Source organism: Solanum stenotomum, chromosome 3, assembly GCF_019186545.1.
Source record: "Solanum stenotomum isolate F172 chromosome 3, ASM1918654v1, whole genome shotgun sequence".
Taxonomy (NCBI): domain Eukaryota; kingdom Viridiplantae; phylum Streptophyta; class Magnoliopsida; order Solanales; family Solanaceae; genus Solanum; species Solanum stenotomum.
Window position 1 is genome coordinate 7,827,543 of NC_064284.1, and position 117,430 is coordinate 7,944,972.

At 33.5% G+C, this 117,430-nt stretch overlaps 11 protein-coding genes and 1 pseudogene across 15 annotated transcripts; 4 read left to right on the forward strand and 8 right to left on the reverse strand.

The window, feature by feature from the left end:
• The first annotated feature begins 10,598 nt into the window (after window positions 1-10,598).
• On the forward strand, window positions 10,599-12,084 carry LOC125860480 (UDP-glycosyltransferase 89B2-like). Its single transcript, XM_049540448.1, has one exon. It carries the CDS (start codon window positions 10,627-10,629, stop codon window positions 12,070-12,072), a length of 1,446 nt encoding a protein of 481 aa, XP_049396405.1. The 5' UTR covers window positions 10,599-10,626; the 3' UTR covers window positions 12,073-12,084.
• Window positions 12,085-26,747: 14,663 nt separating this feature from the next.
• On the forward strand, window positions 26,748-28,473 carry LOC125860481 (UDP-glycosyltransferase 89B2-like). Its single transcript, XM_049540449.1, has one exon. The coding sequence runs from the start codon at window positions 26,849-26,851 to the stop codon at window positions 28,286-28,288; it is 1,440 nt and encodes a 479-aa protein (XP_049396406.1). The 5' UTR covers window positions 26,748-26,848; the 3' UTR covers window positions 28,289-28,473.
• Window positions 28,474-36,086: 7,613 nt separating this feature from the next.
• On the reverse strand, window positions 36,087-37,456 carry LOC125860483 (uncharacterized). The gene is made up of 5 exons (XM_049540452.1): window positions 37,338-37,456; window positions 37,177-37,244; window positions 36,855-36,957; window positions 36,389-36,441; window positions 36,087-36,280 (listed from the first exon to the last, which is right to left on the reverse strand). The coding sequence occupies exons 1-5, from the start codon at window positions 37,429-37,431 to the stop codon at window positions 36,089-36,091; spliced, it is 510 nt and encodes a 169-aa protein (XP_049396409.1). The 5' UTR covers window positions 37,432-37,456; the 3' UTR covers window positions 36,087-36,088.
• A 2,892-nt stretch (window positions 37,457-40,348) lies between these two features.
• LOC125860487 (uncharacterized) lies at window positions 40,349-42,144 on the reverse strand. The gene is made up of 5 exons (XM_049540455.1): window positions 41,869-42,144; window positions 41,706-41,776; window positions 41,423-41,540; window positions 40,821-40,882; window positions 40,349-40,723 (listed from the first exon to the last, which is right to left on the reverse strand). Exons 1-5 carry the CDS (start codon window positions 41,960-41,962, stop codon window positions 40,460-40,462), a joined length of 609 nt encoding a protein of 202 aa, XP_049396412.1. The 5' UTR covers window positions 41,963-42,144; the 3' UTR covers window positions 40,349-40,459.
• Window positions 42,145-48,671: 6,527 nt separating this feature from the next.
• LOC125860476 (protein ENHANCER OF LHP1 1) lies at window positions 48,672-55,507 on the forward strand. The gene is made up of 12 exons (XM_049540441.1): window positions 48,672-49,082; window positions 51,022-52,130; window positions 52,448-52,624; window positions 52,750-52,863; window positions 53,261-53,365; window positions 53,577-53,711; window positions 53,800-53,855; window positions 53,933-54,035; window positions 54,110-54,226; window positions 54,314-54,440; window positions 54,553-54,683; window positions 54,769-55,507. Exons 1-12 carry the CDS (start codon window positions 48,806-48,808, stop codon window positions 55,285-55,287), a joined length of 2,970 nt encoding a protein of 989 aa, XP_049396398.1. The 5' UTR covers window positions 48,672-48,805; the 3' UTR covers window positions 55,288-55,507.
• A 675-nt stretch (window positions 55,508-56,182) lies between these two features.
• Window positions 56,183-60,677, forward strand: LOC125860482 (uncharacterized). The gene is made up of 2 exons (XM_049540451.1): window positions 56,183-57,568; window positions 60,204-60,677. Exon 1 carries the CDS (start codon window positions 56,268-56,270, stop codon window positions 57,564-57,566), a length of 1,299 nt encoding a protein of 432 aa, XP_049396408.1. The 5' UTR covers window positions 56,183-56,267; the 3' UTR covers window positions 57,567-57,568; window positions 60,204-60,677.
• Window positions 60,678-61,282: 605 nt separating this feature from the next.
• On the reverse strand, window positions 61,283-65,626 carry LOC125860484 (uncharacterized). Its single transcript, XM_049540453.1, has 5 exons — window positions 65,291-65,626; window positions 65,152-65,216; window positions 62,847-62,947; window positions 61,713-61,767; window positions 61,283-61,612 (listed from the first exon to the last, which is right to left on the reverse strand). Exons 1-5 carry the CDS (start codon window positions 65,381-65,383, stop codon window positions 61,486-61,488), a joined length of 441 nt encoding a protein of 146 aa, XP_049396410.1. The 5' UTR covers window positions 65,384-65,626; the 3' UTR covers window positions 61,283-61,485.
• Window positions 65,627-66,491: 865 nt separating this feature from the next.
• LOC125860477 (pentatricopeptide repeat-containing protein At1g18485-like) lies at window positions 66,492-69,701 on the reverse strand (annotated as a pseudogene).
• An 884-nt stretch (window positions 69,702-70,585) lies between these two features.
• On the reverse strand, window positions 70,586-82,146 carry LOC125857860 (uncharacterized). Its single transcript, XM_049537511.1, has 2 exons — window positions 81,711-82,146; window positions 70,586-70,795 (listed from the first exon to the last, which is right to left on the reverse strand). The coding sequence occupies exons 1-2, from the start codon at window positions 82,144-82,146 to the stop codon at window positions 70,668-70,670; spliced, it is 564 nt and encodes a 187-aa protein (XP_049393468.1). The 3' UTR covers window positions 70,586-70,667.
• On the reverse strand, window positions 76,568-97,203 carry LOC125860478 (serine protease SPPA, chloroplastic). Of its 5 annotated transcripts, XM_049540443.1 has the most exons (15): window positions 96,681-97,203; window positions 95,405-95,588; window positions 94,044-94,181; window positions 93,503-93,673; window positions 93,323-93,426; window positions 91,935-92,002; window positions 91,291-91,457; window positions 90,432-90,501; window positions 89,859-90,013; window positions 86,921-87,026; window positions 86,456-86,543; window positions 86,224-86,367; window positions 85,321-85,552; window positions 76,953-77,088; window positions 76,568-76,746 (listed from the first exon to the last, which is right to left on the reverse strand). In XM_049540443.1, exons 1-13 carry the CDS (start codon window positions 97,152-97,154, stop codon window positions 85,322-85,324), a joined length of 2,100 nt encoding a protein of 699 aa, XP_049396400.1. In that variant the 5' UTR covers window positions 97,155-97,203; the 3' UTR covers window positions 76,568-76,746; window positions 76,953-77,088; window position 85,321. The 5 variants fall into 5 exon arrangements, with proteins under 5 accessions (XP_049396400.1, XP_049396402.1, XP_049396401.1 ...); XM_049540445.1 differs by lacking the exon at window positions 76,953-77,088 and having other exon boundaries at window positions 85,160-85,552; XM_049540444.1 differs by lacking the exons at window positions 76,568-76,746; window positions 76,953-77,088 and adding an exon at window positions 84,682-84,936 and having other exon boundaries at window positions 85,160-85,552.
• Window positions 77,328-80,371, reverse strand: LOC125860486 (pentatricopeptide repeat-containing protein At1g18485-like). The gene is made up of 2 exons (XM_049540454.1): window positions 79,189-80,371; window positions 77,328-79,047 (listed from the first exon to the last, which is right to left on the reverse strand). Exons 1-2 carry the CDS (start codon window positions 80,263-80,265, stop codon window positions 77,449-77,451), a joined length of 2,676 nt encoding a protein of 891 aa, XP_049396411.1. The 5' UTR covers window positions 80,266-80,371; the 3' UTR covers window positions 77,328-77,448.
• An 11,802-nt stretch (window positions 97,204-109,005) lies between the features above and the next one.
• LOC125859974 (protein SOB FIVE-LIKE 3-like) lies at window positions 109,006-110,130 on the reverse strand. The gene has a single exon (XM_049539833.1). It carries the CDS (start codon window positions 109,614-109,616, stop codon window positions 109,182-109,184), a length of 435 nt encoding a protein of 144 aa, XP_049395790.1. The 5' UTR covers window positions 109,617-110,130; the 3' UTR covers window positions 109,006-109,181.
• Window positions 110,131-117,430: the final 7,300 nt, after the last annotated feature.

The window sequence follows — 117,430 nt, forward strand, 5'->3', positions numbered from 1 at the left end:
TATATATATTTTATTTTATTTTTATTTGTAATTTTATTACAGTATTTATTAAATTATTTTTATTCACTTTATCTAATAATTTTTTACTACTGATTGAAGTATTTTATTTTATATTTTCGTTGAAACATATACTGTGTGAAACTTTTACAGTGTTAATTTAATTTAATACTGTAAAAAAAATAACACACAAAACTACAGTGTTGATTTGATTCAACACTGAAAGTTTCACGTGAAAATATAATGAAAGTAACAAGGCGCAAGGGGTATGTATACTTGTGACTTTTTTTATTTTTTGTTTTACTTTTTTTTCTTCAAATTTTTAGTTTATGCTTTTTATATATATACTTTTTAATTTTTTTATTTGTTTCGACTATTTAAAATATCGGTGGAATCATAATCATAAAGCATTGAAGTTTTTTTTTTTTGAATTAGGATTCAAATTTACTAATTTGTATAAGTTCATATGCTAAAATGGAATTCGATTCGCAAATTTTTACTCAATTCAGAAAACGATTTTTTTATAAAAAAAAACATCCCTGCAAAACGCAGGTGGGTCTGCGCCTTGTAAGGCCAAAAGCTGTCATAGCCTTGTAAGGCGCATGGGTTCCTGCGCCTTGCGGCGGAAACCTAATTTAAATGCCGTTAAAATTAGTTGCCCTTTTGGTTTGATAAATAATTTAGTTGCCCTTTAGGAATATTCAAAAAGTTTTGTTGTCCTTTTGGTTCCGAACCCTTATAGTTTGGGTTACTTTTGGAATGGCATATAAAAAGCAACCCAAAAATTCAGATAGGTGTTTGGACATGAATTGGTTGAGATTTCAAAAGAAATTGTATTTGAAGTTAAAAGAAAACGGATATATGGAAGTTTAATATGTGACATGAAAATATGACTTAAAGTAAAAAAGTTGAATTTTCTTGAAAATTTTCTATAACCCATTTTTAAAATTTACATTTTAAATTTGAAGCTTGAAATTGAAATAAAGAATTTATTTAATAAATAATTAATCTCCAAATATAAGACGGAATAAATCAAAAGAAAAATAAGGAAATGTGCGTAAATACATGGCGAGATAATCATCTTTACATCCTTCACTAAACTTTTTAGGTTCGAATCTTTTACATTGAAAAATTTGGAGATCAATTGCATATACTATTGTAAACCACAAAACTATTGTGATTGTATATATGACAACTTTTGTTCTTCTCAATCACAAGATATTGTGTGAATTAATATGATATTCCCTATATTATTTTCTTTAACTCGAATATAAAAGTGGTTATATTTAAACAATTTCCCAAATCTTTTTATAAGAAGTTTTTTTGTAATTAAAAAACATTGTCGAACTAATTTTTTTTCTATGGAGTGTATTTTTCTTTTAGTAGGTGTATCTGATGTATATCCAAACTAACTAAGCATTCGACTTAATAATTTGACTATTAAAATGAAATAGAAACTAAGAGAATGTAAACCGTACTAGGCAAGCCCTATACGACAGACTCGACTCCAAAGAGATTGAGGGGGGATCGATCTCGGGTCATCCGTGTGGATAACCACCCTCCAAACCAACTGAGTAATTCCGAAGAACAACTAGACAATATTATTATTACTTTTTATTATGTTAAGAAATAAGTAAAAGCCATTTCATATTAGATCCAATTTTAAATAATTATACATCAAATGAATAACCATATATTATGGGCATAATTTGGGAGATACAGGAAAAACAACATAACCCCATCAACAAACCCAAATTAAGGTGCATGATAGCACGTGCTTCTACTCTTCTTTGGCGGTGCGTCGTTCTCATTCTACTCTTCTTTGGCGGTACTTCATTAGCTTATGCCTAGTTACGTGTCTTCTCATGACTTTTCAAAATTATTATTCCTATCAGATTTGGGCCCTCAAACACATATATATGACACATTCAAATAAATGTAATTCAGACATTTGAAAGATAAAGTTATGTATAATTTCTACCTCGTCTCTCTCCCTATGTATCTATATTTCAAAAAGTATATGATAGATAAAATACATGTATTCAGGTATATTCGATTTGAAATTTGGTGTGAAATTATTAATTATTATTTCAAACTAAGAAGAGAATTGATAAATATGGTAGAAATATTTGTGTAATTAGGTAGTTTTTCCTATGGTCAAAACTGATACATCTGGCTGAAGTATTACGCAAATATCACCTTTTGAGTCTTCGTTCATATTTTGTTCATGTTCTTGAAAATCTATGTAAATATAAATATCTGGAAGTGGCAAAATATTAAATTACCATCTAATATCTATAAAATTTTAGATTGTGAATTAATGTTTTCTTATAAGTTTGTTAGCTTGGTCAAAAGCGATCTTTAGGCCGTAGTTTAAATTGGGGAAAATTTTCAAAACAACAATATTTTAGCATTTAATAGGACCCTTTGTCAACATTTTCAATATTTATTTAAAATGTCAATATTTTGATTTGCTATAAGGCTGACTTTTGTATTTATTTAATTTGAAAGAATACAAATCTTTAACAACAGAATGGAGAAAATCATGGGAGAAATTTAAAAAAAAAATAAAAAATCACTTAAATCTCTAATCAGTTACAATTGGAAAAATACGAAGTGCCATCTCTCTCTTGCTCTTTCAAATGCATTTCACCATTGTTCTGCATATTTCCAATATCCATTTTCGAATACTCCATTGAAATTGAATAAGTTTTCGTTGATTTGCCCCACTTTTCGTTGGATAACAAAATTTTGAATTAATCGATTGTTATTCAAACCCCGTTATCAATTTTTTGATTCTCCATTGATAATCCTCATTCTTCGTAGAAGTCATGTCGATTGATCATCGTTTATGGACAAATCACCTGTAAGAATTTTTATTTTTATTTGTCAAGAGTCTTGGATCTGTTGTAAAAAAAAGTTCATCATCCTTCTTTCCTAAAAAAATACAAAATTGCATAGCGATCAAAATTATGTTCATCATTGTTAAAATTCAAGATTGCATCTGTTCATCATCGTTTTTCCTGGAAAATTCAAAATTGTTAATAGATCTGGGAAGCAATTTTGAAATACAAAATTGAAGCAATTCACAAAATCGAGGATCGATCAAAGAAGCTAATTGAAATATACAATCGAAAAATCACATTTGTTCTTCAAGATATAATCAATCTGGTATTATCTCAAAGAATTCATCAAAATTAGTGGTGATGCAACATGAGAGTAGATTTTCGAAATTTTATTCAAATACAAATTTATTGTTGTGATATTGTATATTGAATAATCGGAATACAAATTTGATGATATTATGTATTGGATTATTAGAATACAAATTTATTTTGAATACAATTTTGATGATGTGATCCTTATTCTCTATTGAATTATTGTGATTTTATAGATTGAATGATTGGAGTATAAATTTGATTGGAATACAAATTTGTTCAACAATTATAGACAACTTTTAGAATACAATTTTTGAAATACAAATCAGGTTAGAATGCAACTTTTTCTTAAATCAAAAGTTACAAATAAAAGTGAATAGTGAATTTGATCAACAGTTAGGAAACAACTTTTAGAATACAATTTTTGAAATACAACTTTTAAAATACAAAATCAGTTTAGAATACATTTTTTTTTGTTTAATCAAAAGCTAAAAATAAAATTACGTGAGTACAAATTATTGATATACAACATACAAAATACATTTATTTTGAATACAAATATAGTTGATAACTGAATTTGAACATAACATACAAAATGATTGATTTGAATGCACATGGATACAATATGCTTAAATAAATATAATATTGCCGAAAAATAAAATTAAAAATATAAAAAATACAACATATATACTAATATGAATACAATTTAAGTAAGAATATATATCATTTTAGTCGTCCATAATTTTATTTAACTAAATATAATATTCTGAAAATACAATTGACATATGAAAAATACAACTGACAATACTAATATGAACACAAATTAAGTATGAAATTAAATAAATTAAATATTAATTGAAATTGGAGAAATGTAAACATCAAAATACAAAACCTACCCTAAATAGTAACGAGGTTTACTAAAAAATCAGACTCAAAAGGAAATTTACTAAATTAATGATTTTGAAGTTGAATAAATTGGAACACAAAAATACATAAACGGCCAAAAAAAATACAAATCAAAACTAAAAAATTCTGATATTAACCAAATAAATACAAATCCAAAGGAAGTTATCCGATTAAATGAGAATATGATGCAAATATTTTGTTTGATTTTTTCCATTTTGAAAAAAAGAAAAAAAGAGAAAGAATCTGAAAGCAGAGAGAAGGGGAATAAAAATAATGAATAGAGAGAGAAAGTGGAGTTGATGAGGAGTGATAATTTGATGTATTTTAGGAAGATAATTATAAATATATAATTTGCTATAAAACAATATATGAGAAAGAACGTGTGATTAATGTGAGATAAATTAGGATACACTATATTTTTTAAAATATTGACATATTGACAGTTTTAATAATTATTTTAAAGTATAGATGTTTTTAATAATTATGTTAGGTATTTTTACTAGTAAGCTAATTTTCCCTAAATTGTCCATAAATTACATTGGGTTTGGTGAGCTATGTGATGGTCTAAATTTAGCAGGCCCAATTCCAAATGTTTTCAAGAAGAATATTTTTCAAAGTTTTACTTAATCAAAACCAAATCCTAATCCTTCATAATATCAATTAGTTAAAAATAAGTTTAGTGAAATGTAGTCGAGGTTTAGTAGAGCAAGGGGGATTATTGATAATTAGTTGGTGATAATTATTTCTACTTATTTCTCGGAATTATAGATGTTTCGCACACATAATTTGTTAGAATGAGCTGAACTATGTAAATGATTGTGATTCAACTGGTTAATTATTGTTGGCTCTTTGAATTCTTGTTAGCACATGTAAAGTAGTTTTGAAAAATAAAATTTTATTCAGAAAAACATAAAATTCAATGTTCCAATCTAAATTTAACAGTTTGACTCTCAAAATTCAGATTGTATCACAATAGCTTTTGTAGGCCAAAGCAATTGCTTAGATGAGAAGAAGTCAGAGCAAAGGTCAAAACAAGTCTCTTCCACTCCTCTAGAAGTTGAGGATGAGGAAGTGATGGGGCTAACGATGCTCGTTCAAGATAAGATGACGACTGGCTGACTTACCGAACGGATGGACACTTTAATCTTGATCGTGCAATCTATGTCTGCAATGAAAAACTATCGTTGCTGGGATGGAGTAGTAGTGTTTTTGCTTGTTCCCCTAAGTTTTTTCTTGTTTACACTATTAAGAAGAAACTTCACTATTGTGTCCTTGAGTGAGCAATTAACGTAGCCGTGATTGATGGTTAAGGATAATTTATTGTTTGAGTATACATAATTAGGTATTGAAATTCACCACAATAAAAACAAATATGATGAAAAAATTGAATTGAGCATACAAAATAAAATTTGACAGTGACAAGATATGATGATAAATGTGCTACTTACTACCACTAATATGATTTGTTATCTTCTTTGCCTTTTAATAAGTGTGTAAAAGTTACCTTTTTCCTAAATGATAATTAAGCTTTTTCCTACATGACAATTAAGGGATTTCACCTAACAAAGATGCTTGTGGAATTTCGTTTCTCATACTCCAATTTTTCGTACATGTCCATTGTGGAAACAATTTCCACCCAAATTATGATCGATATGTTTATTTGGACCACTAAAAGTAACTAAACAGAATAATTAATTTGATGTAGATGAATTTGGAACTTTAATATGCATATATCATTTTTAAAAAATTAATCTTAAAAAATGTATTGCATAGATTAGGACTTAATAGATTTTTAAGGTGACTAAAGAACCTTACTACAACAAACATCTATATCAAAATTGTTAAAATGAAAGTTATATGTAATGAGTTGGATTAGTTAGTTAGTTAAGTGAGTTTGATATATTGCTAATTAAACATAGTCGGTTAACACATGTATATAAATAGGACCTCTTGTTAATATGACGCCAAGTCGGTTAATTCCAATTTTACTGTCCCATTCAATCTCTTCTTCTCTCAACTGCTCTCTATCGATCTCACATGGCTAGGAGGCTTAGCTTTGAACATGGTATCAGAGCTTGGGGTTTCAATGGAGCTCTAGCTGATACAGAGATTTCTTCCCGCACATATCGAGAGTTGGAAGGAGCAATCAAGTACTGACTTATAATTCATTCACTACAAAATCCCTTATTCAATCTTCAACTCGTTAATGGCGATTGAAACTGGAGTTGATGTTTCGGAATCTTCGAATCAGGAGAGGAACAATTCAATTCCAAATCAGATTGACAAATTCACGGATATTCAACCGCAAAATCCTTTGTATCTGCACCCATCAGATACCCCAGGTAGCATCCTAATCCCTCAACAACTTACTGGCATTGAAAACTATACTGGATGGAGTAATTCCATGAAAGTTGCACTGTTAGCTAAGCATAAAATTGGATTCATTGATGGAACGTGTCGTAGGGACTGTTACAGAGGTGATTTGTTACATGAATGGGATAGATGTAATGCCTTTGTGTTGTCATGGATCACCAATTCAGTCTCTAAGAAATTAGCAAATGGTTTGATGTTCTCGTATAATGCTCATAGTGTTTGGCAAGACCTACAAGAGAGATTTGATAAACACAACCTAATTAGGATTTACCAAATCCATAGAGAAATTAGCACAATTAGTCGGGGTACATTCACTATTTCAGAATACTATTCCAAATTGAGGAATTTGTGGGATGAGTATGTGTCTTTAATACCATTGTCGGCTTGTGAGTGTGATAAATACAGAGTATATGCAGAACACATAGAAAGGCAAAAGCTCATGCAATTTTTAATGGGGTTGAATCACAGTTTTGCTCAGTTCAGAAGTCAAATTCTCTTGACAATTCCTAGTCCAAGTCTCAATCAAGCTTATAGCATGATCATGCAGGATGAAAGCTAAAGAATTAGTCCAGCTTAATATCGAACTGTGTGTTGCCACTTCAAAAGCTAAATGTTAATGACCCTATCGCTCTAGCCTCAATACATAATAACTAGTTTAATAAGAAATCTAGGCTATATTGTGATCACTGTCACTTGAGAAATTACACAAGACTCAACTGCTATAGGTTAATTGGGTATCCACAAAACTTTAAGTTCACAAAAAAGAAAAATGCAGATGACAGAAAATTCAAAGGACAACCTTCTGGAAAGCAGGACAATGACAAGGCACACAATTTTAGAGGCAACAGGAGAACTCAAGCCAGCAATGTGAATTTTACAGAATATCTGGAAAACACTTCATCTCCTCACACTGTCCCAACATTCACCTCTGATCAGTATAACCACCTGCTAAAATTGATTGATAAAGATTCTTTAATTTAGAAGTCTGTTGCTAACCTGGCAGGTAATCATTTTACTTCTCCTCATACATTCAGTACATCCTATAGTTGGTTTACTACAGATAACAATGAAGCAACTCTTTGGATTGTGGACACCGGTGCTACTGATCACATAGTTCATAGCTTGGATACATTACTTAATCCCACACCTGTCTCACTCACCTCTAACACTGTCCACCTTCCAAATAACCAAACTGCTGAAGTTACTCACACTTTCTCTTGTAAGTTATTTGACAACAATGTCGTTCATAATGTTTTGTACATTCCACAATTCTCATATAATCTTTTGTCTATTTCAAAACTCACTAAGGAACTCAACTGTTGTGTTTCTTTCTATCCACAATTTTGCCTTTTTCATGACCTTTGCAATGGCAAGGTGAGGGGGATTGGTAAGGAAAAAGGAGGCATTTACGTGCTCCCATATACCAAGAAGCCATCACCACCTGCCACTGTTGTTCATTCCAGTAATCAGTCATTTTCTTCCATTTCAACAGACATTTGGTACCTGAGGCTTGGCCATGCACCAACTGCCGTAATACATAAAATAGAGTCACTTAAGCCTCATTTGAAGAATAAAAATTCTCATTTCTGTCCTGTATGTCCTCTTACTAGATAAACAAACTTTCCTTTTCCTTCCAGTACTAAGAAAACTGTAATTCTTTTTTATCTTCTTCATATGGATATTTGGGGCCCTTATAAACAATGCACTTATAATGGGCATAGATTTTTTCTCACAATTGTGGATGATTACTCTAGGATGACATGGATCTTTTTGTTGAGATATAAAAGTGAAGTTGTGACTTTCATTGCAGCTTTTATTAATCTCATAAAAAAATAATTTTCAGCATCAATTAAGACTATCAGATCAGACAACGGTCTTAAATTGTTCAATCATGAGTGTCACAATATTTTTACCTCTTTTCGCATAATTCACCAAAGCACATGTGCCCATACACTCCAACAAAATGGCATAGCTGAACGTAAACATAGACATCTCCTTGAAATGGCAAGAGCCCTCAGATTTCAAGCACATGCACCATTAAAATTTTGAGGGAAGTGTATTCTTAAAACCACTTTTATCATTAACAGACTCCCATCTTCTATTTTATCAGGGAAATCTCCAAATGAAGTTTTTCAAAACCAACTTCCTCAGTTAACACACCTAAGCGTATTTGGTTGTTTATGTTATCCCACTAAACCTTTGAACACTGATACGTTGTCTCCCAAAGCCATTCAATCAATCTTTATGGGTTATTCTAATACACAAAAGGGCTACAAATTATATAACATTGCAACTAGATCATTTTTTGTTAGCAGGGATGCATCATTTCAAGAAGATATTTTCCCATTCAAACATCCAAAGCATACTTTTTTGGATTCTCAACCTCCCGCTCACACTTTCTCATTTCCAGCTCCTATACTATCCTTTCCCAATCCCACTGATGATAATTTTCCTTCCCATCCATCCGTTCCTCAACCTTCTTCTGATGCATTCGACCCTCCGTTGCCATGCATTCTTGAATTCTCTACCGATTCCATGTTACCACCAGTTCCCACCAGTTCCCACTCATTCTTTATCTCATCCATCTCCTGATACAACCAACACAACTGTCACCATTCCCAGAAGATCTTGTAGGTCCACAAAGCCACCTATTTGACATACTGATTATGTCACTAATTCTAAAACTCCTCATCCCATTTCCTTTTCTGTGACTTACTCCATTGGTACACTCTCCTACATATCTTACCTTACTACATTTTCTGCCTCTATATCAGAACCTTCCTCTTTTGAACAAGTTTCTACAAATACCAACTGGATCCTTGCCATGGATCAAGAGGTTCAGGCCCTAACTCCTAACCACACTTGGGAGATTGTTGATTTGCCTACAGGTAAGACTCATATAGGTTGGAAGTGGGTGTATAAGGTTAAGTACCAAGCTGATGGCAGTGTTGAAAGGTATAAGGCAAGGTTAGTTGCAAAGGGGTTCACACAATAGGAGGGCTTGGATTATCATAATACATTTTCTCCAGTAGTGAAGATGGTCACAGTTAGATGTGTTGTTGCTTTGGCTGCTCAGTCTGGCTGTCAGATGGATGTTTACACTGCCTTCCTTCAAGGTGATTTATTTGAGGAAGTATACCATCAGGATTTCCCAGCCAGGGGGAGACGAAGTTCTGTAGACTGCTTAAATCCTTGTATGGCTTGAAACAGGCCAGCATGCAATGGAACTTGAAACTCACAACAGCCCTCACACACTCAGGTTTCAAGCAAAGCAAGTCAGATTATTCACTGTTTACCAAAACTAACACTGCAGGTGATATTGTATCATACTATATGTTGATGATCTCTTGATTACTGGAAGTAATGTTACACTGATTCAAGAAGGTAAAGACACCTTACAATGCAATTTCAAGATGAAAGACTTGGGTGAGTTTTCAATCAATGAACATGAGTTGATTTGTTTTAATTAGTTAATTTAACCAATGAATGCAAATTTATTTACTTAATTTTTTCTATGTTGATCAAATATATATTTTCAGTTCTATGAACTTTCAACGGTAAATTAGAAAAAATAATATCATTTATGCATTGATTTTATGAAATGACAAATATTAAAGACGATAGGTAAATAAGAACATAAGAAATATTGTTTAAAGATTACTTTATCCGTTCATTTTTAATTATCATGATTTTCTTTGTTAGAGTCAAACTACAAGAACTTTGACTAACATTTTGTGATAATTTATTATCACATCGATATGCAAAAAAATTTAAATATTTAAATTTTTTATTCAAAATATCGAATGAATATAATATAATTTAATTTTAAAAATTAGTTAAATTCAAAAGTGGACTATATTATTTATAGCTTGAAATAAAAGAGTATCATGGAGTATGAATTACTTTTTCCTTTCTAGAGAAAAATATTCAAAAATAAAGTAGTCAATGGTCAAGATAATAATTAGTTAATTGTGGCTGGTCAACTAATGAGTTATTGACTCAAATAAAATGTGGTAGAAAATTATTTCCATTTGCTCTCTTAATTAAGTAGAAAAAAAGGAAACCACCAAGTCACACATTTGTTTCTTTGGCCTTGAAATTTCAATCACTTTCCCATTTTCCTTTTATTCTTCTCCCAATATTCACCGCCTGAACGCCGGTCCGGCGGCTCCCTCATCGGCAACTGAGAAAAATGTCTGAAAATCACCCTCATGTTCTCATCTTTCCTTATCCAGCACAAGGCCATATGCTTCCCCTTCTGGATTTCACTCATCAGCTAGTCAACAATGGAGTAGCCATCACTATTTTAGTCACCCCCAAAAATCTCCCAATCTTAGACCCTCTTCTCTCCAGGAATCCATCCATAAAAACTCTCGTTTTGCCTTTTCCATCTCACCCTTCAATTCCCGCCGGCGTAGAGAACGTCAAGGACCTTCCTGCTGATGGGTTCCGTTCCATGATGTACAATCTCGGAAAACTTCGAGATCCCATATTGGAATGGTTCCGCAACCACCCTTCGCCGCCGTCAGCCATAATTTCCGACATGTTATTGGGGTTTACTCACGAAATCGCCACCCAGCTCGGTATTCGCCGGTACGTATTCTCCCCCTCCGGCGCGTTGGTCCTATCTGTTGTTTTTTCACTTTGGCGTGAAATGCCCAAAAGGAAAAACCCCAACGATGAAAACGAATATTTTAACTTCCCCAATATCCCCAATAACCCGAAATTCCCTTTTTGGCAGCTCTCTCCTATTTACCGGAGTCATGTTGAAGGAGACCCAAGTTCGGAATTCATCAGAGAAAGCTATCTCGCTGATATAGCGAGTCACGGAATCGTTTTCAATACGTTTATGGAATTGGAAAATGTTTATTTGGATCATCTGATGAAAGATTTGGGTCACAACAGGATTTGGTCTGTTGGACCAGTACTTCCTCCGGGAGAGGATGATGTTTCCGGCAAATCAAACAGAGGCGGTTCGAGCTCTGTTTTAGCTAGTGAAATACTAGCATGGCTCGACAAATGTGAAGATCACTCGGTTGTATACGTCTGTTTCGGCAGTCAAGCTGTGTTAACAAACAAACAAATGGAGGAATTAGCCATAGCTTTGGACAAAAGTGGTGCCAAATTCATTTTGTCAGCAAAAAGAGCCACCAAAGGACACGCTTCAAATGATTACGGTGTGATTCCGTCTTGGTTCGAGGAAAAAGTGGCTGGACGGGGCCTGGTTGTTAGAGACTGGGCCCCGCAAGTGTTGATTTTAAAACATCAAGCTATAGGTGCGTTTTTGACTCACTGTGGTTGGAATTCGACTCTCGAAAGTTTAATAGCCGGTGTACCAATGTTAACATGGCCGATGGGTGCTGACCAATTTGCCAATGCGAACCTTTTAGTTGACGAGCATGAGGTTGCTATTAGAGCTTGTGAAGGTGCGCAAGCGGTACCAAATTCGGACGAGTTGGCCAAGTTACTGGCGGAAGCTGTGCAAGGAAACAACGTAGAAGAGCGAATACTTTGTGCATCGGAGCTAAGAAAAGTTGCAATTAATGGCATTAAAGAAGGTGGGAACTCATTCAAAGATATGGCAGCGTTCGTAAAAAAATTAAGGGATGAGGCTACAAAAATCGAAACAAACTTTTGAGGCAATAAAAAATTCTAGAAAGGCTACATCGTTGGATTTATCGTTTACAATCTCAATATGTAAGCATAGATTATTTTAGGGAAAAAAACTTAAATATACAATTTAAGAACATAAATAACACGTATATAGCAATAGTTTTACTTTAAACCAAAATAGCAATAGAATCATTACAAAATAAAACAAAATAAAAAAAATATTAAATGAAAAATAACCCACGCACAATTCTATAGTAAATAAAATTCTAATCCCTTAATTTACTCCATGTTGTTATTTACTTTCCACAAATATCTCAATTGTTATTTAATATTTCTCTTTCATAACCTCAATATAATTCCTTTTTCCATAGTTAATTCTGAAAAATATTTAAGAATTGATTGTTGTTTTTCATTATTTTGAATAAATATTTTTTTTCAGAATAGTATTTTATGCTATAAACGATTGCATAATTATTCTATGTTTAAGCATTTTTCAGAATGGTGTTATTTTTTCAATTGTTAATTTTATTTTTATTAATTCCAACGGTGTTGGTTTTGTTATGGTTTGAAATGAATAATTTCGAACAAAAAAGATGTAAATCAATTAACATAATGTTAATATATTAGAAAATATTTATTTCAATAAATATTAATATATTATATGATTTCACGTCGGGGTGAAATATGGTATAAGTTAGTATATTATATGATATCTAATTGGTAGTATTTATTTCAATAAAAATTGGTATATTAAACGAAATCTTGTTGATATGATGTATGGTATAAGTTAGTATATTATATAATGACTATATGGTAGCATAGATTTCAAGGAAAGTTGGAGTATATTATATGATACCATATTGGTGTGATATATGGTATAAGTTACTATTTTATATGACAATATGGTAGTATTTATTTCATGAAGGTTAGTATTTTATATGATATAATGTTGGTATGAAATATGGTATAAGTTAGTATATTATAGGCTTAAGTCATCGAGAGCCCCTTGAAGTTATCCGCATATTTCATTTGGACACCCCAATTCAACCTTATATCTATTGTACACTGCAAGAAATTTGTACGTTTATATTGAGGTATATTATTGGATTAAAATATGGTATAATATTCTTGCTAAATTGATAGCTTGAATACCAACTTTTATACCATAATTTATATCATATAATGCACGTTTGTTAATAATTTTATAAATATTTTTTCAGCTAGTCATTTTATACTACAATGAACACCAACATAATTTCTATCAAATATTACTTTTTAGGTCCAACACTAGAATGAACAATACCACATTTTGAGAAATATTATTTTTCAGAATTTCAAGAAAGACTAAATAGGCACAATAAAATACCAAAAAATCATCAAAAAACAATAAAATTTTATTTAATTGTATGACAAAGTAATTTCTCAAAATAAGATAAAGTGATGGAAGAAATTGTTCTAAGATGAACTTCTATATAAAATTACTATCATACGAGTACACCTTCGAATCAACAGTTGAAACCTCTTTCTCCTTACCTTTCTTTTTTGTCAAATAAGGAGTTATAGATAGAACTTTCACTACCGATAACAAGATTAGGGAGACAAAGTAAATGCATTCAACTCGAAATTTAATCTCGAACACACATCAAGATTGTTAATATTGCAATTCGGCTGTCAATACCCAGATTATTTCTACAAATCGAATTCATGAAATTTTCCTATTCATGATCGTATAAATCAAAGAAAACACACAATTTTATCTCAAAATATAGATAATTTTGAAGAAAAAAAACAAGTATGAAGAAGAACCAAAATTCTTCATGAGAAAAGATGGAGATTTTATCCAAAAACTAATATGTGAGAGAATAAAAAATTAAATGGTGTGATTTCATGATAAAAATTAAGACAGAGAGAGAGAAAAGAAAGAGAAATTAAAAGATGTTTTAAAAAAAAAGAAACGTATCACAATATAACTGTGCTTGGAAATTCAAAAGGTAAAATAGTAAATTATCAATTCCATAAAATGAGCACACTATCCCAAAAAGTAGTAAATAAAACCGTATCCCACGTAAAAAAAAATGCATTTTATTATATTATTATGTATATATTTGTAATTAAAATGTTAATGTTGTAAATAAAAAGATTAAAATAATATTATGTAAATAATGATCTTACATAGTATATTCTTGTAATTTTTCCTTTCAAAGCTATTTACAAAAAATGAAAAAAAGGACTTTTGTTTATAAGTATTTTATTTTTAAAATATAATTGTCCACTAGAAGTACTATATTGAGTCAAATCGTTATTAGTATAAATTAAACCAACTACCCTCATAGACTCATAGTGATCAACTTTACCGACTTTTCCAATGTTGTAGGTCAGGCTAGTGGAAATATTTGGTCTGCTTTTTTGTATTTTCCACAAACTTTCTTTTAACTTCAACAATATATTGGCAGAATAATTTGATGGATCCTTATATTTGTACGAGTTTATATTATGAACCCTTCTATTTGACTATTTTTCAACTGAATCATTAAATTCAAACAAATTCAATATTTTAGGCCCTTCGGATTATTGACCAAGTTTATGTGGCAACTTAATTATTGAGTTGGCACAAATACGTGATATCACGCGTTGAAGGGGCGTGAACATCAAAATTTAGACTAAAATTATTTTTAAAAAAAAACAAAACAAAAATTAGAAAATTAATTTTTTTTTTTTTTACTTCTTTCTTCTTTTTCTTCCCCACCAACCCTTATTTCTCTCTTTTTATCCCTTCCCAGCCCTCTCCAACTTCTCTATTCTCTTTTTTTTTTCTTCATATTTTCTTTCTTTATGAGAAACGATAATGTATTGGTGATGTAGATATATGTAATTTTTTCATTTTTTTGGTAATTTAAAACCCATGAGGTGACAAATATTCATTAGTTTTGAATAGAGCTGTCAAAATGGGCTTGACCCGCTAGGAATGAGGTTTTTAGCCCAGCCTCAGACGGCCCGCTAGCCTCATAGCCCAACCCGTAAACCTCAGAGGCCAGCCCGTGGGCTATGATTATTTTTTATATATATTTTTAGTAGTGTTTTATTTGTAAAGTTTTTATCAATAAATATTTTTTTAAAAAAAAATCAAGTCTTTTAAACTAGCTAGTTTTTTGTGGGAGGAATGGCGGAACGATCAACTTTTTTCCGCTAAATCTTAAGTTGACTATTATGTATTTTTGTAAGTATTCACCGAAGTGTGTGATTCATAAATGTATTTTTGTAAGTAATCATCAAAGTGTGTGATTCTTAAATCAAAATTTGTATGAATTGATGTCGTGTTTGTAGACGTCAACGTTCGATACTCTTACATACTTTTTCTAAGAGATTAATATTCATTTTTTGGTTGAAGGGCCAATCCGTCCCAACCCGTGGCCCCCTTAGGGCTGGGTTGGGCTGCTATTTTATAGGTCCTTTAATTAAAAGGGGTAGCCTATCCCAACCCATTTAATTCTCTAGCCCGTTAGGGTTGGGTTGGTTCAGCCCATTTTGACAACTCTAGTTTTGAAGGATGAAAAGTAATTGTTGGATATCTATGTGAAATTAGGTGAAATGTGTTATGTAAAATTGTGTACAAATATTATGATATATTGAATTATTTTAATGGTGATTTATTGTGGTTCAAATGATGGTAGATGGTTACGATTAAGATTTGCAATGATAAAAACTTTGAGAAAAACTGAACTATGATTTTTAAGAACTTGAAGGGCCTTGTCACGGTAATAGACCCTGAAGAAGAATTTTTTTTTAAGGAGAATAGAGATGGTGTTAAGGGTGGTTGTGGGTTGAGGAATGAGAAGGAAATGTGAAAGAAATAACTATTTTATTTTATTTTTTAAAATAGAAAACTTATTATTTTTGTCTTTTGTGGAGTAACATTTTTGATTAATAATTTTAAAATAGTCATGAATTAATTATGAAGTGACATAAATATATGTGACGTGGATATGACATGTCATTTATCTAAGAGAGAGTGAGCTACACACATGACTGAAGAGATTTAAAAGCCTCATTTTATTAAGCTCAAGGATTCAGTTGACAAAAGATCAAATAAAAGGGCTCAGAATACAAATGTATGTCAGTATAAGGGTCCATAACCATAAGGTCATTTCACCACAATATATGCGTCGTCTTACTTCATATTATATTGAGTAGTATTTTTCTTGTTCAAACTTCTTGGTCGTTGTTTCATCTTTTATTTTGAATGACGGTTATAGTGAGGAAAAAATATTTATTTAATTAAGTTGAAGAATCATTGTTAAGTTAGTATTTATCTTGTCTGTGGTTGGAAGAGTTGGTGCAGGGCTAGGGCGAAATGCTAACTTATATTGTGAACGAGGGCGAGAAGGCATGCTTCGCCAGCTGCATAACTAATATAATTAAGCTTGCGAAAATTCTACCCTTCAAATCCCCGCGAGAGATTATACTCCAAATATAAAGTTCTCTATTTTTCCAAACAACCAACTCCAACTCAATTCTCTATTTTACTCTTTAAAAAATACAATAATATTTTTCTCTCTTCTCAATATTATAATAGTATTTCTATTTCATTCTTATTTTCTTATTTCATGATACACTTAATTTATTTTATTTTTTTCAAATAATCACTATATAATTTTCATGTAATATAAAAATTTATTTTTTCAAATTCTTTACTTAATATAAAATTATATTTTTCCTAAATTTTATAAATAACATAAATTGCAAGTTAATATTATATAATATACAAATTAATAGACAATTCTAATAAAAGTGAAATTATTAGTGAAGATTATTACATTGCTCCCATAAATGCTCTATTAATGCATTACGGAGTTCAAAATGACCATTTTTATCGTTAATTATTTTATGTTTAGCTAAAGATTGTTCAAATCGGAGATTTTCATGCAACAAGAACAACTACGGATAATTGAAAAAAGAAAACAATAAGCACCACCGCAATCACAACTATACTAATTATGTGGATCATATACTAAATTTTTCGAATATTGTTAAATCTGAAAAATGACCTACCGAATTACTTAATTATCGTTGTGATAAAATTATCATATTATGTATTGTTATCTTGTATTTACATTATTATGTCATGTATTCTATTTTTAAATTAAAATTTTCATCTTATCATTTTAATTTTGTGCATTCTTCGTAGTGAAAATTAATAATGATATCAAACTATATTAAAGTGACGAAAATTAAAAAAATTGAAACATTATTAATTCGGATGAACGTAGTATATATTAAATAATATATATATTACATTTAAAATGAATTAGTAATATTAGAAATATAATTAATGGTCTTATATGAAAAATAATATGTTAACTACAAAATAATAATAAAATAATTAAAAAGTGAAATCGAGAGGTGAATAGTAATTCTCCAAAATGGAAAACTACTATTCACCTCTCTATAAATGGAGAATAGAGAGTTATTTAGAGAGTGATTGAAGAGCACATTCTCTATTTTACTCTCCAAAAATAGAAAATAGAGAGTAAAATAGAGCGGGGTTGGAGAGGGTCTTGGGCTCCATTTTGAACTTTATTTTGTGTTGTTGCCAAAAAAAGAAAAAACTTTAATTTGGGAGTATTAAAACCACAAACCAATTCTTTTTCACTAAGGGTTGATTATTTTAATTCCAATAATCACAACATGAAACTTTTCTAGCGGCTGCCCATAAGCCATGGCAAATATGCATATCCACATGTGGTGTAGCGAATATACTTGCTTTTCTCTTTATTAAAGTTTTCGAGTTTGAATTATATATAAATAAAAAAAAAACTTTTATAAAGAGTTATTTTAACGCGTATCAAACTACAAATAGAAAATAAAAATACATACATAGGCACGATCAGTACGAAAAAGAACATTGCTACAACAAACATCTATATCAATTAAGAAGAAACTTCACTATTGTGTCCTTGAGTGAACAATTAACGTAGCCGTGATTGATGGTTAAGGATAATTTATTGTTTGAGTATACATAATTAGGTATTGAGATTCACCACAATAAAAACAAATATGATGAAAAAATTGAATTGAGCATACAAAATAAAATTTGACAGTGACAAGATATGATGATAAATGTGCTACTTACTACCACTAATATGATTTGTTATCTTCTTTGCCTTTTAATAAGTGTGTAAAATTTACCTTTTTCCTAAATGATAATTAAGCTTTTTCCTAAATGATAATTAAGGGATTTCACCTAACAAAGATGCTTGTGGAATTTCGTTTCTCATACTCCAATTTTTCGTACATGTCCATTGTGGAAACAATTTCCACCCAAATTATGATCGATATGTTTATTTGGACCACTAAAAGTAACTAAACAGAATAATTAATTTGATGTAGATGAATTTGGAACTTTATTAACATTTATTATATTGTGATATAATTGACTTGAGACAAAGTTTTGGTAGTATCAAAAGACTTTGCCATGTTTTGAAATCATTCTAAAAAAATACCTAACTTTATTGATTTTTTTGTCAAATATGTGATATGAATAAAATATTAGTAGTGTCATTAAATATTCATCAAAATGCATATATCATTTAAAAAAAATTAATCTTAAAAAATGTATCGTATAAATTAAGACTTAATAGATTTTTAATGCTACTAAAGAACCTTGCTACAACAAACATCTATATCAAAACTGTTAAAATGAAGGTTATATAAAGTCAGTTGGATTAGTTAGTTAGTTAAGTGAGTTTGGTATATTGCTAATTAAGCATAGTCGGTTAACACATGTATATAAATAGGACCTCTTGTTAATATGACGTGAAGTTGGTTAATTCCAATTTTACTGTTCCATTCAATCTCTTCTTCTCTCAACTGCTCTCTATCGATCTCACATGGCTAGAAGCCTAGCTTTGAACATGGTATCAGAGCTTGGGGTTACAATGGAGCTCTAGTTGGTACAGAGATTTCTTATCGCACAAATCGAGAGTTGGAAGGAGCAATCAAGTACCGACTTATAATTCATTCACTGGAAAATCCCTAATTCAATCTTCAACTCGTTAATGTCGATTGAAACCGGAGTTGATGTTTCAGAATCTTTGAATCAGGAGAGGAACAATTCAATTCCCGATCAGATTGACAAATTCACAGATATTCATCCGCGAAATCCTTTGTAGCTGCACCCATCAGATACCCCTGGTAGTATCCTAATCCCTCAACAACTTACTGGCATTGAAAACTATACTGGATGAAGTAATTCCATGAAAGTTGCACTGTTAGCTAAGCATAAAATTGGATTCATTGATGGAACGTGTCATAGGGACTGTTACAGAGGTGATTTGTTACATGAATGGGATAGATGTAATGCCTTTGTGTTGTCATGGATCACCAATTCAGTCTTTAAGGAATTCGCAAATGGTTTGATGTTCTCGTATAATGCTCATAATGTTTGGAAAGTTCTACGGGAGAGATTTAATAAACGCAACCTAACTAGGATTTACCAGATCCATAGAGAAATTAGCACAATTAGTCAAGGGACATTCACTGTTTCAGAATACTATTCCAAATTGAGGAATTTGTGGGACGAGTATGTGTCTCTAGTACCATTGCCGACATGTGAGTGTGATAAATACAGAGTGTATGCAGAACACATGGAAAGGCAAAAGCTTATGCAGTTTTTAATGGGATTGAATGACAGTTTTGCTCAGTCCAGAAGTCAAATTCGCTTGACAATTCCTAGTCCAAGTCTCAATCAAGCTTAGAGCATGATCATGCAGGATGAAAGCCAAAGAATTTAGTCCAGCTTAATATCTAACTATGTGTTGCCACTTCAAAAGCTAGATGTTAATGACCCTACTGCTCTAGCCTCAATACACAATAATGAGATTAATCAGAACTCTAGGCTGAATTGTGATCACTGCCACTTGAGAAATCACACAAGACTCAACTGCTATAGGTTAATTGGGTATCCACAAAACTTTAAGTTCACGAAAAAGAAAAATGCAGATGACAGAAATTTCAAAGGACAACTTTCTGAAAAGCAGGACAATGACAAGACACACAATTTTAGAGGCAACAGGAGAACTCAAGCCAATAATGTGAATTTCACAGAAGATCTGGAAAGCAGTTCATCTCCTCACACTGTCCCAACATTCACCTCTGATCAGTATAACCATCTGCTAAAATTGATTGATAAGGATTCTTTAATTCAGAAGTCTGTTGCTAACATGGTAGGTAATCATTTTACTTCTCCTCATAGATTCAGTACATCCCATAGTTGTTATTCTGCATATAACAATGATGCAACTTCTTGGATTGTGGACACTGGTGCTACTGATCACATGATTCATACCTTGGATACATTACTTAATCCCACACCTGTCTCACTCATCTCTAACAATGTCCACCTTCCAAATAACCAAACTGCTGAAATTACTCACACTGGCTTTTGCAATTTATTTGACAACAATGTCGTTCATAATGTTTTGTACATTCCACAATTCTCATATAATCTTTTGTCTATTTCAAAACTCACTAAGGAACCCAACTGTTGTATTTCTTTCTATCCACAATTTTGCCTTTTTCAGGACCTTTGCAATAGCAAGGTGGGGGGGATAGGTAAAGAAGAGGCATTTACATGCTCCCTTATACCAAGAATCCATCACCACCTGCCACTGCTTTTCATTCCAGTAATCAGTCTTTCTCTTCCATTTCAACAGACATTTGGCACCTGAGGCTTGGCAATGCACCAAGTGCCGTATTACACAAAATAGAGTAACGTAAGCCTCATTTGAAGAATAAAAATTCTCATTTTTGTCATGTATGTCCTCTTGTTAGACAAACAAAGTTTCCTTTTCCTTCCAGTACTAAGAAAACTGTAATTCCTTTTGAACTTCTTCATATGGATGTTTGGGGCCCTTATAAGCAATGCACTTATAATGGACATAGATTTTTTTTCACAATTGTAGATGATTACTCTAGGATGACATGGATCTTTTTGTTGAGATATAAAAGTGACGTTGTAACTTTCATTGCAGCTTTTATTAATCTCATAAAAAAACAATTTTCAGCATTTATTAAGACTATCAGATCAGACAACGGTCTTGTATTGTTAAATCATCAGTGTCACAATCTTTTTACCTCTTTTGGCATAATTCACCAATGCACATGTGTCCATACACCCCAACAAAATGGCATAGCTGAACGTAAACATAGACATCTTCTTAAAATGGCAAGAGCCCTCAGATTTCAAGCACATGCACCATTAAAATTTTGGGGGGAGTGTATCCTTACAGCCAGTTTTCTCATTAATGGACTCTCATATTCTATTTTATCAGGGAAATCTCCATATGAAGTTTTTCACAACCAAGTTCCTTAGTTAACACACCTAAGAGTATTTGGTTGTTTATGTTATCCTACCAAACCTTTGAACACTGATAAGTTGTCTCCCAAATCTATTCCTTCAATCTTTATGGGTTATTCTAATACACAAAAGAGCTACAAATTATATAACATTGCAACTGGATCATTTTTTGTTAGCAGGGATGCATCATTTCAAGAAGATATCTTCCCATTCAAACATCCTAAGCATACTTTTTTGGATTCTCAACCTCCCAATCAAACTTCCTTATTTCCAGCTCCTATACCAGCCTTTTCCAATCTCAGTGATGATAATTTTCCTTCCCATCCATCCACTTCTCAACCTTCTTCTGATGCATTCGACACTCTATTGTCATGCAATCTTGATCTCCCTATATATTCCATGTTACCACCAGTTCCCACTCTTTCTTTATCTCATCCATATCCTAATACAACCAACACAACTGTCAACCTTCCCAGAAGATCTTCTAGGTCCACAAAAGCCACCTATTTGGCATACTAATTATGTCTCTAATTCTAAAACTCATCATCCCATTTCCTCCCCTGTGACTTACTCCACTGTTTCACCCTCCTACATATCTTACCTTACCACATTTTCTGCCTCTATATCAAAACCTTTCTCTTTTGACAAAGCTTCTACAAACACCAACTGGGTCATTGCTATGGATCAAGAGGTTCAGGCCCTAACTGCTAACCACACTTGGGAGATTGTTGATATGCCTGCAGGTAAGACTCTTATAGGTTGTAAGTGGGTGTATAAGGTTAAGTACCAAGCTGATGGCAGTGTTGAAAGGTATAAGGCAAGGTTAGTTGCAAAGGGGTTCACACAACAAGAGGGCTTGGATTATTATGATACATTTTCTCCAGTAGTGAAGATAGTCACAGTTAGATGTGTTGTTGCTTTGGCTGCTCAGTCAGGCTGGCCTCTTTTTTAGATGAATATTTACAATGCCTTCCTTCGAGGTGATTTATTTGAAGAAGTATACATGACTTGCCACCAGAATTTCCCAGCCAAGGGGAGACTAAGGTCTATAGACTGCTTAAATCCCTATATGTCTTGAAACAGGCCAGCAGACAATGGAACTTGAAACTCACAACAACCCTCACACACTCAGGTTTCAAGCAAAGCAAGTCATATTATTCACTATTTACCAAAACTAACATTGTAGGTGATATAGTTATCATACTATATGTTGTTGATCTCTTGATTATTGGAAGTAATGCAACACTGATTCAAGAAGCTAAAGACACCATGCAATGCAATTTCAAGATGAAAGACTTGGGTGAGCTAAGGTACTATTTGCAAGATCAAAAGTTGGGATCTTAATGAATCAGAGGATATATGCATTAGAACTAGTGTCAGAATGTGAGCCAGCTGGAGGAAAGACAACCACAACAGCTCTTGAACAGAATAAAAAAACTCACAAGCTTGGAGTATGATAATCAGTTCAACATTAGTTACAACATTTAACAACAAAGTTGGTGAGTCTTTGGTATCCTGAAAGTCAAAGAAGCATAATACAGTCTCAAGAAGTTCAGCAGAAGCTGAATATACAAGTATGGCATCAACTGTGGAAGAATTGGTATGGCTACAAGGATTATTGCAAGAAATTGGAGTTAAAGTTGAATTGCCTATGGAATTACATTGTGACAACATAGAGATAGGTTGTTACTTCATAAGGGAAAGGTTGCAAGAAGGTATAGCGAAAACAGAATACATAGCAAGCAAGGATCAAATGGCAGATGTCTTCAGTAAAGCTTTGGGAAAGCAGTTACACAATTATATGTTGTTCAAGTTGGGAATGTTGGATATATTCCACCACCCAACTTGATGGGAGTGTTAAAATGAAGGTTATATGTAATTAGTTGGATTAGTTAGTTAGTTAAGTGAGTTTGTTATATTGCTAATTAAGCATAGTCGGTTAACACATGTATATAAATAGGACCTTTTGTTAATATGACGCTAAGTCGGTTAATTCTAATTTAACTGTTCCATTCAATCTCTTCTTCTCTCAACTGCTCTCTATCGATCTCACATGGCTAAGAGCTTAGCTTTCAACAAAAACAGAAGCATACTTTGATTGATTGGTGATAGGATATATAAATTTTGTAAAATAAGATAGAGATAATTTTCAAACTTATGATTTTTAAGGTTATGTTTCCCTTGAATTTATATTTTTTTTAAAAAAACTTAATCATTTTTCAAACAATGGTGATATTTTAGATACAAAAGAGAAAAAATGATAGTTAAAATGTGTTTCCATAAGTATTTGATTACAATTCAGATAAGAGACTCACATACTCAATAATTTAATATGAAACTACTCGGACACTTAACAATTCAATATAAAACTATGAAAAAAACTTTAAATGTGTTTTAAATTCTTTTGATTTAAGGAAATACATTTTAAAGTTTGTAGAAGTCAATAACTTCTCAAATGGTTTAGAAAAAAAACAAATCGTAAAAAATAAAAATAGAACTCCTCAAATGTAAAAGGGAAAAAGGACAAATATACCCCCGATCTTTCGAAAATGGTATGCCAATATCCTCCGTCATACTTTTCGTCAATCAGTGCTCTTGCCGTCCAATAATCGGTGCATATATGCCCCTCCCACTAACGGACCACTCATTTTGTACACGTGGCACAATCCTAAGCCATAACCCGAGTTGATCAATTATTTAACCCAAATTTCAAAAATCCACCCATAACCAATTTAACCCACCCAATTTACCCACAAATAAACTATGGACCAAAGTTCAACCAATATATCAGCCATCACCGTCGGAGACACAAAAGAACCCATGGAGGAGAGCCACCATTTAAAGGTCCATTATTATGAGAGAGCTGCCAGATGTGCGTGGTGAAACATCCTGTTGTTGTACACCACATATATAAAAATCAATCGATGAAATAATAGATAGTACTAAAAATTATAGAAAAATAAGATCATTAAGGATTTGAAAATTACAGAACCCCAAAAACGAAGAGACAAATAATTAAATGTTTTTCTTATAATAGAGAAAATGAAGAGAATGATTGTTGGTGGATGTTAAATTATTAAAATAATCAAAGCAAAACCCGGACAGAGTAGAAAAGGTCTCTCTTAAAAGCAAAAATAAATTATATACACTTGTTAATGATTTCAAGAAATCATAAAGTAATAGTTGTGTCACCATTAATGTCCCCAAACTCAGCTTCTTTCAAGAAGTTGTTGGTTTTCCCATAAATTCAAAAAAAAAAGAAGTAAAACCACCAAAAAAACTCCAAAAATAAAAAAATGAGTTTCACTTGAAAACAAAAATAAACAGACGAAAAAAGTCAAACTAACAAATTTCTTTGTTTTTTTTACCATAAAAAACATAGCAGTGAAAAGGGGTATTTACAGACACAATGTGTTCCATAATAAGCTGAAAGTTTTAAAAGATGCAAAAGAAAAAGGGTTACCGGAAACAATGGTTGATTCATCTAACTCGGCGGTAATATCCTCCGGTAAAATACCATTACCGCTCCCAATATAAGAAGGGGCAGCAGGAAAAAGTGATTTAGGTAAAACTTGAGGCGGAGCTAAAGCTATAGAGACTTCAAGAACTGGATAGAAACTCCATGGATTCTTTTGGTGTCTACATTGGCTGAACTTGGTTCATAGTTTGTTGTGGGTAAATCGGGTGGGTTAAATGGATTATGGGTGGGTTTTTAAAATTTTGGTTAAATAATTGGTCAATTCGGATTATGGTTTCAGATTGTGCCACATGTATAAAATGAATGTTCCATTAGTAGGAGGGGCAAATGTGCACTGATTATTGGACGGCAAGGGCACTGACGGACGAAAAGTATGACAGAGGGTATTGACATACCATTTTCAAAAGTTCAAAAATATATTTGTTCTTTTTCTCAATATAAAATATACTTAACACACGTCAGATTGACAAATGAAAAGATTGCACATTGTTAACTAAATACTCCTCTAAAGATGGTCATGGAAAATATCTATAATCTCTTCAACTTTTAGGCATATATAGCTCTAATGGTAAGAATCTTTTATGGATTGCAATTAGTATTTTTTCTATTTTCAATCGAATACTTCCCCGTGTAAATATATATAACACAATTTGACTAAATAAAATTTAAGAAATGTGAAAAGATTTAGGAAAATTTTAAAATTATCCTTAAAAAAGTATATGTTTGTGGACTTTATACCAAACAATTGGGACCATACGTGAATGAAATATATCACTTTCGCTGTCCAATTTAGGCTTCATTTGTTACGCTTAATGCATCATTTATATTCATCCCATTAAATGTGCTTGATTTTAAGGTTGAAGCTTAATCATTTAAATTCACTCAATTAAGTCCATTTTTTTAAAAAAACAAACCTCTTCTTGGAACTGAAAATATCTGAACGAATTAAATCTGTAAGAGAGTTTTAATATCAATCAAATTTATATAATTTCATATGCATATTCAGATATTGAAAACAATTAGTTAATCATTTAGTCTTAAGATTTGGAGACCACGTCTTAATATTTATATGTGTATTCCGATCTAGGCACCTATACTCTTAATGCACATGCGTATTCAAAATCAGACGTCTTAATTTTAATGGAAACAAATTAGGCCCTAGTGGTCACCATTTTAGATTTCACGTCATTTAAGAAATTAGGTAAGTTTTCAATCAATGAACATGAGTTGATTTGTTTTAATTAGTTAATTTGACCAATGAATGCAAATTTATTTACTTAATTTTTTCTATGTTGATCAAATATATATTTTCAGTTCTAATAACTTTCAACGGTAAATTAGAAAAAATAATATCATTTATGCATTGATTTTATGAAATGACAAATATTAAAGACGATAGGTAAATAAGAGCATAAGAAATATTGTTTAAAGATTACTTCATCCGTTCATTTTTAATTATCATGATTTTCTTTGTTGGAGTCAAACTACAAGAACTTTGACTAACATTTTGTGATAATTTATTATCACATTGATATGCAGAAAAATTTAAATATTTAAATTTTTTATTCAAAATATCGAATTAATATAATCTAATTTAATTTTAAAAATTAGTTAAATTGAGAAGTGGACTATATTATTTATAGCTCGAAATAAAAGAGTATCATGGAGTATTAATTACTTTTTCCTTTCTAGAGAAAAATATTCAAAAATATAGTAGTGAACGGTCAAGATAATAATTAGTTGAATGTGGCTGGTCAACTAATGAGTTATTGACTCAAATAAAATGTGGTAGAAAATTATTTCTATTTGCTCTCTTAATTAAGTAGAAAAAAAGGAAACCACCAAGTCACACATTTGTTTCTTTGACCTTGAAAGTTCAATCACTTTCCCATTTTACTTTTCTTCTTCTCCCAATATTCACCGCCTGAACGCCGGTCCGGCGGCTCCCCTCATCGGCAACTGAGAAAAATGTCTGAAAATCACCCTCATGTTCTCATCTTTCCTTATCCAGCACAAGGCCATATGCTTCCCCTTCTGGATTTCACTCATCAGCTAGTCAACAATGGAGTAGCCATCACTATTTTAGTCACCCCCAAAAATCTCCCAATCTTAGACCCTCTTCTCTCCAGGAATCCATCAATAAAAACTCTCGTTTTGCCTTTTCCATCTCACCCTTCAATTCCCGCCGGCGTAGAGAACGTCAAGGACCTTCCTGCTAATGGGTTCCGTTCCATGATGTACAATCTCCGAAAACTTCGAGATCCCATATTGGAATGGTTCCGCAACCACCCTTCGCCGCCGTCAGCCATAATTTCCGATATGTTTTTGGGGTTTACTCACGAAATCGCCACCCAGCTCGGTATTCGCCGGTACGTATTCTCCCCCTCCGGCGCGTTGGTCCTATCTGTTGTTTTTTCACTTTGGCGTGAAATGCCCAAGAGGAAAAACCCCAACGATGAAAACGAATATTTTCACTTCCCCAATATCCCCAATTCCCCGAAATTCCCTTTTTGGCAGCTCTCTCATATATACCGGAGTCATGTTGAAGGAGACCCAAGTTCGGAATTCATCAGAGAATGCTATCTCGCTAATATAGCGAGTGACGGAATCGTTTTCAATACGTTTATGGAATTGGAAAATATTTATTTGGATCATCTGATGAAAGATTTGGGTCACAACAGGGTATGGTCTGTTGGACCAGTACTTCCTCCGGGAGAGGATGATGTTTCCGGCAAATCAAACAGAGGCGGTTCGAGCTCTGTTTTAGCTAGTGAAATACTAGCATGGCTCGACAAATGTGAAGATCACTCGGTTGTATACGTCTGTTTCGGCAGTCAAGCTGTGTTAACAAACAAACAAATGGAGGAATTAGCCATAGCTTTGGACAAAAGTGGTGTCAAATTCATTTTGTCAGCAAAAAGAGCCACCAAAGGACACGCTTCAAATGATTACGGTGTGATTCCGTCTTGGTTCGAGGAAAAAGTGGCTGGACGGGGCCTGGTTGTTAGAGACTGGGCCCCGCAAGTGTTGATTTTAAAACACCAAGCTATAGGCGCGTTCTTGACTCACTGTGGTTGGAATTCGACTCTTGAAAGTTTAATAGCAGGAGTACCAATGTTAACATGGCCGATGGGTGCTGACCAATTCGCCAATGCGAACCTTTTAGTTGACGAGCATGAGGTAGCTATTAGAGCTTGTGAAGGTGCGCAAACGGTACCAAATTCAGACGAGTTGGCTAACTTATTGGCGGAAGCTGTGCAAGGAAACAACGTAGAAGAGCGAAGACTTCGTGCATCGGAGCTACGAAAAGTTGCAATTAATGGCATTAAAGAAGGTGGGAACTCATTCAAAGATTTGGCAGCGTTCGTAAAACATTTAAGGGAGGAGGCAACAAAAATCGAATTGTAAAACAAACTTTTGAGGCAATTAAAAATTCTAGAAAGGCTACATCGTTGGATTTATCGTTTACAATACCAATATGTAAGCATAGATTATTTTATCTATTAGATATGGAAATAAACATTATGGGTAAGTGTTTGCAAATTTGAACGTTGAATCTAATAATAAGCAAATATGTTTGGTGAATCTAACAATATGCAATTAATATGTTTGGTGAAAAAATGCTTGTGTTAAATGACTAAAATGCTTTCAAAGCTATTTACAAAAATAAAAAAAGGACTTTTGTTTATAAGTATTTTATTTTTTAAATATAATTGTCTAATAGGAGTACTATATTAAGTCAAATCGTTATTATAAATTAAACCAACTACCCTAGAAATTTTTTTCTCTTAGTGATCAACGTTACCGACTTTTCCAATGTTGTAGGTCAGGCAAGTGGAAATATTCGGTCTGCTTTTTTGTATTTTCCACAAACTTTCTTTAACTTCAACAATATATTGACAGAATGGTCTGATGAACTTTTATACTTGTACGAGTTTATATTATAATCCTTCTATTTGATCATTTTTCAACTGAATCCTTAAACCTAATCAAACTCAATATTTTAAATCCTTCTGACCATTTACCAAACTTATATGATAACTTAATTATTGAATTGGCTCAAATACATGATATCACGCGTTGAAGAAGCGAGAACATCAAAATTTAGACTAAAATTTTTTTTAAAAAAGAAAATCAAAAATAAGAATATTAAAAATGATTTTTTTACTTCTTTCTTCTTTTCCTTCCCCACCAACCCTTATTTCTCTCTTTTTTCCCCTTCCCAGCCCTCTCCGTTCTCTTTTTTTTTTTTTTCATATTTTCTTTCTTTTTGAGAAATGATAATGTATTGGTGATGTAGATATATGTAATCTTTTCATTTTTTTGGTAATTTACAACCCATGAGGTGACAAAGATTCAATAGTTTCAAAGGATGAAAAGTGATTGTTGAATATCTTTGTGAAATTAGGTAAAATGTGTTATGTAAAATTGTGTACAAATATTATGATATATTTAAGTATTTTAATGGTGATTTATTGACATCAATGGTGAAAAATGATTTATGGTGGTTCAAATGATGGTAGATGATTACTATTAAGATTTGCAATGATAAAAACTTTCAGAAAAACTGAACTATGATTTTTAAGAACTTGAAGGGCCTTGTCATGGTAATAGATAATGACGGCCTGAAGAAGATTTTTTTTTTTAAGGAGAATAGAGATGGTGTTAATGGTAGTTGTGGGTTGAGGAAGGAGAAATAAATGTGAGAGAAATAACTATTTTTATTTTATTTTTTAAAATAGAAAACTTATTATTTTTGTCTTTTGTGGAGTAACATTTTTGGTTAATAATTTTAAAATAGTTATGAATTAATTATGACGTGACATTAATACATATGACGGGGGATATGGCATGTCATTTATCTAAGAGAGAGTGAGCTACACACATGGTTGAAAAAGATTTTAAATTCTCATTTTAATTAAGTTTAATGATTCAGTTGACAAAGGTTCAACTAGAAGAGTTCAGAATACAAACTCATACCAGTATAAGAGTCCATAAGTTCATTTCGCCACATTATATGCGTCGTCTTACTTCATATCATATGGGGTAGTATTTTTCTTGTTCAAACTTCTTGGTCGTTGCCTCATCTTTTATTTTGAATGACGGGGATAGTGAGGAAAAAATATTTATTTAATGAAGTTGAAGAATCATTGTTAAGTTAGTATCTATCTTGTCTGTGGTTGGAAGAGTTGATGCAGGGCTAGGGCGAAATGTTAACTGATATTGTGAACGAGGGCGAGAAGGCATGCTTCGCCAGCTGCATAACTAATATAATTAAGCTTGCGAAAATTCTACCCTTCAAATCCCAACGAGAGATTATACTGGGTATGTTATTGTCTGTTGCTTGCGGAATTTTTTTGGATCATGTGTATGCGAATGTAATTGAGGCATTAGTTATATCAAAATCAAGAATACATTCAGGCATTAGTTATATCAAAATCAAGAATTATTTAGGGGCCCTAGTTATATTGTTATGAGTCCTCCCCAGTCCAATAAAGATAGAACAACTTTCACATATAACAAACACAAAAATCATATTTGTATATTATAGTTATAGTTTGCATAATTGTGCTCCATAGCAAACTTTATGTTTGCTATGGCTATTTCGCTATACATATATACAAAAGAAACTGGTTATTTCGCTATACCTACATACAAAAGAAACAATTGTATAATCTGTTTTGGTATACATATACAAAAGAATCAATTGGATAATTTGTGTTTGTATAAAGCGGGAAAGAGAGAGACAAAAGAAAACTAGGCAGGGAAAGATCGTATTTGTTTAATCATAAAGGTATAGGACGAAAATATCTGCATTTGTATAAATAATTTTCTCTCGCTTTATACATACACAAACGCAATATACATTTGTGTTTGTATAAAGTGAGAGAGGCGAGCGAGATCTGGAAGAGGGGAGAGAGGGGAATGAAAATACATGTATATATACAATTTTCTCTCGCTTTATACAAACACAAACACATTTTATATATTTGTGTTTGTATAAAAGTGAGAGAGGCGAGCGAGACTGCCCAAGCGAGAACAAGAGTGGCGAGCGAGATTCACTAGGGAGAGAGACGAAATAACAACAGTTTGCTATGGGATACAATTGAATCAAACTATGGTTATAGCATTTAATTTGAATTAATAGTTTGTTATTATATATAATTTTATATTCATCATATAACTATCGGGCTGAGAAGAACATTGGGTCGAGATTGAGCAACAGGGCCAGGCTAATTAGGGCCCCGGGTTAATTAGTGTGATTTATGATTATACAATGTAATTGTAACAGTCTAACAGGAAAAAGGGGAAAGCAAAAAAAGAAGAAATAAAATTGCCTCTCCCACTATTTAGAATTGTTGTGATACTGATGCACTTCAATTAAGAACTGTAATTTCAGCCCAAAAAGATGTGGTCAAATTCGTAGGTGGCCACCTAAAGTTGACACTAAAATACTTAGACATCTTAATTGGACAATGTTCATTTTAGACACCTAAATTGAACGATACTTATTTTAGACACTTCTTATAGGGTCCCGTTATATCATTTTGACACTTATTGTATGTCAAAGTGAGTGTGATACACTCAACAATAGAGCGTGAAAGGCTCAATTTAGCTAATTTTTATTTTATTTTCTCTTCTTCTTCTCTATTTTTCAAACCACCGAAGTTTAAACTCCTTCGATGGAGATCGAATTTTTTATTCAAGTCATTTTTCTTCTTATTCATTGTATTACTTTACTAAATCTACAATCACCTCCCTCCACTTTTTTTGCCGGAAAAATGAATACCAACTCATACTCATATTTATTCTCTCTTTCTTTCTTTCTCTCCATCTTTTCTTCCCACAAAACAAAACTAAAAAGAAAGAAAAAATAAATAAATATGAAAAATAGCAAAAGAAAAGAATTAATTTTTAAAAAAAGTACAAATGAGATTTTGAGTGTAATGAAAAACGATGATTTTTGATGGAAAGGGAGGGTAAGGTACCATCACCGTTCTCCACCTTTTTCGTCGAAAAATTGGATACAAACACTCATATTTTATATTCTTTCTTTCTTTCTCTTCCTCCCTCTTCCTCTCTTTTTCTCCTAAAAAAAACACCAAAATAGAAAGAAAAAAAACATCTGAAACAATTAAAAAGGTAGATTAAAAAAAAATGTTGGGTGTAGTAGAGAAGACAACTACCATCGAAGCAGAGGGGGTGGAGGGCTTAAATTTATATTTTTAGAATAATATTTTAATTATATTTACAAAATAGATTTTTAAACAATTATTAACTTAAAATGATACATATAAGCATTTAATTGGTTGTTTGCCACGTCATCAACGAGTGTATTACACTTGTAACATCTCACTATTTGAAAGAACTAGAACGAGTTAGAATTGGAAAGAGTCATTTTAGAAAAGAATGAAAAATCTGGAAAATTGGTTAGGTTATGTTAAGTTTGAGTTTTGGGTCAAATTCAAACGACCATAACTCCTAGCTCACGATGAGTTAGGTGTCTTTCCAGATACCGTAGGAAAGATCTTTAAATTATTTTTCCAACGTCGCTGAGTTTTCTCAATTACGAGTTTGTTTGAGTCAGATATTCACATTTGAAGTTGGGTTGTTTAAATAAGGAAAGTCTAATCCGGATTTTAGAAGGGTATTTTGGTCTTTTAGATAAGGAAAGTCTGATATACCCCTCAATTTTGTCATTTAGAGCTAATATACCCTCATTATAAAAGTGGCTCATATATACCCCGACTGTTATACAAATAACTCACATATACCTTTTTCCTCTAACGGAAGTGAAAAAATTAATTTTAGTTTTTTTAAAAAATTATTTATAATTCCATATGGGTATATTTAATCCTCCGCAAACATATATTTTTATTTTTTAATTTTTTTTTGTTTCAATGACTAATTTAGGTTTATTATTTTGATGGTCAAATTTATTTAAGTTTTGCTAATATTCTTGTAAAATTTATTATAGATGACCCATTTTTTTCTTTAAATACAAAAAATAAATTACAATATATATGAAAAACAGTTTTAAATTATAATATAGCCCAAAAAAATAGTTTTAAATTTTTTTCTTTACACTAAGGAATGAAAGAAAAATCAAATAAGAATAAGAAACTCAAATAATGATAATCAAAAAGTCAAAAAATAATTTATGTCCGAAAAAAATTAAAATATACCTTGAAATTTTCTAGAAAAATCATATATACCCCTAAATAACTTTTTTAAGAAATCGAAAGTCAAAAATATAAATTTAAACCTAATTTTTTCACTTCCGTTAAATGAAGGGTATATGTGAGCTCAGTTTGTAACGGTAGGGGTATATGTGAATCGTTTGTATAACGGTAAACGTATATATAAGTCACTTTCATAACGAGGGGGATATCAGCTCCAAATGTCAAAGTTGAGGGGTATATCAAGCCCTTTTCCTTTTCGTTTTTGGTAATTACTTAGGGGTCTAAACTGACGTTGGTCAGTTTACGATTTTGTAATTTGAGTTAGGGTTTTGAGAGAAGAAAAGGTAAGAATCGTCAAATTCTCGAAGCTAAGATCGTGGATTTCGCCAAGGAGTGATCCCTACGAGGTATGTAAGACCATATAGCATTGGGTTAGTTTAGCCACGTGCCAATCATGATTCAATTCAGCGCAATTGTGTTCATTTGAAGGATAAGATTATGAGTTCATGATGAAATTCATTTGAAATTTGTGGATTCTTTCCATCTTTTCACACTTCTTTCCGTACTAGTTCATTAGTAACGTACCTATGTTTTCTAGTCAATTTCTACACTCTAAGGTAAGTTTAAACATCATGAAATCATCCATAAAATGAGATCATGAACCTTGAATCCATAATTCAATTCAAGGAAAGTTAAGAGTCAAGTTAAGAGAAGTTCATATAGTTTTCAAAAATCTTTTACAAACGTTTTAACTTTGTTTTAAGACTTGAGTTTTGAGTTGAGCAAATTGTAAAGAGTTAAGTTCATTTCTTCAAAAGTTATATGGGAACTAAGTATTCCCAAGAGTTAAATGTTTTCACATTTAAACAAGAGAGGAAACATCGATTTTCAAGAGAGCATTTAAGCTAAGTTTTGAGTAATTATATCACATCAAAGAAAAAGTTTTGTTTTTAAAACATATGAGCTAAGTATATTTTGGGAGTAGTATTGAGCACCGATATGGGTACGAGTTCATAATAACTCAAGTCTCCATAAACCATGTGGCCATCATGGATAGTGTTTTTTAGCATAGACTAGTGGATCCACTTAGTTGAGGCGTTCTATATCACGACAAGGTATAGGACAGTTTTGACAGCGTGGGTGAGACGTTGTATCATCACTTAGGCTCATAGTGGTAGTTGTCGGTTAGAGAAACTCCCACAGTATTATATTACTTTATATGTAACTGAGTTACTATTGTATTTCTTTAATACTTTGAGTTGTCACCTATAGTTTTAAATACTTTGTATGTACTGCACTATTATTGTTGTTTTTACCCTGCATTTGAGTTGAGTTATTCATGAGTTGAGTAAAGCCAAGGTAAGTGTTCTTTTTAGATTCCTTTCAATCTTATGTTATGTTTTGTTTTACCCTCGCATACTCGTACATTCAATGTACTGATGTCATTTGGCCTGCGTCGTTTTATGATGCAGACACAGGTAACCAGAATTAGCATCCAGCGCCTCGTTGATCCAGTTGAGTACTGAGAGTCAGTTGGTGAGCCTCCTTGCTATGGAGGACCCATTTTATCATTTGATTTAGTACTTTAGTTGTTAGGATGATCGGGGGTCTTGTCCCGACGTTCCTCTTTGTTTTAGAGGCTTCATAGACGAGTAGTCATAGTTCTTGAATCTTGTATTTCAAATGCTTTTGCTATAAGTCTTGAGTTGCCATTTATGGCTAGTTTGAATGTTTATCCTTAAACGTTCTAAGTTTATTTAAGACAGTTGTTTTTAAAGTGTTTTTGAATCCATGTATTAATTAATGTTTAAGTCTTCCGCTATAAGTTAAGCCAGACCAAGGGTTCGCTTGGGGCCAGCAATAGTTCTCGAGCGCCAGTCTCACCCAGGGTATAAGCTCGGGGCGTGACAACACTCCCCTTCAGTTTTTTGCTTATTGTAAAAAAAGGTGTCAAAATAACACAGCGAAACCCTAAATGAGGTATCTAAAATGAACATTGTCTAGTTAAGATGTCTAAGTAAAATTTGATGTCAACTTTAGAGGCCACCGATAAATTTTAGCAATGACTATTAGAAGTTGATATCTAGAAGGGTTATCAATGATCATGCAAGAAACTTTAGGGTCATAAAAAAAAATCATCTCAGATTTTTTACGTGTAAAAATAATATAAGTTTGTAAACCATGTGATGGTACAGTTTTTCATCGGCGCCAAATTGAACTTTAATCATAAAATACTGTCACTCAGAGATTCTTAGCAGCAGAATTATTTTTAAAAAAAATGGTCTTCCTGTTTTGTCAGTGTTACTGTATAGAATATTAAGGAATCAAAATACTGTAGTACACCACACCTAGAAAAATAAATAAATATTGTAGTACTATTAACCAGTACATGAAGGCACATGCCTGATGCCACTAATCAAAATTGGGTTATTGTTTAATTTCCGTCCCATGAGGGGGACAAAATTGTTGAACCAAAACCAAAAAATTAATATATTTGAAGGATTTGATGTGTGGAGAGGCTGGGAATTGTTGATCAGGGTTTGTGTGTTGGGTTTCAAAGTAATTAGGATATCATGCGAAAGTTTACAATTACAAATCAAGATGATAATAAACTAAATGCCAAATTTATACTAAAAACATAATATTATTATATGAAAGAAAAAAAAAAGATAAATATATTTTTAAACTATCGTAAATGGTATACAGATACCTCCGTCATACACTGGTACCTCTTACATGAAAACTAATATAAAAGAAGATATTAAAACGATAGAGAGAAAAAGTGTACCCATAAACAAATAATCAAATATAGAAGAGAAAAGAGTTTTCCCTTCGAAAGAAACTAATCATGTATGAGAAGATGAGTCTTCAAATTTTAGGGTTTCATAAGTTTTCCCTAAGAAAAAAATAATCAAATATAGAAAAGAATTATTTTATTTTATTTTCAGAAAAAAAGTTAAAGCAATTATGGTAATACTTTAAATTTACTTTGAAAGAAAAGTAAAAATCAAATATGATAAGAAAATCAGGGTAAAACCTTGTGACCAGGCTTGCGTCTTGGCCTTCCAACATAGTCTTTGTTCATGGTGAAAAACACAGTCGCATCATCCTGAAAATTCTCTGATTCAAGATTCTCAAATGATCCATTATCATCAGATTGATCATCGTTCTTCGAGTTGTCTGTACTTGCTGAATTCATCGAATCCCTCTCATTGCCCTGATCATGAAATTCAAATTAAGGGGAAAAATAGTAACAGAGAAATCACTCAAACTAGTGTCAAGCAAAAATAGTAAATAAATGTACATATATTTAAAAGAGGAGAACCTGATGATGTACGTTCTTTCGTGAGTCATGACCAAGATGCCTATCGTAGTTTCCTGCATTTTAAAGGAGAAAATGGCCAAATTGAGAAATAATTTCTTTTGTTTTCCGTTCCTTTGATCATTTCCAGTTCGCTAAATGCAAATTAAATAGGCTATAGCTAGCTGCAGATATAAGTTTAGTTGAGCAAAACGAAACAATTTAGACACTTGATGAAGCTAGCAGGGAGGAGTTGATCGAGAACATAGGAAAAACATATTTCCATTCACTTAATTTGCTTGAGAAAAAAAAAGAATAGATGGATCAACTACAAAGAATTGTGATACTCTTGCACGTCACGCGAATCTGAAAATTCGTGCAACTTTCTATTTATACATACAAATATATATAGTAATATCCCTTTTTCACAAGAACATCTAAAGCATCTAATTAGATCTACCAAAAAGTTTTTCTCTTGCACTTGCCGAACCTGATGATTCAGCTTTCTTCACTTCAATCATGTCTTTCTTTCTCTCTATCATCATTTTTCTATTACTGAATTCCGCAGCTGCCGGTACACCATCCAAAACTTCCTGAATTTCAATTGTAACTTTAAAAAATAAGAAATTTGATCACGTAATAATATTTTATTTAAGATGAAATCACAACAAGTGAGGCTTTATACAAGTGGTTGAACAACTCCATCATCAACCAGTGAAGTTCGAGTCACACGGGATGATAAGTGAAAACACAATTGATCCTCCTAAAGTGAGGTGGAAAAAAAGGGGAAATTATCAAATCAACTTTAGTACCATGTCCACACTCAGATGACTCAGTGTCCTGGCGTTATCATTTTCAGCTTCATGTACTATTTGTTTAACTGCATAAGGAAGATCAACTATTTAAATTTCCAATAGAAAACAAAATTATAAATGTATTGAAGAGTGGAAAAAAAGAGAAAGGCAGTACATACCTTGGTCATCAGTATGAACAATTGTATCCTTTATAGTAAGAAAAATGAAGAGAAGCATAACAAACATAAAGGAACTAAAACTTAGAGACACCATTTTTTGACCTCTTTTCTTTTTTGTTATACTCTGCAATAAAGGAGAGGGAGGATGCACATGGAAGCAGGGGAGATTTATAGAAAGCCCAAATTCCAAAACCAAGTCAAAGCTAGGGTAAAATGTTAACTGATATTGTGAACGAGGGTGAGGAGATATGCTTCGCCAGCTGCATGGTATGTAACTAATTAAGTTTGCGGAAATTCTACCCCTCAAACCCCAACTTGTGAGATCACACTGAACATGTTATTGTTTGTTGCCTGTGGAAATTCATCTAAAAATTTCGAATCATGTGTATGCGAATGTAATTTAGGCATTAGTTATATCAAAATCATGAATTATTTAGGGGCCCTAGTTATATTATTATGAAGGGAAAATTATGCGGTTAAGCAAACTTCTACTACTTAATTATTCATCATAGTTATAGTTTTCTATAATTACCATTCGCGACTAACACTATACATTAATTACGTGGGCTGAATTCGAGTTTGTATAATTAGTCACGTTTGTATATGTATAATTCGCCAGAATATACAAATACATATGTATAATATACAATTATCTAACCGATATACATATACAATTCACCTCTCTCCCACTCTCTCACTTGCCTCTCTNTAGTTTTCTATAGTTACCACTCGCGACTAACACTATACATTAATTACGTGGGCTGAATTCGAGTTTGTGTAATTAGTCACGTTTGTATATGTATAATTCGCCAGAATATACAAATACATATGTATAATATACAATTATCTAACCGATATACATATACAATTCACCTCTCTCCCACTCTCTCACTCGCCTCTCTCCTCCCTCTCCCAATCTCGCTTGTCATAAATACAAATGCATATGTATAATATACATTTTATCTAACCGATATACATATACAATTCACCTCTCTCACTCTTTGCCCTCTCTCGCTCGCCTCTCTCCTCCCTCTCCCAATCTCGCTCGCCGCTCTCCTCCCTCTCCCAATCTCGCTCGTCGCTCTCCTCCCTCTCCCAATCTCGCTCGCCTTTCTACTCCCTCTCCCAATCTCGCTTGCCATATATACAAATACATATGTATAATATACAATTATCTAACCGAGATACATATATAATTCACCTCTCTCCCACTCTTTGCCCTCTCTCGCTCGCCTCTCTCCTCCCTATAACATGTAGCTACGAATTGTAATTATCAAGCTACAGATACGAAGAGCAATTAGGTTATTTTTGAGTGACTATATGTGAAAGTTCATCTATTATGAATTTGCCCCAACCCAATAAGGATATCCCTCAAATAGCTATCGGGCTGAGAAGAGTTATTGAGCCGAGTCTGAGCAACCGGGCCAGGTTAATTAGGCTCCGGGTTAATCAGTGTGATTTTGGGATTACAAAATATTGTGATTATACAATGTAATTGTACCAGGTAAAAGAGGAAAGCAAAAAATAATAAGAAGAATAAAAATGTCCTCTCCTACTATTTAGAACTGTTGTGATACTGATGTAAAAGATATGCCATAATCACTTAATTTGCTTGAGAAAAGAAAAAGAATAGATGGATCAACTACAAAGAATTGCGATACTCTTGCACGTAACATGAATCTGAAAATTCGTGCAACTTTCTATTTATACATACAAGTATATATAGTACTATCCCTTTTTTCACAAGAACATCTAGCATCTACCAAAAAGTTTTTATCACTTCCACTCACTCTGTCACTCAGTTGTTCTTAGGTGGGTGTGGTCTTGTCGTGTGATAATTAGCATTAAGAGCGACAAAACTTCCTCTATTGGCCTTCATTGAATGGTTTTTACTACTCATTTCTCTTAATTTCCCCTGCCCTTTATGGTACTTTAAATTCCAAACCCAAGTCAAAGCAAGGGTTAGAATTATTAACTTTTTCTTGTTTAAAAAATTGGTTAAGAGTACAATTGAGCACCTGGGCAAACACAAAAGACTGAATAGTAAAAAAGAAAAGAGGAAGATGGTCTGTATGTATTGATGTTAGGGAAAAAGGGCTATGATGTTAGGGTTGTTAAGTTAGTATCTATCTTGTCTGTGGTTGGAAGAGTTAGTACAGGGCTAGGGTAAAATGTTAACTGATATTGTGATTTGTGAACGAGGGTGAGGAGATATACTTCGCCAGCTGCATGGTAAGTAACTAATTAAGTTTGCAGAAATTCTACCCCTCAAACCTCTACTCGTGAGATCACACTGAATATGTTATTGTTTGTTGCTTTGCGGAAATTCATCTGGAAATTTTGGATCATGTGTGTGCGAATGTAATTGAGGCATTAGTTATATCAAAATCTGGAATTATTTAGGGGCCCTATTTATATTATTATGAATTTGCCCCAACCCAATAAGGATATCCCTCAAATATATATTGGGCTGAGACTGAGCAACCGGGCCAGGTTAATTAGGGCTCCGGGTTAATCAGTGTGATTTTGGGATTACACAATATTGTGCTTATATAATGTAATGGTAACAGGTAAAAGAGGAAAGCAAATAATAAGAAATAAAATGTCCTCTCCTACTATTTAGAACTGTTGTGATACTGATGTAAAAGATATGCCAATGACAGTAAGAAGTTGACATCCACAAAGGTTACCATTGATCATTGCAAGAAACTTTAGGGTCACAAAAAATCATTTCAGATCTTTTACGAGTAAAAATAACAAAGATTCGTAAAAATGTCATAAAACTAAAAAGCTAAGTACAAACTAACCATGTGATGTTACACTGTTTCATCGGCGCCAAATTGAGCTTTAATCATAAATTACTCACTCTTAACAGTAGTATTATTTTTAAACAAAATGCAGTCTTCCTGTTTTGACCAGTGATACTGTATAGAATATTAAGGAATCAAAATACTGATTCTTACATATTATTAACAACACATTAGTACATCACACCTAGAAAAAATAAATTATATTATAGTATTAACTATTACATGCCACTAAGCAAAATTGGGTTAGTGTTTAGTTTCCCTCCTATGAGGAGGCCAAAATTGTTGAACCAAAACCAAAAAAATAACATAATTTTAAGGATTTGATGTGTGGAGAGGCTGGAAATTGTTGATTGGGGGTTTGTGATGGGGTTTGCTTCCAGATCCTGGACCTCCAACATAGTCTTTGTTCATCATGGTGAAAAACTCAGTCGAATCGTCCACAAGTTTCTCTGATTCAAGCTTCTGAAATGATCCATTATCATCAAATTGATCATCTGTTGAAACTAATTTAGTGGATGACTTCTTCGTGTTGAGTCTACTTGCTGAATTAATCATTGATTTTTCCCTCTCATCCCCCTGCATCATGAAATTCAAATTAAGGAAAAAAAATATAGTAACACGGAAATCACTGAAATTAGTGTAGTAAATTTGCGTATAATTAAAAGAGGGGAACCTGATGATGTACGTTCTTTCGTGAGTCACCAAGCGGCCTATTGGATGGACTATTGTAGTTTCCTGCATTTTAAAGGAGAAAATTCCCAAATTGAGAAATGATTTCATTTCTTTTCCTTTTCTTTCCATATTTCCAGTTCGCTAAATGCAAATTACATAGGCTAGCTGCAGATGTAAGGTTAATTGCGCAAAACTAAATAATTTAGACACTTGATGAAGATTGCAGGGAGGGAAAAAAGAACAGAGGAAAAACATATTTCCATTCACTTAATTTGCTTAAGAAAAAAGAATAGATGGATCAACTACAAAGAATTGCATTCTCTTGCACGTCATGTGAAACTGAAAATTCGTGCAACTTTCTATTTATACATACAAGTATATATAGTACTCTCTTTCTACTAATTTTCTTGAGTTTGTTCACTCAGTTGTTCTTAGGTGGGTGAGGTCTTGCCATGTGATAATCAGCATTAAGAGCGACAAAACTTCCTCTATTGGCCTTCATTGAATGGCTTTTACTACTTATACCGCTCATTTCTCTCAACTTCCCCTGCCCTTTATGGTACTTTATATTTCCAACAGAATCGATACTTGCACTTGCCGCACCTGATGAATCAGCTTTCTTCACTTCCTTCATATCTTTCTGCATCTCTGTCATCATTTTTCTTCCTCCCATTTTTCCATTGCTGAATTCAGCAGCTGCCGGTACACCATCTAAAACTTCCTGAAATTTCAATTTTAACTTTGAAAAATAAGAATTTTGATCACGTAATAAGTGGTTGAACAACTTCATCATCAACCAGTGAAGTTCGAGTCACGCTGGATGATAAAGTGAAAACACTATTGATCGGTGGGAAAAAAGGGGAAATTATCAAATCAACTTTATTACCTTCTTCACACTCAGATGACTCCATAGATCCCTGATGTTGTCAATGTCAGCCTCATGGACTATTTGTTTAGCTGCATAAGGAAGAACAGCTATTTAAATTTCCATTGAAAAATAAAATTATAAATGTATTGAAGAGTGGAAAAAAGAGAAAGGCAATAAGTACCTTGATCATCAGTATGAGCAATTGTATCCTTTATGGTAAGAAAAATGAAGAGTAGCATAACAAGCATAAAGGAACTAAAACTTAAAGACACCATTTTTTGACCTCTTTTCTTTTTTGGTATGTCTGCAATAAAGGAGAGGGAGGATGCACATGGAAGGAAGCAGGGGAGATTTATAGAAAGCCCAAATTCCAAACCCAAGTCAAAGCTAGGGTTAGAATTATTAACTTTTTCTTGTTTAAAAAATTGGTTAATAGGTACAATTGAGCACCTGGGGAAACACAAAAGACTGAATAGAAAAAAAGAAAAGAGGAAGATGGTCTATATGCGTTGATGTTAGGGAAAAAGGACTATGATAGCGTGGAGCTGAAGATACGGTTGTTTTTTTCCCCTGTCTGCCGCGCCATGCATGCAACGAGGAATTCTTTTGTTTTGTTTTCTTGGCCTACCTAAATTTACACCTATGACTAAGCCTTTCATTTTTTCGTGTGATTCATAGGTTATGAGTTTAAGCTACAGAAGCAACTATTAATATTTGCATTAGAAACGACAGTCTAAATCACACTTCTTAGGGTGCATTACCTATAGTGTCTAGTTTTGAAGGCGTTGTGATAAGTAGCAAATGAATGAGAACTTCGAAACTAAGTCAAACTTTAGAGGGATAGCTAGATTTTCCTTTATGAATCAGAATTAGTTGAGTGTCAAAGCGGATAATGAAAGATTTTTTTTTAAAAAGGGCAAGGAATGATTTAGGTTTACACAAAAGTGATTCAAAAGTATTAACAATTTTGACTTTATGAAGAAATGGGAGAAAATCATAATTCTCCTAGCTCCTATGAAAAAGATCAAACCGTTAATTAACAGTTTGTTTCATAAATAAAAGCAGTGTCTATCTTGCCTTTTTAAAATATCATGCTCTACTCTATGTATTTTTGTATCGTTATATGTAATTAATTTTTAAGTTAGACTCTATGTTCTTTTCATCTTAATTCATAAAGCTTTTCATATTTCTTCTTTGCTACTTGGACATTATATATCGTACTGGGAAATAGTATTATTTAGAGCTAGAACAGTCACATACTATAATTGCTTCTTGGTAAAACAGTGAACCTAATTAACTATAGCTAGGATTGATTAATTAATTAGGAAACCTTTACAAACCTATTGTTAACAGGCACCACCTGGCAGTCCTGGTCAAGAAAATTTCTCCTACCACTTATTGTTGTTAATATAGTATTAATTTTGTTTGGTGAACACACATGATTAATGAATTCTCTCAGATTTCCTTTTGCCAAAAGTAAATGAAAGGAACAGAGTAATATAATTCACGTAAACGTCATCTCAAATTATCTATCGTGATTTTTATAAATGATTGCCTAACATTATTTGTCATTTTAAGGTTACTAGTAATTGTTCTTGAAAACCACGTACAAACACCTCAATTATGGGGTGATAACGTATAAATAGAGTAACTATATAATGAATAGAGATAAAATAATCAAACTTTTTTCTAATTACTACTGTCATACTTTCTTTAAGAGTGCGTGAAAGAGAAACATGACGAATAATTTGAGATCACGGTATGTAATATTAGGTAAATGAGGATGGGTGATTATCGAGAGCAAGGAGTCGGTCAGGGGGAAACCCCAAAATGTTGAAGAAGAAGTAGAAGGAGAAGAACATGGGCAAGTGGTAAATTCTTGAATAACTAAACACCTAACGTATGATGCATAACATTATTATATTATACTTAACAACTCTTTTAACTTTATAGTTAGGTTTTAACAAACAAATTCAGAACACGAGAGCTCGACCTCCCATTTTTTTATTATCTTTATCAGTGGGTGCATACCCCTTGTTCTTTTGTGTCTTAAACTCTTATTTTACTAGTTTTAAATTGACACATTAAAAAAACAAGAAGTTATTTGAACTGATTTTGGCTTTGAGGTGTAAACATAGAAATTGCAGTCCATATCTAGTTTTCATTTTTCCATTTAAGTTAGATGCACAAGATTAGGACACGTGTCCGTTAGTGTGAAGGATACAAGTGCTCCACTTTTTTGATGGAAAAGACTCTGATATTTCAATAGTATAACAAAGAGAATATGTATATCATTTTCGATAGTTCAAATACATTTTTCATTTTTCCCTTATAAGTTTGGTGCCGTTCAGCTCTGTGTAAACACAGTGCAGTTCTCTGGAAAATGTAATTACCAAGTTACATTCCAGTCAAAAAGTGTTAACGCACATTCGTTTACCTTGAGGTGTAAACACACAGTATTTGCAAATATCAAACCATCTTTATTGGTCCACCCTTGGAGATTGTTCCGTGTTGAGGGCGAATAACTGACTAGAGTAACTGTATATAAGTCCATGAAAGAGACACAAATCAATAGTTAATTACTCCTTTCGTCTTCTATTGGTCAAATATTTCCTAATTTGACATTTTTTTCTTGTTATACCCTTAATTTATTAATATTAAGTTAATGTTTTTGAAAAATATAGTGAATAAATATGTTGGAACCTTAACAATTAATAGAGGTAGATGGTAAACTCACCACATTAATTACTGTTTTTAATAACTTTGCCAAGTCAAAATTTGACAAGTTAAAAGGAACGGTAGGAGTTTTATGTACTCATGTGCGTCCACTTTATATTATAAATAAATGTTTATTTTTAAATAAATATTTACTTTTGTTTGTCTAGCTGGTTTGAAAAATTAAAAGATGATTTATTACTTAAGTCCTAATTTATCTTTATTATTAAACATAGTCATTTTCCAATGCATTAGATTTATTATATTCAAAGGGTGATATACTGTCAAATCTTTCTATAACGTCTGATTTCTCCGAAATTGATCTTAATAAAATTACCCCTCTATAATCATTTATATATATATATATATATATAACAACACCTCGACAAACGTTTTCACTATAAAGAGATTTGACTGTGGTAAATTTATCATTCTATTGATGGTTTTTTAAATGATATGTAAAATCAATATTGGACAAGTAAAAATGGACGGAGGAAGTACTCCCTTTGCCCATCTTTACATATCCACTATACTATTTTGGAATGTCCAACAATGTTTGTCTAGTTTATAAAATCAATGAATAATTTACTATTTTGTGTCTATTACCCTTGCTACTAAATAATGTTCATTTATCAATCTTTAGATGACTTATATTTAATAAAGGATGATTTGGTAAATATTAATTCTATCATTTACTGCTTTTTAATCCCTATGCAAGTCAATAATTGACAACTATTATTAGACATAGGTTGATTTGGTGTACTAAAACAATGTTCTCTACTCTGTGATTACTACTCATATTTTGTTTGTTTAAGCTGACAGCAATCAACTATGTTTTAATTCATTATGATTGGTGATTAATTTTAATTAGTGGGATCGACAATGAAAATGTGCTAATATGGTCAGACATTACAGCTGAAATTAAAATGTAATTACTAAAATCGAGGATGATGGAGTGTTGAAACTAGCTAGTTGACCGTTGACTATATGCTTAGAGAAAAAGCTGTAAAGTAAATTTTAACAAAATACTATTTAAGAAGATTACAAAAGCATCGAGACAGAGTTTGAACTCATGTGAAGGTACCTTTTGCTCTCTGCTCCATCATTCCCTGTTGACACAGTGTAAAACTTATTAATTTCCGTTCATTTTTACTTATCACGTTTTATTTTATAAGAGTTAATTTGATTAATGTTAAGATCTAATACTCCGTATCATATCATATTATATAAAAGGTGAGGGATGAAGTATATTACACTACGAGCAATCTTAAATTATTTAATTTGATTGCACTATACTAGGATGAAGGATGTTGAACAATTAAGGGTCGTTTGGTGTGAAGGATGACATTAAATAGTTCTGAGATTAAATTATAGTGACGCTTAATTTGTTGTTTGGTTGGCAAGTCCGGAATAACTTATCTCGATATTAATAATTAGTACCTGGAGATAGGTTATTTCTATCCTTGGATGGTATAGTAAATGGCAAAAATATTTCCTAAAATCAATTTTATACATCACTTTTCACATTTATGAAGAGCATTTTTATAAACAAATAAATTATTTTAAAAATTTATTATTTTGAACACATCAAATCCAACACTCCGTAAAAAGTAATCTTAGCATAACTTATCCCGTTATAACTAATCTCATCAATTCATAACTTGAATTCATAGAGTCTTGATTAGGGTTCTAGGCTTGTTTTGGGTGGTGAAGTACTTTTTTGGTGTTTCAAACACTGGGATTTGGGAAAAGGGAAAAATATGTTTGGATTTTCAAGAGAGTAGCACATGAAAGGCACTACTAAAGGCAATTGGCATGACCGCCGTGGGTGTCGCTGATTCCTCGATCTTCGGACTTAAACTTCATGCCATGACAAACTTTTTGGCAATAACAATTAACCCTTTTGGAAACTTGCATTTTACTTGCTTTGTAGAAAACCTTGGACATGCTTTGTCACAAGTTAGACTTAGACAAATCTTAAATATATATAAAATTCTTTAAAGCTTAGGTCTTTTTGTCTTAAGTTGATGCAAGATTGATTTTCTTAGGTAAGGACCGTCTTAATAAGTTTGGAGGCCTAAAGTCAAATTTTATGAAGAGATTTTAATTTTTTTAGTTGACATATATAAATTGAATAATTATAATATATTTAGTGTAATCCTACAAATGAGGTCCGGAAAGATAGGTTATGTGCGGACATTATGAAGTAAAAATGTAAATTTTAAATAAAAAAGTTAGAATAATAAAATTTGACTCAACAATTTGAAAAGTTTATATAATGATATCGAAATAGTGTTGCACTGAATTAAGTTGATACAGTGATATTAAAATAGTGGTGATTAGTTTTAGTACTTGAAATTTAAAGAAGATACCAAAAAATAAATTTGATATTTTTATAAATATACAACAATAGATTTAGCATAATATGAAAAGTTTAAACCGTTTGAGAGATTTTAGAATATTTAATGAGAGAATAAAAGTTGGGAAAGGGCAATAAAGAAAAAGTAAATATAAAATAATAATGTTGGTTCATGATAATCGTTATATACAAATGAGACAACAAAATAAATAGCCAAATAAGAAAGGATGCTACAATTACAAAACACTATTCTATTTTGCAATTATTAGAACGATCCCTATATTAAATGAGGTAAAAAATTATTATATTTATATCTAGAAATTTCTTTTCAAATTTACCAATGCACAATTTTTTTAACAGTACACCACACATATATATCTTTGGGAGAAAGGTGGAACCCCCAAAAAATTGAGGCTCCAAGCGATTGCTTTAGTGATGTTATGGTCAAAACGATCCCGTCATACGTGCTTGAAGTTCAAGCGCAATAATTGAATTTTAGTTGTGTATATTTAACTTTCAGCTATGATGTCTAAAATTAGGCTTTTCGTATTTGAAGTTGTTTCGAAACGAATAGACTTGTGGTATGACTTAAATGGTAGTCCAAAATCGAATATATGTAAGAGCAACTTTCACATATAGCAAATATAAAAATCATATTTGTATGTTACAACTGTAGTTTGCATAATTGCGCTCCATAACAAATTTTATGTTTGCTATGGAGCTTTTGATTTGTATAATTCTCTAGATACATATAATTTTATACAAATTGTTCAATTTTGTATAAATTCATTTATACATTATAATTTGTATAATTATAAGTGTATAAGACGAAAATATATATATATTTGTATTTGTATTTGTATATACATTTTTCTCTTGCTTTATACAAACACAAACACATTTTATACCAAAATGTATAAAATGGCTAATTGTATACCGAATCAAATGACAAAAACATGGGATGTTTGCTGCAAATTACAAATAAAATAAATTATGGCTATAACATTTAATTTGAATTAATAGTTTGCTATTTCATACAATTTTCCCTTTGTTTTATTTGTAATTTGCAGTAAACATCCCATTTTTTCTCTCGCTTTATACAAATACAAACGCATTTTATACCGAAATGTATAAAATGACTAATTGTATACCGAATTAGATGACAAAAAAATGAGATGTTTACTGCAAATTACAAATAAAATAAACTATGACTATAACATTAAATTTGAATTAATAGTTTGCTATTTTATACAATTTTCCCTTTATTTTATTTGTAATTTGCAGCAAACATCCCATTTTTTTTGTCATCTGGTTGGGTATACAATTAGCCATTTTATACATTTTGGTATAAAATGTATAAAATGCGTTTGTGTTTGTATAAAGCGAGAGAAAAATGTGTATACAAATACAAATACATATATTTTCGTCATATACACTTATAATTATACAAATTATAATGTACAAATGAATTTATACAAAATTGAACAATTTGTATAAAATTGGATGTATCTAGTGAATTATACAAATAAAAAGCTCCATAACAAACATAAAATTTGCTATGAAGCGCAATTATGCAAACTATAACTATAACATACAAATATGATTTTTATATTTGCTATATGTGAAAGTTGCTCTAAAATAAACTATGACTATAACATTTAATTTGAATTAATAGTTTGTTATTTCATACAATTTTTCCATTGTATGCTTCGGCCCAGAAAATAACTGACCCGGCAATTTATATAGAGCCCAATCTAAGTAGGCTGTAGGACCAGTAACAGCTAAACTGAGTTATTGACTTGTGAATGGGCTTTGCCTAGTAACTTCTTGTCGGGTCAGTATCAGGTCCAGTAAAATGGCGCAAAAGGCAAATAGATTTCCAAATTAGTCCTCCTTTCCCGCTCTCTCTAACGCAATTCACAATTCCATTTCCCGCCAGATCCAAAATGCTTTTTACATTTATCCAAAACCCTAACATTCGAAACAAGTAGTAAAGTAAAATCCAAATCAGAGGAAGGAAGAGAGCAACAATCTTTAATCGACAATGAAGATCAGATCCATTAAGCTCAGAGAAGCTCACAAGAACAGCAATGGCGTCGGGTCATTCTGCTCGGTTTTATGGGATCAGCAGGGCGAACACATCGTCACTACGTCTTCTTCTGATTCTTCAATTTGCATTCACGATGCTATTTTGCCAGCTAATCCCCCTAAAGTTGTTCGACAGCACAGAGATGGTGTCACCGCTTTGGCTCTCAGCCCTAATTACACTTGTCTGGCTTCTGGATCTATTGACCATTCCGTCAAACTCTACAAATTTCCTGGTATTTTCTCTCATCTCAAGTAGTTTACGTCCACTATTGAAATGGAAAGTAGAGTGATTTCATTTTAGGAACAAGGAGTTCGTTTTATTTCGTTTAGTTTTTGCTTGTTGTGTTCCTGATGGAGGCAAAATGAATAATTAATCTTTAAGTTGGCTAATTAAAGCATTGTAGCACATTAGCCACGGACCAAAAAAGGAAATCTATCTGACTTAGGGCTAATTTAGTACGAGTTATAAGGGATAACTAACCGAGATGAATTTTAGGCTGAGTTTTATCCATGTTTGGTTGGGATAAAATCACGGGATGACTTATCCCGTGATTGTAGTATTATTTTTATCCCCAATGTGGACAACAATCCCAGGATAACTTGTTCCCTTACCAAATGAGCCATTAGAGTTAACAAATTGAGTGGCATGCATAATATTTCTGAATTTTTTTGTAACTTGTTATGTTTTTCTTATCATATCTATACCTGAATTTTGTGTTGTTTTTTCATGCTTCTATTTCCAAAACAAGAATGTTCAGGACAAATGATCAATTATAGTAATAACTTAAGGTGCTTTGGTTGAAAACTTTTCAAAATATTGATTTACATTCACTGATATATTGTACTAGTAATTCTCCTAAAGTCATTCTGGTAGTATTATTGTCCCATAGTCATCCTTACTAAACACTGCCAATCTTTCTGCAAATAAGTTGGTCCCTTCATACAACTGTTGTGTGACCGCTGGTTCAGGAAACCACTAACCATGCAATAGTGTATGTGACAATTACTTGTGTTCCTGAAGGATGGTTATAATATAGTTAAGACACCCTTTCATGAGCTACATGTGAGTCCAGACTTGGAATCACATTATTTGTTAGTGGTCAACACCAGGCTGATTTGCTTGCTCTGTTGTTTTATTTTCCAACATTTGCAGCTGCCAAGTATGATGAAGAATTTTAACATAGTATGATATGAAGAGAAGTTAAGGCTGCATTTGGTCTTAATTCATTAGGCACATACAAAGATTGTCCTTTTAAACTTTTTTTCTTGACCACAATTTTTAGGGCTGAATACTCAAATCAAATTCTGCTAACTCCTGAATAAATGTAGAATTTTAACATAGTATGATATGAAGAGAATTTAAAGGTGCATTTGGTCTTAATTCATAAGGCACGTACAAGATTGTCCTTTAAACTTTTTTTTCTTGACTGCAATTTTAAGGGCTGAATATTTGAATAAACTCTGCTTACTCCCGAATTAAGTTCTGTGAGAGCTCCTAGCAACCTTACTTCTTCTGCTTGAAGTAGAAAGGTTGTCCACATACCCTGCCCCACACTGCCCCTTCATAAAAGAATGATGAAGAGAAATAAAGGAAATAGTAGAAATATAGCTTAACTTTTTAATATCTTCCTGATCATCTTGATCTCATTTTGCATTCTGAAGTCTTTTCCTTGATTTGGTTCTCTTCTGCCTCTGTGTATCTAATGGCTCAAGACATCATTGCTAGTTATTTATAAGAACTGATCTGGAGATATAGTTCTTTCAATACCTTAACAATTATTATCACCATGTTATTTTATATTGTAATCTCTGAAATGGCATGGAGTTTAAGATGTTGATTTGACTTATTCATCATATTAGTGTTAATGGAAGAAAAACAAAAAAGTAATGGTTGTAGACTTAGTTTGATTGGGAACACATCACATCAAGGTTTAAAAGTTAAATGAATTTGCTATCTTGGAAGTTGTGAAATTAGAATATAAATGAATTAATGAAATGATATCAAACAGTTCAAAATGTCTCGAAACAGGAAGACTCATATAGATTGAAATGGAGGCATATACATGAATAGTTGTGACAAATTTGGAATATTTGTTTTTCTAGTCCAGCTGCTCATCGATTTGCTGATTGTGATCGTCATTTGATTTGTTTGTTGTCTTGATCTTGCATCAGCTGGGGAGTTCGATACTAACATTACTAGATTTACATTGCCAATACGGGCGCTTGCTTTCAATAAATCCGGAACTATGCTGGCAGCTGCTGGTGATGATGAAGGCATCAAACTTATAAATACCATTGATGGCTCGATCGCAAGAGTTCTTAAAGGACATAGAGGATCCATCACTGGCATAGCTTTTGATCCCAAAAGTGAATACCTGGCTTCAGTTGATTCAATAGGGACTGTTATGCTCTGGGAACTCCAGTCTGGGAACACAATTCATGTCTTAAAAGGAATAGCTCCTGTCGTTGGTTCTGATTTTTCTTCTACGAATATAGTTAGCTGGAGTCCTGATGGGGATCTATTAGCTGTTCCTGGCTTGAAAAATGATGTGGTGATGTACGACAGAGACACTGCAGAAAAGCTGTTTTCTCTTAGAGGTGATCATGTACAACCCATTTGCTTTTTGTCTTGGTCACCAAATGGAAAATACATGGCCACTTCTGGACTAGATAGACAGGTTTTGATATGGGATGTTGATAAGAAACAAGATATTGATCGGCAGAAATTTGATAACAGGATAACTTGTATGGCGTGGAAACCAACTGGCAATGCATTGGCAGTAATTGACATCATGGGAAAGTATGGGGTTTGGGAATCAGCTGTACCTTCTTCAATGAGATCTCCCACAGAAGATATTCCTGGTTTAAGTTCTAAAAGTGGTCATGGTCTTCTTTTCTATGATGAAGAGGAAGAAAACCCAAGTGTATCTGGTAGTTTAAGTGATCTCGGAGAAGATAGTCACGGTGAATCTGAACCATTCAGCAGAAAAAGATTACGCAAACAGCATAGTTATACTGATGATTGGGAAGAGGACACAAATGAAGAGTTGGAGTTACTTCCAAAAGTTGAACCTCGTAAGAAGGCTCCTCATGGTCACAGGGACGGTTCAGATAATAAAAGAAATAAGCTCAAGGATGTGCCAATTTCTACAGGGCCAAAAATGCAAGAAGCTATTCAGCCAGGCGCGACTCCGCAGCTGCCTGGCAAAAGGCGTTTTCTATGTTACAGCATGCTTGGCAGTATAACCACGATGGAGCATGAAGGATACTCTCACATAGAGGTATTGTGGCTTGTTTTGTTTTGCGTGTGTGTCTGTCTGTATTTCTATCCTACAACTCTACCCTCATTAGTTATTTTTGTTCTTATTATACAAAATTGAACTTTGTGCTTGTTTCCACTGCCATCTTCAATCGCAAGTGATTGTCTTTTAGCTGTTTCATGGCTAGAATCTGTGATCATCAATTTGTCAACAAAACTAACAAGGGGAAAACAGCTAGTAATATTTGGTGCATGCAATGTTGAGAGGACAATTTATCCAATGTTTTATAGTTCTATATATGAATTAGTTATTCAGCTAACATGACAACTTCAATGCAGATTGATTTTCATGACACAAGCAGTGGTCCCCGAGTCCCTGCAATGACTGATTATTTTGGGTTCACAATGGCTTCATTAAATGAAAATGGAAGTGTATTTGCAAATCCATGCAAGGGTGAAAAGAATATGAGTACACTCATGTATCGACCTTTCGGTACCTGGGCAAATAACAGCGAGGTTAGTGATTTACTATCATTCCATGTGTATATCAGGAGTATGTGTATGCCAAAATGTTTTGGGAATCTAGTGTTATGAAACTTATTACTTCAGTGACTAACTCTGATTTCCTTATGCAACATCAGTGGTCAATGCGATTTGAAGAGGAAGAAGTAAGAGCAGTTGCACTAGGAACTGGCTGGGTAGCTGCCATTACTAGTTGCAATTTTCTTCGCATCTTCACAGAGGGTGGCCTGCAGGTATATATATTCAGATATTGTTTCCTTAAGTTTTTTAAGTTGCTTCCATTTGTGTCAATAATAATCTCCCTTTGCTTCAGATTAACTGTTTTGTTTGATTTCATGCAATTTTAAGAAAGTAACATTTGTTTGTAATAGAGTTAATGGAGGTGCAGCTTGAATTTGTATTACTTCTTGACAGTTGTTTCCAGATTGTATAATGGATTGGTTTTTGATTTATCAATACTTTTTGATTATTTATATAAGTTGTGAAAATGGCCATTGTTTTAGCATCACCTGACTTAAGACACTCATCTTGAAATAGATGGAGTATTTCAAATGACATAACAAATCTTTTGATTATTCTGGAAATGATAACTGAGACAGTTCTTTTTCTTTATTTGGATTGAAATACAAGAGGCATATTCTTTCCCTTGATGGACCAGTGGTTACTGCAGCAGGCTTTAAGGATGAACTTGCTGTTGTCACACATGCATCTCCCCCTCTTCCCTCAAACGAACAGGTATAGTTCATTATCATGTCATGTTAATATCTTTTGTTTCACGTTATGTCAACAAGGCTATATAGTGGCTGTTTCTCTTCACTTTCACTGAACTTGGATTTTCTAGTCGAACGTAATAAATGCAAGTATTATTTGGACTGATCTATTGATGACGATTGGAGAAGAGGTGGGCTGGTTTATTGATAATAGAGCTATTTGAAATCCCATACAGATTCTTGAATTTAGAGTCTTCAATATTCGTTCTGGAACACAACCTCGCCGAGGAAGACTTCCATTGACTCCTGGTTCCTGTTTGTCATGGTTTGGTTTTAGTGAAGAAGGACATCTCAGTTCTTTTGATTCTACGGTGAGAAAAGCATTGAGCATTAATTCTGAGACTATTGTTTTTTCTTAAGATTGCTTAATCAAAGTCGGTTGCTTAACTGCAAATATAGGGTGTGCTAAGGGTCTTTACTAATCAATATGGTGGCAGTTGGCTTCCACTTTTCAGGTATAATAACCTCCATGTTTGTTCACTAACTGCATTGATGTTACAGATCTTGTTCATTTACAATTTAGACATTTCAGTGCCAGCAAATTGAAGAAGTCAGAAGAAAACTATTGGGTTGTTGGGTTAAACTCAAGCAAGTTGTTCTGTGTCATTTGCAAATCTCCTGACTCCTTTCCAGAGGTATAATGCTTTGTTGCTGTGTTTTCTTCCATATATATGATAACACCTTTCTAATCCTCTGGTTGTATTATCAGGCCACTCCTAAACCTATTCTCTCACTGCTGGATCTTTCATTCCCTCTTGCTTCATCTGACCTTGGATCAGAAATCCTGGAGAATGAATTTATAATGAATAACATGCATCTCCACCGGGTATGTGTATCTTAAGATTTCCTTGCAGCTTCCAGAAAACTCAGTGAAAATTCATGTTGATATGCCATTTGCTGGATTTACATTCAGATTCAGAGCACAATTGAAGAAATGGAAGCTACTGGTGAGGACGCCAGTTTGCTTGATGACGAGGCTTTTAATACTGAAGCTGCTCTTGATCGATGCATCCTGAGGCTCATCGCGTCCTGCTGCAATGGTCAGTTTTCTGCAAAGTTGGATGCAGCAAGTTTAGAGTACTTCAGTTTCCTACTTTTCCATTCTGTTTTCTTAAATTCTGATATCGGTTTCTCTCCCCTCTCTCTAATCAGGAGATAAGCTAGTGAGAGCTACAGAACTCGTAAAACTTCTGGCTTTGGAAAAATCAGTCAAAGGTGCTATAAAGCTTGTTACAGCACTGAAACTGCCAAATTTGGCAGAGCGCTTTAATGCCATATTGGAGGTATGGACTGTGACCTCCATGGAAGCATATGACTGTCATTTTGTTACTTCACATTTGTTATTCATGTTACATTGTATTTCTACAGGAAAGAATGAATAAAGAAACAACTGGTGGCAAAATTTCTGCATCTACTGAGTTGAAAGGTGATAACTCCTTTAATGCCCATGCTGCATTAACCGAGTCCCATGTTAGGGCTGAAAGCAGCAAAAGATTGGAATCACAGGATTCTCCATCCCTAAATTCCTTAGCTCCTTCTCATACGAAAAAACGATCTCTAGAGGAACCAATCAAGGATGTAAATGTAGAGTCAGAAAATGCTAAAGCCAGAAAATTGGAAATGGCAAGGGAATTCAAAAATGCATTTGATATGAAGAATGTTAAGAAAGTGAAGGATGAAAAGGACAAGGTGGATGAAGTGAAAAATGCAAGAAAAGCAGATGAAGTGAAAAATGCAAATGAAGTGGAAGATGCACAAGATAAGAATGGAGAAGCCAACAAGGTGACAGCACAACGCCCCTCTAATCCATTTGCAAAGTCATCGAACAACAAACCAAATACATCCTTGTTTGATTCCTTAAAGAAAAAGGTGAAAGCGGACAGATGATGCCTTTGTGACTGAAATGACTGGGCAAACTTGCTTGTTATAGAGGTTCTTGGTTGTATAATATTAGGGTTGTGGTAGTTCTTGTATCTATTTAAGCAAACACAATGTGGAAACAATTGACAAGACTCGAAATTTGAATCTGATAATCCTCACTATTTTGCAAATAAGGATACTACACCGTTAGGTTGCTACCATCCTGTTAGTAGTAATTGTCCAGTGTTACAACATCCCATTGCCCCGTTATTATGGTCGACAATTCACTTTGTTTTATTATTTGTGTGAGAAAGTTAGATGAATTTATACCTTAAAAAGATCAAATGGTGTGGATGACTATTTCTGAGAGACTATGTGATATTATGTCCTCCGTAGTTCTCATTAATTAAAAAATGAGTCCCTTAAAAATATGGAGGCTTCAAGTCATTTTATCATTGAGCTGGCACTAGTGGGGTAATTTATAGTAAAGGGATTTGTTTTTTAAAAGGGCATTTTTTATGATTTGAATAGTGCAATTCTCACATTGTTAATATACATATTTTAAAAAAATTATGATGAAATAACTATAGTAATTGCTTACATGATTAAATGCAAATATCAATTGGTAATAACTTTGATCTACATTTTAAAACATTTTTCACCACCTTTTAAAACAATTTTTTTGAATAGTTTATGAACATATAAATTATAATTTTAAAATATCAAATTAATCTAATTTTATTTATTTTCCAAAATAGTTAAAATATTAAATGCCACTAGTATTATTCGTAATTTTTCCCATACCATTTACTATGATTTAACCACACTCCAATTTTCAAACAGACGGGTATTTTGATGTTTTAATAGAGTAATTTCACACGCCAAGAAAATGAAGTGCTTACTCAATACAATCACACCTAACAAGAAAACCATCCATACAAGGAAACCAAAAGCCACAAAACGCACTTCTTCACACACAAAAAAAACGTATTTTCTGCGCTTCACGAATGGCTCAAGTCTCCATTTCGCTGCTTAATTTCCTCAACGACGGCGAAGACGACGTTATCGAACATGAAAACGACGTCGTAGAGGACCTCGACTCTTCTCCTTACTGGCCTCTCAGTTTCGGTGACTTCGATGTTTACGATCCCCCAGATCTCTCCGATTTCGCTTCCCGTCCCCAAATCTCTTCGTATTCTCGTCGGAGGACTGGTTTGGCCTTAAGCGACGATGTTTCAGAAGCTGATTCGGTTGTCACCGTCATGGACCGCGAGAACCAAGTAAACTTTGTTATGGATATGTTTCAGCAACGGGTCGAGCAATCTCAGTCTTTGATCCGTGTGGTTTCGAACCCTGATTTGCTGCATGCGGACCCGGAATTGGAGACCGATTTCGGTTTGATTGGAGGAAATGAGTTTATGGGAATGAGTAGCTTAGACGTTGATTTTGGGCTAGGGTTAGGTTTTCGTGGGGTTACTGATAATTCTGGATTCCATATTGAAGATTGTGATGGCCCTGAACAGTTTGTCAGTGGATTGAGGGTTGTGGATAATGAATCTGACTGGGACCCTGATGACAGCTGCGTTTCAGGCAGATTGTTCAATCTGGATGAAGTTGATGGCGATGACGAAGATGAGAATATTCGTGACAATGAGAGTGATGACCCGAGTCTTCGGCTGTGTTGGGGTTCCTTCCAATTGGAGGATCGTGGGGATGTGAATGAGGACTTTGAGTGGGAAGAAATTGATGGAAGAGTTGATGAGAGAGAGATTCTAAGCATGTTCTTAGATGTTGAGGAGATATCTGAATCTCCTGCTCCAGAGGATAGAGCAAGAGAGTTGGAAAATTTGGAGTGGGAGTTTCTGTTGAATGCTCAGAATTTTGAGCCAGACCCAGAAATTACAAATGAAGAATTCAATTTCGGTCGTCATATGGATCAAGACGATTACAATTACACTACTGAGTATGAGCTATTGTTTGGACAGTTTGCAGAGGGTGATAACGGTTTTGTTGGAAGACCACCAGCTTCCAAGACTGTTGTTAGAGACCTTCCAACTGTGGCTGTGAGTACAGATGATTTAGAAAAGAACAATGCTACTTGTGCTATCTGCAAGGATGAGTTGAATTTGGGAGAAAAGGCTAGACAGTTACCATGTGCTCATAGGTATCACGGTGACTGTATTCTGCCTTGGCTTGGGATTAGGAATACCTGTCCAGTTTGTCGATATGAGTTGCCCACTGATGATCCTGGCTATGAGAGGAGGAGAAGGGTCCAGACTACTCACACACTTGATCAAATTGATTGAAGGTATATTTTTTTTGCATTTATGTAGATGGCTTGACAACAATCAAGCCCGGGAGCACTGGGTCTGCTCTTTGTTGATATGATGTTGGAAGTACTTTTTGGTTTCCTTGAATTAAGATTGTTAATATACTAGATGATTTTGATGTCAGAACTATGTGGATGTCTTATTGCCCTGACCACATGTTTAAAACTCTTATATATGACGCAAGTTCAGAGAAAGAAGGAATTGTTATTAAGTTGATTTTTCATTGTAAGATTAATTTTACACCTTATAGATTGTATAAAGCTCATAGATATTAACTTTACATATGAAGCAAGTTCAGAGAAACAAGGAATTGTCTATTTAATTTGATTTTTCGTTGTAAGATTAGCATTACGCCTTATAAGTTGTATAAAGCTCATAGATATTATGACTCATTGATATTCATCAATCAGTCTCTGTAGATCTTATGTTTTAACCATGTAAAAGTACTTTCCAGTTTGGAGAGAAAAGAATGTTCCTTTTTTTGGCCAAATACCTAGATATCCCCTCAGACTTGCACGATTTGCATGTTAGACGATCCAACTTAACTTGAGACCAGATTGACACCCCTTTTTGACAAAAGTGTGTCAGATGAGCACCTCACACCTCACGTTGACATAGAAAGTAACGTTTATACTTACATTTGAGCGCGTGAAAAGCTTTATGTATGATTTCTCTTCTAAAAAATCCCCCATTCCTCTAAAATTGCTGGTGACAAAATGAAAATAAAGAAAACACTAAGAAGCAAAAGGCTAGCACCATCAGATGCGTCCCGGTGAGACTCTTTTTCGGTGATGGTGAAGGTGATAGTTCACTGTCTGGAAACAAAGGGGAAAAGAGATAAGATGCAAAGGGTGGGTATTTTTTTCCGCCCGGAGAATTTTCATCCAGATCAGTTTGGGTAACAGCCTTCACATTCATATTCGCTATCCAAATGACCCTAAATGGATTGAATTCAATACTTTCTACCACCATCTATTTTAGAATGTTATAAATGGTACAATGTAGAAATGGAAACAAACCCTAAATCTAAGAACACCAATAAAAGATAGATAGATTGACACAAGAATGGAACTGATTGAAAACTAAGGCTCGTTGGACTTTGATAGCCAAAACCCTCAATTAAGGAATCCAAAATAAGCACCTAATCTTTTAGATACCCTCAAGAAGAAGAATTCCTCAAGCAAGCAATCATCCGTAGATGACCCACAAGAGGAATGATTCCTCTAGCAAACAATCTGATCAACATTGTTTAGCGACAAAAGCCATAGCCTCACTCTCTCAAGAACAGAAGCCAGCTTGAGCCATCAAAAAATGAACACTTTTGTCAGTTCTGATAACTAAAATCTAGGCTATGACTAGTGAACTGACGAAATCCATAAAATGGTCAGTGCTTGACACAGGAGTCAGCAAAAGAGTTGGGTTAAACATTGTGCTTTTAAGGATTGATATGAAGTTGAGATTCCATCAAAACATGTCCTATTCCTCTTTGACCAGATGCACCAAAAAATAGTTCCAGGGACCCATCCGCCGGATGCTCTTGATGGCCTTGCAAACTTTGTATGAGTTCCAGCTCCTATAAGTCTTTGGTGCTGAAAGGGATTACCGAAAAGAAAAACACGTTCCATATCTCCGAGGCTGCTGTATGATGGAGTAAGAGGTGGTTGACACTTCCCCTATTAGACTTAGACATGTAACATCTGTTTGCCAATTGTATTTTCCCTTTTCTAAGATTTTCCTGGTCAAGCATGCTTCATGTAGAGCCTATCCAGGTGAAACAAATGATTTTAGTAGGTAGTTTTATTTTTCAAATTAGCTTCCATGGCCAAGATGGCAGGATAGATAGGATTTCGCTCTTTGACGCATCATAAGCAAGTAATTTTCACGCGTCTGTTTTTGCTGACCCATGTGTTTAAGAGACATTTTTGTTGATTTGAAGTATCTATTTGGTCACTTGTTAAGTTGGATTGTTTAACTGGTAAATTGTCCCAAGTTTGAGGGGATATCTAGGGTATTGGCCTTGTTCTCTCTTTCTACAGATGTTTAAGATGAGATATTCTTGCTTGTTTTGATGATGGATTCTCAGTTGTCTCTCAAGATTGGAATAGTTGGAAATTGAGGACCAAGGAGTCATTGGCGGTGAGAATCCCTGCTTAAAATTGAGCATAAATTAAATAGCAATCACTTTGGAAGATGATAAAATCGGATACTTGTTAGGGAATTCGGATTTTCCAAATATTTGAGAAGTCTAGCACTTTTTATCATACATGTGTATGCAGAAACAAATCTTCAATAGCAGCTAAGTGTGTTAGACCTGAGAGCATGTATGAGCAAGCTTGTGAATATGTCATGATAGTTTCTGATCCGAGCATGTCAATTAATGAGGCTGTGGATGGCTAAATAAGAACAAGTCTTGCACTAGTTCAATTTATGCATGTATTTTGCTGTGTTTCTATTTAAGCCGTGTTTGTATTTTGTAGCTATCAAGATATCACGCCAATTTCATTTATACAGTTCCATGTACTATGCTTTAACGACCACACTGCAATGATCTAAGGATTATATGTCCTCATTGGTGCATGAAATTTAACAATTTAACTCATATTCTCTTTTCAGGACATTGTAGGTCTTGTTCATCATGTATAGTTTCAGTTACTTCACAACTTGGCAGGGCAAAAACAGAGTTCTTGCTGGGACTGGGACTGCTTGCAAATAGCACCCAGGTTGTGAATGATATGGCCAAAGGGAGGGTTGGACTTTGGAGAGAAGCTCTATGGAATTTGCTTGGATAACTTAACTTTTGTTCTGGAGCCAATGGTACACCATAATCCCATCACTGTTATAAAACACAACCAGGAGCTCTCCATTTGTTTATATTCGTAAGAGAGTGAATTTGTTAAATTACAGATCATGGGAAAATTTTAAATGGAGCTTGCTAGTTGTTGGCTAAAACGTCGACAAGTGCAGAATTTGTCTTGTCCAGTGAGATCTATTTTATTATTATAAGTTTGCCAACTTGTAAATTATTGTTCTTGAATTTGTAGTTTGATTCTTGAAAATCAACGATATGGGATATAGCACATGCTCAAATTGGTTGTTTAGCTTGGTTCTTTTTGAAAAATATGTAGATGAACAGAAATGCCCATTTCCTTTATTTCCTACGTATGTAAGAAGGTGTGCTTAATTAACAAATTGAGGTTGAGTGGGTATTATTCACTGCGTTCTTACACCATCAAGGGTTGTTTAAAGAAATTACTTCCTGAAGCAATATATTTACCTGGTAGCCACTGGTGTAACATAATCTCTCCATAGTAGTTTATATGAATCGCTTTTTCTTTTTTGAGCCGAAGACAAGTTATATAATGTGTAATTACCACCACCGTTCATTTTCAACCTATCTTTACCTCTCCTAAAATCTTCTATAGCCAACCTTTCACACCTCCCTTGATCAAAATTTAATTTTGGAGAACATTTTCTCTTGGAAAAATGAATTCTTTAAAAATGATTAAATTAGCTTTAGGATAATATTTTTGCTAAATTATATACAAATGTTTTTAAAATAACATCTTTTGCTTAAGTACCTAACACAAAAATAAGTTTAAAACTCACTTATTTTCCCGAAAAATGTTTTTCGAACCTCACTTGTTTCTTGAAAAACGCTATCGAAAGCATTTTACTTCGTAATCAACCAGAGCTCCGAATGCTATCGTTGTCCTTGCATACAACAACAATAATAACTACAACCATGGCTCAATCCAAAGTAAGTTACTTACCTTTTTCCACATATAGTTCTAGAAATTATACAAGTCCCTAGTTGATTTACTTGAAAATTTTCAGATTTAACCCAACTCCAGGAGATTTCTACTGATCAAGAGGACGCTATCGAATGAAAGAAATTTCAAGATTGGGAAGGTTGATGCCCATTAGCAGTACTCTGGGATGGAGTTTCCATTGTAGAGACTGAGTCGCTACTGTTATCGTCATTAAAATTAGCGGGATCTGCATACGACTGGTACCCAGGAAACCTGACAAACAAAAGGAGCTGTTGAGGCAACAACACAATACAAAACATTTCAATTAACATGCTGTATATATACTTTATATGGTAAAAAAAAACTTACGCACCTACTTACTTTTACTTGCTCTCCATTTATACCCATTTTTACATCAAAGATGTTTCCTGCAAACAGTAGTCATTGAAGTTGATTCTTGTCAAAAAATAATTATGTTGCTACTTTGGGGAAGGAAAACTATTCAATGGTTTCAACAGAAACAATTCATAGCAATTAATGCCACAACTGCAATTGTCCCTTTGGGTACATCCGATCAATATAGAAGGCCAACTGCAATTGACCTAAGAAATTCATAGGGATACAATTGCAACCCCAACACTATATGACATAGTAATAACTTTTTCCTGATGCACGCGGAGTGACAATAGCCTCTTATAACTCAAAGGATGTAGCACATTCATGACTCATACAGGAAAAAGGTTATCCAGACATGCCAGTTCTGAGTTCGCAATAACACATTTATAGATGTCATATATAGGTTAGAGTTAGCTAAACAAAAAGAAGAGATTGATTCAGTAATAATCAAGGGAGAGCTAGGCATTTGGTCTGCCATAATTGTGGAAACATGATTATCTCCAACAAAGATACTACCTCTCAATTAATCTGCTTATAACTGGTTATTCAAATATGCCTACTTATACTTTTTCTACTCACTCACTTGTTGATTGTGTACACAGTCTAGTATGTGTCCCAGTAACTTGTAGCTCGTCTCTGCTAAATATCAGATGATAGGGAATGACACAACTAAAGTAATCAAAAGATGTCCTGGTAAACCAGTAGACTATTCCAATGATTTCGCTTTATATTTTATGGAAAAAAAGGAAGGAAAAAAGCCTGACATTGTTAAAAGCCCTTAAATCTTGTTTGAATGAGTTTACACTAGTTGCTTCTCAAGGTCAAATGCATCAAAGGAGACAAGGACTTAAAAGTGAAGCACTGCAACAAACATGCTAATCTCCACATCACTTAAACATACTTAGATTAGGCAATGGATGGTGGGGGAACCAATGGACAAATATATCTCTAAAACATGTGAATGTTCAAAGTAATATCCCTCAAGTAAATGCAATTCGACGTCATACAAAATAATCATAAAAATTCACCTGCAACAAGAAGAAAAAACAACCATGGTGATTTAATACTCAGTAAAATTGACCTTATTATGGTGCTTTCTCGGACTATTTACCTCCAAAAATAGTCTTGTCTGAAAAGTACTTGGACATTAAATATCTCCTCGCCTCAACTTCATACCTCTTGAACTTCTCATCCTGTTCAGTCTCCATATCACTACATCACAGCATGGAAAGAAAATAGAGAGTTAGGACTTCCATTGTGTTCAGATTACATTCATATAGATAGAAGACTTGAGCAGAACTTAAAAGTAGTGCTGTAGCAGGATAAATAGTCTTGCTTTTGTCTTTTTTCCCTTTTATCAGTACTATAGACTTAAGTTCTTTTTGTTCCCTTTATTGGCACTATGGACTTAAGATTAACCATCACGGACAGCTAATAACTTGATAAAAGCATACCAAAAAATCCCTTAGATGTGCTACCAGATCGTGAAAAATATAATGTTTTTATTATTAAAAGGACGTCCAGCTAGGGATGGCCTAACATGAAAACTTAGATTTTCAATGCAATAATGGAGACGCAACAAGTCGTTCTCAGGAACTCCTCACAAATCAAATATTTTAGTTTGATTAGCCATAGACATGAAAGGTAAAATTGATATTACTCTGGTTACGAGGAAATTGGGGTCTAAAATAAAGGTAGATCTGGTTTTTGATGGGATTAAGATTTTGACCTTTGAAGTAGTATCATATTATAGAAATAATGAATACTGTACAAAATATATTTCAATCAAAGCAAATTTTATTACCTCTACTAATAGACAATAATGGAAGTAAGATAATCTTTCTCCATACATAGTGAAAGACCATGAACTAGGAGATAGAAAAGCATTTTGTATCAATTTAATTCAAAAGCAGACTTTTGTAACAACCTGGGCAAGCTAGTAGTCCAAACACCAAACCATGTGCTAATTTCCATCATTGCTCCCATTAATAGTTTAGGTTAAGTTTTTAGTTGTCAGAAGACTCAAAGCAATAAAAAGCAATTGACAATTCCATAAAAAATCCCACGTGGGAGGGGTTTCACTTTCTTCTCCTATCAAAGCTTTTATTTCCTTGCCCTGCCTAATCCATAATATTCTCAAGCACTTGAATCTATACTTTTTGGTAAGCACGTTGAGACCCTCAATGTGACACCTGAATCCATCTATTGGTCAAGACACCTTGTTAGGTATAATTTAACTTCAGAAAGCTAGCACAACTTTTCAAGTAGTGGAGAGCCTAAAGCCCAGTAAACATTCAAATATGCTAGACAAATTTAACATAAGATAATACCACTAATGGGCAGGATTAATGCGACTATATTTTTACCTCTTTATCCCTATACTACTAACAAACTGGTAGGCTCTGCAAATCTAGACATGTGGAAATAATAATGCATAGTTCATTCATTATTTGATTCATAAAACATAGAAAGTATTTTTGAGCTTACTAATTTAGCTAAAATGGATAATTCAAGAGATTCTCTAATAAGCATGCACTTAACAGATGCCATTACAGGAAGCTGTTGCTATTTCAGTTAAATGCTAAAGTACTAATCTACTGCCATTAAATATTGAGCATGTATTCTAAGGATTCACCAAAAAAATGTAGTTTTGAACACCAAATTCATGTTGCACATAGGACATTAACATGGGAGCAGATAATAGAGTAGCCAACAGATATTGCTTTTCAATTACTACCTTACAAGAGAATCAGTTAAGCATCTTCTTTTTCGAATCTGGCTGTCGCATATGATGCCAGATACGCTCTATGCTATCTTTACAAGAAGACCAACATAACTTCAGTTGGGCTCCAAATGAATCAAATTTATCAAACACCTTCCATAAAAACTATCATTATTGGAAGTCTGTTATGATACATACCCTTTATTATCATATCTACCGGCTGAATCCTAACTGTCACGTCAATAATATTCTTGTTGTGCCCCATCTCTGTATCTTCCCATCATTTATGTTAGAAGGGCAATGTCGATAGGTGATAAGTAACTCACAAAAGAATGCCACATGACTATCAGCCATGAGTATATCTTATTTCCCATTTTACAACAACAACAAATACCCAATGTAATCCCACTTGTGGGGTTCGTGAAGGGTACCATGTACGTAGTCTTACCCCTACCTTGTAAAGCTAGAGAGGCCGTTAAATAATTCTTTACGAGTCTATTCCTCCTTATTTGAAAGAATTAACAACAAGAAATCTCTTAAATGCTGCCAATTGCACTTAGGACCATAAAATCACCAATTATACAATAAATTCAAAAATCAAACCAAAGGCCGAACAGACACTTCAACCCCAATTTTTTTTTAAAAAAAATAAATTACAAAGCAGTTATACAAGAAAGCCTAGATATATACTTACTCAAGAGGATCTTCGATCACTTCCTCCTTCTTCACAGTTTTAAGAACAGTGAGGTTTGAGACCTCCTACAGAAAAAAAAGGTAACCCATAAAAAAGAGGGAAAATGAATGAACACTTAAATTAGATAAGCGAGAGGAACCTGATGCTGTTGCGACGGAGGCGGAGGCCGAGGAGATTGAGGAGCAGAGGATATAGGGGAGTTCGACACAGAATTTGCCGCCGAAGAATCCATTTTTCCAATGAAAGCTCCGTCAATTTTCAAATGAAAGCTCCGCCAATTTTCAAATGCAGCTAAGCAAGGATTAAGGTTGAGTTATATAGTGGCATTTCAGATACGTAGAGCTTAGAGGCACCTAGCGTTCTTGAATTCAGAAAACATGGCGTGAAATAATAGCAAGTGCCCGCTGAGCAGTTACGAAGCAGCAAGCCGACCGAGTTAAAGGGCACCGCAATTTTTTTTTCTTACAACGAAGACAAAAAGTCAAGAGGACCTAGCGCGTTTAAAAATGAATCAGGAAAAAATGATTATTGATTTAATGATTTGATTTTGAATTTTTTTATTGGGTTATTTTATCTTGTTTGAAGTTTTTTATACTGGGTTATCTTATATGTTTGAAGTTTCTTTTAATGGGTTAATTAATAATTCCATAGTAAGTTAATAAATTATATTTATATTATTTATTTTCTCTGTTTAATAATAATTATTTACTATGCTATTTTGGGATGTACAACAATACTTGTCTACTCTATGAAATCAATGAATAATTTTACATTTGATTTCTAATTTATCCTTATTATTAATTATAGTCATTTCCTATTACATTTTTCAATGCATCGTATGTAAAGGATGATACACTAAAATTACCCTTTTATTTATAGTTTTTAAGAAGTGTGCAAAGAGAGTAGTAGTGTGTAATTTCATGCTTTTATTTCTCACCGTCTCAAAATTTCGGTTATTCTACTCTACAAGGTATCAGTAGTATTTTTGAGCAAGATGCAATTCGCCAACTCATTTTATTTGATTTTTTACCACGTTTTTAAGTGATTTTCAATATTTTTTTGTGTGTGAAATTGTAATGGTTAAACCGATAATACTCCGGCTGACTTGATAAAGAAGTAGTATCGTGAGTGAAGGGTGAATAGGACTACCATGAAATTCTTGGCTCTTGGTATATCAACCTTGTCATTCTCATCTTATTTTGAAACTGAAATTCCACACTGAACTAAAGTTTCAGGACATGTTCTGCCACACTGCTGTTCTTCAGATGATTCTTTGAAAACTGAAATATCTTCACGGGAGGAGTCATTCTTGAAATCAAGCACCCATTGCTAATAAGGAATATCAAAACACAAGCCAAACTAGAATATATGAAATATGATATCACTTGATATGTACATCCGAACGATTAGGGTGGCTAGCAAAAACAGGTGAAATGGACTCATCTATGTATCCAGAGAAACCATCTTAAAAAATGTGAGAGGGTGCGTCTTATTCCAATCCTTGTGATAATCTCCTTAACAATCATTGTGGTCACTAACTTAAAGCACATTGAGGTAACCTGTGAACTGCTTTCCCTGAGAAAAGATTTCGAGTCATCAACAGGAAGAACGTGAGTCAAGTCATAAGTGATTCTAAACAGTTTGTTGTAGCTACCTCGATTTTGTTCTTTATCCTCTCCATTTAAATGCTGAAGCACCAAATCATCTCAGGTACTAATCAATTCATTTGTTTCCGTTTGGTCACATCAAACTTCACTAGAGCTCTTATGGCTTGGAAAACATATTGCCAACAGCAAAGTTATAGCTTTTTCCTCCTATTTCAATCTGACTGCAACCAATTTCTTTTTGCAGGCCTAATTCCTTCATCTTGTCCCTCACTTGTCTAACAGAGTCCCAGTCCCCATATCTAGCAAAAAAATTGGATACTAAAACATAAATTTCTGCTCTTTTGGTTTTAATTCCAGTAACTTGTTGGCACATTTCTTCCCATGATTTGACTGGGCGTGAACTATAAATGAATTGAGCAACGAACACCAAATTTGAGTATCTGGCAGCATAGGCATCTCAGCCATGAGATTTAGGGCATCATCAAACTGTCCAGCCCGAGCCAGCATGTCAATCACGCATGCATAATGGTCCAATTTAGGTTTTAGACCATGCAATGTCTGCATCTCTTTTACATATTGTCGACCTTCTTCAATGAGCCCGGCGTGGTTACATGCCATTAAAATAGAGATATATGTCAAGCTGGCAGGGTTGAAGCCCCATTTTTGCATTTCCTGAAATAGCTTGATGGCCTCCATTCCAAGTCCATGAACTGCATATCCTGTAATCATAGCTGTCCATGATGCTATATCTTTGAGTGGAATATGGTCAAAAACATACTTGGACATTTCTATGAATCCAGATTTTGCATACATGTCTATGATTGAGCAATGGACAAAACTATCCTCTATAAGGTTGGATTTCAGTGCAAAGCAATGAACTTCTTTCCCCAGACTGGCAGCAGACAATGTTGAACAAGCCCCTAAAACACTTGTCACCGAAATTTCATCAGGTTGAAATCTATGAGCTACCATATCACGAAGCAGACAAAAGGCTTTATCTGGTAGTGCATTCTGCAAATAACCAGCTATCATCACGTTCCAGGATACCGTATTTTTATCTTCTATCCTGTCAAACAGACGTTGTGCTAGCTCTGGTTTTCCACAAGTCATGTAGAATGAAACTAGGGAAACTAGTGTAGACATATCTGCTTCTAGACCATTTCTAAGCACAAAACCGTGAATTATTGTACCACAATGTAGCAGTTTTAAGTGGGAACAAGCAAACAGAAGGCTACCGATAGTGAACCAGTCAGGAAGCAAGCCAGAATCCAACATTTCAGAGGACAGAGTCAAAGCCTTGGATGGATCTTCATTCTGAGCATAGCCACTTATCAGTGCATTCCAAGAGCATACTGTCTTATTCGTCACTCCATAGAATACAAGCTCAGCGTATCTGAGCAATCCACACTTTGCATAGGCAGCTATAAAAGCATTTGTTAACAACTCATGGTATTCAAGACCATTTCTAAGCGAGTAGCCATGCAGTTCTTTCACTATCAACTGCTCTGACTCCTCTAGGCACACGGGCAAAACATTCAATAGAGTAACCTCATTCGCCTTCACATACTCATCGGTACTTTGCATCCTTATCATAAGATGAAATGTTCCTCTATCATCTCCTTCTGAATAACCCCCGATAATGGAGTTCCAAGAGACCACATTTTTGCTCTCATTTTCTTCAAACAGAATTTGTGCATCAGAAAAGTATCCAACTTTGCAATACATATCCACTAAAGAGTTATTCACTGTTAACTTGTCAGCTAATCCTAGCTTTACAGCTAAACCATGAATAATCTTCCCGAATTCCACTTCTTCTGCTGCTGCACAAATTGGCAGCATAATAACCACGGTAGTCGTGTCTGGAACAAGAACTTCATCCCCTATAAATATATTTCTGAAAAGATCAAAACTTGGTTCAATATATCCATTTGTTGATAACCCGGAAATCATTGAGTTCCACGAAACCAAATTCCTCTCAGGCATATGCTCAAACACTTTCATAGCTTCCTCAACAAGACCAAACTTCCCATACATGGAAATTAACGCATTGCTTACAAAGACATCGCTAACCAAACCCATCTTTGATGCCATCCCATGAATAGCTTCCCCTAAACCCACATCAAGAACCCCTCCACAAGCCTTGATAACCAAAGTAAAGGTAAAATTGTCTGGTTTTTCCTGGGTTGAAGTCATCAGCTCAATAAACAAACAAATAACATCAACCCAAAGTTCATTCTTTGTGTACCCACACATAAGAACATTCCATTGGTACAGTTTCTTGCTTCATAATTAATGGAAAACAGAGTGAGAATCAGAAGGATACCCACACATGGAGTACATTGAGATGAGCCGCGTACAGAGTATAACGTCATCTTTTAATTGGGTCAACGAAGTAACCATTTCATGGACTTTACGACCCGTTTGAATGTCCTTTTGTTTACCACAGGCCTGTAAGAGTACGCCTAAGGCCTCGGATTTTTCCGACGAGTGGTAGAAGGCTTTTTCGAGGTTTTCTTGAAATGTACGGAAAACTTCCGACGAGCTTTTGGATTTGCACAGTTGCGTGATCTCTTCGGATAGCATTAATGGGTTCTTGAGCTGATTCTTCAAAGTTGATTTTGCAGTTATAGAATCTTCCTCAGGTGTTGGGGGTGCAAATTGAACCTGCCGATTTTGAAACGGAGGTAGATGCAAACGACCGTAATTTGTTGAGTTTTGGACTAACTTTGACGGTTTGAAATTGGGGCTGGTGGCGGCAGCATGAGTTCGACGCCGGCGACGGCGTAAAGGTCGCCGGAGCAGCCGTGGGGAAGCTCGCCAGCGTGAACATCAAACATACATAGCAAGGCTACCTACGGATACCCGCGGCGAAGAAGTATATGGTGGCCTTTACATCCCTTATCCTATTTTGAATTTAATTTTGTAAACGTCAATCCCAATGTGAAATAGTGTGTCGTATTTAGCTTTTATAAAAATTATTTTCAATTTTATGTCATTGTTAAAAAAAAAAAAACATATATTTAAACGCTTTTTGAAAATAATATTATTTGCTTCTGTTCAATTTATTCAAACTTGTAGCTATTTTGTTGCAAATGAACTAGTAACATTTTCCTGCACACCGACCGAACTAATTTTGTCTCGTATAGCAAGTGCATTTCAGATGTTATTTTACTGTATTAAATAAGAATTTATGTGCAAGTATGAAAGGGTTTTTTTTCGGAGACTGATTTTTTCTTTCCATCGAATTTCATATTGATTCTTGTTGTTATTGATATTTTTTACTGTATTTTTTTTTAAAAGGAATTCTACTTGACTTGAATAGCTATTGAAAAACATCATCTCTATCCTTACCAGATAAAGATAAAATTGTGTACAATCTATCTTTTCATTTTACTTGTGAAATTTTACTAGATATGTTATTATTGATATTATTGCCTTTCTTTTGCTTACTAATTACATTCAATTCAACAAACATTAAAAAAAGACTCTATGCTTTATATTGAATTGTGCTTTTTGAACCATTAAAGAATATCCCAATTCCCACCGAGAGGCCAATCAACTTGGACTGAATATTTTTTAGTTATAATAAATAAAATATAAGTACTGAAAGAGACGAATCATATCCACTTTTAGTTTTAAGGAGTTTACACCGATGATACAATTGATAACCAAAAAGCAAAGAAGATAAACTGAACTTTTATAAAACGCGAGGGAGATGGTATATATTTGCTTTCATCGTAATTAAATGTAAGAAATAACTTATGACAAGATAAATAACCACTAGCTATCCCACACACATAGGTTAACTATACAAGTATACAACCTTATTTATAACCCAAAGAAAACTGTCCTCATTATTATAAAAAAACTATGACCACGATTTAATTTCTCTGCATTGACTAGAGCGCATTAGTAATAGTTGCAGATAGCAATAGCAAGCAAGGAGAAGAGATAGACGCCCCAAGAGCAACCTTTGAGAAATAGAGAAAGGGGCATTGTCATGACATGGAAGAAAGCAGTAGTGGCAAATAAAATCCCTGCCCTCTCTAGCAATTCAGATTCAGCCGGGTAATTGCCCTTTATAAATCTTCCCACAAAGAGTAAAGTGAAAGCAAGTAAAATAGCAAATGACAACAATTGGAAACACAAAGGAAGCGAGTGGCTGCCGTTTCCAGCTTGTAGAGAATACAGAGTTATCTCAATCCCTGATGTTAAACAGAATGCCATGAATAGCGTCGACCTATCGAAATTATTGGTTTCAGCAGCAGCAGCAACTACAGGGCTACTCTCTTCCAATTCCAGCTGTAACTCAGCTGGTTGTGTCACCGTGTTAGCGGAGGATTCAAGGGATAAACCTACAGTACTAGGGGAGTTGGATGACATAGCTGTAGTAATACTTGGGAAGTAAAGGCCAATCCTCTCTCTAAACCGAAATACAAACTTTTTGACAAAGTTTGGGAACTCCATTGAAAGAAAAAGGCTAGATGGGGTTTATAAATGGATGGGGTTTACTTATAGAGACTACACTCAGCACTGAAGCAGCAAAAGGTCAAATTTCTTCCGCATGTCCACTTTCCCAGAAATAACTCAGGTTATATCAACATACTTTATTACCCGCTTTAACCGGTTGTTAGGACTTATTACCCGCTTTAACCGGTTGTATAGGACTTATTACCCGCTTAGCTGGTTGAATAATGACAAACACAGACGAGGAAATGGGTCAAAATGACCCACTTACAAAGATATTATAAAGTTTTGTGGGGTGATATGACACATTTAAAGTTAAAGTATTTTTATGCAAATATAGGACAATTTTAATGGTGATTTTATGTCTTTTCTCTTACTATTAACTATGGAGTAAATAAGTAGTCATCACATGTGTAACAAACTCAATAATAACCAAGGGAACTTTTGTAGTATTGCAATCGCTGATTGGAATTACAAGAAAATAACAACCGGTAAGGAAGAACAATTAAGAAGAAGAAGATAGAGATGAGATACAGAAGAAGATAAAAGATGAGAGTAACAGACAACTTCTTTCACAATTTGCATAACTCCAATTTGCTCTCCCAAGTTGTATTTATCAACCTGAATCCCAAACATAGTCTGGCCCAATTGCTTGTTCTCAGCCCAATATAGTCTGGCCCAATTGCTTGTTCTCAGCCCAATAGGTCTTGCCAGCCCAACAACTATTTGTGTGATCTTGGTAATCCTATTTGGTTGGACTTGGTTCATAACAACATGTATGTTTAACTTCTGATCATACATTGAGTCCGAAATCTAAATAAGCCACAAAAAGATAAAAGTGATCAAAATAAGCCACTAGTTTAGTAAGTAACTAAAATAGACATAGTGGAAGAAAAAATTTTGTTTTATGCAATAGTCCAGACATTTTTCATTAGTCTCATAACGTGTATATTTTAATATATAGCGGAACTATTTTTTACACTTTGTAAAGTAAAATTTTTCTTACACTTTATAAAGTGGAAGAAAAAAATATGTTTTACAAAGAGAAATATTTTTCAAGTATTGTTTTAGGAGAACGTTGTTGTCTAGTCTTAGGCTCCTTCCTAACATAGATTTCAAGTATTGTTAACTTGATTTGATCTATTTAGTCATTTTGAACCCTCGGTCAATGATTTGTCATTATAGATAATCCACTCTCCAAAATTTACTTGTCCTTGTGATAAAAATGAAGTGGAGTATTTTTCAACTATAATCAAATTATAATCAGTACTATTTATACTCATTCTTTTATAAATTGTTGAAAGAAATTTATGATATCGGACATTAATTTAATATTTTGCATTGTATTTGGGACGACACTTATAATAAACGGTATTTCCGTCATGTATAATTTTCCCTTCCCAATAAATCGAAACTCTAACTTTTGGTTCAGAAGACATCTTTTTATGATTGAAATGAAGAAAAATAGAAGACTAAAGATGTTGAAGGACAATGTTTGAACGTCCTTAAATAGAGCTTGGAGGAGTTTTCAAAATAAAAATAATAAAAATATGTAATGTAATAATTTTTTCCATTTTTATGATATGTCAAATCAATATAATTGTATGACAAACACTGCAAAAGCTTCATAAAGAGATACAATTTAATGCAAAACATGAAAAATATTCCTCTTTATAAAACAAATTTTTTTTCTTCCACTTTATAAAGTGTAAGAAAAACTTTCACTTTACAAAGTGTAAAAAATAGTTCCGTTATATATTAAAATATACACGTTATGAGACTAACAGAAAACGTTTGAAATATTGCATAAAACAATTTTTTTTCTTCCACTAAGCCTATTTTAGTTACTTACTAGAATAGTGACTTATTTTGGTCACTTTTATTTTTTTGTGACTTATTTAGGTTCCGGACTCTCATACATTAGACCGTTTCCAATCTATCTTTATTTTACCCTCTATTTTTTATATTGGGAAAAGGGCTTGATATACCCCTCAACTTTGTCATTTGGAGCTGATATGCCCCTCGTTATGAAAGTGGCTCATATATACCCTTACCGTTATACAAACGGCTCACATATACCCCTACAGTTACAAAATGAGCTCACATATACCCTTTATTTAATGGAAGTGAAAAAGTTAGTTTTAAATTTATATTTTTGACTTTTAATTTTCTTAAAAATTATTTAGAGGTATATATGATTCTTCTAGCAAAGTTCAAGGTATATTTTAATCTTTTTTATACATNTAAAGAGATACAATTTAATGCAAAATGTGAAAAATATTCCTCTTTATAAAACATATTTTTTTTCTTCCACTTAATAAAATGTAAGAAAAACTTTCACTTTACAAAGTGTAAAAAATAGTTCCGTTATATATTAAAATATACACGTTATGAGACTAACAGAAAACATTTGGAATATTGCATAAAACAAAATTTTTTTCTTCCACTAAGCCTATTTTAGTTACTTACTAGAATAGTGACTTATTTTGGTCACTTTTATTTTTGTGTGACTTATTTAGGTTTCGGACTCTCATACATTAGACCGTTTCCAATCTATCTTTATTTTACCCTCTATTTTTTATATTTAGAAAGTAAAATAGAGAATGNGTTGAGGGGTATATCAGACCCTTTTCCCTTTTATATTTAGAAAGTAAAATAGAGAATGCGATCTTCAACCACTCTATTATCCATTTATAGCTATGTGAATAGTAGTTCTCTATTACAATTTTTATATTTGGAAAACTACTATTCATACTTTCTAGTTTCTACTTTTTGATTTGTAACTATAACATATTATAAATCATATAAGACCATTAATTAAATCTCTAATATTTGTACTTATTTGTTAATGTAATATATTTTAATTTAAAAAATACGATTATCTTTTTTCAAGTTAAGTTCATTATCAAACACAATTCAATTCCTAAAACGTTTTTTAACTTTTTTTCTTTCTTTCAAATAGCATATTTTTTTTTTCATGTCCAATGCCCCCCAAGTATAGAGAAGCTTAGAAGTTAGAACCTAGTGACAGTTGAAACTGAAATCTGGAATCCTAGCAAGATATTCCAAATGTATATCTGCACCCTGTCTTCTTGTGCGTATTGTTGAGCTCACAAGCTAACAACTGTGACGACATAAGGCCTATTTTTCAATTCTCCTCCTCCTCTTAGGTTTAGTTTAGTGGTCAATACTACCACAATCTAAACTGCTATGCACCCTCCAGTCTAGGGTTATCGCAAGCAATAACTCTGATTCACTAGTTTCATTCTACAAATTAAGAAGAAACTCATTAATAATCATCTTTTTCCCCTTTTAACCTTCGAAGAGCTGAATACTAGATGATAACCCACACCCACTTCCTCTTTTTACAATGTCTGATCAACTTGCGTGCATCTTGACCAACAAACCAATTCCTACTACCTCTTACTAGTATAGTACCAATTAACTCTACTCGGCAAATCTTAGTGGACGAGAGAAGGAATCAAATAAACTGAACTCCAATTAAACAAAAACTCTCTTACTGTCTAAGAAGTGATTTAACAAGGATAAAATACGTTGTACTCCCAATTCAACCAAATACTATCTCTCATCTTCTGTCTCTCCTTCCTCACGATTCATAAAACCCTCTATTAAAAAAAACTTGCAAAGAAACGGCATTTTAAAGTCAAGGATCTGGATTGAAGTTACAATGTGATATGAGCACATTAACCATGTGACTTCCGGTCTGGTGTGCTCTTCTTCATTAGCCTGCAGTAATATTAGGTGGAGAAAGCAACCACAATTGACTACCCATATTCTTCTGGGAAATGAACAGATGAAGCTATAGCTATATACCTGTTCTAAATATCAAACTACCTCTCCTACATTTTCCTCTAATCACCATACACCATGACCAAAGAATACATGAAAGTTATCTACACACCACTCCTTGAAAGCAGTTGACTACTGCTGAAAACACATAACAATGTTTGGTTTCAGGGAAGAAAGTGAGCATGGGGGGTACAAAATCGAATCGAAAATTGAGTCAAACCAAAAAAAATAATTCGATTAGTGGTTTTGTATTGGAAAAAATAACCCGACTATATTTGAGTTGGTTTGGTTTCAACTAAAAAATACCAACCTGAGACCAAACCAACCCGACATTATATATATAATTTTAAAATTTTATTTTATACGTAAAAATATTTACTTTGATATAATTTTTTAATATTTCTTATACTTTTTCATAGTTTTTATTTTCTAATATATTATTTCATGTTTAAAAGTTAGAATTCCTAATGGTCCAAAAAAAATTATAGTTCATAGATATTAATAATTATAATAAAAGCTTAAATCAAAATCAAATTAATATTAATGCAAAAAAAGAAATCAATTCAACACTAAGAATGACAATAGTATTGAATATTTGTTCTTTAATTTTACATAGGTTTAGACAATTAAAATACATAATCTAATTTTAATTTCCTTTAATATTTAGTCATGTAACTAATACTTATTAAACATATTTTAGCATGATTTAATATTTTTAAATTATGATCATTTTCATTATGACTTATTAATTTGCAATATTTGTTTTACGCAATTTCATTGTTGTTTTTTTGTTGAATTTTTTAGTGTCATTAATCATATCATATTTTGTGTTATTTTCTTAAGAAACACCTTAGATAGTTGTATTTTGGTAGGACTAAAGAAATATTTGAAGTACAAGTAAATTATATGTTTGTATGAATATTTTACCGAAAAAACCGAAAAACTCAAAAAAATCCAAAAAACCACGAGGTTCAAAAACCCGAGTTTTATTAGTTTTGTTTGGTTTATAAATTCAAAAATCCGACACAAATGGTTTGATTTGATATTTGAAAAACCCGAACCAACCCGGCCATGTACACCCCTACCCCTCGGTAGTGGTTGCGGATTTTATTTCATTTTCATTGTGAAGAGGGGAGTGGGAGGATAGTTCTCTTTCATCATGTTATGAAAGCTTTCTAGTTTCTCTTAATTCATAAGTGGAGCAATAAGTGATCCTTCATCCTCAACCAAAGGTCTTGGATCCCAAGCCCTCGATAAGGAGTCACCTTTTATAAGGAGCAATTTATCACCCAATGTGGAACTTCAGGGCGCGAATTCAGATTTTGTTGGGCCCGTGTGGATATCAAAGAACGCCAGGTGGGAATCCTAAAAAAACCGAGCTCTACCTGTATGCACGAAGGTTGAGCCTTGAAGCAACAATAGTTCTTCTACTGCATTTACCAAAAGAAAGGAGTTGGAGAAACATATAATGAGAATGTCCACTTCTATATTGTAAATCTGTATTTTATACATGGCCGTTGGCACCATGGATCTATCTGTTAAGACAGGACGAATCATACGGAAGTGCAAAGCGGAATTGTTTCAAAGTTACAGTAGTTGTATATAACAGAATGTCATGATACTGATTCGTGTGGTACCTCCATACCCTTGTTGAGAACCACTCATCCTGAATTCAAATCAGCAAGAGCTCATATATATCAACCTGCAACCACTGTAATTTAATTTAATCAATCAAATAATTTTTACAAGTATTGGTAGTGCCAAATATATTTTTAGCACCATCAACTTTAAGGAAGTAAGAAAATTTTAATCTTTTGTTACCGCCTATCCATTTGTTTCACTTACTCACCAACTCAAGACTTAAAACAAAAACATATCGGAAGTTCTATACTGAATACAAGGAAAAGAGGTAAGTACCTGATTTTTTGCTTTGTCCTTGAGTAGACAAACCGAATTCTGCATCCTCAACAAAATGTAAGATCCTTGTATGAACGTTTTGCTTGAGCAAATAATAAAATGAGATATTTCTGATACAACAGCATACAGCCTTTGACTTTAGAAGGAACTGAGGCAATCTTTTATCAACATAAACAGGGGATTGGTGTAGGCGGCTCCTCCTAATTTCTCAAACATGACCCCGTCCATACAGGCTTGGATCACATCAGATGATGCCACATCATTTAGCAACTCTTTTAATGTTCTATCTGCTCCGGCAAAAGAGCTACCTATGCCGCTCAAAATTTCCGGTAAGGACGCGGATGGCCTTGACAGCTCAACAACAGAAACCTGCAGTTTTAACAACTTATTAGGAAGACTGAGAAATTTATCTCCACTACAAACCCCTTCAAAAATATCTCGGGTGTTAACCAATTCACTTGTTTCCGTTTGGTCACATCAAACTTCACTAGAGCTCTTATGGCTTGGAAAGCATATTGCCAACAACAAAGTTATAGCTTTTTCCTCCTATTTCAATCTGACTGCAGCCAATTTCTTTTTGCAAGCCTAATTCCTTCATCTTGTCCCTCACTTGTCTAACAGAGTCCCAGTCCCCATATCTAGCAAAAAAATTGGATACTAAAACATAAATTTCTGCTCTTTTTGGTTCTAATTCCAGTAACTTGTTAGCACATTTCTTGCCAAGATGTGACTGGGTGTGAACTATACATGAATTGAGCAACGAACACCAAATTTGAGTATCTGGCTGCATAGGCATCTCAGCCATGAGATTTAGGGCATCATCAAACTGTCCAGCACGAGCCAGCATGTCAATCACGCATGCATAATGCTCCAATTCAGGTTTTAGACCATGCAATGTCTGCATCTCTTTAACATATTGTCGACCTTCTTCAATGAGCCCAGCATGGTTACATGCCATTAAAATAGAGACATATGTCAAGCTGGCAGGGCTGAAGCCCGATTTCTGCATTTCCTGAAATAGCTCGATGGCCTCCATTCCAAGTCCATGAACTGCATATCCAGTAATCATAGCTGTCCATGATGCTATATCTTTGAGTGGAATATGGTCAAAAACATACTTGGACATTTCTATGAATCCAGATTTTGCATACATGTCTATGATTGAGCAATGAACAAAACTATCCTCTATAAGATTGGATTTCAGTGCAAAGCAGTGAACTTCTTTCCCCAGCTTGACAGCAGACAATTTTGAAGAAGCCCCTAAAACACTTGTCACAGAAATTTCATCAGGTTGCAATCTATGAGATACCATATCGCGAAGCAGACAAAAGGCTTTATCTGGTAGTGCATTCTGCAAATAACCAGCTATCATCACGTTCCAGGATACAACATTTTTATCTTCTACCCTGTCAAACAGACGTTGTGCTAGCTCAGATTTTCCACAAGTCATGTAGAATGAAACTAGGGAAACTAGTGTAGACATATCTGTTTCTAGACCATTTCTAAGCACAAAACCGTGAATTAGTGTACCACAATGTAGCAGTTTTAAGTGGGAACAAGCAAACAGAAGGCTACCAATAGTGAACCAGTCAGGAAGCAAGCCAGAATCCATCATTTCAGAGGACAAAGCCAAAGCCTTCGATGGATCCTCATTCTGAGCATAGCCACTTATCAGTGCATTCCAAGAGCTTACTGTCTTATTTGCCACTCCATAGAATACAAGCTCAGCATATCTGAGAAATCCACACTTGGCATAGGCAGCAATAAAAGCATTTGTTAACAACTCATGGTATTCAAGACCATTTCTAAGTGAGTAGCCATGCAGCTCTTTCACTATCAACTGCTCTGACTCCTCTTGGCACACAGGCAAAACATTCAATAGAGTAACCTCATTCACCTTCACATACTCATCGGTACTTTGCATCCTTCTCATAAGATGAAATGTTCCTCTATCATCTCCTTCTCCTGAATAACCCCCGATAATGGAGTTCCAAGAGACCACATTTTTGCTCTCATTTTCTTCAAACAGAATTTGTGCATCAGAAAAGTATCCAACTTTGCAATACATATCCACTAAAGAGTTATTCACTGTTAGCTTGTCAGCTAATCCTAGCCTTACAGCTAAACCATGAATAATCTTCCCGAATTCCACTTCTTCTGCTGCTGCACAAATTGGCAGCATAATAACCACGGTAGTCGTGTCTGGAANATACATATCCACTAAAGAATTATTCACTGTTAACTCGTCAGCTAATCCTAGCTTTACAGCTAAACCATGAATAATCTTCCCGAATTCCACTTCTTCTGCTGCTGCACAAATTGGCAGCATAATAACCACGGTAGTCGTGTCTGGAACAAGAACTTCATCCCCTGTAAATATATTTCTGAAAAGATCAAAACTTTGTTCAATATACCCATTCGATGAGAACCCAGAAAGCATTGAGTTGCTTGAAACCAAATTCCTCTCAGGCATATGCTCAAACACTTTCATAGCTTCCTCAACAAGACTAAACTTCCCATACATGGAAATTAACGCATTGCTTACAAAGACATCGCTAACCAAACCCATCTTTGATGCCATCCCATGAATAGCTTCCCCCAAACCCACATCAAGAACCCCTCCACAAGCCTTAATAACCAAAGGAAAAGTAAAATTGTCTGGCCTTTCCTCGGTTGAAGTCATCAGTTCAATAAACAAACAAATAGCATCAACCCAAAGTTCATTCTTTGTGTACCCACTCATAAGAACATTCCATTGATACAGTTTTTTGCTTCGTAATTGATAGAAAACAGAGAGAGAATCGGAAGGATACCCACACATGGAGTACATTGAGATAAGCCGCGTACAGAGTATAACGTCATCTTTTAATTGGGTCAACGAAGTAACCATTTCATGGACTTTACGACCCGTTTGAATGTCCTTTTGTTTACCACAGGCCTGTAAGAGTACGCCTAAGGCCTCGGATTTTTCCGACGAGTGGTAGAAGGCCTTTTCAAGGTTTTCTTGAAATGTACGGAAAACTTCCGACGAGCTTTTGGATTCGCACAGTTGCGTGATCTCTTCGGATAGCGTTAATGGGTTCTTGAGCTGATTCTTCAAAGTTGATTTTGCAGTTATAGAATCTTCCTCAGGTGGTGGGGTGCAAATTGAACCTGCCGATTTTGGAACGGAGGTAGTTGCAAACGACCGTAATTTGTTGGGTTTTGGACTAACTTTGACGGTTTGAAATTGGGGCTGGTGGCGGCAGCAGGAGTTCGGCGCCGGCGCTACCGTCGCCGAAGCAGCCGTGGGGAAGCTCGCCAGCGTGAACATCAAACATACATAGCAAGGCTACCTACCTACGGATACCCGCGGCGAAAAAGTATATGGTGGCCTTTACATCCCTTATCCTATTTTGAATTTAATTTTGAAAACGTCAATCCCTAAGTGAGATAGTGTGTCGTATTAAGCTTTTATAAAATTATTTTCAATTGTTATAAAAAAAAATTAACATATATTTAACGCTTTTAAAAAATATTATTTTCTTTGTGTTCAATTTATTCAAACTTGTAGCTATTTTATTATTTTCTTGTGTTCAATTTATTCAAACTTGTAGCTATTTTGTTGCAAATGAACTAGTAACATTTTCTGCACACCGACCGAATTAATTTTGTCTCGTATAGCAAGTGCTGTTGCAAATGAACTAGTAACATTTTCTGCACACCGACCGAATTAATTTTGTCTCGTATAGCAAGTGCATTTCACATGTTATTTTACGGCGTTTAGCAAATAGATTTTTATTCTACTAACTAAAGAATGTCATAGTAGGACCTGGATCTTATTGCCTTTTTTTAAAGGGCTGACTAGTACGGCGAGTGTTCGTGGTGCCTTCTATGATTTTATTTTACTGTATTTAATAAGAATTTATGTGCAAGTATCTAAGGATTTTTTTCCGGAGACTGATGTTTTCTTTCCATCAAATTTCATATTGATTCTTGTTGCTATTGATATTTTTTACTGTATTTTTTTTTCTCAAGGAATTCTACTTGACTAGAATATCAATTGAAAAACATTATTAAGGTTGTGCACAATCTACCTTCCCACCTTGTAGAATTTTACTACATATGTTATTGTTGATATTATTGCCTTTCTTATGCTTACTAATTATATTGAATTCAACAAACATTAAAAAAAAGCTCTACGCTTCATATTAAACTGTGCTTCTTGAACCATTAAAGAATATCCCAGCGAGAGGCCAATCAACTTGGACTGAATACTTTTTAGTTATAATAAATAAAATATAAGTACGGAAAGAGACGAATCAAATCCAATTTTAGTTTTAAGGAGTTTAAACAGATGATGAAATTGATAACCGAAAAGCAAAGAAGAAGATAAACTGAACTTTTATAAAACGCGAGGGAGATGATATATATATTTGCAATAACTTATGAGAACGATAAATAACCACTAGCTCATAATATCCCACATAGGTTAACTATACAATCTTATTAACCCAAAGAAAACCGTCCTCATTATTATATAAAAAAAACTATGACCACGATTTAATTTCTCTGCCCTTCCAAATAACTTTTTTTAAAAAGATACATATAACTAAAGAGAAAATTTTGTGGTGGCAGACTGTAGAGCGCATTAGTAATGGTTGCAAATAGCAATAGCAAGCAAGGAGAAGAGATAGACGCCCCAAGAGCAACCTTTGAGAAATAGAGAAAAGGGCATTGTCATGACATGGTAGAAAGCTGTAGTGGCAAATAAAATACCTGCCCGCTCTAGCAATTCAGATTCAGCCGGGTAATTGCTCTTTATAAATCTTCCCACGAAGAGTAAAGTGAAAGCAAGTAAAATAGCAAATGACAACAATTGGAAACACAAAGGAAGTGAGTCAGGATCATGATTACGATTACGGCTCCCGCCGTTTCCAGCTTGTAGAGAATACAGAGTTATCTCAACCCCTGATGTTAAACAGAATGCCATGAATAGCATCGACCTATCGAAATTATTGGTTTCAGCAGCAACTACCGGGCTACTCTCTTCCAATTCCAGCTGTAGCTCAGCTCGTTGTGTCACCGTGTTAGCGGAGGATTCAAAGGATAAACCTACAGTACTAGGGGAGTTGGGTGACACTACTGTAGTACTACTTGGGAAGTAATGGCCAATCCTCTCTCTAAACTTTTTGACAAAGTTTGGGAACTCCATTATATATGTTCCGTGCCCTGAAGAAAGAAAAATTGACAAGGCTCGTGTTGCGTTTTTACAGGCTGGAATGGATGGGGTCTATTTATACAGACTATAGTCAGCACTGAAGCAGCAAAGGGGCAAATCCAATTTTCTCCGGTCAACAAAACTCCAAAAATGATGGCGTGGCAATCATCGATGTATAGAACATAATTTATTACCCGCTTAGCTGTTGTATAGGACGACTACTGGGTGATAAAAACAATGCTTCCCTTCCCTATCAAATATATTCCGTCGTAAAGAAATACAGTAAATGTCATCATAGTTAACAATGTCATCATCTCATGAGGGTCTACCCCTAATTTTTACAAAAAGAATGAATCTTTTTCTTCAAGAATCAAGAATATGGATGCGAATATGATTTTGAACTACAATGTAATGGTGGCAGACACTCAATTTATTACTATTAACTATGGAGTGTTATCACATGTATGAACAACTTCTCATCATACTCTTTATTATACTCTCTATTTTTTTTATACTTGGAGAGTAAAATAGAGAATGTGCTCTACAACCCTCTCTATTATCCATTTATAGAGAGGTGAAAAGTAGTTCTCTATCACATTTTTTATATTTAGAGAATTACTATTTATACTTTATATTACACTTTTTGATTATTTTATTGTTATTTATATTGTATACCAACATATTATAAATCATATAAGATCATTAATTAAATCTATAATATTTGTACTTATTTGTTAATGTAATATATCTTAATTTAAAAATACGATACCTTTTTTCAAGTAAAATGCATTATCAAACACAATTCAATTCCTAAAACCTTTTTTTAACTTTTTCTTTCCTTCTTTCAAATATCATATTTTTTTTAATGTCCAATGCCCAAGTATAGAGAAGCTTAGAACCTAGTGACAGTTGAAACTGAAATCTGGAATCCTAACGAGATATTCCAAATATCTGCAGCCTGTCTTCTTGTGCGAATTGTTTAGCTTGCAACACAAGGCCTATTTTTCCAAATATCTGCAGCCTGTGATGCACCCTTCAGTCTAGGGTTATCGCAAGCAATAACTCTGATTCTAGTTTCATTCTACAAAACAAGAAGAAACTCATTACTAGTCATCTTTTTGCTCTTTCAGCCTTAGTAGGACTGAATACTAGATGATAACCCACACCCACATCCTCCTTTTATATCGATAATAATGTCTGACTAACCTGCGTGTATCTTGACCAACCAACCGATTCCTACTACCTCTATACTAGTATAGTACTTGCTCTATTTCATATTAACTAATTTGTGAAGCAATGCACACATACTAAGAAAAACATTCAATATGATTTAAATCATAATTTCCACTATTATTCTTTGTGAAATCATGAATATAACTTTGTAAGTAGTGTAATTTACCTCCTACAAAATATAAAAGCAAATATGAAAAAAATTTCAAACATCCATCTAAAATTTTGATCTATTCAATTATTTTGAATAGTGAAAAAAAACCTCAAAATACAGTTAATATGGAATAGAGAGTACCAAACTAACTCTACTCGGCAAATAATAGTGGGCGAGAGAAGGGATCAAATACATTGTACTCCAATTAAACCAAAAACTCTCTTACCGGGATAAATAAGTTATAATCCCAATTCAACCAAATACTATCTCTTATTTTATGTCTCTCCTTCCCCACGATTTACAAAACACTCCATTAAAAAAAAAAAAAAGTTGCAAAGAAACGGTAAAGTCAAGGATCTGGGTTGAAGTCACAATGTGATATAGCACAGTAACTCTGTGATTTCAATCCGGATCTGGTGTGCTCTTTGCTTCACAAGCATGCAGTAATACTAGGTGGAGAAAGCAACCACAATTAATTACCCATATTCTTCTGCGAAATAAACTGCTGAAGCTAATAACTAGATACCTGTTCTAAATATCAAACTACCTCTACTATATTTTTCCTCTAATAACCATATACCTTGACCAAAGAAAACATAGAAGTTATCTTAACGCCGCTCCTTCAAAGCAGTAGACTACAGCAGAAAACATATAACGTGTTTGGTCTCAGGGAAGAAAGTGAGCATGCCCCCCTAGGTAGTGGTTGCAGTTTCTTTCTTTTTTTCATTGTGAAGCAGGGAGTGGGAGGATGGTTCTCTTTCGTCATGTATGAAAGCTTACTAGTTTCTATTAATTCATAAAGCTATGCTAGAGTTGGTACCCAACTTAGTATATCATAACCCTGAGAGCTTTACCACCAACAAAGATTGTATTGGAGTGGTAAGTACTCTATCATCCTCAACTAGAGATCTCGGGTGCCCAGTCCAAAGTAAGAAATCACCTTTTATTAAGGAGCATTTTATCTCCCAATATGGGACTACCGAGCGCGAATTCAGATTGTCGGGCCCCATGCAGGTACCGAGTGCCAGGTGGGAAACAAAAAATAAATAAAAACCGAGCTCTACCTGAATGCACAAAGCTTGAGCCTTGAAGCAACAATAGTTCTTCTACTGCATTTACCAAAGGAAAGGAGTTGGAGAAAGAGATGAAGAGAATGTTTCACTTCTAAATTGTAAATCTGTATTTTGTACATGGCCGTTGGCACCATGGATCTGTCTGTTGACAGGATGAACCATACGGAGAGCAAAGTGGAATTGTTTCAAAGTTACAGTAGTTACATAAAACAGAATGTCGAGATACCAATTTGTGTGGTACCTCCATATCCTTGTTGAGATAAGCAATTTGAAACCTAGAAACCGCTCATCCTGAATTCAGATCAGCAAGAGTTCATATATACCAACCTGCAATAACTGTAATTTAATTTAATGAATCAAATTTTTTTACAAGTATTGATAGTGCCAAATATATTTTTAGCACTTTCAACTTTCAGGAGGTAATCTCTTTGAGGAAATTTAATCTTTTGTTTACCACCTATCCATTTGTTTCACTTACTCACCAACCCAAGACTTAAAACTAAAACATATCGGAAGTTATATACTGAATACAAGGAAAAGAGGCAAGTACCTGATTTTTTGCTTTGTGAGTTGGAAGCGGAACACCAATGTCCTTACGTAAACAAACCGAACTCTGCATCCTCAACAAAATGTAAGATCCTTGTATGAACGTTTTGCTTGAGCAAATAATAAAATGAGATATTTCTGATACAACAGCATACAGCCTTTGACTTTAGAAGGAACTGAGGCAATCTTTTATCAACATAAACAGGGGATTGGTGTAAGCGGCTCCTCCTAATTTCTCAAACATGACTCCGTCCATACGCGCTTGGATTCCATCAGATGATGCCACATCATTTAGCAACTCTTTCAAAGTTCTATCTGCCCCTGCTAAAGAGCTTCCTATGCCGCTTAAAACTTCTGGTAAGGACGCGGATGGCCTTGACAGCTCAACAACAGAAACCTGCAGTTAACAACTTATTAGGACGACCAAAAAATTCATCTCCATAGCAAACCCCTTCAAAAAAGAAAAGAGAGAGATGAACATACAAGCAAAAAAAGGAAGAATTAACTCGATATATAGTTTCAACAGTATTTTTTCTTATCAAACCAAACTTTATCGCGTCTGACTATTTTCCAGTAACCAATAGTAGAAAGCAGCTTCCAAGGTTTGTCAGGTATTATTACCACTAAACTAGTGGTGCATCAATCATCGTCATGCATTTCTTTTTTCTGAATAAAAGACCCTGGGATGAGTACCATGATGGTTCACACCTGACTAAGAAAGTTCAGGTTATCTCCTTTGACTTCATATCTCACTTCATTTTATCTCAAAAGTTGTAGCAACTTCCTCATATTTCTATATTTTTAATTGATGATAGATGCGACTGAGATTTTATAGAATCTGGTTTTGGCAGGAAATTCACCAGCTCTCTCTTGGAAGATCAAGAGATTCAGATACTGAGGTTCCCAAGAGAGTTACAAATTTCACTAAAATGACAGATGACAAGGATCCAATGCATAAACTGATCTACAGACTTGATAATCATACTTCAGGCTGCACAGCACTACAATCTATGTGCTCATACTGAAATGGCTGCTTTAACAGCAAAAATAGATTGACTTATGACGGACCTGTCTATCCTGAGGTATATTGGCCTTCTGTTTTGCAATTGCTACAGCAAGAGAGAGACCACCAACAGCATCAACTAGACCTCGTGAAAGAGCATCCTTTCCAGTCCAGACTCTCCCTTGTGCAACCTCCTCCATTTTATCCACCTAAAATGCAGTGCTTGGTATATCAATCAACTGATAAATAGAGTAACGACTGTTCCATTCTAAGCTGTTTTCTTTACCAGTACCATACCGTCATTGATCTTGAAAGGGCAGCCTTGTCTCGGAATTGGGTATATGCATGCTGTGCAGATTTGGCAAACAGTTCTGCTTCCTCAGGCCTACAGATGAAGTTCTATCTGAGAAAATACTAAATCAAAAGACAAGCTAAAATCCAATATTTGGATTTTCATTTGTAGGCAATTAAAACAGCTAAGCTCAAAGGCCACAAAGCGAGAACCAAGTGGATGCAATAGTAGATGTGGAAGTTCTGATTTTGGTGTTAGGCATAAGTACAGAAGTTATGCTAGTCTCTAAGATCAAAATTCAGCTTGTTATGAAGACTCCAAAAGCAGTAAGAACAGAAGGATGTAACATGAAATTCACGACTTAACACGACTTAAGGTTATGTTCCTATAATGGGGTTCAAGCCTTCAAAGGTGTAAAGGACCACCCAGCGACATGTATAATAACCCCAAGGAAGACGAAAAAAGTTTACCTGAATGGTCGCTGTTCAGCTGCAGTAAGCTCTGCATATCTTCCCCTTGATATTGTCTCCTTATTGAAGCCAATTTTTTCATATAAATTTCCCAAGTTGAATTTTCCTGCCAAAAATAAGTAACTTTAAAATATTGACTCTGATTAAAAAGTTTGCTCGGGCATACATGTGAAATAGCACAGCTAGCTCATAAAGTCAATTCCACTATCTTAACTGTGAAGACCTCATACAAGTAAATTTTGTGAATATTAAGGACAAAATAACGAATGTAAGGGGCATGCAGCAGCAGAATGGAAAACTTCCAGGCAGTGCAGATAGCAAGGGAAAACCCAGAGGAACCAAGCAATGGTAAAACTGCAACTATAAAGGATCGACACTCGTATTAAAGCAAATACATGGAGTCATGGACCGACATAAAGATGGAGTAAACCAGAAGAGTTGCCTCTCCCATAAACCACAATCTTAGAGGGTTCATCAAGATATACATCAAATCAATCCAATCTCCCTATTTGCAGGAAGACAGACAGACAGGCATACACTCACTCACTCACTCACACACATACACCAAAGAGTGTGTCATCCCAATTTTACTAATATCAGTCCAAGCTCTTCTAATCCACAACTGTGAAGATAAATCTGGTTCAGAAAAAAATCTGAGAATGACATGTTTAGATGAAATTGCCGGCGTAATAAAAGAATTGGGAAGTGGGTGGGTCAATGGCAATGTTAGGAGTAGGGAAGGGGAGGGCCTAGTGAAGAGAGGGCTCTGAGCTACCTTTTCTAAATATAATATAACCTACCTGTAAGATACAGTTAGTCCTTCGTCTTAAATTATCAGTCATGTTTTTTTTTTTTTTATAAGACATGTTATTATGTGAAACGAATCTTCAATCCCACATCAGGCTACTTACATAGACAAAACATTAGCCTAGCCTCTTTCCAAATGATTATACAATTCTATAGTTGGAATTACCTACAAATACCTCCTACAATTCCAGAGCTTGGTACAAATTCGGTTGTTCCATTCAATATAGGACTATCTAGTTACACTTCAATATATATTGAGCTGGTACTAAGTGGATCTAATTGTGGTATACATTGAGAAGGACTGACTATTGGAAAAATTAAAAGAACTTGCACCCTCATAATTCAGTTCTATGGCATAGCCTGAAGTCCGTAAAATAAATATCAGTACAATCAGCCTTACGAAGAGCACCAACTCTGATACAAGAACATACAGTTGAAGCATGTGTTCTGATTTTTTTGTAGTTGGGACTGATACCTCAATGGATGGCACTCAAAATGAGAACATTTTGATTTATCCTCAGGTGAAGACAGTATAAGGTTTTGGAATCAGACAAGATCCATTTATGCAAGAATCGTTGACCACATTATGCATTCCAGCAAAGCAAGCACAAAGTCTTCAAAAAAGTTATACCACACGAGGAAAAACACCTGTCATTCAAGATACAAATCTTTTTTCCTCAATATCTTCCTTTAAAAGGTATGAAATTGCGGATAGTTCAACTGGGTGTAACAGGAGTAGAAACCTTCTTCAATTTGGAGATAATAAACAAATCTGATCAATTAATTACAAATCCACGCTTCTGCACCTTATAAAATGTATCCTCAGCCCACACAAGTGAAAACATTTAACTTTTTACTTTTTTTTTCTTTTGATAACATAAAAGTTTATCCCGAAACCCACAGGCGAAACTAAAAGCAATCTGACCAACTAATGATGAATAATCCAATAAAAATCAAATTGTGAGGCCAAAGAGTTACAGACAATGAACAGTTTCAAAAAAAGAGTTACAGACAATGAAAGCAGCATCAGTTACACAGAAACCAATTGAGTTCTACGAATTTTCTTCAACAACAACTAGGATTGAAGGAGTTCCTGAACAGCACAGGTCATTCCTGATGAGCAAGGTGATGCTTTCATCTGGTTGAGAGCTGTTTCTAATTCTTAAAACTGGATGGTAAATTTAACCAACATTTCAGTTCCTAAATTACACTTGAGTCAAGATATGCAAATGCATCTCTTTATCAGGTACAAACTTTTGGGAGCCGATAACCAGAGGCGGATCAAAGATTTGAAGGTTGTGGGTGCCATATCGTTAGGTTGATTGAATCATCAAATTATTACTCGTTAAGTCTCAACCGTTTGTAACTTTTCGTCACATATACCATATTATAATAATGTCTATTAAAGTCAAAAGTTGCCCATGGCCTAATGGTATTAACACTGTTTTTTCATGTGTGGATTGCGGGTTCGAGTCCAAGCCCCAACATTTTTATTTTGCAAAAGAAATGGAAAATGCATTAAAAAAATGAGCTAATAGAGAATCAAACTTGCGACCCGGAAGCCGAAAATTCAATCCTTAACCACGGGCACCATGCGCCTACTTGTGTCTAGGGGTGGCAAGTTTATTATTCATAAGCTTTTTATCCAGATATACATATATATAAAATTTCAACCGAGACCACCGGGTGCCATGGCACCCCCACCATGATACATAGATCCGCCCCTGCCGATAACACCTGTGCAGAAATTATCTTGCTAGTGCAAAAATACAAGAACTAAAACTCAGTACACCACACATATGAAGCATAGTGCCCGTTTGGATTAGCTTATTTTAGGTGCTTTTGACTTTTAAGCACTTTATTTAGTTTTGGAGGTGTTTGGAAAGGTTAAAAAGTGCTTTTAAGCACACACTTTTAGGCCAAAAAAGTTTAAAATAAGCCAAAAACCAAAAGTAGGGTACCCTCAACTTATGGCTTTTGCTTTTGACTTATAATTTACTTTTTATAATCCCATCTAACCAGGCCCATAAGGTTCTCTGGAAAATGATTCCAGATCTGACATTAGCACCCTAATTGTATACCAATCAATCACAGTTTATAGAAGACAAAAAATTGTTGTATATAGATTTACCTGTCACCACACCTATTGAGCCTGTCAATGTAAGGTTCTCAGCCACAATAGCTTGCGCAGCCATTGCCATATAATATCCTCCACTGGCTGCCACATCAGCCATAGATGCTATAACAGGTTTAGATTCTGCCAGCAGTCTGATTTCTCTCCACATTCTGTAGAGAAAAGCACCCTAGTAAATCAGCATAGAATTTGGTTCGAAAATAAAATAATGTTCATCAGAGTCTACACTACAGAAGCTTTTACAAGTGAAAAATACATCGACTGCTTTGAATACATGAACAGAACAATATCACATTCCTATTTTACAATTTGATTTACCGAAAGTATCATGAAAGCACACAAAACAGGAGATTAAATGAAAATAAGAGTTGAGATTTCCATTGTACAAGACAATCAACTTAAACAGTTAATATATGTTTTACTTTACCTAAAAAGTAGTTAGGACTTTATATCTGAAAGAAGAGATGTAAATGCAAAGATCATAGAAGTTACGGAGAGAAAATTCAGACAGCCAAGTGAATCCTTACATAGTGCATAAAATGGAAAGATCCATAACATTACAGGACTTACAAATCAGAAGCAAGAGCATCACCTCCAGGACTATCAATTCGAAGGACGACAGCTTTAAACCTTTTCGACTCTGCATCATAGACACACACATGAAAAGCAAAATAAAGAAGAAAAATTGACAACCAAAAGGAAAAAACCTAAATAAGCACCAAGACCACCTAAACCTATCCAAAACTTTTTCCTCCATTCATTTTTAAAATCAACACACAGAAGCATCCAAATCTGCTGTAATTTGAGAGTTCACCAATGGATAGTCCCCTCCTTTCGAAAAGGAGAGGGAAGGGATGATATGAATATGGAAACCTTGCACCCTGATATCTTCGATGAAACAGTACATGCACGAGTCTTATTGAACTGTTCATGACTCCCACTAGTTACCTGAAAAATTTACATACTGTTCTTCTAACATAACTTACGTAGCTAATAGCCATTTCATGCATTAGACGGTAAAATAAACCCAAAACTACAATAGCTGGCCTTTCCATCTCTAAGTTTTACTATTAAAGTCTGAAAAAGAAGAAAAAATGAATATGAAGTGTAGCACTTTGCTTATTCAATCAAATCTCTAGAAACATAACAGTGACATAGTCCTCACAAGAGTATTTCTCCTTCATACTAAGCAAAAGCCTTTCAACAAGTCTTTCCATAGTCTGAGTTGGAAAAGATACCAAAGAGAACTAAGAAAATAACAAAGTAACCAGAACTGCACAGAGCAGATAATGCCTTGTGTCTGCAGAGTGTCTTTCTGAGACTACAAACTTGGTATTCACGATTTATGGCTAATCAGGATTTGTAATGAGCAACTGTTTTCACATATTTTGACCACTTTATGAAGTGCACATATAAGGACACTTCATACCTCGTACACTACGAATTTTCTCAATCAACTTCTCTGCTATTATTCCTGAACTAGGTGAACTAAATGGACCGCGTGTGCGACTAATACTCCCGGAGGCTCGAATGATAGCTATCTGGTCTTTATAACCTGTTAGACCGAGAGTCCATCTCCTAACTTTTGAATACTTCCTGTGTCAGAATATAATAATCACAAAATGTTAAAAGATCCAAAAGGAAAATAGTGCACAACAGCTGAAACAAAGAATATGTGGAGAGAGGATACTAAAATATATGACAATTGACTTTATCTAAAAAAATATATGACAATTGATGGTTAGCGAAATCTCAAAATCGAACTGAAACAATTTATTACACTCTCCTTTAGCCCCCTGGGATGTTTTGTAGAATTACATAAAATAATTTTTTCTTAGTCTTGATACGCTGAAAATTCCAGGGCAGTAAATTAGTCCAAGCATAAAAGTGAAATGCAAGGTCAAATTCCATCATATTGCATCTTCATTTAGTGCAAGATATCTCTTAAGATCAACAATTATCTACTCATGAAAAGCAATGTACAAAATAACTGTACAAAACTATTGGTGCAAAATAAAAAAATAAATCCTGAGAAAAATTATCCAGATGACCTGAAATTCAGAAAGAAAAAACCTGTAATCAACTTCAGGGAGTTTTTTATCCTTCAGAATTCCCAAACGCTCTTTCAACATTGACATTACCTGAGGAGTTGCAAAAATCAGTGATCCCTTGATTAACCATGGAAGAAAAGGTGTTAAGTTCTTATGTGCATGTCAAGTTCACGAAACAATTTATGCGGAAGTGATTGGATCCAGTTGGCCGGATACACAAATGAAGCTGACTATAGAAGCTTAGTACAAGATAATCCAGAGATTAACAGTGCGTGCGAATCTTGTTTCCTAGGCAAAGATGCTAGTATACAACTTAGTTGCTCTCCATATAATCACATATAGACCTGCAATATGGATGTCTGACAAGTGACAAATACTGACTGTCTAATCATTAAAAGGATCTTTTAACTTCAGCTGATATCCAAGATTTCGTCCATAAGCTAAAAATAAAATAAGACAAAGGGTGAAGAAACACTGGATACTAAGGGTATCTCATCATAAGGCTGTAAAAGAGTGCATAGATTATGAAAGCCTGTGCAGCTATCACTTTCTTGTACATAAAAATTCACTGCTCATAAAAGTTCGCTATATCCCACGGTTTCAGCATTCCCAGACCCCAGTAACAGTTCAGGAGACCTACTTTGGCAAGGTCCCAATTCGGACATTGATATTTTGAACTTTTTAAACTAAATTTGCAACAATTGGGAACTAGATAAAACATATTATATACTCCCTCCATCCCAATTTATGTGGCATCATTTGACTAGGCTCGGAGTTTAAGAAATTAAATAAGACTTTTTTGAAATTTGTGGTCCAAAACAAATCTTAGATACTTGTGTGGTTGTAAGTCATCACATAAAGTTAAATTGTTTCTAAATATAAAAATGTGACATTCTTTTTGGGACAGACTAAAAGAAAGGGTGTCATATAAATTGGGATAGAGGGAGTACAACTTTTTATAAACAAAAAATACGAAAAATATATCTAAAAAATTGTGGTCAAAGAAAAAGATGTTTGACAACACAACAAAAATAATAGTGTCAGATAAAGTGGATCTCGATATTCCATGAACAAAAAAATAATATCATACAGACAAAAGCAGAATTCTTCATTTAATTTCTAATGAAGAGAAAGAAGCAAAATCATCCTAGAACCTAAACCAGAATGGTCACATGAAATGGCACATACTAGTAGTTGTCTACATCCTTTTCCTTTATGATTTCTTAAGAATTGATTTTCCCTGGGAAAAGAAGTGAATCCATTACCAATCCTAATTTATTTGAAAAGTAACCCCTCCCCTCCCCACCCCACCTCCAAACCAAAAAAAGAAGAAGTAAGAATTCAACTAATAAATCAGTCAAAGAACTGTTTCTCAAGTAAAGCCTCAAGACACCAAGAAAATTACTATACCTCATCATCGTACTTTATGTCGGTTATCCAGCTTTCTTCCTTAAGCCTTTCAATTTGGTAAACTCCATCATTAACGAACTGTTCAATGTCTTCTTTTTTCTTCCCTGAGTAAGAAAATCAGATCATGAAAATCCCCACTGGACTTTAAATCTCCAGTATGAAGTTCAAATCTGAAGTCACCTTTAGTAATAGCAACTTTCTCGAGCCAATTTCCATATATATTATCAAGTAATGCAGTTAGCATCTCTCGATTTTCATCAGATATACTTTTACGCATTAGTTGATCTCCAGCACTCTTATATTTACCAATTCTTTGCACTTGTGGCTCAATTCCAACTTTCTCAAAGACACCTGCAGAGCAATAAATTTGCTGCAAATAAGGGGTGATCATAACCAATCTGAGATCGCATATACTCTTTAACTAGCTATATATACAAATAAGAAGCACTGTTCAACAATTCAGGCTGCATTCACACATACTCTGAAACCCCAGTAACACTGGCTAGCAAATTCCAGTAACTTCGAAATAGGTTTTGCTTTTTGCACTTCCACATAAATTGATGAAAAAATAACAATTATTGCAATGATGATCCACTCAATATTCAAAAGAGGTAACCATCAATCCATACATCCAAGGATCTAACAGAATCTGAGATATTTAAGGGGACCTTATCTCTCCAAGATTTTTTTTTTGTTTCAGCTGTGGAGCTAAAGAACTAACCTCCCAAAAATGATGCTTGAACTGTTAAACCATACAACGCAAAGTAAGCACTTGGAGGGGCATAAAGCTCTTGACAAGCGCAGCCAATGTAGTACTCCTTTTCACCACAAGCAGGTGCATAGCCGACTATGAATTTACCTGAAAAATGACAAAGATTAACACTCTTCTTTACTTTTCTTTTTCCTAATTCTCGATTTTAAAACAAATGGATCTCATATGGCACTCCTTAAACATAAGAAGCTTAATTAATCCAAGTAACTTTCCGTCTATACAACGTATACTCATTTGAAATTAAGATTTGTTGAGTGATTAGTTACATCAGATGCAACTGCAAAGCAAAATACTACAACATGATGAATAATAATAGAGAGATGGCCTTATAATCCCAAAACATTTGAAGGTAGTGACATTGATCATTTTGTTTAGCATTTTATAATGAAAAGACAGGAAAGATTATTTTTTTTAAAGCATTGCTTGTAATCAATCAAGCATTGTTTAATATTTTCTCCTTGTGTCTTTAAAGTTTAGGTTTCTTATAAGGTAGTTTTTAGTCTAATACTCATCTCAACTGAGACATTGCATTTTTCCAATCTCATAACATAGGAGGAACTGAAATAGGCACATACTCCAAGATGCTGGATATATTTAAAGACTTACCACATATCAGATGGATAGAATGGGCCAAAAAATTGTCATCCATATGCATTGAAGAACTGGGACTAGTTGGCACAGTATCAGATGGGGAATCGGGAGTAGTAGGCACATGGTTAGTTTTCCATACAATCATAGAGAAGATGGGAAAGGGTGTGATTTTGTTGTTTCTCGAGGAAATGAGCCACAACAGAAAGGAGTACTAGCCCTAGAGTCTAGTATGTTGATCTTACATAGTTCTAACAGCGTCCAGATAAAACAATTCCCAAGGACCTTAAAATTCCCTTCACCTCTCAAATTAGTTCATGACAGCTTTTGGCATTGATCAAATACTCACTTATCTTTTTCTTTTTTTTCTGATAAAGTCAAATACTCACTTATCTTATTTAAATGACTTCATCGAAGAAGGCTAAGAATATGATCTCCCCTCCAGTCCCTCAACCTAAAAGTTACTAAAGTACAAAAAGGCCTATATATACGGATACTTTCATCTATTCATTATGTCCTTATTTTTACAAATCCTTGATGGATCAAAATATGATTCTTCCATGGTTTCAAATTCAACCCTTACAAGCTTTATGCAGGCAGACATAACCAAATGTCATCCTTTTCCTCTTTCCCAAGTATGTTATACTTATAATCAAGTGACAAGCACATGAACCTTTTTTCGGATTTCACCATTTCATAAAATTATAAAGACGAAGTCTTGCCTGATTTCCTGAAGTCCAGTATATGCCTCCGAATTTCTTCAACTTTGCCCCAGCCACAACCTAAAGGTTCAATGTGGAGATACACACCAGAGATTCGAGGATCATAAGCAGCCTTCATGAGGTTCTCACAAATTTGAGGTAGGGATAATCCTGAAGAGAAACGGCTCTGTAACTGATCAGATATCTGAGGACACAAAACAGTACAAGAGTTTCAACTACTTCAACTAAACAGAGCAGAAATATCCAAATAAGAATTAGCAGAATAAAAAGTATTATGTGACGATAAATGTGTAACTTCCCCATTCTTTGTCTCTCTATTTAGCTACACTTAGTAATTTGATCATAGAATTACCCTTTTAATGATCAGATGCAAAACCAGAGGTCCCCATTCTTTGTCTCTCTATTTAGCTACACTTAGTAATTTGATCATAAAATTACCCTTTTGATGATCAGATGCAAAACCAGAGGTCCCCATTCTTTGTCTCTCTATTTAGCTACACTTAGTAATTTAAACATAAAATTACCCTTTTAATGATCAGATGCAAAACCAGAGTACAAGGAAGGAGCAGAAGAAGATTTGGAAGACCATCCTTCTTTGCATTATGTAGTTGCTTTGTTGGAAAGGAACTTTCAAAGGAAACAAGGAAAGCATTGTATTACTTAACAATAGACGCATTCAGAACTGAAGATTTTGGCTTAATGCTGAATTTTCTCTTCATTACAGATATAATAGGATCCCTGGTCAGCTTTTCTGCATTTTGTATCTACACAGTATTATTTTAGTACTATGCTTCAACAATAACATACCCAGTGTAGTTCCAGAAGGTGGAGTCAGGGGAGTGTAGGGCGTACGCTAAGTAGAGGGGTTGTTTCGGAAAGACCCCACGGCCCATTCCCCAGCCAAATCAAAGAACATATTGAAGGAAAGAAATAAAACATTTTTAGTACTATGCTTCATTACTAAAATTACCTTACCAAAAACAAATGATCAGATGCACCAGAACTAAAGTTAACGACACTCGTCGTTCTAAAGCACCTATATACTTGCGTTTTGCAAATTCAATTGGATAACAAGTACTACAACTCATTACTAACTCCGTGATGGTTGGGCAAAGTTTATCCCAAGCAAAATTTATACTTCTATTCGTAAATTTCACTACACTATATATTATTATAGCACATAGGATTTCGAATGAATTCGACATTGTTATTATGATTACTTAAAATTTCGATCTATATTGAAATATCAAATAGCTCTCAAGGAAGAGGAATTAACCTGTCCACGTAATTTCATGGTGAGAACACTTCCCTTGCGGACTCGCTCCCAAGGAAACGCAAAGAGCATTCTAAACTTCACAACTAAGCTCTTCCAAGCACCGTACTCCTCAAATTCAAATTCTCCTGTCGGATACTGATCGTCCTTGGTAGAACTTTTCGCAGTATCGTCGTCGTTGATTTCAGCAATAGGCACATCCTTAGTCTCATCTTTGGAAGACGATGATATGTCGTCGTTCTTAGTGTCGAATGCTGAAACGGAGAAATTCCGATGATTATTGGAAGGATTATCGACAGAGCGAAGGGTAAGGAGAGGAGTAGTGTAAAGGGAGAAGAAAAGGGGATTGGAGTGAAGAGAAATGGGGAAAACAGTGGGAGAAGAGTGAATTGGAGAAGAAGAAGATTTGGAGAGAGTGGAAGTGACTGTGCGTAAGCGAATGGAGGTGAGACGAGGTGTGGATAAAAGCTTCGCCATTCTCTCTCACACTACTTTTCTACGCTTTCGGACTCCGTCGGGCAGAAATGGAGAAATCAGATTTCAAAAAAATAATGTCCGAGTCTTGTAACGCGGTTCCCTAAGCGCCACGTCGTCCTGAACTTTACTACACACTGCCCTTTTTTATTTTCGTATCATATGGACTATGGAGCATAGTAACGGTGAGCTTTTAGCAGATTTTTTGTACTAGAAAATATCTCAAAAAAAGATTTGAAACTTTTAGGCCCGTTAGAGTTAGAGACGAACCCAGAATTTGAGTACGTAACATGAATGCTGATTAATCGTTAACATCCATAATTCATCTCAAGACACGTGAGTTGTGAAGAAGCACAATAAACCGCATTGGACTACTACATCAACTTAGTTTATGTGTTTCAGGGCGCATATTTAATTATATGATTCTTATTTAATAATATACATGTATATACACATAAAAAAATTCAAAATTAATGAGTGCACGTACTACCTCAAAGTTGGGTCGGCCTCTGGTTAGGGTTGAGGTTGAGGTTGATTTGAAATTGAAACTTTATTTGAATGTTTGATTTGAATCTTAATAACTTTTCTTATCATATACATGCAAAATTCGCAATTTGGGAAAAAAATTAAATTTCTACAATTCTTACAATCTTATAAAAAGAAAAAATTATAGTTCATACATAAAGTATAAAAATGTTTTAAACATGTTATGATAAACTTTCAAATGTACATAATTTTTACACACATATATTCATTCGTTGAATAAATCAACATTAGTAGTAACTAGTTATTTTTTAATATAAGTATCCCGTTTCACAACAATATGATTCATGATTGCCAATCATCCACGTTTGGTTCCATTAAGGGACAAGCGGAATGATGAATGAGTTCCATCTAAAGACTTCACCCATTCAAATGCAGTCCAAAAAATTGTAGAGCTTCAATACCGAAAGAAACCAAGTAAGCATCTGTTCTACATGAACTCTTGATATGACGATCCAAGCGTACTTTCTCAAAATTATCTTTTTTTCTAATAAGAACATGGTCAATTAGAAATTATTATGTTCATGATTCTTCTTCCACTGATATATGGATAAAATGCAGTTGAAGGCATTAGTGATTGCTTACCAACCAAGAATAACTTGTAATAAAACAAGACAACTCTTAAAATTTTAAGTAAACGTAACATATTAAAGTTCTTTTCCCCAATGACAATGACAATTTTTTCTTTCAATTTCATCCCTTCCTCCCTGCAGTTACAAAGTGGTTGATTGGGGTTGAATTGAAGGGTAAAGGAGGTTGTAAGTAAGAAACGACCCTCAGCTTCAAAAAAATAAAATTCCTCCTATTTTAACAGAAAAACAAGGCATGTATCTTATAATGTGATTGAATTTTTTAGCTACTCTTGATCACTAGTGAGTGTACAATAGAACAACTATAATTTGTGAATAAAGCTTGTGCATCCATCAGACATAGCACTATAAAACAGGACGAAATCGTTAGTCCTCCATAGACATGGCTCAATTGTTCAATCTAGACCAAGTGATAAGATTTCAACGTAACTCACGAAGAAAGCTAAACTCGATAAATGGTCATTAAATAGATATCTCCAAATGGTTCATTTAGTTTTCTGAATAATGAGGTTATTTCAACCATGGAAAGAAAACAAAATATCTAATGCAATTGGTCAGGTCAATGACAATCAAGTAGATATCTCCAAACTAATTGTCCACTTGAGTGCATAGGCACATTAAAACAAGATTGTAAAGTCATCAAGTTATTTCAATCTACTCTATGGAATGTCTAAAGAGGGATAAAAGAATTCAAGAGCGTCTTATTTCTAACCTGTCTTCAGTATAGTACGTAGACACGTCTATTTGATGGCTGATTATCAAAAGAGTGCAGTGTGGCAGTTAACTTTTCAATTTTCTGCATACAATAAAGGTTGCTGATAAAAAAGCATAAGAAGGTTCCCAATTGTCTGGCTCAACAAGAGAGAGCACGCGCATCTTTTATCAATGACAGTGGCGTAGCTAGAAAATTGTTCAAATTCCAAAATAGAAAAATTCGTGAAGGATGTCCAAATTAAAGCCAAAATGACTAATTGCAAAACACAATCAACATTCAACGAGGTCTTAATTATGATCTCTTTTTTTTTATATATAAAAATATCAAACAACTTGTATTATAATAAAAAAAGGTGTAGCGTTTTAAAAATTGCACAACAATATTACTAGCTACCATGAAATTTTTAAAAATGAAGGCATAATCCTTTGGGACCTCTTAGACTTGACATCTTTTATTCTGTTCATACTTAAATTATCTCCTAATTATCCTCATATATTTAGCTAGTTTGACAGCTTTTACCCCTAAACGATCTCAACAAAAAAACATGCGATGCACTAGTTATCGCGTGCCCCTTGATATCTCTATAATAATAAAATATATTTTTAGCATTTTGAGTCTATTAATCCTCTCGGATAATTTTTTTTTATGCCAAATTTGTAAAAAAATCATGGAACAAAAAGTTGCACCCAAAGATAAAAGGATGAATTACATATATACACATCTTTTATTTTTTTATTTTCCATTATTCCCTACCTTTTTAAAATATTACATAAATCCCTTATTTCTCCCAGTTTTTCCATTTTTCGAATACATAAATATCTCCACCCAAAATCAAGTTTACCCATTCCTTTTTTAACTCCTTTAATTTCTTCCTAATTTCCCTCCACATGCTTATCAGTTATAATTTTCATATCAATTTAATTTTGAAAAGAATTCTCTCTCCCGTCAATCAAATTCAAGCTACTCAATATGTATATTTCTCTTCTCTGCCGCATCAAGTTCAATGACAAAATTGTATTCTTTAACGTGTTCTCTCATCTCTAATGAATAGTTTCTCATGATTCTTACTGAAAAATGGGTCATGAGATCTATTATTAAGCAATATGCAAACAATGCATATATATTATTTATGTGTCTTCTTTTAATTTCGAATTTTCATTCTCTTTTAGGATTTTGGTGATAAGGTAGTTTCAAAAATAATGTTTCTACATCTCCATATTATCGTTCATTGTTTTTTCTTCTCATTTTTTAAAAATATTTTTTTATCTCCTGATACATAAGAGATGATGCTCCTTCTTTTAGTAGTGAGAGTACCCAGTTAACCTTACTTAATATTGATTACTCAATTAGTTGATGAAAGATTCATCTTCGACTTCAAAATCGATTGTGGAAAAATGCCTAAAAAAAGGGGAGAAGGTGGAGTTGTTGGTGGCTCCGGTAAGGACTTTAGGTCGAGATATATAGGTGACGCCGTTGTTGAAAGTGGAAAAAAATTGTGGGAGTTGATACAAAGAAAAGGAGAAAGTGTAGAATGATTTCTTTATCATTTTTTTTGCTTTCAACATATTAGATTGTTGATTTTTTTTTTCAATTTTTTTTGTTCATCTTTTTTTGATACATATGGGTTCAGATTTTTAATGTATCTAGTTATTTTTGTTTCTTAAATTAATGTATGATGTTTTCGTTTTAACATTATGATACATTGCAATTTCATCATTCACTTGTTTAAATATTAGTTTTGATACATAACTTTAGTTTAGTGAAATGCAAATTAGATATATCTTGTTCATAGTTATGTACTTGGTACATAATTATTACAAATTTTATTATCTTTTACTACCAGATATATACACTCAAACTTATTCAACTAGAAGGTCATATATATGTAGACACTATTAAATATCAATGTTGATTCATAAACACTAATATTCTTATAACAATATTCGTTTATATCAACTCACCACTATGTTATGTATCACACGAAAAAAATGCTATTGAGATTAATAACATGTATAATGTATCTTTTATAAAACACACTATTTTCAAACAAAATAAGATAATAGTAATGTATCATGCACTAACTTTTTAGGCATGATACATAAATTTTAATTTATACTAAATGTATCCGATACATAGCTACTATTTTCGACTTTTTTGAATCTGTTACGATTTGAGAGAGATTTGAGAGAAGAAAATTTAAAATTTGAATTGTTTGAAGTTGTTGCGATTTGGGAAAGATTGACATCAAATTGATTTGCGTGATTTGGGGAACTGACAATTAATTTTACGTTTAATTTCCTTTTTAATCTAAAATGTCAAGTTATCTAATGTATCAATTGCTATGTATCTGGATGAATGTGATGTATTCGGATGACACAAATTTGAAAGGATTTTTGTAAATTGGAAAAAGCTAAGGACAAGATGTAATTTGCTTCGAAGTTCCTAAAAACATGTATCAAATTCATAACATAATGAATCAGATACATAATATTGCTTTCTTTTTACTGTGATTTATTCATAACTGCACTTTATTACAGTAAACACAACTTTTCACAATCATGTTGTTTCAGATACATTATTATCAAAAACAAAACCATACATTATATAAATAGTGTATCTAAAACATAACATGTATCATATTCACAAAATTTTATATTTTAACAATGTGAACAAATTATTATCAATCAGAATTGTACACAAAGTTGAACAAAATTTCATTTTGAATAGTAACATTTCAATTTATTGTATCAAAAGTTCATAAGCTAACAGTATGTTGTAGTGTAGATTATTGTATCAATGGAAAACCTATAAATTGAAAATTATCAAACTGGAACATCAATGCATTTTTAAAAAGTTTGTTTCAACCATCTTTGGGAAATATAAGTTCGTTTATCGTGACCTTCTTGTCCACAACACTTTGTCTGTATTGTTAGCTTTTCATTTGATTTTTTTTCCCTGATTCCTTAATCGTCCATGCATTCTTTTGTATCAAGGTGGCAACACAATTTCTTTCAAAACAAATTCTGAAATTAACCAATCTTTCTTATCCGGCATTGGAACCATGAAACTTCATGTGTTTGCTAATGCATCCAGTTTGTAGTAATCATAGTAATAGGGATATAGATCGTAATATTCTTGCTCTTTAAAATAGCAATTGTGTGTACACACAAGTTATCTCGTCAAGTTGAAATATCCCAGAATTACATATATTTTTTTTCTCAAGACAAACAATGTATATTCGTCTACCTTCATACACTGAAAAAATAATTTCAGAAGATACAACAACCTGCAAACATTTAAAAGTTAGTGATACATTGCATGATAATTCACTACAAAGCAGCTAATGTCTCATTAATCATTCAAAGATATAGTACAGTGAGCTGCAAAAAAAACAAGATATATTAATCACTAATTTTAATATAGAATTAATACAATAAGTATCTAATACATCTTCTTGTACACACTTTACTACATGTATCATATACACATAAACAAACTGATACAATAAATATGACAATAAACAGTAAGAAGTTCCTTAAGAGAGAAGAATCGATTAATACATGTTGAGATCTGAATATAATAGCCAATAACATGTTATTTACTTATTTCATAAAAACAAAATTGTTACGCATTCTTCATTAAAAAAATGCATATAACATTGAAAAGTCGCAACCACGAATTTGTCAATGGAGTATAAAGGAACCGCAAAGAGATACAACTCTCACAATGATCAGCACTTAGTATCCACTCCATCAAAAAAACTTCTGAATTAACTGATGTCTTCAGTTGCTCCAAAATAAATCTATGTGGCAAAGAAAATTTGAACTATGTTACCTGGCAAACGTAGTATCAATTTTTTTCACAAGTAGCGATTTCTGGGGTGGAATCAGAAAGACCCTTACTACCACTTTTTGCACTCTCAGGCAAAGGTCGATTAGAATCATTGTTCGACTCTCTGTCAAATTCTTTGACATGAGAGTTGCTTCATAATTTGAATGGTTCTTCAATGAAAAGGGAGAAGAAATTTGAATTTTGGATTTTTTGGTTCCTTTACGCTATATGACTGAATCATTGATAGTAGTCTGGAATGGAATAACACAATTTATGGGATCTTAATTTGATTTTCAAATTTTTTCCCTTAATTAGCGCAACAGATGGATATTATGGGAACTTAATTTGATTTTCAGTTTTATTTTCCCTTAATAAGCGCCATAGATGGATACATAATGTATCAACAATAATGTATCGGGATCCTTAGTTATGTAACCAGAATGTCTAAAAAATATGGGATTTATCTAATTAGAATAAAGAGTAGGGATAGAAGGTAATTTCATTCTTACACTATGGGATTTTTAAAATTTATACAAGATAAAAACCAAGTCGTGGTAAAATATGTGTAGTACTTGTGGGCTGGGCCAATCATTTTCTGGCCCACACAAAAAAATGGGTTAGCCCGACCTGACCCATCAAATTTCAAAGCATGTATGGGTTGGCCAGGATGGGGTGGGTCAGCTCATATTGACAGCTCTAGGGAACACTTATAAATGGGGTCCAACATTCGTAAGCAACAAATTGGGATGGGTCAGACTCTCATACCATGTAAATATATGACACCTAGACCTAACTCAATCCAAAAGTTAGCTCATAAAGGGAGGTTTATCCACAGTGGCGGACCTACACTTGGTCAAGGGGTGTCGAGCGACACCCCTTCGTCGGAAAATTACGTTGTATATTGGCCGAATTTTAGTTTAATAAAATATAAATACATAAATTGACACCTCTTGAAACAAGTTGAAGGTTTGGTTTATTGGTAAGGGGCTTGCAAACACTTCATGAGGTCATGCGTTCAAGCCCTACTAGCCTCATTATATATTTTTTTTACTATCCGTACCCTTTCACCAGAAAATGACAATTTTTATACATGATTAAATTTATTTCTTAAGTATATAAAGTAGAAGTTTATTCTTGTGTTTACTTCTTCATATTTTGAACATTATATTATAGTAAAAGTTTTGACTCTTGTGATGTTGTATATAAGTGTCTAGGCTAGCTAGAGCTAAAGCTATAAAAATGGCAGAGTTAATTAATTAGGACAAAAATATTATGTGTACCTAATAACAAGTAGGTCCGGAGATATTATGCCCAAATAAAAAAAACAAGACTAACAACAAATTAAATTAAGGTTTGAAAGAGATATTGTCACAATTAATGAAGATGAGGTAGCTAGGTTCCAACTCCGTTTGAGAAGAAGCATTTCACCGTTGGAACGGGTCCAGAAGTGGGCACACAGTAGACACAAGGGATGTTGTTAGGCATAAGTGAAGTCATTCTCAACAGGGAACATAAGCCCCTAAAACCCAAACGGGGTTTCACAATCTATGTCCCCCTCTACTATATATATCTCCCCACTAGCTAGCTAAGTTTGAGCCAATTATGAATATAAATAATGTGATCGATGCAAAAAAAGCCAGCCAGCATCATGATATGATATGATATACTCACATGCAAGTAGCCAAATTAAAGGTACTTTTTTGGGCCTTTTGATTTTTGTCCAATACAATTAAGATGTGTCCCAATGACATGGAGTCTGCGCTTGCATTTATTAATAAGTACTCATCGCTAGCTGCTGCTATTACATTACACACCTGCATTAGTGCGCAACTCCTCTTCTCAGCTGGTTTGATTGTTACTGCTCATGCCTTCATTATATTCTCTTCTTCGTCGTTTTTCACTTTAATATTTTCATACAATACGTCACACTATATTACAAACTACTATATACCAACTAGTAAGAGATTATATTGTATTAAATCAGCTCCTATCTACTTTTGACTATACATCTTTTGATAATAATACACGTACTACACCCTGCTTGACAATGATTTCTGGTGCGTGCATCAGAAACAACTTATCTATCTCTAAGGTATAAGGCATGAGCGGAGGTACCCTAGGGTATCCGATTCGAACTCCCTTCGTTGAAAAATTACTTAATGTATATATATTTTAGATATTGAAACATGCTTTGACTTACTCGTATGTTTACGTTTTTATATTTTGAATGTTCTTAGTGAAAATCCTGCTTTCATCACTGAAGGTCTGTGTCGACTCTATCTTCTCCTCAAACCCCATTTTATAGGATTACACCTGATATGTTATTGGTGCCTATCTTTGAGAACCATGTAGGTACTTTTTCCTACTTTGAGAACTCTATTATACCCGGTCTGGACTTACTCATATGTTTATTTTTTTATATTTTCAATCTTCTTAATGAAAATTTAATTGCTTCCATCACTGAAGGTCTATGCATACTCTATACTTTCTTCGAACCCCATTTTATAGGATTACACTAAATGTGTTGTTGTTGCCAGTATCTTTGAGAACCATGTATGCACTTGTTCCTACTTTGAGAACTCGTGAATATTTATATGAATAATTTTTAAAGATATACACAAAATTCAAATTGAAAATCATCCGTACATTTACTCTACTTCCGTCACTAGGCAATCTGTAGATGCAGCTCATCTGAACCAATACTTAAAAATGAGGTTTGAACTCATAATTTCAGAAATAGAATGGGTTAGTGTTAAAAGGTTAAACCAATAAAACTTAAATAATGAATTTGTCTCTCCTATTTATCTATATTTAGAAGTGTCAAATGGATGAATTAAATTAAATTAAATTTGAATGGGTCAAATTTAATTGAGTTAATATATGGGTGGTCATATAACCTGCCCAAAAATTATTTGAGTCCAGATGGATTAACTAATGAGTCATATTACTCATCCAACTCTTACCAACTTATTTAATAACACTACCAAACAACATTAATTATTTTTTCTTTATTATTTATGGCTTTATAAATGTTAAACGATTTTTTTTTATTCTTTTTGTCAATATCTCAAAAATCTATTTAGGCTACCTATTTAGCTAAAATCAACACAATTTTTAGATGTAAAAATTTAGCAAGTCAAAATGAGTTGACCTCTTAATAAATGGATAAATTATATAAGGTAATTTTATCACCCTACCTAGACATGAGGATGGGAAGCTAGGAAGATTTTTCCGTCTATTCGCGCATATTAATATATAAATAAAAAATAAATATATACATACATTGAATCATTGACAATTTAACGATAAAAGAAAAATGTAATTTAACTGGTTATAGCATAATCTTACTCTATTTACAAAATCATTATGCCAATTAAGCTTATTATGAAGAGTTACCTAATTTGCTCATCAAAGATTGTGTGTATAGTTGTATTAACTATAAATTCAATTTATTTACTCATCTAGATGATTTAAACTACTCACTTCTTATAACATGTGAGAGGAAGTATATAATATATTGGCGGCTTAATTAATTGATTTTATATACAAATATAATCATCGTGACACGTATGCATAAAGATTAGGTAAGGTTCCTTTGGATTTTTATTTATATACTAATAAATAAATAAATAAATAAGAGTGTTTGAAAGAGGATATAAAATTAATAAACATAACTAACTCTTTTTGATTTTCCACTTGCTGTTTTATTGGAGTTTGATTAAATTTGGATTCTCGTAGGAAAGTATCATATTGGGGGCGCACCCTAACAAAGGCGACTATGTATCTAGAGGGACTCAAACTCAAGAGATAAGAATGAAGGAGTATTTATCACTCCACCATAACTCTTTTTGGTAACGGAACAACTCTACATCTACATACATTGTATACAAAAGTACGTATAGAGCCAAAGGCAGCAGAGAGAAAACATCATGTTTGGAAAACACTGAAGTTACGTTAATTGTTCCTTCTTTTAATTTGGACAGACACGTTATCCAGTCTGTTGACAGGTTGGGGGTCCGTTTTGGAATCGTTTTGCAACGTTCAATTAAAAAGCCCCGCACCCTTCCACATTTAAATTTCAAATCAGATGCATGCAGGATGTTCCATCGTACCCCATGTGTAATCCTCCACGTGGAGGTCATAGTCGAGGAAATCAAATTTCTTGTTCACTTGTAATTTAAATACAAGAAAAGTGTATGTATAACTGAAGATTTCTCGTAAAAAAAAAGTTTATAAAGAGTTACAAAATCAAATTTCTTGTCAAATCCACATGTTTGGTAAGGTGGAAATCACTCTGATCAAAACTTCCCAACACCTTCTTCTTGTTGGGTGTGTTTGGTAAGGAGAAAAAAATATTTTAATTTTCATGTTCACTTAGTCAAATTGTTTTGAAAAATAATTTTCGTAAAATGAGGAAAATGACTTCTTCTATAAAAGTTGGAAAACAAATTCAATATGTGATATTCCAAATTCATTATTTCTTATTTCTTGATCCCCCATCAACCCAATGCTCCCAACCCTTAACATTCCAAAAATAAAAAAATGACATATTTTAATATTTAAGAAGCTAAATAACCAAACAAATATTATGACATGTTTGATATTACAAATTTTAAAAATCTTACAATTCATTTTTATTTTTATTTTAAAAAGAAGGTTTTTTCTTAAATTTCATTCCCGAGTCAAATAAGGTGGAACGGAATAATATATTAAGTATCTTGTTTACCGAAAACAAAACATATTGTTTTTGCTTCCTACTAAACAAGAATAATTACATAGTATGTGGCCATGTGCGTATATTTCATTTTCATTGACTTGCTAATCTTTTTATTTTGCATGCTCGCAGTGACTCGAATTTCATGTTATTCCATAGACTTTAGTTTAGGAGGAAGACCTTTTGCACGTCTTGTCTGTTGGACGGCTAAAAGTTTTCGATTTATGTGTGTGTGATGAAAATTCTGACGAAGTCAAACCGAGCAATTTGATCTTTTAACAGTTAAAAATGAGAACTGAGAACATATATATTAAAGGATGTACAAATAACAAGTGTATTACATTCGTTAATTTGATATAAATATCTCGCGCTAGTAAAGTTTTATGGTCATGGTAATAGTTACTGGTCTCTTATGGCCTATAAGTGAAAATGTTAGTCATTTTGCTTTCGAAGGTGTTGAATTTTGATTAGCATTATGATAAGAAAAAAGTTAGTACTCCACTTACAATGTCATCCCGCTTCATTATAGGTTGACAGGAGGTATAAATTAGTTCAAGAAAATATGATTCACTTGATTAGGTGAAATTTGGACGGGCTAATACTCGCCTATTTATTTTGCTTAGTTCTTTTTGACCTGTAAAATTTAGGCCATATATATGTTGGACTGATCTGAGCTGAACATGTAGTCTAAGTTGACTAAAATGAAATCTTGTCAAAACATTTATCATATAATATCTTTTTTGTTTGATATGTTATCTTTAGTTATAATAGATAATTTTTTGGTAATTAAATTAAAAAATAAAATTAGGTAAGAGTTGAGCTATAACCCATTATTTACTGCATTTTTATCTATCTTATCTTAATCGATCCAAGTAACTTTTGGACGGATTAATGATCTTTTCAAATTCAAGTGTCCTACGTGATCATCAGTCCCAAGTATAATAATCATAGTTGATCAAAGAACGGTGTACCACATAGTAGATAAACGCAGTGACAGAGGCAGAAGCCGGCTGTGGTTTGGACAGTGTCCAAATTGTGTATTTGTATCGAAAACTCTATTAAATATGTATGTATATTAAATTTAGTTACTAATTATTATATTTCGATATCATCATTCTAAAATTCAAAATCATAAAATTGAAGTTTTTACTCCACCTCTAAACTTAAAAGGACATTATTAGTTAGTAGAGTTGCACAAGAAACTAACAATACCGTCACTAAATCTTAATACATCATTTCTTGGCATTGTAAAGCGTTTAGCTATATCTACAAAGACATAATTCAAAGAGTCATGAATGAAGGATATATAATATTAATGCATTTCCTATCTTTCACTGACAAATACATATCATGATAATTTACCGTCTTACATGGTATAAGTTGATTTCTCGGATGAAAAAAATCGAAATCAAATAGTAATAACTATTACTTGAGCAATCATATAAAAAATCAACTCTGCATTATATCCATTGACAACCAAAAGGGAACAAAAAAAAATGATTCATTTCTAATCCCAAAACATCCTTAACATTCCACTTTGCACTAAGTACTAACACAAGAGATACAAATTAAGTACAGTAATATAACAAAAGAGAAGATATATAATAATAATATAGTACTACTAGTTATAGTAAGTTTTATTTTCCTTTGCCCTTCCAAATACTTTTCTTTACCTTTTCACTACTGGATGGAACTTTTGCTGAAAAAACAGAGTACCCTCCTTTGTCTTGATTCTTCCCACTACCTTTCTTCATGCTGGCTTTGTTGTTAGAACCACTTTTTCCATAACCTTTTTCCTTTGGAATAATTGTACTCTTATTCGCATTTCTAACAACATGATGACTTGGTCCTGAAGATGCATCAGACGCCATCGAATCATCAGTATCATCATCATCATTAATTATCTTCTTGCGACGACCTTGTCCTAAAATACCATCTTCATTATCAAAATCACCTTCGCAATTCATCTCATCATCTTCATCATTCGTAGGTGAGCCAATGTACATTGTCCATCCAGATTCACAACTGTGACATTCTTCCCCCTCATTAAAAATATGAGACTTAGGGTCCATAATTTATTTTTTTTAAAAAAAAACAGAGTATCTTAGAAAGAAGTAAAAAGACCAGAACAAAAAAGTAGAGTTTATTGGTACATGTTAAAAAGGCAAAAGAAAGCTGAATCAAAACACCTGTATAGAACAAACATGCCCCAATCTTATACTACTTCTGAAAGCAACCCTCGAAAAATTATTTATTTTTGAATTTAATTAAATTTTCACCACCACTTGGATATATATGTACATGTACAACTACATCGCCATTATTTACATGTACAGAGGGACAGGTAGAAGGTGTCAAAGATGATAGAGAAAACACTTGTTTTTTTTACAATAACAAAAGGCACAAAAAACGACCTATCGAGTAAATATAAAAGGACAGAAAATTGGGCTAATTACTTAGGTTGTAAAAAAAAAAAAAAAACAATGGTACATATATATCTTTACTTCTCTGAATTCTGAACGTGGACTCATTTAATAAGAAGCTCTGCTTTGAATGCAGAATGCAGGGGAGAGTGCAAGCCTATATGCTACTCTGAAGAAAATATATATACTAAACTTTTTATTTTATTTTATTGTTGTTAATGTGAGAAAAAAGGACCTCTCTCTGAGTGTCAATACTTATTTCTATGTCATGTCAAATAAAAACAAGAGGTTGGGAGTAAATAAATTATGCAGCTTTTTCATCTGCTAGAAAAAAAAAATTGAAAGTAGGCCAACTGGAGTTGTCTTGTAGTAAGTTCTGTGACTTTACAAGGAGACATAGCTTTTATTTTATATTTTTACTAATGCTTTTTTCTTGCTAGTACATACAAGTATACTATATGATCCATTTGTAATTTCACAACTTTTTGCTCTATTTTTGTTTAATTCTGATAGTCAAAAATTATTGATGAACTAATTCAGATTCGTGCTTCTTACCATGTGTTTTTTTTCTTCTATTTTCAAGATTTTAATCTGAGGTCTCTAGTCAATGATGGAGGAATTACATCCATTTTACCGCACCCCTTAGTAGTACAATCTTTCACTCATGATTAGTAATTGTGCAACTTAAATCTTTAACTTTCTATTTTGTTATACAGGTACTATATATACTACTCTCTCGGTCACATTTTGAATTTTGAGAGCCAAACTATGTAGTTTGATTGTAAATTCTACTATGAAATTCTTAAGTTTTTAGAAACAAAAAAATATATATTTGAAAATTACGATCAAATAAAATTATGGATTCTTTGCAATTCAAATTTAAGTGACATATGAAAAAGCTATAGTCAAAGAAAAATTTGTTTGAATTTCAAAATTTGAAAGGTGCCACATAAATTGGGGCAAAACGAATATTTTCTTTGTTAGTTCATTTTGAAAAGAATGATACATTTCTACGGTTGGGAATATCTTAAGTATAAATTTTCCAATTTGCCTTTAATGAGAAATGCTTTATCGTCACACAAATATTATGATATATTTAAAATCACGAGTTTCATTTTTTCACATAAAATTCTACTGAGTCAAATTATGTCACATTAATTGAAACGGGGTGTAATAACTTATGGTTCTTTCCTTGTTAGTACTGTCATTTTCAAATGGTGATCTGGAATGTGGTTAGATCTAGAATTTAGGATAGTATTAATTATGAAAGTATTTGTAAGCATTCATGCTAGTTTCTATAAGCTTATTAAAGCCAAAGAAGTCATTTTTTTTTCCCAAGGGAAGGTGCAAATAAGAGTATTAATTAACCAGTTGAGGATATATTGAAATGGGGCATGTCTTGCCTCTTAATGACTTTTTAGTTGTTTCTCACATTGTAATCCTAAGGCATGGCTTATTATAAGGAAATGCTAGACAGGCAAGGCCCATCTATTATTCTTGCTGTTTGTCCTTTTGAGAGATCATATCTTGTATTGCATATGTCTTGGGCTCCATGTGATGTTCTTTTCCAAATTCTTTTTGACAATAGGACAAATATCCCAAGGCTGGAAAGATCCAATCTAATTAAACACTAGTTCCCTCCCTCTTCCTTCTTTTTGCCTCTGTATTCACGGCAGAGTCAGAATTTTCACTAAGAGATCAATATACACAAAAGAGTTAAGGAGATTCCACATTTGTTATTTATATATAAAAAAATATAGAGTGTGTAATTTTTTTGCGAAGAAGATTTGGATGAATCCCTTGTGCCTCTAGCTTGGCTTATAGGTGTAGAGTGCCAGAGTATAATTTTTTGAGCAATAAGATAATGCTTTGTCTGTATTCAAGTCAAACATAGATATGACAAATCTTTGTCGTTCACACTAGAAAGGTTTTTAATTCGTTTAACACATATACAATTCCTTAATTCACTCTTTTTTTCATGTTGTTATCCTAATTATTGTACTTTATTTACTGTCCTGGTTTTAGGTTCGACCACCCTGAAAAGTGTTTCAACAACACCTTCCTGCTAGTTTCTTGAACTCTTTAATGCATTCATTGAACATGTGCATAGTTGTAAAGTTCACTAAAATCTTGTCATATTAAAAAAAAACAATAATAACTGTACACCTAATTAGCTAATTCCCAGACAGGAATAAACATGTTACAAGGAGAAAAAAAAAAACCATTGAGGGTGCAGTCTCTTAGCAAAAATCCCGACTCTATCACTGGGTGCGGTAGTATAGTTTGGATAAAATTAGAGAACATTTTGGTAGGAAGTACTTTATATGAGTTCACAATTTACTCCGAATTAGTTGAGCTAGTGAATTTCGAATATGTCAAACAAAAAAGAGGAGCAATTGGTAGACTAGACATTTTGTGCAGCTCTTGGAGAATAAGTAAGAGGCTTTGCTATATACAAAGGCTTATTATAATTTCCAGCAAAAACTACCACAATTTTAGGCTCAGGATCTAGGATATTTATTTGATGTCTTTTCTTAATTTCCTCATCAGTCTCAACCAAATGCTCTGTTGAAGCAGAGTTTTGGCCACAGAAAATGAGAAAAATTAATGCAAAAGCAATGGTAGCGACAATGACTGCTAGACCAAAATAAATGTATGGAATTGGTGAGTTCCATTGCCAAAATTCAGCTGAAGTGCCTGTTGAATTCATTTTTTGCTTCCTACTTTGTATCTTAGTTGCCTCTTTTAAAAAAGTATTTTTGCTTGTGTTCTGCATGAAATCAGCTAAGTGACTGGCTTTTTATAGACACTAGAAGAATTAACTAATTGTGGATATTGCACATAGTTGGATGATATGATTCTACCTGATATATATATTCCCTCAATCTCACATAAGATTTAACTTGGCCCATCGAACATTTAAGTTTATAATTATTAATATCAAGTTGAAAAATACTTCTTTTGGAAATATGAAAGGGCAGATATGTTATTGGGAAGCTATGTTGCCCCGAGTATCCAAAAATACTGCCACACCTGTGTGATGTGTCGGATTCTCAAAAATACACTTTGAAGAATCCAATACGAACCTGTCTGAATCCAAATAACATAGTTGGGAAGTTACATTTGCGGTTCAAATGATTATGTTGTCAATCTTCAAGCTAGTTAGTCGTTCTTGACTTTAATTGGTTAAAATATTTTTTCTAGAAAAACAAGTTTCTTAAAAAAATAGGAAAAATGACTACCTAGTGAAAGTATGAAAAAATAGTTTCATAAGTGACATTCCAAGCTCACCGTCTTAATTCTCACAACTCCAAATGCTCCCAATCCCCATTATGGTTCCCTTAAATCAGTCCCTCTCACAACTCCCTCATTCAATATTTGTCATGCTAAGAATAGGGGTTTTGGAAGAATACAGGCTTCACTTCGGGGTTGTCAGGTGTCAAACTTGATATTCAAGATGCTTTCTCAACACAGAAACTCATGGCTGGAAACAATACTTATGGTTTGTTTTGTACTTCGCATTCCATTTTCATAGTATTTTTCTAAATTATATTTTGCTCTTTAGACTATCTTTTGCTTACTTAGCGGTCAAATACAGAAAATAAATTTTAAAAATCACTTATTTTCCTAGAGGCCACAAATAAAAATCCTGGATCCACTACGAGTTAGAAAACATTTTTTGTTCGTAACAAATACGAAGTTAACGGATTATGTTCCTATTCTCCAACATAGCTATAGGGAAAAAGAAGCATCACCTAAAAAGGGAAGGAAATATTCCATTATATGGAAACAAAAGGATGAATCTTGTATGACTTCTGGTAAGGCCTCTAGTCATGAACATGTAAATTATGGTGCCTAATATTCTCTTGCCCTTTAATTCATTCTCTTTATTGCCTACTTTAATCTAATCAAATACTGTACTTATGTTGAACTTATCCATTAGAATGTGTATTTAAATTCCAATTAACAGTATGCTCACAAATGAGGAATAGAATCCCTAATTTAAAATCTCATTTATAAAGCAAAGTAAATAGACTTTGCTCTGAAAAGAAAAAGGTTAAGGAGCTAAATGGATAATAGAATCTGCTACTAATTAACTTACTTTCACATTAATTATGTACCAGTAATGTTAATCCAGTAATGATCAGATTAGAATTATAAAGAGCAATAAGAATCAAAGACAAATGATTGATGGCAAGTGATTTTAGTGCCTATAGAGAAATCTCAATAGTTCGATTTTCCACATGTTACGATGAAACACTTACTATCGTGCCAAAAGGTATAGCTGATAGCAAATACACTTTATTTCTTAGCTAAATTCACCAAACAAGCTCATATTCGAGCATAACCCCGACCTGGATACAGGATACACCAGCTCCCTCGTGGACCTTGCCATAGGCAGAATATTGGTGTTACCCATCACCACGTTAAAATCCCCTCCCCCATTTTCAAAAAAGTAAAGAACATTTTAGTTGCCAATTGTTGATTTATTATCTAAAAAAAAGTACTAGAGGGTTAATTTTGGATTACTAATTCAAAGTTCGAGAACTATAATAACAATAACGCCTTAATTCCAAGCTAGTTAGGATTGAATATATGAATTCTCACGATACATGTCACTCCATATTCAATATTATCTAGATTTACGCTAAATGCACCCTCCTCCTTGTATCCCATTTGGGACCAATAAACTAAGATCTAAACATAAATCAACCGTCATGAGTATGATGACGACGAGGTGAAGAAACAGGCATTGCTATGCAAGTCGGATTTCGATCCCCGGGCATGATAACAAGCCTACTTTGATCATGTTGATCACCAACTGGTGCAATTGATGGCAATTCAATCTTTTCTGATGAAAATTCCCGTTCAGTGTAGCAGCAGCATTTGAACAAGCAAAACAGAGCAAAAACCCCAAAGATAATCGCAACGCAACCATCGATGATATGAGCCATTGTGGAATTTGATACAGAGCTTGGAGTAACTTCTTCATTGTAATAGTCCATAGGCTATTAAAATTTGTTTGTTGAATTGCTGTTAAATGTTCGTAGCTAATTAAGAAATGTCAAAACAATGTGTTATTTGCAGAAGGGGTAAAATGGGACTCTTTTAAAGGGGGTGGAATGGTTTGGCAGAGTTAAATCATGTGGGGAAGCAAAAACAGGGGAACTCTAAGAGCCCTTTTTAGCCGTTTGTGCTTCTTAGATGAATTTGGACATTATTATCTCTTAGATATCCTGTTTATAAATACCAAAAATAAATTAGCAAATATAAAATTGTGGTTGAGAATTAAAAAATATTAATGATAGAACAATAAATATCTTTGCCAAATTAAAATTTAAGTGCTTATAAGCTGAATAATTTATTACTTTTGACTCATTTAAGCCTTTAGTAAACACTCAAAATGATTATAAGCTTAGCCAAACACTTTTTATAGAGTAACACTTTAGAAAACATTTTTCCTATTTCTTTGCCCCATAAAAGACGTGTAATTAAAGCATAGGTAATTAATACTCTCTACGTTCCTCTTTAGTGGAAATGTATACTAAAATAATGAAGAGAGAATTAATTATTTTTTTCTAACTTTACCTCTAACATAAATTATTCTGGAATTAATACCCATATATAGATAAAGATTAAGAGGCCCCTTAACATTTTCCAATTTTGGCCAAATTAATTTTTTCTTTAAGAGTTCTATCAAATCTTATCATGACAATTTTAAAAAATGGAGAGAATAAAATATAATCTGGCTGGAATACATATTTTGACCAGAAAAATCTGTGTTGAGTTTATTCATATCAAGAAAATCAACTAGTATTAATGTATGTTCTACTTGTGACAATAAAAGGCTTCCAAAAATGATATAATCCGGGCAAGATAATTCTCATCTTTGGTATTATTGTACATTATGAAAATTGCTACTCATACCACAACAAGTTAAAAAAAAAACGTTAAATACAAAGAAATTGATAAATTAAAAACACATAAATTTCTGTTTGAAATAGAAAGAGCACTAAATCATTGTAGTAGAAATCTACCTTTATTATGCCTTCAACGTTTTTGAGAAGCTAAAAAACATGATGACGGTGGCAACCTTTCAACTCAATCTTGAAGCTTTGGGAATTTATAGTGAAGTTTGAAAATGCAAGAAATTAAACTAAATGGTAAAGACCAAAACCTAAAAGAATTAGTTGGGGAATTAGTGAGTCGTTCCACGTGCCTTCAAACATGTCAACATGTGTACTTATTAACCGTTACGTGTGTGACTTGTTTTCTTATTTTTAACGGATTGACTTTTTCTTGTCACAATTCAAAACTATATTTGTCCACTATTTCATAAATAAATTTTTGTTTTTATTTATCAATTTTATATATTAAGAAAATATATATATATATATATACTTTATCAAGATTCAATATGAAATATTAATTAATAGAGATATAGAGTGATAAATAGTCATGTAAATTATTATTTTCTTAATGAATATGTTAAATTTAAATTTAACAAATGAAAATGAGCGGAATGTGTATCTCAATATTACGTCATTTAGTTATAAGCTTAATTAGTTTAGAGTTTGTTTCTAAATCGGTTAGTAGGTAAGAAATGGAGTTGTATACAAGGACAAAGTGGTGGAGGAGAGGTTATTAGAGATAGCAATGGATAAGCTTGGTTTTTTTGTGTAAAAATTATGCAAATCACTTAGTGTAAAATAGAAATTATCTCCTATTCCTACTCTTTCACAAATTACAAATTTTCATCTTTTTAATAAGTATCGGATACATCATTACGCTGTGTGATACATTATATTTGATGTATGATTATCAGTTTGTTGCGTGAGGTAAGGGATTAGAAACTGAAAATTTAATTACATCCCCCAAATACGCTATTGTTATTAAGTCCCTCAAAATAGGGCTAAATTTATTTGTTTCAAACATTCAGTTTCAGTCTATATGAAACACTAAAATAATTAGAAAATACAAGTTTTGAATTGTTTAGCTCTGTTCGTCCAAAAAAGCTTCAGAAACGTGGTGCATAATTTTTCAGTCACAAAATTTCATTAATGTAATTATTATCATACTTATCAGATAAAAAATGTCATTATCATCACACGTATCAGATACATAATTTTTGAAGTCCTAACTGAACTAAACATAAAATTAAAAGCGAAAATAAACATTTTTAAACCTCAAAACTCTTCCAAAATCAAAACTATATTATTATAAGGGAAATAAATACTCCAAAACACTAATTAATATATCTTAAAAAACAAAAAGCATTGCATATGTCTGTGAACAGTAACATAGAAAACTAACTAGCCTACATTAACAAGTTCATTTTCTGCTACTGGGTTTAAGACACTCTTCAGCCTTGGAGGGTCATCATTGTCGCTAACATATCCAACATTGGCCTTGTCGAGACCATACTTCATAACAACGTTGCATATTTTTTGCGAAGATAATCA

Bases quoted from the DNA above. Each gene is read 5' to 3' on its own strand.
- LOC125860480 (XM_049540448.1), top strand. From the start codon at position 10,627: ATGTCTGAAAATCACCCTCATGTTCTCATCTTTCCTTATCCAGCACAA.
- LOC125860481 (XM_049540449.1), top strand. From the start codon at position 26,849: ATGTCTGAAAATCACCCTCATGTTCTCATCTTTCCTTATCCAGCACAA.
- LOC125860483 (XM_049540452.1), bottom strand. From the start codon at position 37,431: ATGGTGTCTCTAAGTTTTAGTTCCTTTATGTTTGTTATGCTTCTCTTC. The intron at 36,958-37,176 runs GTACTAAAGTTG...ATTGAAATTCAG, and splicing joins GTCATCTGAGTGTGGACATG to GAAGTTTTGGATGGTGTACC. The intron at 36,442-36,854 runs GTTCGGCAAGTG...TTTAAAATGCAG, and splicing joins GAAGAAAGCTGAATCATCAG to GAAACTACGATAGGCATCTT.
- LOC125860487 (XM_049540455.1), bottom strand. From the start codon at position 41,962: ATGGTGTCTTTAAGTTTTAGTTCCTTTATGCTTGTTATGCTACTCTTC. The intron at 41,777-41,868 runs GTACTTATTGCC...TTCCTTATGCAG, and splicing joins TGCTCATACTGATGATCAAG to CTAAACAAATAGTCCATGAG. The intron at 40,724-40,820 runs GTTCCCCTCTTT...TTCATGATGCAG, and splicing joins GAAAGAACGTACATCATCAG to GGGGATGAGAGGGAAAAATC.
- LOC125860476 (XM_049540441.1), top strand. From the start codon at position 48,806: ATGAAGATCAGATCCATTAAGCTCAGAGAAGCTCACAAGAACAGCAAT. The intron at 52,625-52,749 runs GTTAGTGATTTA...ATGCAACATCAG, and splicing joins CCTGGGCAAATAACAGCGAG to TGGTCAATGCGATTTGAAGA. The intron at 53,856-53,932 runs GTATAATAACCT...TAGACATTTCAG, and splicing joins AGTTGGCTTCCACTTTTCAG to TGCCAGCAAATTGAAGAAGT.
- LOC125860482 (XM_049540451.1), top strand. From the start codon at position 56,268: ATGGCTCAAGTCTCCATTTCGCTGCTTAATTTCCTCAACGACGGCGAA.
- LOC125860484 (XM_049540453.1), bottom strand. From the start codon at position 65,383: ATGGATTCTTCGGCGGCAAATTCTGTGTCGAACTCCCCTATATCCTCT. The intron at 65,217-65,290 runs GTTCCTCTCGCT...TTTTTTCTGTAG, and splicing joins CTCCGTCGCAACAGCATCAG to GAGGTCTCAAACCTCACTGT. The intron at 61,613-61,712 runs GTGCGTAAGTTT...TTTGTTTGTCAG, and splicing joins GAGCAAGTAAAAGTAAGTAG to GTTTCCTGGGTACCAGTCGT.
- LOC125860486 (XM_049540454.1), bottom strand. From the start codon at position 80,265: ATGTTCACGCTGGCGAGCTTCCCCACGGCTGCTTCGGCGACGGTAGCG. The intron at 79,048-79,188 runs GTGAATAATTCT...TTAGCTGACAAG, and splicing joins GATTAGCTGACGAGTTAACA to CTAACAGTGAATAACTCTTT.
- LOC125857860 (XM_049537511.1), bottom strand. From the start codon at position 82,146: ATGGAGTTCCCAAACTTTGTCAAAAAGTTTAGAGAGAGGATTGGCCAT. The intron at 70,796-81,710 runs GTATTTTATTTG...TAGAGAGGGCAG, and splicing joins TGAATTGCTAGAGCGGGCAG to GGATTTTATTTGCCACTACT.
- LOC125860478 (XM_049540443.1), bottom strand. From the start codon at position 97,154: ATGGCGAAGCTTTTATCCACACCTCGTCTCACCTCCATTCGCTTACGC. The intron at 87,027-89,858 runs GTAAATCTATAT...TATTTTTGGCAG, and splicing joins CTCAATAGGTGTGGTGACAG to GAAAATTCAACTTGGGAAAT. The intron at 86,368-86,455 runs GTATGGTACTGG...ACTGCATTTTAG, and splicing joins CCCTTTCAAGATCAATGACG to GTGGATAAAATGGAGGAGGT.
- LOC125859974 (XM_049539833.1), bottom strand. From the start codon at position 109,616: ATGGACCCTAAGTCTCATATTTTTAATGAGGGGGAAGAATGTCACAGT.